At 33.8% G+C, this 144179-nt stretch overlaps 10 protein-coding genes and 2 long non-coding RNA genes across 23 annotated transcripts; 6 read left to right on the plus strand and 6 right to left on the minus strand.

Annotated features, from left to right (window-relative positions):
• The first annotated feature begins 11075 nt into the window (after positions 1 to 11075).
• LOC146956455 (uncharacterized) lies at positions 11076 to 13472 on the plus strand. The gene is made up of 4 exons (XR_015020161.1): positions 11076 to 11623; positions 12502 to 12615; positions 12707 to 12830; positions 13139 to 13472. It is a non-coding gene; the product is annotated as an uncharacterized LOC146956455 (long non-coding RNA).
• A 29600-nt stretch (positions 13473 to 43072) lies between these two features.
• Positions 43073 to 44618, plus strand: LOC146956456 (auxin-induced protein 22D-like). Its single transcript, XM_085728955.1, has 3 exons — positions 43073 to 43386; positions 43665 to 43961; positions 44085 to 44618. Exons 1-3 carry the CDS (start codon positions 43145 to 43147, stop codon positions 44155 to 44157), a joined length of 612 nt encoding a protein of 203 aa, XP_085585081.1. The 5' UTR covers positions 43073 to 43144; the 3' UTR covers positions 44158 to 44618.
• Positions 44619 to 45635: 1017 nt separating this feature from the next.
• On the minus strand, positions 45636 to 50812 carry LOC146956457 (protein OSB1, mitochondrial-like). Its single transcript, XM_085728950.1, has 4 exons — positions 50248 to 50812; positions 50044 to 50137; positions 49555 to 49661; positions 45636 to 46085 (listed from the first exon to the last, which is right to left on the minus strand). Exons 1-4 carry the CDS (start codon positions 50731 to 50733, stop codon positions 45897 to 45899), a joined length of 876 nt encoding a protein of 291 aa, XP_085585076.1. The 5' UTR covers positions 50734 to 50812; the 3' UTR covers positions 45636 to 45896.
• A 3560-nt stretch (positions 50813 to 54372) lies between these two features.
• Positions 54373 to 58472, minus strand: LOC146956458 (transcription factor UNE12-like). Of its 2 annotated transcripts, none has more exons than XM_085728965.1 (6): positions 58039 to 58472; positions 56857 to 56976; positions 56663 to 56728; positions 55848 to 55913; positions 55181 to 55258; positions 54373 to 55101 (listed from the first exon to the last, which is right to left on the minus strand). In XM_085728965.1, exons 1-6 carry the CDS (start codon positions 58324 to 58326, stop codon positions 54871 to 54873), a joined length of 849 nt encoding a protein of 282 aa, XP_085585091.1. In that variant the 5' UTR covers positions 58327 to 58472; the 3' UTR covers positions 54373 to 54870. The 2 variants fall into 2 exon arrangements, with proteins under 2 accessions (XP_085585091.1, XP_085585089.1); XM_085728963.1 differs by having other exon boundaries at positions 56857 to 56985.
• Positions 58473 to 59396: 924 nt separating this feature from the next.
• On the minus strand, positions 59397 to 71872 carry LOC146956459 (uncharacterized). 9 transcript variants are annotated; one of them, XM_085728972.1, is made up of 9 exons: positions 71531 to 71867; positions 67341 to 67503; positions 67127 to 67248; positions 66560 to 66692; positions 66386 to 66441; positions 66259 to 66298; positions 61534 to 61689; positions 60881 to 60992; positions 59397 to 60177 (listed from the first exon to the last, which is right to left on the minus strand). In XM_085728972.1, exons 2-8 carry the CDS (start codon positions 67399 to 67401, stop codon positions 60889 to 60891), a joined length of 672 nt encoding a protein of 223 aa, XP_085585098.1. In that variant the 5' UTR covers positions 67402 to 67503; positions 71531 to 71867; the 3' UTR covers positions 59397 to 60177; positions 60881 to 60888. The 9 variants fall into 9 exon arrangements, with proteins under 9 accessions (XP_085585098.1, XP_085585123.1, XP_085585103.1 ...); XM_085728997.1 differs by lacking the exon at positions 59397 to 60177 and adding an exon at positions 67943 to 67989 and having other exon boundaries at positions 60561 to 60992; positions 67341 to 67476; positions 71531 to 71832; XM_085728977.1 differs by lacking the exon at positions 59397 to 60177 and adding an exon at positions 67943 to 67989 and having other exon boundaries at positions 60561 to 60992; positions 71531 to 71832.
• LOC146956460 (uncharacterized) lies at positions 62155 to 65791 on the minus strand. 3 transcript variants are annotated; one of them, XM_085729012.1, is made up of 3 exons: positions 65567 to 65637; positions 63443 to 63547; positions 62155 to 62773 (listed from the first exon to the last, which is right to left on the minus strand). In XM_085729012.1, exon 3 carries the CDS (start codon positions 62663 to 62665, stop codon positions 62318 to 62320), a length of 348 nt encoding a protein of 115 aa, XP_085585138.1. In that variant the 5' UTR covers positions 62666 to 62773; positions 63443 to 63547; positions 65567 to 65637; the 3' UTR covers positions 62155 to 62317. The 3 variants fall into 3 exon arrangements, with proteins under 3 accessions (XP_085585138.1, XP_085585129.1, XP_085585133.1); XM_085729003.1 differs by lacking the exon at positions 65567 to 65637 and adding an exon at positions 63632 to 65440; XM_085729007.1 differs by lacking the exon at positions 63443 to 63547 and having other exon boundaries at positions 65567 to 65791.
• Positions 68942 to 71517, plus strand: LOC146956461 (uncharacterized). The gene is made up of 3 exons (XM_085749359.1): positions 68942 to 70320; positions 70405 to 70564; positions 70663 to 71517. The coding sequence occupies exons 1-3, from the start codon at positions 69931 to 69933 to the stop codon at positions 71010 to 71012; spliced, it is 900 nt and encodes a 299-aa protein (XP_085605485.1). The 5' UTR covers positions 68942 to 69930; the 3' UTR covers positions 71013 to 71517.
• An 8007-nt stretch (positions 71873 to 79879) lies between the features above and the next one.
• On the plus strand, positions 79880 to 94471 carry LOC146956462 (uncharacterized). The gene is made up of 7 exons (XM_085719897.1): positions 79880 to 79984; positions 80572 to 80641; positions 80836 to 80990; positions 93024 to 93090; positions 93282 to 93436; positions 93601 to 93676; positions 94061 to 94471. The coding sequence occupies exons 1-6, from the start codon at positions 79906 to 79908 to the stop codon at positions 93666 to 93668; spliced, it is 594 nt and encodes a 197-aa protein (XP_085576023.1). The 5' UTR covers positions 79880 to 79905; the 3' UTR covers positions 93669 to 93676; positions 94061 to 94471.
• Positions 82072 to 87770, plus strand: LOC146956463 (uncharacterized). The gene is made up of 3 exons (XM_085741422.1): positions 82072 to 84764; positions 85143 to 85276; positions 87680 to 87770. The coding sequence occupies exons 1-3, from the start codon at positions 82323 to 82325 to the stop codon at positions 87768 to 87770; spliced, it is 2667 nt and encodes an 888-aa protein (XP_085597548.1). The 5' UTR covers positions 82072 to 82322.
• Positions 94472 to 103170: 8699 nt separating the features above from the next.
• LOC146956464 (uncharacterized) lies at positions 103171 to 110914 on the minus strand. Its single transcript, XM_085729019.1, has 17 exons — positions 110642 to 110914; positions 109126 to 109228; positions 108892 to 108961; positions 108753 to 108791; positions 108536 to 108653; positions 108390 to 108447; positions 107692 to 107756; positions 107518 to 107524; positions 107336 to 107396; positions 106874 to 106933; positions 106744 to 106763; positions 106587 to 106652; positions 105154 to 105321; positions 104625 to 104882; positions 104174 to 104386; positions 103824 to 104095; positions 103171 to 103428 (listed from the first exon to the last, which is right to left on the minus strand). Exons 1-17 carry the CDS (start codon positions 110713 to 110715, stop codon positions 103290 to 103292), a joined length of 1791 nt encoding a protein of 596 aa, XP_085585145.1. The 5' UTR covers positions 110716 to 110914; the 3' UTR covers positions 103171 to 103289.
• An 8242-nt stretch (positions 110915 to 119156) lies between these two features.
• On the minus strand, positions 119157 to 121077 carry LOC146956465 (uncharacterized). Its single transcript, XM_085729023.1, has 3 exons — positions 120184 to 121077; positions 119907 to 120099; positions 119157 to 119812 (listed from the first exon to the last, which is right to left on the minus strand). Exons 1-3 carry the CDS (start codon positions 120583 to 120585, stop codon positions 119343 to 119345), a joined length of 1065 nt encoding a protein of 354 aa, XP_085585149.1. The 5' UTR covers positions 120586 to 121077; the 3' UTR covers positions 119157 to 119342.
• Positions 121078 to 123191: 2114 nt separating this feature from the next.
• Positions 123192 to 124800, plus strand: LOC146956466 (uncharacterized). Its single transcript, XR_015020178.1, has 2 exons — positions 123192 to 123414; positions 123579 to 124800. It is a non-coding gene; the product is annotated as an uncharacterized LOC146956466 (long non-coding RNA).
• The last annotated feature ends 19379 nt before the right edge of the window (positions 124801 to 144179 follow it).

Here is a 144179-nt window from a genome sequence, read left to right on the forward strand (position 1 = left end):
TTTACAAAGATGCATGATGAATTGTTGATATTTGATACAATGTTATATGATGTTGTTTATGATTGATGAACATGAGATTATGATGCGAAGTCGTTGTCGTTGTCGTCACCACTATTGTCGTCAATTTCGTTAATGTAACGCCCACTTTTTCATGATTAATATTTAAGTGATTTATGGCTTTTTATTAGAATATTATGTGAATTATTATATATATTTATAATGGTAGAAGATATGTTAATAATATAAGTATTTTCTTAAGTGGGGGAGGAATATTGTTATTAGTAGAAATAATTAATTATTAGGGGAAAGAGTAAGTTGTGGTGAGAAGAGCAATTAGGGAAAGGATAAAAGTCTGTAATTGGGAGAGAAAATGAGAACGCGTACAACGGAGAAAAGAGGAGAGAAAGAAGAGAAGTCAGAGAGAACTCTAAAGAACGAAGAACGCGGCTGTTGGATTTCAGAAACATAATCTAAGGTAAGGGTGAGACTAACTCTCCTTATTAACAAGTTTTGATTCATAGAAGTGGTCAATCGTTGTAGGTTTAAGGGATTAGGATTAGGTCAAAAATCATTAAAAGAGGAAGAATTAAGTGAATTTTGATGTAGTTTGATGTAGACAGATGTTAATTAGTCATAGAAAACGTTTAGATGTTGATTAGTGATGAGTTTGAGGCCTGGGTAGTGAGAATTCGAGTGCTGAGATGAGAGACAGAGCTGCGACAGAACCCTGTTCTGTCATCGCTCGCCGTTGCGAGCGATTCAGCTCGCCGTTGCGAGTAAACGCCAACTCGCAATTGCGAGTAACCTTGCTCGCCGTTGCGAGTTTCCCCGTTCAGCTCGCCGTTGCGAGTAGAATAGCTCGCCGTTGCGAGCTAGTGCTGTACAGACCTGCTGTTGTGCGATATTGTGTCTTTTCGCCCGTTTCTTTGATGAATTAGTTTCTGATGGTTATAATAATGATGATACTGCTAATTATGATGTTTCGGTGATGCTGTTTTGATGTAATGAGTTTTTGTGAATTATTTGTTAATTAATTTAACATTAAAAATGAAGATTGTTGCATTTAGAGTCGAGTTGTTGCATAGTAGGCGATGGGGGCTTAATGCCTGACAGGTTGTTATGACCTTAGCGATGGGGGCTTAATGCCCGACGGTCCAAATATGACCTTAGCGATGGGGGTTTAATGCCCTGGTGGTACCATTTGCATGTTGAAGTTGTCTAAGTTGTTGTTGATGTTGTTGTTGGATTGTAGAGTCATCATAACTTAAAATAAATGATGAATGCTGTGATGATGTTGCTGCCTTGATGGTGTTGTTGCTGTCCCAATAATTATAAAGATGTAAATGAAGTGAATTAAGATGAATATGCTACCTTTGAATAACTATGAAGTTGTTGATTACTTAACCTTGTTAAATGATGATTAAATGATGATATTAATGTTAGATATATGCTGTTGGTTATCTTTTATGAATTATTATTTGTTTTTAATGAATGTGAAATCTCACCCCTTCTGCTTGAAAATGTTGCCCTTCGTATGGGTAACTTGCAGGTAACCAGGACTAGCAGTGTTCGTGAGTAGACTCCTCACATCGTGTCTAGGATGCTCTGATACGTAACGGGATGGCGGTTGTCTGATGCTTGTTTTTCCTTGTTACGTATTTTATTTAATAAAGGTTGAACAATTTTTGAAGACTATTTGAGATGTTAAGTTGTGGCCTTTCAATGCCAAAGATTTTATGTGACGTTGCAAACTAAATTTCCGCTGCTTTTGATTATTGAATTTTATAAAGACAGGTTACTTAAATAATAGTATTTCATATTATTATATTTGTTGGAAATGATGTATTGATGTATGTGATGCTCCGTTATGTTGATAAACTCTGATAATTTGTATGAAATTTTTAAGTTGGGAAAAACGGGGTGTTACAATTGGTATCAGAGCAGGTCGGTCCGTCCGGCCAAGTAGTGAGTCAAGTTGTGTCATTTTAGCAATTGGAATACCATTATTATGTTATTCTAAACGTTGTGTGTTGTGCAGTGAAGAAGAGTAGACCTGGAGGCTGCAAACCTTATCTGTTACAAGAGGACTAGAATGGCTGGAAGAAATGATGCTGCGATTGCTGCTGCTTTGGAAGCTGTAGCCCAAGCTGTGGGACAACATCCAAATGCTGGTGCTGGTGTGAATGCTGATGTGAGAATGTTGGAGACCTTTCTGAGGAATCATCCTCCTACCTTCAAAGGAAGGTATGACCCTGATGGAGCACAGACATGGCTCAAAGAGGTTGAAAGAATTTTCAGAGTTATGCAATGTACTGATGATCAGAAGGTGCGTTTTGGTACGCACATGCTGGCCGAGGAAGCTGATGACTGGTGGGTGAGCGTTCAACCTACCCTAGAACAGAATGAAGCGGTTATTACTTGGGCTGTGTTTAGGGAAGAGTTCCTAAACAGATATTTTCCTGAAGATGTCCGCGGAAGGAAAGAGATCGAGTTCCTAGAGCTGAAGCAAGGAAACATGTCGGTGACAGAGTATGCAGCGAAGTTTGTGGAGCTGGCTCAGTTCTATCCACACTATACCGGAGACAATGCTGAATTTTCTAAGTGTATCAAGTTTGAGAATGGTTTGCGTGCTGATATTAAGCGAGCCATTGGTTACCAACAAATCCGTGACTTTTCTGCTTTGGTGAGCAGATGTAGAATCTATGAAGATGATTCAAATGCTCATTATAAGATTATGACTGAGAGGAGGGGTAAGCAGCAACATACTCGTGGGAAGCCTTATAGTGCTCCAGCTGATAAGGGCAAGAAAAGGGTGAATGATGAGGGAAGACCTAAGAAGAATGAGACTCCTGCTGGGAATGTTTGTTTCAAATGTGGAGAAAAAGGTCACAAGAGTAATGCTTGTGGTGCTGATGAGGTGAAAGGGTGCTTCCGTTGTGGCGTCAAGGGGCATACAATTTCAGAATGCAAGCACGACGACATTATTTGTTTCAATTGCGGTGGAAAGGGGGATATTTCTGCTCAGTGTACTGAACCAAAGAAGGCCCCGGCCAGGGGTAAGGTTTTTGCTTTGACCGACACTCAGACTGAGAATGAGGATCGTTTGATCAAAGGTACTTGCTATATCAATGACACTCCTTTAGTTGCTATTATTGATACCGGTGCTACACATTGTTTTGTTGCTTTTGATTGTGTTTCTAAGTTGGGCCTTGCTATGTCTGATATGAATGGAGAAATGGTTGTCGAAACTCCAGCTAAGGGTTCGGTGACCACTTCTCTCGTCTGTTTACGTTGTCCTCTGTCTATGTTTGATCGTGATTTTGAGATTGATTTAGTATGTCTACCTTTAAGTGGAATGGATGTGATTCTTGGTATGAACGGGTTAGAGTACAACCATGTTCTCATTAATTGTTTTAGTAAGTCGGTGCATTTCTCTTCTGCTGAAGAGGAAAGTGGAACGGAGTTTTTGTCTACTAAGCAGCTGAAGCAGCTAGAACGCGATGGAATCCTAGTGTTTTCTTTGATGGCATCCTTATCTTTGGAGAACCAAGCAGTGATCGATAAGTTACAAGTAGTGTGCAATTTCCCTGAAGTTTTTCCTGATGAAATTCCTGATGTGCCACCGGAAAGAGAAGTTGAATTTTCTATTGATCTTGTTCCGGAAACGAAGCCTGTGTCTATGACACCTTACCGTATGTCAGCTTCTGAGTTGGCTGAGTTGAAGAAACAGTTAGAAGATCTACTTGACAAGAAGTTTATTAAACCAAGTGTTTCACCTTGGGGAGCTCCAGTGTTGCTGGTTAAGAAGAAAGATGGCAGTATGAGGTTGTGTATTGACTATCGACAGTTGAACAAAGTAACTATAAAGAATAGGTATCCACTTCCAAGAATTGATGACTTGATGGATCAGTTAGTGGGTGCACGTGTGTTCAGCAAAATTGACTTGAGGTCGGGTTATCACCAGATTAAAGTAAAAGATGAAGATATGCAGAAGACGGCTTTTAGGACGCGATATGGACATTATGAATATAAGGTGATGCCTTTTGGTGTTAGTAATGCACCTGGTGTATTTATGGAGTATATGAATCGCATTTTTCATGCATTTTTGGATCGCTTCGTGGTTGTGTTCATTGATGATATTCTGATTTATTCTAAGACGGAGGAAGAACATGCTGAGCATTTGAAGATTGTCTTGCAAGTGCTGAAAGAAAATAAATTGTATGCTAAATTGTCTAAGTGTGAGTTCTGGTTGAAGGAAGTAAGTTTTCTTGGCCATGTTGTTTCTGGTAGTGGTATTGCAGTTGATCCATTTAAAGTTGAAGCGGTATCACAATGGGAGACTCCAAAGTCAGTTACAGAGATTAGAAGCTTTTTGGGTTTAGCGGGTTACTACCGAAGATTTATTGAAGGATTTTCTAAGTTAGCACTTCCGTTAACGCAGTTGACGTGTAAAGGTAAAACCTTTGTGTGGGATATTCATTGCGAGAACAGTTTTAATGAGTTGAAGAAGCGTTTGACGACGACTCCAATTTTGATCTTGCCGAAACCTGATGAACCTTTTGTAGTGTATTGTGATGCATCTAAGTTGGGCTTAGGAGGTGTACTTATGCAAGATGGTAAGGTGGTTGCATATGCATCAAGACAGTTGAGAACTCATGAACGAAACTACCCTACTCATGATCTTGAATTAGCTGCAGTTGTATTTGCACTTAAGATTTGGAGACATTACTTGTATGGTTCGAGAATTAAGGTGTTTAGTGATCACAAGAGCTTGAAGTATTTGTTTGATCAGAAGGAATTGAATATGAGGCAGCGAAGGTGGCTCGAATTATTGAAGGATTATGACTTTAGTTTGAATTATCATCCGGGTAAAGCTAATGTTGTTGCAGATGCCTTAAGTAGGAAGACTTTACACTTGTCGGCAATGATGGTTAAGGAGATGGAGTTGCTTGAACAGTTCAGAGACTTGAGTTTGGTTTGCGAAATGTCGCCAAGGAGTGTGAAATTGGGGATGTTGAAGATCAACAATGAATTTCTGGATAGTATCAGAGAGGCGCAGAAAGTAGATGTGAAGTTGGTGGATTTAATGGTTGTAAGCGATCCTGCTGTAGACAGTGACTTTAAGGTTGATGACCAGTGAGTGTTGAGGTTTCGAGGAAGAATTTGTATTCCGGATAATGATGAGATGAAGAAGATGATCCTTGAAGAAGGCCATAGAAGCAGTTTGAGTATTCATCCAGGAGCTGCTAAAATGTATCAGGATTTGAAGGAAATGTTTTGGTGGTCAGGTTTGAAGCGCGACGTGGCACAATTTGTGTATGCATGTTTGACTTGTCAGAAGTCGAAAGTTGAGCATCAGAAACCTGCCGGGTTATTGACACCGCTAGAGATTCCGGAATGGAAATGGGATAGTATATCCATGGATTTTGTGACGAGTTTGCCGAATACCAACAAAGGGAATGATGCAATTTGGGTGATCATAGATAGATTGACGAAGTCGGCTCATTTCATTCCGATTAATATTACTTTTCCTGTGTCCCAGTTAGCAGAGATTTATGTTAGAGATGTTGTGAAGCTACATGGTGTCCCATCGAGTATTGTGTCGGATAGAGATCCGAGGTTTACATCGAGGTTCTGGAAGAGTTTGCATGAGGCCTTGGGCACTAATTTGAAGTTAAGTTCAGCGTACCACCCGCAGACGGATGGACAATCGGAAATGACAATTAGTCGCTGGAGGATTTATTGAGAGTTTGTGTGCTTGAGCAAGGTGGAACTTGGGATAGTTATCTACCTCTGATAGAGTTCACGTACAACAACAGTTACCATGCTAGTATTGGAATGGCACCCTTCGAAGCATTGTATGGTCGGAGATGCAGAACTCCGTTGTGTTGGTTTGAATCCGATGAGAGTGTGGTATTGGGACCAGAACTTGTCCAACAGACTACCGAGAAGGTGAAGTTAATTAGAGAAAAAATGAAAGAGTCACAGGATAGACAGAAAAGTTATCATGATAAGCGCAGGAAGGATCTTGAGTTTCAAGAAGGAGACCATGTGTTTTTGAGAGTCACTCCGGTGACGGGTGTTGGACGTGCATTGAAGTCAAAGAAGTTGACTCCGAGGTTTATTGGTCCGTATCAGATTTCAGAAAGGGTCGGAACGGTTGTTTATAGGGTGGGTTTGCCGCCACATCTTTCGAACTTGCATGATGTGTTTCACGTATCGCAACTTCGGAAGTATGTGCCGGATCCATCCCATGTGATTCCAAGAGATGATGTGCAGGTAAGGGATAACCTTACAATCGAGACCCTACCGGTGAGAAAGAGGATCGAGAAGTGAAGAGGCTTAGAGGCAAGGAGATACCTCTTGTGAAGGTCATTTGGGAAGGAGCAGCTGGTGAAAGTTTGACTTGGGAATTGGAGAGTAAGATGCGGGAATCTTACCCGGAGTTGTTTGAACAAGGTACGTTTACGAGGACGTAAATATTCTAAGTGGGGGAGAGTTGTAACGCCCACTTTTTCATAATTAATATTTAAGTGATTTATGACTTTTTATTAGAATATTATGTGAATTATTATATATATTTATAATGGTAGAAGATATGTTAATAATATAAGTATTTTCTTGTGGGGGAGGAATATTGTTATTAGTAGAAATAATTAATTATTAGGGGAAAAAGTAAGTTGTGGTGAGAAGAGCAATTAGGGAAAGGGTAAAAGTCTGTAATTGGGAGAGAAAATGAGAACGCGTACAACGGAGAAAAGAGGAGAGAAAGAAGAGAAGTCAGAGAGAACCCTAAAGAACGAAGAACGCGGCTGTTCGATTTCAGAAACATAATCTAAGGTAAGGGCGAGACTAACTCTCATTATTAACAAGTTTTGATTCATAGAAGTGGTCAATCGTTGTAGGTTTAAGGGATTGAGATTAGGTCAAAAATCATTAAAAGAGGAAGAATTAAGTGAATTTTGATGTAGTTTGATGTAGACAGATGTTAATTAGTCATAGAAAACGTTTAGATGTTGATTAGTGATGAGTTTGAGGCCTGGGTAGTGAGAATTCGAGTGCTGAGATGAGAGACAGAGCTGCGACAGAACCCTGTTCTGTCATCGCTCGCCGTTGCGAGTAAACCCCAACTCGCAATTGCGAGTAACCTTGCTCGCCGTTGCGAGTTTCCCCGTTCAGCTCGCCGTTGCGAGTAGAATAGCTCGCCATTGCGAGCTAGTGCTGTACAGACCTGCTGTTGTGCGAAATTGTGTCTTTTCGCCCGTTTCTTTGATGAATTAGTTTCTGATGGTTATAATAATGATGATACTGCTAATTATGATGTTCCAGTGATGCTGTTTTGATGTAATGAGTTTTTGTGAATTATTTGTTAATTAATTTAACATTAAAAATGAAGATTGTTGCATTTAGAGTCGAGTTGTTGCATAGTCGGCGATGGGGGCTTAATGTCTGACAGGTTCTTATGACCTTAGCGATGGGGCTTAATGCCCGACGGTCCAAATATGACCTTAGCGATGGGACTTAATGCCCTAGTGGTACCACATGCATGTTGAAGTTGTCTAAGTTGTTGTTGATGTTGTTGTTGCATTGTAGAGTCATCATAACTTAAAATAAATGATGAATGTTGTGATGATGTTGCTGCCTTGATGCTGTTGTTGCTGTCCCAATAATTATAAAGATGTAAATGAAGTGAATTAAGATGAATATGCTACCTTTGAATAACTATGAAGTTGTTGATTACTTAACCTTGTTAAATGATGATTCAATGATGATATTAATGTTAGATATATGTTGTTGGTTATCTTTTATGAATTATTATTTGTTTTTAATGAATGTGAAATCTCACCCCTTCTGCTTGAAAATGTTGCCCTTCGTATGGGTAACTTGCAGGTAACCAGGACTAGCAGTGTTCGTGAGTAGACTCCTCACATCGTGTCTAGGATGCTTTGATACGTAACGGGATGGGGGTTGTCTGATGCTTGTTTTTCCTTGTTACGTATTTTATTTAATAAAAGTTGAACAATTTTTTAAGACTATTTGAGATGTTAAGTTGTGGCCTTTCAATGCCAAAGATTTTATGTGACGTTGCAAACTAAATTTCCGCTGCTTTTGATTATTGAATTTTATAAAGACAGGTTACTTAAATAATAGTATTTCCTATTATTATATTTGTTGGAAATGATGTATTGATGTATGTGATGCTCCGTTATGTTGATAAACTCTGATAATTTGTATGAAATTTTTAAGTTGGGAAAAACGGGGTGTTACAGTTAAAGTTGTAAGTTGTTTGTCGATGTCGTCGAAGTCGTTGGTCGTCAAAGTATTGTTGTTGAGTCCATGCATCATCATTGTCAGAGAAGAGGGCTCATGCCCTGGAATGCTAGTCATTCACCCTTAAAGACGAGGGCTTATGCCCTGGAGCTTATGCTCAATTAATGACGAGGGCTCATGCCCTAGGAGCTTTTGCTCAATAGCGACGAGGGCTCATGCCCTAGGAGTATATTTATGCTCAAAAGCGACGAGGGATTATGCCCTAGAATGGTACCACATGCATGAGTAAAATGATAGAGTTGCATAGTTGAGTTAAGTTGGATTGTCGAGTCAAGTTGTTAAGTTGATTTATGAAGTTTATATTGATGTTGATTATGAAGTTGATTATGATGATGATAATGATGCTACATGACCATTGTTATGATATGTTGATGATGTTTATGTTGTTAAATATAATTGTTGAATTATATGCTTAACACAATCTCACCCCTTCTGCTTGGAAATGTTGCTCTTCGTATGAGTAACTTGCAGGTGATCGAGAATAAGTAACTGTTGATTGCTGTCGTGAGTGGCTATCTCTCACTGTGTCTTTAGGTGCTCTGATACGTAACGGGATGGGAACTTTTGTGGCTATTTTCTATTCCTTACGTACTGCTTATGATTTTACATGACTATGATTTAGTTTTTGGATTATTACGAGATGTTTTGATGAGGCCTTCGTGCCAAGACTAATTATGTTGTTGAATTAAAATCCGCTGCGAAGTTTTTGAATATTTATGTTGACCAATTTATGAAGGATGAATTGTTATTTATTCCATTTATGATTTTTAAGAAGTGTGACATTCCGTTTATGTTGAATGACTCTGATTTATATGTGAATTTTTTTATGTTGGAAAAACGGGGTGTTACAGGTAAAGCTCGCGTTTTTAGCCTAAATCCAGGTAGAAAATCTCACTATAAATACCAGCCTTCCTCATTCAGAATTTCTCGTTCAGAACTGGAGCAGTTCAAGAGGAAGACAATTCTAAAGCTTCAGAAGAGTTTCTATCTTCTCGATTTTCTAGGGTATGTTTTTATCTTTAGTGATTTGTTTTTAGTTACCATGTGTAACTAATTCTTTTTAGGTTAAAGTTCTAAGAGGAACCTCTATTTATCTTTGTTGAATATTTATTTAATTTAATGTCGTTTATATTTTAATTATTTTTTGTTCGCTATGAAGTTTTATTAGGAATTTAGTTTATTTCTATAGTAGTGCAACCCTAGATTAAATACTTAGGTTGTGACAAGGCCTAATATTGATATTACTATCATGATGCTTATATCTTGATATTTATATCTTGCTATTAATATCTATCTCTCTAGGAAGTTATTAGTTATAACTAGTGAAAGATACCGAGACCGAGTTGACCTTAGTAGTAAGTACTTAGAAGGTGACATTACTAATATTGAGTAAAATCTGCTGAACCTAGGAGGTTACTAGTTGATAATTAAGGAAACAAGTGTCTGCTTGAAGGAAATAAGTCATAGCCTAGTAGAACAATTCTCTTAAACCCTTGGTAAGGTAGACGATGATAGGGCTACTCGTTTGTAGAACTACTAAGAGCGAGAGAGAGTGTGCTATGAGTGTCCTAAAATTCGTAGATGGGTAGAACTACAAGAACATTGGCCTTCATTGCCTTTGGAAATCTTGGAAAGCCAATTTAATTAGTCTATGCTTTCAATTACCTTTGAGGTGGTAAGACCCCACACATAAGGATCACCGTGTGACTAGCAGGTGCAACCAAACATTGGAGGGATATACCTAGTCAACAAAGATAGTATAGGCCCCACACGTAAGGATCACAGTGTGATCAACAGGTGCAACTTGACGACTGATTAGGTTAGTAACGTCTCAACAACCTCATCACTTGTATAGCCTACCTAAGATAAATAAACATGACATTGCTGTTATTTAATATTCAATAATATAAATAGGGGGATTCGAAGAATCCTAACCGCTGCTTACTTTTCTGCAACAAAAAACACGTAACTCACTACTAAAAAAACTATGTTTTCGGACGGAATTTTCGGACGGAAGCCTATTTGTCTGATTTTTTCGGACGGATTTGGGACAGTTTTAACGGAGCGAAATTTTCGTCCCAAATCCGTCCCAAAATCGTCTGAAATATTTATGACATGTTCAAACAAGGTTTGTTCCCACGAATTTCGCACGGATTTTCTTAAAAAAAACAAATCCGTCCCAAATCCGTGTGAAAGTTTGAGACGGATTTCGGACGGTTAATATTTGAGGGTTTTAATTTGGAAAATTTCATATCCCGCTTCTCTCACTTAGAATTTTCATCGTGTATGCGCCTTTCCTATTTCATCTGTCAAAAAAAACTTTCCCCTCTTTCAGAACCCTAATAAAATCAATTTCTGCTAATCAACCAATATCTTCCAAAAACATTCTCAAACACTTCATTCATGTTTTCAATCTCTTCAGGTCTCAAGCTCTTCAAGGTTTGCTTCTCTTCTTTTCATTCAAGTTTTTTTCAATCTTTTGATCGTTTTCATGGTTTTCTTGGTTTTCCTGTTGAATTTTAAAACTATATCTATGTTATGGTTTGGTTGTTTTGGGCAGGTTCCTATTCCATATCGACTGGTTGTGTTTATTTTGGGCAGGTTTATGGTTCTGCAATCTGCCATCGGTTGCTTAGCAATACAACTTGTCTGTGTGTTTGTTCTGCTGCTGGTGCTGTTTTGGTGCTGTTAGTGGATTGGGTAGTCGCGTTTTGTGCTTATGCTGCAACAGGTCTGTTTGGTGTGTGTTGGCTGCTTGGGTGCTGTGGTTTTTGGTGTATTATCAGCTGCTACTGTTGTTGTTGGTTAGGGTGTTTTAGATCCTTTTTCTGATTGTTTTGGTTTGTAGGTTTTTTTTTATTGAGTTGTGGTTTGGTGCTGAGATGCTGCTTGCTTTAAGGCTCTCGTTTGTAACTCTTTTTCCTACTTTGCGGGTCATGTACTCTTTGTGCTTTCCTTGCTTAATATATTGGCTGTTAAAAAAAAATCTATGTTATGGTTGATGTCCATTTTATTTGCTTATTTTTGTTTTCACATCTCTGAAACTTTGTTTGATTTCATTGGTTTTAGTTTTTATTATTATGAGGTTTTGTGAATGGTTCTTTGCTTTATGATTTGCTTAGTTTGTATAGTTTAATGTACACATGTATAGTTTGTAGCTCTCATCACTTTTCAAGTCTATTTCACACACAATTTTTTGGTTGCACCTACCTTATAAAAGTCTTCGGAAAGTGATTTGTTGTTATTTACAATCAAACTATTTTCTTACATCCTTGCAGCATTAGCACTAGAGGTACGTGTATGTGTGAATTTGAATAAAGCTTACTATGTGTTAGGCTATGAAAGATAGATCTTTAAAATTGATGATAGTTTTATCACGAGAAACTTTACTTTTTAATGTAATTTTGTGCATTTTTTTTATTGTGTTTTGCAATGTTTGATATCATATTAGTATTGAATGTAAATATTCATTTCCTCTGTTACTTAATCATTCATCTTTTGTGTAATGTAAGTTTCTTCATAAAGTTCTCCATTATGGTGATGAAAAACCTAATTATGATTAGCCATTCTTATTGGTGCAAAACATAAAGTTCTTCATATATTTAGAGTGATTTTGTAATTGAGCCTTCTTGATTTTCCTACTGGTGTATACAACTGCTGTCAAATAGTTTTGTGAACTGTTTTAGATTGTAAGCTTTGTTGGTTTGTTGCAAAGAGGTCATTGTTTTTATGGCTACTGGTTATGAGAGCAATAAAAAAAACGAGAAGATACTTGCACACTACTTTTGGCACGATCCAGCTGTGTTTCTGTGCTGTTTTTACCGCTGTTTTGGTGTTTAGCAGTAGCGTATCAGCAGCGTTTTCTGCTGTTGCTGCAGCTTCTGTGTTGTTTTTCCCTTTTTGTTAGTGGCTAAGGTAGCTTAATTCTCATAGTAGCCTTTGGTTTATTTTTTCTGGTGTACTGTTAGCGCCTTCTTTTTGGTTTGGGAGGTAGTGTTTGAAGCAATTGTTTGCTCAGTTGGGTTTAATTGTATTGCCAAAGCTATTTTGGTTACTGCTATGCTTTTACTCCTTAGTATATATTATCTTCATGATTAGTTTGGAGGTGGGTAGTTTGTTTTGGAAATTTACTTGTTTATTGAGAGGTAGTTAATCAAATTGTTGTTTTAGATGTCTAGAAGAGGTGCTAACAGAGGTGGAAGGACTTTATCCTCTCGAGGCCGATACTCAATTGGTAGAGGTAGAATTGTTGTTCAAGTTACACCTACTATACCATCTCCACAGGTATCTATAAATCAATCATTATCGCATGCACAACCTACGCCATCACCACACAAATAATCGATGCATGTATATTAACAGTTTGTATTAACAGGTTCAATCCATCAACTAATATTCGTTTCTTGAAGAAATCCATTAAGAGCAAATTCGGTTAGTTTTGTCCTACAAGGGGACATGCATCTCTTGACCAGAAGTTGTTATGGTTTACTGAATTTAAGGTAATAGTTATATAATTAGTAATTTATAGTTAATTAGTAATATATTTCTTTAAGTACAATGCTTTATATACAGTTCAGTCGGTTCTTAACATAAATTTCGCTAAACGACTTTGTTTTAATGATACAAAATGCCTTTGCTGACGTAAGTTTTTGGTAGTTAAGATAATATTGGTGTAGAACAATACAAACAGTGCACGAAATACTTTATCTAAGTGTTTTTTTTTCATTAGTTACATGTAATTTACTGAACAATTAAAGACTCTTGAAAGTTTTGAATTGCTACATGTTAATTGGGTGCAATTTTGTAGAAGTATAGCAAATGGCAACCTAAATATGATGCAAGGATTCTCCAAATTTTTGAAATCAAGGGAGAAGGTAGATCCAGAGGTATGATGTATCAAGAGAGGAAAAACTATGCAGAAAATTCCGAATACAGGCCAAAGTACATCTCTGCGCCAATTTAGAGGGCAGTTGTTGTCTCCCCTATCCCTGCTTGTGCAATTGATTGTGTAACTTTTATTGTTGAGTAAGTGACTAATGAACAATTTAGTCATGTTAGTTTTTGATATATTGTGTTAGAACATTGAGCACTTATATGAATCTAGTTTATATAATTTTGTTTCAGACATTGAGCATTTGTTTACTCTTGTATTATTATTTACTTTTATTGGAATTTATCTCAAACTCATTAAAAAATATTAATTGTGGCAATTCTGTAAAATAAAAAAATTATAACCACGTCCGAAAAGCGTGGAAAATATTTTAAACCAAATTAAATCCGACCGAAAATCGTTGGAAAATTCATCTTAAATCTGTCTGAAATCCGTAGGAAATTTTAACTCCATTCCGTCCGAAATCCGTTGGAAATCGAAATCAATTCCGTCCGAAATCCGTAGGAAATTAAATTAAATTCCGTCTGAAATCCGTTTGAAAGTTAGTCCAATAACCTACAACCGTGTCTGTGTGAAAACCGTGCGAAATCCGTCTGAAATATATTTCGGACGGAATTTGGGACGAAAATACGATTTGCGACGCGGTTGTTTCGGACAACGCCCTATCCGTCCGAATTCCGTCCGAAAATGGATTTTCGTCCGAAATCCGTGGGAAATTTCCGTAAATTCCGTCCCAAAACCGTCTGAAATTCCGTTCGAAAACGACCTTTTTTTAGTAGTGACTTGCTATGTTGCAAACAGATAAAAATTGCAAATCTCTAACCCTTTAACTCTTTTATTTTATCGTCAAACTTAAAATAAGTAACACAAATTGTTTGTACGAAACGACAATCCATGTGGATATGATTTTATTACTTGGTAAATGATTTGGTACACTTGCCTAATCCGCACATCAGTATTTATGTTAGTCAATTATCCTTTTCCCCATTTAGTATTAGTATATAGGGCCTAATTATCATTGATCAACCAAGTGGCTTGATGTTCTTTTAACTCTATTTTAGATTGGTTCTCTAAGGCAGTGAATAAGGTGTATGTAATGGGTTTTTGACCTTATTATTGTATGACGTTTGGGTAGGTAGAGAGACTCTTATGTCATCATTTTCCTAGGTTGTTTTTAGCATATTAGCAACATTTGAACGTTGCTAGCTTAGGTCACTTGGTCAACGACATGTGGGTTCGGACGCTCGCTTGGAGGAAGAACATTTTGTATGGGTACAAAGTTTTGTGGAGGAACTGATGACCTTAACCAGTGAGGTGACTCCGAGTCTTGGAGAGGATAAAATGACGGTGGATGTATGGCTTACCAACTAACTTATTTATTAGCTCGACATATCAAGCTTTGTCAACCATATATATTATGGGTTATATTTTTTCAAGGGATCAACCATGTTGATCCTCTCCTAAGTCTGGAAGAGTCGAGCTCCATCAAAAGTTATTACTTTGTCTTGTCAATTACTCTTAGACAAGGCATCTAACTGCCATAATACGTGTGTTTAGTGGTAGTTATCACGAGACAGTACACAACCTATTTGTTTACTTGTGATTTCTCCTTTAATGTTTGGTATTTAGTAGTTAAATGGATTGGGTGAGAGTTTGTTATGCCGCATGATATGTTTATCTTATTCCCAGTCTTCTGTTCATTCGGAGGTTGGCCTCATCTAAAACATAATTGGGTTTTATATGGAATTTTGTGGTATGTTTGATTTGGAAGATGCAGATGATACTATTTTCAATAATAAGACCGTAAATTTTGAACAATTGATGGATTGAATTAAATTCTCTTCTTGAAAGTGGTTTCAAGGTAAATCCTCAAGGTCTACTTATACTTTATACGAGTGGGAGGTTGAACCATCCCTTTAGTTGTTGAGATAGTTTTTTTATCTTCTCACAAAATTCTTTTTTGTATGTGTTTTACTTTGTTGGTCTTTGACTTTTTTGTTGACCTTTCTTTTAAGTTGTTTTTGGAGTCCCTTTGTTTTAGGTTGTTCTATTTTGTTGGGTGTTAGCACCTTTTGTACTCATTTCTCATTCAAAAAAAAAAAAAAAACAGAGAGAGAGAGAAAAATAATGTAAAACTCCGACACTGTATACATGGTTTTGGTATATGTTTCGGACCAGCATAAAACCCAATGAGAACAGCCCAATAAGGTTAAAGCCCAGAACACTTAGAGAAGAAAACCACAAAGGTACACGGGAAGCTCTGTGCAGATTACCTCATAGGAGCGCGTCCTTGTTAACTCCTGGCCATCGAAGCCATCTCTAACGGCTTCTGTCATCCCTGCCGCAAAATTTGGAGGCAGTTATCAACCTCCTAAGCTATATAAGTGCGACTCGGTGTCATGTCCTAGGTACAATCTCATTCATATATTTTCGCACACAATCCATCTCTTTCATATACTAACTTGAGCGTTAGAGTGTTAACTTAACGTGTCTGTATGCACCATTTTCCTCTGGCGAAGAAACTTGCAATCCTCCACACCGGAGCACCGCACACCACTGCAACAACAACAACCACCGTCCCTGGAGAGCCACCACTACATTTCTCTGATCTTCGCCGAACATATCATTATCCATTGAAAGAAAAAAAAAAACATTTCTCTAAAATTTAAGGGGGAGTAGTGGTACCACAAATTAAGATATAGAATTTGGATTGAGCAACAGGCATTTCTCTAAACATTTCTCTAAAATTTGGATTGAGCAACAGGCTATTGTCGATCCGTCTTGGTTCCATGTAAATTCTAGGATCTGTCAATATATGTGAGATTATTAATTAGACATTCACTTCCCCAGAATGCATATATTTATACATTGAACTACAAATTAAGATAGTAGAAAATAATGCACGCCATCAGTTTTATGCTCTGTGATTCTGTAATAAATTCATGCAGAACTTCGATGAAATTCATGCAGAAAATAATGCACGCCATCAGTCCATGAGGGAAAGATATATAGCATCATATTAAATCGGTATAATTACTGAAAAAGACTATTGTTGATCTTGCATGACAAGAGAATTTTTGTTCTACCGACTACTATTATGTGTGTATGAGTGAGTATCTTGACATGTCTTTAAGAATCATCAATAAATTTATTTATTTATTTTCACGGGTATGAGTAATTGTCAAAGTTAATGCGTTATTTATTTCTGAAATTGGACATGTCGCCTATTAAGAACCATGGAGTTAGATTCATGTTCTGTGGCACAAAATCAAATTATGATTTTAACACTATTAGTAATTATTAATTACTGCATGCTTCCCACACTATCACTTATGCGTTTGATTAATTATTGCTTTGATTTAATCTACAAACTTCTAATTTTAGAACTACGTACTTTATGCTTATTTAGATTTTATTTTTTTTGCCAAAACTTATTTAGAAAGTTAAAAAGTTAATGATGGGATGTGAGGGATGATAAAAAATTATGGGAGTAAAAGGAAATATAGACGTGCAATTATTTGAAAGGAGCACGCTTTACTATTTGTTGTGACACTCTGCATATATATAGGTAGATGATATGTTTGCTGCTTCTGAATTGCATGAACACATGTTGAGTCCAAAATGCTCTATGTCCCCTTAAACACTGTTGCTAACCGCAAACAAAGTTGCACAATGAGTACTCTTGTTTGGTCATAAGTCTAAACAAAATTGATTTAGGGTTCGTTTGGATTTGCTTATTTTTTAACTTATGTAAATAAATTAGTTTTTATGTATTATTCATTAGTTCGTTAAGGTAGTTTATGAAAAAAATATCTTATAACCAAACATAAAATGCTATTTGACCCTTGATGCATGTTCCCACACTAATGAACTCTCCGAGCCCAACTTTTCTGAACTTTTTATTAGAAAAGAATTCTAGTTAAAAAATTTACACTTTGTGGCTCATTGTTTAGAGACACAATGGAAACACCTTATTTTTAGCTAGATTATTTTTTTATGCATTTATATATGCTGTACAAAATTTTACACATTCATTTAATAAAATTACACCATAATATATTTATTTGACTTTAAATATAATTTTATTAACGAAAGTCTGACAACAAATAAAAGGTCAAGATTTCATAAATATAAGGTTGAGTCTATTTAATTCACATGCAATATGAATTATAAAGATCATGTTTGCGTGAGTAATTGACAATTTGACTAGCCTCACACCTAACATGTAAAAAATTTAAATTGTGAAAGCAAAACATTAAAATTAATACAACCCCCAATAATAGATCTGAAATAGGTCAGAGATTGTTGATGATAATTCAAGATCAAAACCACATTTGAAACATCTTATTTTGCTATAAGATTCAGAAAAGATATATCTTTTGCAAACGTCAAACCCATCAACATAGCTAATCTGGTACTTATCATCTGTTAGTGGTAACCACAACACCGTGAGTATCACTTGCCAGCAATTATTTCCAGTACACATATTTCATAACACAAGGTTAATACATGGATTATAATATCCTCATTTGCATCAATATAATATTTTTTACCAATGATTCATGAAATTTAGGCACGACAATGAGGCGGGGTGGAGACGGGTTTTACCTTCCCCGTCCCCATGCTCTACTCCCAAATACTTACCTGTTACCCTATCCATACCCAACAGAGATGAGAAATCGAATCACATCCCCGTCCCCGACGGGTTCGGGTATCCCCGTCTCATCTCCATCCCTGCAATGAATTTTTTTTTTAAATAAAAAATAAGTATTTTTCAGCCCCGGACTCAATGTTGTAATGCATTATCCACCAAAGAGATGATGACGATCAATGACTATGGTGATGGAGAAGAGAGAGACCGAGGGTATGAGTCGTGGAAGGAGAAGAGAGAAAACTTAGAGAAGTGAGTGTCGTCTAAAAGATTGAGACCTTGATTGTCAGTGAAATGATTTAGGGTTTGAGTTTCTATTTATATAAATGGATTGCAAATTAATTTTTTACATTTGAGACGGGTTTGGGTATGAGTTCGACGTGTTTACTTATATCTCCATTACCCATCTCGTACTTGTGTTTTGAAACATGGGAAAACCCAAACCTAGTAAAAGCGGAGAAACCCCTTTAATTTGAGTTTGGTTTGAGCTGGTACGCACAAATATAAGTTTTGTTTCCATATCTAATGAAATTGTTTATACCTAAAATTATGCGAATTAAATATCACACCTAAATGAAAAAACTAGACCTACTTCGATCAATGACACTTCATAAAAAGATATAAAATTGTCTCATTGTGTTACCTAAAAAACATACCATGAATCATGAATCACAACTGATTTCTTTTGTAGAATTTTTTACCGGTGTTTTTGTATATATAATCCTCCAAACACTCCATAATATCAATTCGAAGTGAATTTCTTTTTCCTGAAAAATATCTACTCAAACTTATAGATATTGTAAGCTTATCCTAATCACTTGATGTAGACTAGTGGTGCGGTCGCAAACAGTTTTATTTTCCATAACTGAAACTATACTAAACAACCGGTATTAATAAACAAGTATCAAAATTTTACACAAATATGAAAGCGTAAGACGATCAGATCTTTCAGAGCTGCTAACCATGTTTTAGAACGAACTTCTGATCAAAGTCAATAGTGTATAAAAAGTCAATGCTAATATATCATATTAATAAGCAAGTATCAAAATTTTGTAAAAAAATAAACAAACAAGTATCAAAATTTATATTCCTTCAAAAAAAAAAAGTATCAAAATTTATTCGGTTTGATTCAGTTTTTAAAAAGTGAATTTGAAATCCAATTCATGACTTTCAAAAAACAACATCCAAACATATCAAATACTATTCGATTTTGAATATCTTTTATTTTATTTTATTACAATGCGGTTATAATTATGATTGATTTAGATATAAACTCACATAATCAAAAGTCAAATCATCCTAACAGTATATTTCACGAGATATTGCTAAATGGGTTAAAAATGTTTTTGATCCATATAAATATGTTAAATTTTCGTTTTAGTCCCTCTAAAAAAATTCTTCAACTTTTAGTCCCCCAAAAGTTATTTATTTTCACTTTTGGTCCCTCCTTTAAAGAAAACTCATATGCAGATTTCATATTTTTGAATAAAATTTTGCAAAAAATTTTATAATAATATAAGAATCTCTCAAATTTTTTTTTTTTAACTTAACATGAATTAAATATGAATTTTTATATTTTTTAAGGATTAAAATTCATATTTAATTTATATTTTTTTAAAAAATTATAATTTTTTTTGGAAAGATTTTTACAATTTTCTGCAAAATTTCATTAAAAAATACAAAAATTAACATAAAAATAGGGACAAAAGGTAGTGATTAAAAATTTTATAGGGACTAAAAGTTGAAGAAATTTTTTAGAGGGACAAAAACGAAAAGCTGATATATTTATAGGGACCAAAAACATATTTAACCCTTGTTAAATACATATACAATTTTTTTTCTTCTGAAAATGTAATATTTAACTATAACTTTAATAAAAATTCATTATATCTTTCAAAAATAAAAATTCATTATAAGAAATATGATTAAATATGTTTTTTGTTTCTATAAATATTCTTATTTTTTTTGTTTTAGTACTTTTAAATAATTTCTTCGATTTTTTGTCCTTCAATACTTTTTCATTCACATTTTTGACCTGTTTTTAAGTTAGGTCATGTGTACTTTTCAAATTTTTGAATGAGTATTTGCATAAATGTTTATAATATTATGGGAATATCTCTAAACAAAGTGTATTTTCTTTAACAAAACATTAATTAAATATAAGTTTTTAAGCAAAAAATACATAAAAGTTCATATTTAATTCATGTTTTGTTAAAGAATTCTATTTTTTTTAAAAAAATTCTTATAATATTATAAACATGACTACGAAAAAATTAAAATTTCAATTCATACACATAAATTTGCTTGAAAACAATGACCAAAAGTTGTGATAAAAAAACTTTAGAGAGATTTAAACAAAAAATTATTTATAAGGTTAAAAAAACATATTTAAACCTAATAAATAATACGAATTTGTTTTGGTTTGATAAATTGTAGAAATAAGTCCTCTGAAATAAGAAGTTTCATGTGGAGGGAAATGAGGGAAGTACTAATAAGCATTAAGTATGCAAAGTGGATACCAAAAATGGCGTGGCAACTGGTTTCTCTCCTGCACTTTTCTCCCTTTATTTCCTCCTAATTTGGTATTGGCATGGAAGGGTTGAAGTAAGTGGGACCCAGCACCATGTGGTAAGATTCATTGGCTAACTAGAGCTGTGGGACCCATAAAAGAAGGCATGTGAGTGTGCTGAACTTATGTAGCCGTAAGGGTCAAACCCTATCCCATGTGCGCCGCTGCAGGGCACCCCACTAAACTGACCTCCTCCTTTTTCCTCTCCCACTTACTATCATACTCCCTCTTTTTCTTTCTTTAATTTAAGGATCAAAATAATAGCGAAAAAAAAAATCAAAATAATATTCCTCCAAATTGAAATATAAATAAAATGATAATAAAAAAGTTAGTATATGTTGTTAAAAATTTAATTCACATTCATCAATTTTTCAAGTATCACTTTTGTTTATAATTCATTCTAAAAAGAGTAATTGATTCAATAATTTCTACAAATATAGAAAGATTATACAGTACTTTATCCTATATTTCCCTATTAGACTGAAATCTTTTACTAAGTACTGTTATGACTAAGACATATGTTTGATTTATATTTTCAAAACATAATTTTTTCTTATGGACTTCCAATAAGATATATATTGAGTGCAAATGTTATGATAAGTGAATCCCATCCAGCTTACTTTGGATGCCTTAATGTGATTTACACAAGCACATTAAGCGTATCTTCTCATAATAGTTTACAGAAGAATGTTACCTACACTTCACTCATGCATTAGAGAAGAGGAGAATGATTTAGAGTAAGAAAATGGGAGAGAATAAGACAATGAAACTTGCCAAATTCGTTACATTTTGATGGATACGTATCATGTATTTATAATACATGATACACCACTTCACACATGAGAAAGCAACCTTTCATCAAGAGTTGCAATTCTCTGAAATAAGAACTATTGATTCAAGAAATATATTGGTTCACTTACATTTATGTAATAGCAATGAAATAATACATTGCAATCAAATCTATGAACAATTACAACCATTGAAACCCAAAATATGAGAAAAACTGCACAAAACACATGTTTTCAATCTGTACAAAAATGCACCTCACGCTTACGGTTGACGCTCAACTTTGCATGACGCTTGTACGGGCGCTTAGCTCCATCCCTCAACATCCACAAAACAGAGAATCAACGTCTGAACTTAATTCTCCAACGTGCAACGCTGTGTTTTCATCGTTTCATTGTGTTTTTACATCATGTAATTGGTCTTGGGTCTTCCAGTAAGTCTAAAATGATTCCATTATTCTGGAAATGGCTCGCAGTTTCTCGTTTGACATCCTCCATTTTCTTTGCTTCTTCAATACTCCCTCCGCTCCTAAATATAAGAGAAGATTCATTTTTTAGGTTCATTAAATAAATGATGTATTTAGTTTATATTGTAGTCCAAATACATTGATTATTTAATAAACCTAAAAAAAGATTATTCTCTTATATTTAGGACCGGAGGGAGTAATTTATTAATTTGTTATGATATAACAAATCTTCTTCTATATAGTATATTTTTCAGTGATCTTTCATTTTAAATTAAAACAAATAAATCATCAATTTAGTCATTAAACATAACTCTCGCTAAAATTTATCTAAAATATTTAAATATAATAAGTTATCTCTGAACTATTAAATCTTTCGATTTAGTCCAGATTATTATATACTTTCAAGATTAAATTGACGGATTTCATATAATTATATAATTTAGGGACTAAATTAGAGAAAAAATAATTCATATAATTATATAATTTAGACTCTTTTCCTTGTGCTAGATAGTAGAGTTTTCCCTATGGTAAGGACTAAATTAAAGAAAAAAAAATAATCATTTGAGAACTCAAATGATGATTTATTCAAACTAAAACTCATAAACTACTTTGAGTTAGTTTATTTTTTAAAAAATCATTACTGAAGAGCATCTTTAATGATTAAATTTTAAAAGATACGATATAATTCATTATGGAACTTCTCATAGATGCTCTAATGACCACAAGCATCTTCATATATAGTCTTCAACACAAAGGCTTTGGTGGTTGGAGAGGGAAGTGCTATAACATAAGAATGTAGACAAAAAATAGACGTATTTTACATTTTGTTGATGTTGAAAATAATTGTTCAATGATTATTGATCTTGGATATTGCCAGTTTATTAGCAGGTCGGTGGTTTAAAAACACAACAAGAGATCTATATAAAAATAGAGGTCAGAGTGTTAGACTATACTATGACTTTAGTGGGATTTTGTATTATGGTCTAGAATGTAGCAGAATTAAAAACCGATAATCAAAAGGTGGTTAGTTAGTTAGTTACATTAAGCTTAGTGGTGCTGAAAAAAATATTCTCTCCATTTTTTAAGAGAGAACAAGAAAATAGAGAATTTCAATATTAAAAGTTTGGTCTACATTTCTAAAATGCTGCCATGTTCATGATAAAACATTTATATATTTATTTATAATTTTTGTAATATAATTCGACTAAATTTTTAATTTGTCCTGTAAAATCGTAGAGGTTGGATATTTTAACACTTGAAATTTGCTAACTGAGCACATGAGTTCTTCTGTTAACTTGTGTCATTAAGTGGTGTGATCTTAACTTTAATTGTTTACTCCATATTATGAACCACTAAGAAAACTCAATGCCACTAAGAATGTGACAAGACTACCACTAAGAAAACTCAATGCCACATAATAAAGACTAATTTGCTTGATTGATGAAAGAAATTGAAAACAAATTTTGCTCTTCAATGGTCACATGCATTTTTTTCAATATAATGATGTTTTCATCCTCTTCAACTAAGTCTTCCTTATCTTTAATGGTGTTGAATATATATAAAGATAATATGATGGGTGGGAATTTTTATTTGCTAAGAGTAGACGAATTAAAGCAACAAGAAGTCATTCTTCTTCCTCCACGGATGAACTCATGAACTAATGAACCCTAATTTTCTTAAGTGCCTCTTGTGTTTCAACTTGTCTTTTATATATTTTAACGGCAAAGAGAAATTTTATATGGTATGCTTGTGTATTAGTTTTTGGTACTTTGGGTGGCATCCAACATTTGGTTATAATGAAACACATGAATTTGTAAACCCTTTGCTTGCTCTTAATAAATAATCCTTTATTAATTATAAATTTTTTTCTTTAATATACTTTAGCTTAATTATATCTAAGATTTTTATCTCCAATAGTTTTTTTTAAAGATATATATATATATATATATATAGCTAAAAAATAAATTAAGATAGAGAGAAGAGATTTTTAAAAAATGCGTGTTTAGTGAGACTATTTATAGAGCAAAAAAAAAAATCTACTTGTTGGACATTTGCGTCGACCAAGGACGACACAAATATAAAATAAAAAATTTTCTCCTGCCCAACCTTTGCAGTAGAAAAGCCGCAAATTTGGACATTTGCGTCGGCCATCACTTGACGCAAAATCAATTTCAAATTCCTCAACACAATATTTGCCACAGATTTCTCCGTCGCAAAGTCCAGTTTTTTATCATATTGGACTTTGCGTCAACTTTCACTTGACGTAAATTCAAAATTTCAAAAAATTTCTGCCTTTGTATCGGAATTGTTCCACCTCAAATTTCATTTTTATCAAGCCAGACCTTGTGTGAGCCTTATTTTCGCCGCATATATTTGCAGTGCTTTGTGCCGCAAATGTTTGTGACGGCTTTCTCGCCACAAGTAACAAAATTCCGCCACATATTTGCGTTGATATTTTGTCTGCCGCAAATGCATATAATCTACCACAAATTTGTGTCGGAATGCAGGCTGCCATAAAGCCTTGCTGCTAATTCAAGGATTTCTTGTAATGATAATATCTCGGTAAGATTTCTTGGAGTATCAAGACTTCTGTGGTGCTAAGAATTTTCATACCAAGAAAATATGCAAGCTTACCAAGGTTTATCATTTCAATTTCTAACTTCATTCTTGCTTTGAAGTCATCTAATTCTTGTGCAATGCAACCAGTCGCCATAATGGCATATGCATATAAGCATATCATCAGTAGGCTTGCTTCTTTTTTTCCCTTTCATGTGCACACCATGTTTGGCGCTGCAGTTTTTGAAACTTAGTTCCAAGTCTATTCTTTTGTTCCAAACCCTTGGTGCTTATTTTAGGCCACACACTTTCTTATGCAACTTATATTCTCTATCTTCTTTCTGTTTTATAAAAAAGTCAGACGGTTGTGTAACAAACCCAATTTTCTCTAAGGGACCATTTAGAAAGGTTGATTTGGCATCTAAATGGTATATAGGCCAAGATTTTCTACATGCAATGACTAATCTGATAGTTTCATGCATTGAAACTGGTGAGAATACTTTAGAGTAATCATAGCCTTGTTTTTCCAAGAACCCTTTGTCCACAAGCTTTGACTTGGGGTTTACTACATTGACTTCAAGATTTGTTTTTAGCTTAAATACCTATTTTACATCAATTTCCTCCTTATTACTTGGTAACTTATTCAGCTCCCAAGTTTGTTTCTTCTCTGTTGACCTTATTTATTCTATCATAGCTTCATTTGAAGCTTGGTTTTTCAAAGTTGTTTTTCCATCTAATGGCTCAACATCTACAAGCATTACAAAATATATTAACTCACCATAATTGTCTACTTGATAATCATGAACTAGTTAACTAGTTCATGATTATCACTGTTTTTTTAGTAGTGGTTCAAAATTTGCTGGTCTCTAAGGAAGTTGTCTGTTTCTCTGTAGTATAACATTTACATCTTGATCCTCGTATGAGTTTGACTCTCCACTCACAACTTCAGTGTTAGTGAGGTCTTCATTATTATCTTCATTGATGCACTTTAAGAAAGTTTGAAGCATATTGTGCAAGACAGAGAATAATACGTGAAGTCAAACTTACTACACGCTCAACACAATGGTCTTGTTGAGAGGAGAAATAGAAATGTGCTAGACATGGAAACAAGTATGTTAAAGCAGAATAAGTTGCCACATGAATTACACGGAGAAGCAGCGATCACTGCAACTTACATCTTGAACAAATGTCCTACTAAGAAGTTGAAGACAATGGTTCATGAGAAAGGGTGGTTAGCAGGAAAGCATGATGTCACTCATTTTAGAGTATTTGATTCTTTATGCTACGAGAACATACCAGATGCCAAGAGAAATAAATTGGAAGATAAGAGTGAACCAATTATTCCAGTAGGATACCACATTATTGGAACATATAAATTATTCAATTCATTGACAAGAAAGCTTGCAATAAATAGAAATGTGAAGACACACATGTGGTGATTGAAGATGACGAGTATTATTCAACCCATTGGTCCTAAGAATTTTAAGCATATTTCAACTTTGTTTCTCAATTAACCCTTTGAATTCTTTGAACACTTCTAAGGTATCACTCTTTAGCTTTATAATATATAACCATAACATTTTTGAGAGTTCATCAAAAAAAGTGATGAAGCACTTGTTTCCACCATAATTAGGTACCTCAATTGATCCATAAATGTCAGAATGGACAACATTCAAGACATGTCTCTTTCTCATATGCAAACTAGAGTTAAAATCTAGTTTGAGTAGCTTGCCTACCAGACATACGATGCTTGAACTTCTTAGAGCTTTCATATTTGATACACCTATCAACATTTCATTTGACTTCAATTGACACATGCTCTTGTAGTTTAGATGTCCTTACCTTCTATGCCATAATTCTACATTTTTTCTTGAATTGTTGCATTGAAGCATTTACAATAATTCATATTGCATTCTCAATGACTATAATCGAACCCTCTTTACCTTTGCATATATGCATCAATAGTTTTCTCGAACACCTTGTTACCTACACATTGATGAATATAGAATAAGGTCTTGCAGTCTTTCTTCTTCGTATCTTTATGTGAATTTCTTAGAGCTTTTGTCAGGTTTACCGGGAGCTTTTCAACTACACTATTGACAACTTCAAGAACCTCTTGCAAGCTGAAGATCTCACCTTCATTTTTTTATCCATCTATCCTAGTTCTTTTCATTAAGAACTTGTTGATTTGCTCATAAATTACTGTTACCACTCATGGTTGATTTGCTTAGAAATTACTATTACCACTCACCAGTGGCGGATCTTGAGTTTTTTTCTTGGGAGTGCCAAACCTTTTTCAAATATATATTTAACTGTGCCAAAAAATTGTTGATGTTATTAACTGAAAGAGTGGTAAATTTTGCTTGAATGCAATGTAGGGGGTGCAAGTTCGAGTCCTAGCAAGGTTGATTTTTTTTTTTATATATAATTTATCAAAAATACAATAGAAATAGAAATGTAAAAAATAAGACATTAATTTATCAAAAATACAATAGAAATGTAAAAAATAAGACATAAGGGGGTGTTGAACCCACGACCTCTAATGACTAATACATTTGCCAAGCACTTTCCACTAAGCAAGACGAAAGTTAATGACATATAATGGCTAATATCATATATATATATATATATATATATATATATATATATATATATATATATATATATATATATATATATATATAGAAACCTTGGGGATACCATGGCTCCCATGGGTCACAAGGAAGATCCGCCACTGTCACTCACGGCTAATTGCTCATCAATTGCCCGGATAGTGTAATCTCTATGATACCAATATGTTAGGGATGAATATGATTGGTTGAGAGAGAAAGTATTGTAATTTAGATAAGAGAATTAAATGTGAAAGACTATATTAAATTTTACTTCAAAATGATACATTTATACTCCTAGTGAAGTTGCTTGTGCAACAAGTAATCTGTTTCTATAACTACCTAATAACAACAGAAAACGGGTCAAGATAATCTCCATTTATAATTTTTTCCATTTGTTGCAATTTGGAGAGAGATAGACACAAAAAAAATAAGTGGTGGGTCCTATCACTAAGTGAATCCCATCATTATTATTTTTTATGTGTCTATCTCTCTCCAAATTACAACAAATGGAAAAAGTTATAAATGGAGAGGATCTTTACCCACAGAAAACACATAAAAATTTGTTGCAAACACAACTGACTAATTAACTCTATTTACACGAAACAATCTTAGTTTAAATACTAATCTAAACATTTTATAGCTAAATAATTTTTATCGGATTGTCAATGATTACAATATATTGCTTTGAGCTCAATGACAAAGTTCAAATTCAATTCCTTGGTTACCAAAAGTGTACACACAATAATAAATTTTCCCCTCCTTTCATTATACCATCCACCAAGTGGATACATTTTTGTCAATGTTTCAGATTCAATTTCGTGTCAGTAGCACATGCAAAAATGGTTCTGGTACTAGCCACCTAGGTCGAATTTAATTTGCGAAATCAATCCATTAAACCATTACGGAATATAGGCACTGCTGCAAGAAATTTAATTGAATACTGTTGTACATCATTTTATCTAGGCTCATTATTTCACATGCATAACTCACGTATTTGGCGATACATGAACCATAAGATCAGCATGTTGACATATTCTTTTTCGTGACCAAAGGCTTTAAAAGTACGTTAGGGAGATCTAAGGGGACCTCTTATTGAAGTTGGGAAAATCTATTCTACCATCAATTATACTATTATTTAAGCAATTTTATTATTGATATGATTGAACAAATATTTAGGCAGTTATAATTAAGGAGTGGAGTAATTTGGGTCTGGGACGAAGTTAGGAATTAAGTTTAGGGAGATCAAACTTAAGTGTAATTAGCGTTCAAATGCACAATTTATAAGAAAAAAAATAATAAAATAATAAAATATATCCGAAATTAATATAGTCAAACAAATATAGAAAGAACTAACATTTTCTTTTAATAAACTAATATTGATGCTTGTATTATATTTTGTTAAGTTACCATTTTTCTAATAATTTAATATTCATGCTTGTTATGCTTGTTTTGTAAGGCATTTATCGTGGTCTTTAATAGGCAAACAACATGGATTTCATTAGGTCATTGTACAAAGAGATTCTCTCTTTGCCATTAAAATGATTGAAAATGGTGCGAGTGTTTTACGTGTTTTACATCATTTGTTGTTTCATATTAAGGTGTTATGTTCTCTATTGTCTGGTTTTTGTTGTCAACATGTTTCTCGTTAATTTAATCAAGTGGTTGGCCCTGCCAAGTATGACATTAGTCAGTTTGTTCCTTTAAAGATGTTTAATTTAGTTTTGAATTTTCTGTATTTGCTCATCTTGAAGGATTAAGCTTGTATTTCTTTTTCTAAAAGTTTCTAATTTGCTTTGAACATTTGCATCCATTTGTTCACACAAAAAAAAAAGGTAGAGAAAATTAAGTGTTTAAGACTCAATATATTCATAAAAAAATGTTGAGTACTGCAATATCTTTTAAAGTTCATAATTTTTTTTTTAAAAGGTCATAGAAATTAAATATAGAGACTAGGAAAAACATAGCATACTACTATAGGAAAAAATAAAATAAAAAATTGATTGTGGTCTCTATTGATCTCCCTTTTAACTATGTCCCAGATTAGGATGATCTAGGGTTTGATCTTCCTTTTACTTTGTTCGTGATTAGGATGATCTCGGGTTTGACGACCAGCAAATGCAAATACTAAAAATTTAACAGCTAACATATTAACATTGCCTGTTTAAGAAAAATATATTGACAAGAAATAAGAGCAAAGAAGAACACCATGAACTTTGGTTTTTGAGCTTAGAGCAAGGTTAGGTTTTCATCCACACTAATCAAACTCATTGCATTCAATTCACTTTTCTATAATATTGTTTTGGGAGAGGTTGTGGCGTCGTCGTTTGTTGGCATGGGAGGAGGAGAGTGTGAGAGAGAGTTTTGGTGATCTTCATCAACACTTCACCCAATTTATTACTAGGTTTGCCTAGATTCACACATATGTTTCTCAAAATAATTTGGTATACCTCTGTTTGGGTTCTGTGGAAGGAAATGAATGACCGTGTGTTCAACAACATGGCATCTACATCTTCCACCCTCATTGAAAAGGTTAAACTGACATCTTTTTTATGGCTGAAATCAAAACAGGCAACATTTACTTACAGCTATCATGACTGGTGGAAGCAACCGCTTCTCCGTATGGGTGTCCACTTGTAATCATTTTAACCTCTTTTGTTGTTTTGGTGGTGCTTTGTTCTCTTTAGCACCTATTTTTGTAAATACTCTTGTGTGGTTTCCTTGTTGCACGCCTTGTGCGGGGTAAATCACTATTGTTAACAAATATCATTTTTGTTTGTTAAAAAAAAAATCACTTTTCTATAAACAGATTACAAATGAATAACAGTTGAATAATGCAGAGTGAGTAATTGACGTTATAACTAACTCATCCAACGAGAAACTGTTAGCCATAAACTAACTAATTAATAGGAAGTTAGTTAACATTTTGTTGACTGGACCAATATGCCACAAATCTCCACCTAAGTTCAGTAACGATCCTATGAACAATAGCCGAAATACATCCCCTAAGGGCTCTATCTCCTTTTTTGATTAAACAAATCCAAGCTATGGAAGAACTTCACTACAATTATAACATTATTTTGTGGTCAAATTCAAAAAGGTTTGTGGTCAACAAAAAAACCTTCACAATTAACGTATGAAAAAGGATCTCATAAATTTTAAACTTCAATTCATTTGTTTTTATTTTTGTGGTGTCCGGGGTTCGAACCTCGAACCTTGCATATATTATGCATTGTCCTTACTAACTGAGCTAAGCTCACGGGGACTTCAATTCAGTTGTTAGTAGTGGCCGAAGAAACCTCATAAACAATAAATAAATTTTTTTGGTAAACCATTTGATTTGTGGATGCCAAAAATAAGAATTTGACTTGATGCCAAAAACATTATGGCAAACCATTTCCTCGCTTCTGAGTACTTAGTATATGTTTGGCTATGCGGTGATAAGAATTGATTATGACTAAAAGTGATTTAAAAGTAAAGTGATTTATGTTTGGATACATTCATGTAAAAGTGAATTAAACTATAAATTTATTTGTAAAAATCAATTATGGAATAAAAAACTACAAATTTTAGCTTCAACTAGAATCAATTATGATGGCAAAAATAATTCTACATTAAAGCAACCAAACATGTTATAATTGATTCTACACATCCATAATCAATGTTGCCCCTTTTAAAAGTGGAACCAAGCATACATCAAATATGTCAAAAACAATTATACTCCCTTCGATCACTATTATGAGCAAAATAAAAAACTTTTTTGATTCATTGATAAATCATTTTATCTTCATATCAATTTTAACCATAATTAATTTTATATAATCAATTCACGCAAAACTATTTTTTCTCAAGCGAAATGAAACATACACTAAGATCAAAATTGTAAGAAATGAAACTATGTATACCCCTAAAAAGAATGTATATGTATACTATACGTATGATCCCAATTATAAGATCTTTTTGAAGAGTATAAAATATGGTGCTTGTAAAAAAGATGAATAAAAGAAATGTAAATAATTAAGTGAAGAGCAACCAAACCCTAGCTATAGTTTATCTCCAGTAGTCAAAAGCTGGGCTTGAATAATAAGCTGTTACTGTTAGACTATTCATGGTGATGATATCTAAAACGAAGGCGCATTGATACCAATATAAAGCATTTTATGGCTATGTTTGCCCAAAACAATGAATCCACATGCATGGAATACAAGAAAACAATGAAGGTAAATTAGGCGGTGGGAGTGGGGACAAATTCTCTTAACCTATGTAATTCATTCCCTACCTACTTTCATATCAAACCAACAGATTCCAATTCTATCACCCCACGTGTGGATGAAATTCCAAATATTTCACCATCCATCTAATTAATTTAGCACCCCACACGTGTGTGCTTTTGATTTGACGTTATCAACATCAATTCTTGCTATAGTTGCTTATATTTCTATATAGTACTATAGTTTCAATTTCAAGTCATGCATTACCTTTTATTGGTAATAACCTACAAAGTCATGCTAGCAATGTTAAACTGTTTAAGCCGCTCGGTCATTTAGACTTTAGAGTCCATATTCACCCCTCTTCGGTACCAAATATTTTGGTCCATAAGACCAAGTTCATACTACACATGGATATAGCGGAATAAGGAGGGACCGACTTTATTTGTGATTGGCAAAACAATCGAGCTAAGGGCTAGTTTATTATGATATTAAACCGATCGAATAAATATGTGACCTTGTTGCCTTATGGCTCAAAGACGAAATGTCTATTGAAGAGTCTTTCTCTCACTTCTTATATAAAGAGCATGATTTACCCTAATTAAAATATCTATTACTTTCTTCTATACTTCTTTACTATATTATGTCTATGCTGACTTTGACATCAAAGTATCTTTTGCATATACTTCCTCGTTAAACGGTCATCACTGGAGATCCTTGACTCTGACCCTCCCTGGGTTTGATTTATGTATGTTTTTAGACGACAATAGCGACAAAATCTTCTAATTTTTACTTAAAGTTAAAATGAGACAGGAATATAATTTCAAACTCTTGGATGACTTTTTTTAGCGAATTTTCTTCGATCCTTCTTCAGTTTCAAGTGTCCCTCTATATTTGCTTAGATTTAATCTTTGAGCTGGCTAGGGGGGTTCGGCAAATAACGAAACAAACAAATATTGATAGTTGTAAGTAACTCAAATATGATTGGTTGGAAGAAAAGTAAATGGACCTTTGTGTCTGGATTGCAATGAAAGAGGAAGAGAAAGTTGAGTTGTGTCCATAAAGAATGTCCTTGGTTTTATTATCACAGCCTCAATTAACGTGGTATTGTCTATGCTTTGTTTGGTATTCTTTTTCTTTTTAGCTAACATATAACCCAACATGTATCGTGTATCTGTGAGTTGTTTTTGTATTCGTGTGTTTGTGGTTTTGTTATGTGGTCCAAAATAATACCTAACTTGCTAGCTTCCTCTTCGTTACATATCTCTTTATGATTTATTGATTTTTGGGTGGGGTGAGGGAAATGTGTCATGGATTTTTTTTAGGGAATGTGTCATGGATATGTTTTTTATTATTAAGAAACTAAATTAGCCCACCTAAATTGGCACCATAGAGAATCGAACCTGAAACCTTAAGGAGAAACACACTCCCAGATCACAAGCCAATACCTCTTTATGATAGAAATGTGTCATTGATATGTTAAATATCTCTTTATGATTGTCAAAATAAAATCTCTTTATGATGAATTACCAAAATAAAAAAAATCTCTTTATGATGAAATTTACAAACTTTGTTATTAGTCTATATGTAAATTTTTTTTTTAATTTTGGTAATTTCAATGTATGGTCGATATAAATTTTTGTTAAGAACGGTCAATAAGAGTTGAGTCTAACGGAAGAAGATAGACTCTTACAATGTGAGGAGTCGATATTCAAATCTCGACAACGAGATACTCACATTTAGTTTCTTACACAATTCTCCATCGATTACAAATTATTAGTTTAGACCGACACAGATCGTTCGTTAGGTCATAATGTACTCGCATACTGAATTTTATGCACATACTCAATAGAAGGAGTGCAACATATAGATGGTCTCTGCCCTCCGGCCATATGGGTTAGTGTCTCTTTTATGAGTGGTGTGTCAACCTTATCTTTGTAGAGGGTAAATAAAGTGTTTTAGGAACAAGATTATCAATCTATAATGTCACGAACTTTATCCTTACGTACACTTATACGTATCTAGAATCAACAACATTCTTTCAACAAAAAAAAAAGAATCAACAACATAGATTTAAATTAAACCCTTGACACAGTACCAATTAAAAGGGAAAAATACTTATTATCAAATTGGGGATTTCTTAAATAAATAACAGACATTTCTTCCAAAGAATATATATTTTTCTCAAGATTTAGAGTATGAACATAGAGAGAAAAAATAAATGCAATTTTATTTTATCTCTTAGGAAATAATTATGCCTCTCCTCCCAAATGACTTAAGACCCTTGCTTTAATTTCTTCAAGATGACTGACCTGTTGTTTTTCATAAAATCAAACCCTTGCCACTAGTGTTTTTAGTTGTAAAAAGGAGAAAAAACAATAATCTTGTAACGAATTTTCATGTCTATAAAAAATCAATCAAATAAGTTGAAATACAGTACACACTTAAACTTAGTTTTTAAGATTATAATTTAAAGATGTCTATTTTTTTAAAGAACTAAAGGGAGCCTTTAAAGATGTCTATTTTTTTTAAAAAAAAGATGTCTATTAATACTATAATTTCCACTTAACAAGTTCATCATAAAAAATATGGTTAACAGTGCTTTACCCCCTGTAATTTAGGTCATTTCCGGTTTTCCCCCCTATAAATTTTTTTTTTTAATTTCATCCTTGTAATATGATTTTTTTTTGGTTTTGGACCTTCATGGAAAATTTCACCCCCTGTAATTTGAGAAAATTTAGGTTTACCCCCCTTGTAATTTGAGCAAATTTCGATTTACCGCCTGTTAAATTGAGCAAATTTTGGTTTACCCCCCTGCGATATCTTCGATTTTGTACAGTCAAAATTCATGAAGGTCCAAAACCAAAAATATTCAAATTACAAGGACGAAATCCAAAAAAAATATTTTACAGGGGATAAAACCGAAAATGACCTATATTACGGGGGGTGTAAAACACTATTAACCCTAAAAAATATCCACTTAACATGTTATTTTTGGGGAATAAAAAACATATCCAATTGACAAGACCTTGACAATTGAACTCTATTTGATTCGAGCAAGAGTTGGAGGCAAGGTTTTGCAACTCGAGAGTTTACCTCAACTCGTTTTGCCTAGGTAAACTCGACTCGAGAACTCGTACGAGTTTACCTAAAATTAAAATTATATAAAACTTATTATATGCATGACATATATAAGCTAATATAATATTGTAAATAAGTCAATAGTGCAAAATATGACTTAATTACAAAGGCAAATTATACCAAACTACCATAATAAAACATTATGCTCAACTTAGCATCAAAATACAAAAATTAATGCATAAAACCATCCAAAAAAGAAAGTTTCACAACTTTATAAAGTTGTTAATAAAACTATCTAAAAAATAAACTAGTTAATTTCTTCAAAAGGTCAACAAATACCACCACCGCAACCCTAACCGGCGTCGAAATCTAAATTTCCACCGTCAGAATCGCAACCTTAACTGGTACATGCTCCCATGTTCATGGTTTGAGAACTCAGAGAAGAAAGAAAAAGAAACGTTTCATTTCAGGAACAACGTGTTACTGTAAAGGTAACTATTCAGTAAACGGTTCAGTCTTTGGGCTTGTAGAAAAGGAATTGGGTTTTGAAAAAAATGGGACCAAAAAAACGGCCTTTTTTTATTTTTTTTAGATGTAAACTCGTAAAACTCGGTAAACTCGGTCTAGTTTACACTACCGAGTGTTAACTTGGTCAAACTTGTCAAACCTTCTGATTTTACCAAAAATCGAGTTTATCTCCAAGTTAACACGACTTTGGTACCTAAAAACGTAAACTCGGAGAGTTAACACTCAATTTGCGGAACATTGGTTGAAGGAATGATAGATGAAGGAGAGAAAGTGTGATAGCAAGAGTTACCGTCTCATTTGATTCTCTCATACAATGGAAGGAAATATTTTTATTATTTTTTTGGTGGGTCTGATCACACCAACAAGGTTTTTCTAAGAAACTCGAAAAGAAATAAGACTGGCTGTATAAATTTGAATTTAAACAACCTTTCTAAGAAACAACCTTTGCTCAAAAAAACAACCTAACACTTACTAGTATGTCATATGTATATTAAGTGGCGAAAATGTTAATAAATATGGCTTAGGGGGTTTGGCTTAAAAATCATGAACTCGTTTCAAATTCTAAAAATAATGCTCAAGTCTGATTCTGATTATATTCGGGCTGCAGACTTGTTTGAACCTACCTAACATTTAATATTTTAAATTGAAAAAAAAAAATCCTTTGGAAAAAATATTGAATACCCTTTTTCAATTATTCATTTCATGTCAAAATAAGTATATCACATTTGAAAAATAAAATAAAAAGAATCTCACTTTTTTGTGTTAACCTTTCAGTTTCAGAGAAAATGATCTTAATAATCCGGAGTTCGGTCATGATGTAAGGATTGCCTAACCAAAGTTGTTCAACTCAGGAATCAAACTCAGGTTCTTCCAAACAATTCGTCATTGATGAAGCTAATTAACCACTTAAACTCAATTATTTGGTTAAAAAGAATGATGCTTTGAATTTAAAATAGTATTTTTTTTTTCAATTTTATCGTACTTGTTAAGAAGTCTAAAGAGGGAATTTTGTCTTGAAAATGATGCATTTAACACATTGAAAATTTTAAAAAATAACTTTTTTATATAAAATTTATAGTTTATTTCTATTTTTTAATCCTTAACAAATGTCTTAAGGAGACTCGTTAACAAAACCATTAATTATTAGTATGTTAGTTGTTCGTTTATTAGTATTTACTGGATGCGAAAATTCAACTTAAAACATCCTTACAATTTCACCCTCTAACTCTTTTGCCTTAACCACTAAGTCAACTTTATAACTCCCTCTTCTAGTACATTTATAATGATAATGAATACATTTCCACAAAGAAAAATTAATAATAATAAATCAATAAATACTTGATTATATTAATGTGTTAAATTATTTTTTGTTTATAATACTTTTTTATTATAGATAGACGAAATAAAAAACAACAATGGTGTCCTCGTGAACTTAGTTCAGTTGGTATGGACAAATGCATAATATATATAAGGTCCGGGGTTTATACCCCGGCCACCACAACAAAACAAAAAAAACCATTGAAACTTACAAACACAAACGAAAGAGTTGGAGTTCGAATTTCAATCACGCCATCCGATTTAACAAAAAACCTAATCCATTGAAACTTACAAACACAAGCGAAAGAGTTGGAGTTCGAATTTCAATCACGCCATCCGAATGAACAATTTTGACATTTTTATTCACGCTAACAATTTCGATAATTTTATCAGTTGAGTTATGATTTATATGCAATTATAATACTTCCTTAGTTTATGTGAAATAGACAAGTCTGTTTTGTTTAAATCATTTTTTTAAACACTAATCAAATTGAAGAATGTTAACCAGTGCCTCCGGGGCATTGGTTAAGCAGCTAAAAGAGGTAAGATTTTATTAAAAAGTGGTGTAATAATTAGTTAGTCAAAAGTAACAGTTTATATTTTCAAGATAATTTTTCTACTTTTGGATTCCTTAACCAGTGTCCGGTTAACAAGACCCAATCAAATTTAGCAACTTTTGTTTAGGCCTCTTCATTTGTTTTTTAATATTTTAATCTTCAACATTATTCTCCTTCACTTTTTTATCACTTCCTTAGACCATCTCCAATGACCCTATTGAAAGGGTGTTTAGACTTGTTGAACCATTGGAGGACAGCCTATTGAAGATGAGTTGGAGGAGAGAGTAGATGAATGCATTCAACATGTTTAAAGTTTGTCCACGCCTGCCACGCATCGCGGTTTTAATGGCTCAAACGAGCGCGTGCGTTACACGCGCCGACATGGCGCGTGAGTGAAGCCTGACGCGGGAGAGAGAAGGTTTTGTGGATAAAGCACTGACACGTGGCTTGCTACGATTGGCTGCTTGGATTTTTATCTTCTTAATAATTTGGACTCAATTATTTCATTGCAAATAAATTTTTTTTTTTTACCAAAATTCGTGATTTTTTTTCTCTATAAATAGAGACTTGGATCATTTGATTTGGACACAGAAAAAAAATCAAGTTTTTCACTCTCTTAATCTTATTATTAGCCTTTCTTTTGAAGTTTTAGTCTTTGATTAGTGAAATGGATCCCAATAACAATCAATTCAACACCCAAAATTCTTCTGATTACCCATTTAGCTACCAAAATCCCAACAATTATCAACACCCAAATCAATTTCCCAAACCAATATCCTCAAAACCCAAATCAATTTCCCAACCAACATCCTCAAAACATGCCTAATTTTGGTTTTGCCTCAAATTTCAATCACCCATCATCTGTTCCAAACAACTTTCATCCATATTCTAGATCTATGATGGGATATCCATCTCAAACACCCCCATTTAATGGTTATATGCCGATGATGAATGAAAATTTTTAGAGTCTTGGTGAATATCCTGAATTTTTATCACAAATAAATCGTGGTGGAATGACAAGAGCTAATGAAGTCACTCCAGAGGATACAACTCCTAAAAGCAAGAAAAACCAGCAACCATCATGGAACACTAAACAAAATTTGGTGTTAATTAGTGGGTGGATAAAATATGGAACATGCAGTATTGTCGGGAGAAACCAGACAAGTGAAGCATATTTGGCTAAAATTGCTGAGTATTGTAATGAGAGCACCAACCCAAGATGACCTGCAAAGAATACTACATGTTAGTGAAATGCGGGGGTTCCCAGGGATGATCGGGAGTATTGACTGCATGCACTGGGAGTGGAAAAATTGTCCTAAAGCATGGGAATGTCAATTTACCAGGGGGGATAAGGGAACCACCACAGTTATTCTTGAAGCAGTTGCATCTCATGGTCTATGGATCTGGCATGCCTTTTTTGGATGTCCGGGAACGTTGAACGATATAAACGTTCTAGACCGGTCACCAGTGTTTGATGACGTGGAACAGGGAAAGACTCCAAGGGTGAATTTCTTTGTGAATCAACGTCCCTATAATATGACATACTATCTAGCTGATGGTATCTACCCTTCTTATCCAACTTTCGTCAAATCAATTAAACTTCCTCAAAGTGAACCCGATAAGTTATTTGCAAAACATCAAGAGGGATGTCGGAAGGACATCGAACGTGCTTTTGGAGTGCTTCAAGCTCGATTTAAAATCATCCGTGAACCAGCTCGCTTGTGGGACATAACCGATTTGGGTATCATCATGAGGTCATGCATCATATTACATAATATGATTGTTGAGGATGAACGAGATACATATGCTCAACGTTGGACCGATTTTGAGCAATCTGAGGGAAGTGGATCTAGTACACCGCAATCATACTCGACCGAGGTGTTACCCACTTTTGCAAATCATGTGCGTGCTAGATCTGAGTTGCGTGATCCAAATGTTCATCACGAATTGCAAGCAGATCTAGTGAAGCACATATGGACAAAGTTTGGAATGTTTCGTAATTGAAGATCATTTGTATCGTACTAAATAAATTACATGTTTGTTGTGTGCTTGTTTGTTGTCTTGCATTTTAAGCTATTTGTGTGTCGCGTGCTTAGTTTGTTGTATTGCATTTTAAGTTAAGAAAATAAAAATAAATTATTTAAATAAATATTGTTTTAAAAAAAAATTAATTGTATTATTTTAATTTAATTATAATCGATAATTATAATTTTATGTAATTATAAAAATAAAAATTAAATAAGAATAAGAAATAAAAAGTGGTGGGGTAGGGTGTTGAATGAAAACCATTGGAGAAGTAAAAATTGAATGGGTATTGAATCAAGAGAGAGAAAGTGATGTGGAGTGTTGGGAATTGAAAAAGTGGGTGTTGAAGGTTGTTGAATACTCCCTCTGTTCCTTTTTAATTGTCACATTTTGACTTTTTACACAAACCAAGACAACAAATACTTTTACTACTTTTGATACAACAATTTAACTTTTCCTATAATAACCTTAATCATTTAATACTTCATTTCATACATTTCTCTCTCTGCAATAAATATATAGGGGTAATATAGGTAAAGCCACATTTAATGATACTTTGAACTTTGAGAACGACAGTTAATTAGAAACAAAATTTTTATGCAAAAGTGACAATTATAAAGGAACAGAGGGAGTATAATTTGCCATTGTACATGGTCTTATAACAATCAAGCCATAGTGTCAGAAAAATAAAGCTTATGCTATCAGTTTTTTTTGACACAATTATGCTATCATTTTATTCTTCATCATTTTTTTTAACAATATAATTAAAAATGTAAGTAAAAGATTCATATGATTAGATGCCCATTAGATAAGAATACCAACATTATAATACCACTTAATACAAGTATTTTATTTTTTTGAGAAGGGTAATAACATATCTAGATTCTATTAGCACTCAGTTCCTACCCATACTACCCACATGGTTAAGGGCATCCAATCAACAAGTCCTAAGTGGGACCCTCAACTACTCACATGTACAGTATCCGTTTTGTGTGATCCAACGCTCCAGGATTCGCTCTTCAAATTCACTGTCACAATCAAAGCCGTCGATTTGTGGTCCCTCGTATTTAGTACCATTGACTGTGCTTGTTGCTCAATTGTTCCCTTTTCCTCTTACAACTTGCTTTTTCATGTTGTTAAAGTCACCGACAATCGTATCTGTACTTTGTAAGACCATTCCACGCGCTTCTTCAACCGTGTGCCATCACTCTCATATCTATCTTGGGGTGGTAAAAATCTGCCAAAAGTACAAGCTTGATTAGATGTGTTTACTGACACAAGTGAATCTCATCACTCGACTAACTTAACATGCATTTTAACTCAACCTATCAAGTTGGGTTCAACTCGAAGCAACATATTTCAACATAAATGTGTTTGATTTGGATAACACATTTATGTTGAAATATGTTGCTTCGAGTTGAACCCAACTTGATAGGTTGAGTTAAAATGCATGTTAAGTTAGTTTTATGGTGGTTGGGGTTCGAACCTCAGACCTTGCATATATTATGCATTGTCCTTAACAACTGAGTTAAATGAGGACACATGTTTGACAGTTGAATATAGAAATGATATTTATACAATTATTTTGTGATACTCCCTCCGTCCCGGAATATCTGACCCATTTTCTAAAAAAAAGTGTCCCAAAATAACTGAGTCATTTCAATTTTCAATACAACTTTCATCATTCCCAATACAATATAACTCTAATTAATACTACTTTCATCATTCCCAATACAATATATTTCACTTTCCCCTTTATTTATACATTTTTCTTAATCTGTGTGAAAAACCAAATTGGCTCAGATAAAATGGGACGGAGGGAGTAACTTTTTTTTTTTGTTTACATTATGTTTTTATTTTCTTTATTTATTGTTTCGGTTTTCATATCAATATCTATTTTTTTTTGTGGTGGCTGAGGTTTGAACCTCGGATTTGCATATAATATTATGCATTGTTCCTACCAACTGAGCTAAGCTCACGATGACGAATATCTAATTTTCTTTATAAATTTATGGTCGTCACATAAATAGTTGTTCAAATAAAACACCTCTTTAAATAGTTGTTCAAATAATACACCTCTTTTTAGTATGTGAACCCATGACATATACATTTTAAATTATTTATAAAAAAATGGTCTAGCTCAACATAAATCAAAGTTTTTTAGAAGTTTAATTTTTTCACGATTATACATATTGATGATGTTTAAATCATAATATGTATTTCCTGTTTGACTTGATTTGAATTGTGGATGAACTTTTAAGTATTTTTCAAAATAAGTGCAGAATTTGTGTTTTTTTTTAATGCTCAAGCTGCTTGAGTCAAGCACCACAATGTATTCATTGAACTTTTATTAAAGATTTAATAGATTTTTTCTTTTGCATGAGTAAGGAACCCAACTCAACTCAATGATGAACGGGTTGGCTTGATTCGATTTTAGTGTTAAAAGTATAGGTTACACATTTAACCCAAACTAAAGACAATTGATTGTTTTGTATAAATTTAGTGAAATTCGACATAACCAACCCACAAACACCTTGGGTTTTTTTTTTTTTTTTTGAAGAGCACAAACACCTTGGGTTGATAGTTTAACGACAACCGGTAAATAAAATAAACAAATATTATAATTATCTGTCAGTTGATTTTCTTTTAAAAGAACTTTCCGTTAATTGATGGATACAATGTATCCGTGGAAGTATTACCAAAATATTACTTAGATATTCATATTCGCAAATATGTGGATACCTCAAAGTTTGTTAAATAATCTTATAGAAGATACTGCTTTAGAGAAGCACTAAGAACACTATTTGTTTACACTTACTTTAACATGTATTCTCTTATTAAGTGAAACTAATATAGATGTCACTATTTTTTTAGACTTATTTTTAACATGTGTGACTCGCATTGATTTCACACAATAAAAAACTAATATGAATTAAAATAAGCGTTAAAAAGACTATTTTTATCACTCATTATCCACAACTATGTGAGATGAACAACACCCCAAGTAACATTATGGTATTAATATCATGTGATATTGGCCAAGAACGTGAGTTTCTCATATGCAGTGGCGGAGCCACGTTCATCTCAGGGGATGCACCTGCACCTCCTCACATTTATAATTTTGCACCTACCATGCTATTGTATTTCTACCTTGAATCCCCTCAGTTTTCTGTTTTGCACCTCCTTGGCACACATTTTTTTCTATTCGTTTTATTTATGTCCTGGCCCGCTGGAATACATTATTACTGATGCAGTTCAGCCATTTTTGTTGACCATATTTACCTTCTTCTTCTTATTATATTATAGTTATTTACCTCTTCAAAATTTATTTAATATTTAATTCCATTTTCCATTTTTTATAAATTTAAAAAATTGGGAACATCTAGATCAATCCCAAGACTGAATCTCCTGCTGTTGAATTTAACGAGATATACCATTAAGCCCGTACGAGTCATATTGTTTGATGCACGCAAGTGTTAATGTATGACTCGTATTTCATAAAAAAAATTCTTATACCAATCTCTTTTTTATTACCTGGTTAAAAAAAACTTTTTCTTTTTTTAATCATTGATGATAATACTTTTATATATTATTGATGACTGATGATATTACAAATGGTAAATATTAGAATTTATGGTTAGTGTAAGAAATTTACATATTTTATATGTTAATATCACAATTTTGAAGTTGGCAATGATCGTATATATTTTATGTTATGAAGATTGTGAAGACTATGTTGCGTAATTGAATAGAGGCTTAACAGATGATCGATTATCCCATGACTTATATTAAGAGATTTGTTAGATAACATGGATAAAAAGTTGATTGTTGAACGGTTTCATCCGCAATGAAAAATTGTAGAATATTTTTGTAATTTTGATTACAATTTATTTTTTGAATACATATTATTTATATAATATAAATAATATTTTGCCATAAAAATTATGATTTTTTGCACCAAAAAAGACGTGTTTTGATTTCAAAAATTATATTTTGTTTTAAGATTCAACGTTGAAAAATAAATTATCTTTAAATTTGTCGCTTGAACCCCCTGATCCAGGGTCCTGGCAACGCCACTGCTCATATGGACATATGGAGAAAATCTTGTGTGGTCTTGGTCCACACAAGTGGTCTTTGGTCACACAAAGAGAAAAAAGAGAAGAGAGAAGAGAGAGAAAATGGAGAAGAGAGAAGAGAAGAGAGAGAAGGAAAAAACTTGTGTGTGTGACCAAACCAAAATTCTTGGTCTTGGTCCACACAAGTGTTTCTCTGAACATATGGATATCATATGAGAGAGATGGATGACAGGTATCTTTCTTTGAATATCCATTGCCATATGTCCTGTCAACAGTCTATTGGTCCGTGATTAAGCGCGTGTCACAAACGAAGGTGGAATCATATTTCATTATTGTGTTCCAATTCATGCACCACAAGGGAATAAGTCACCTAGATATTGTCCCACGCTAATTTTGCTATAAAATTCATGAGCACTCTCACATCCACCGCATCTTATTCTTCCATCCATCTCAATTATCTATCAATTCTCAATTTACACATTCACACCAACAAATGGAAAATTCTTTGGGGAACCATCAAACAGAGATGAATCTTAAGGCTACAGAATTAAGGTTGGGATTACCAGGTAGTGATGAAGTGGAAAAACTTCCATGTAATTTTTCTGTTCTTAGAAACAACAAGAGATCTTCTCCAGAAGCAAGTGATGTAGATTCCATTAGCATGAGCAAATTGAATAGTTCTAATGGTTCTTCTCATACCACAAATGATGACCAAGATAATGCTCCACCTTCAAAGTAAGCAATATCAAAACATTTATTTAGGTCTTTAAAAAAAACATTTATTTAGGTTTTTTCTATTTTTTCTAAAAAATATTAGAGAAAGTTGAATCAACAACAAAAAATTAAATAGAGAAAAACAATTTTTATAAAAAAATTAGAGATGCTATAAAAATTTGTTAGCAATATAGATCGAACTCTTTCAGCGTCTCAACTCATACTACTGATGTACCGGAAAAAAAATGTATATATGATATGGATATGAATGTTGATCAAAGTTATGTATTATTATGCAGGGCACAAGTAGTTGGATGGCCACCAATAAGATCTTATAGGAAGAATAGTTTGCAACAAAAGAAGGGTGAAGAGGTTGGGATGTACTTGAAAGTGAGTATGGCTGGTGCACCTTATTTAAGGAAGATAGATCTCAAAGTTTACAACAGTTACTCAGAACTTCTCAAGGTTTTGGAAAATATGTTCAAGTGTACAATTGGTGAATATTCAGAAAGAGAAGGTTACAATGGATCTGAATTTGTTCCAACTTATGAAGACAAAGATGGTGATTGGATGCTTGTTGGAGATGTTCCTTGGGAGTAAGTTTTCTTCTCCTCTATTATGTCTCTCTTTTTTTGTTTTAAATTTATATTATTTAAAGTAAACATTTAATTAATTAATATTGTTATCTTATGGAGTTGTTTTGTTTATATTTATTGCAGAATGTTCATGTCTTCTTGCAAGAGGTTAAGAATTATGAAAGGATCAGAAGCAAAGGGATTGGGTTGTTTTTGAACCAAGAAACAAAGGAAATATAACAGTGAAGCCATTCAAGAGAATTTCCTCTAATTGTCCTCTCAAAATCAGAGGCATATTTAGCTGATTAAAAAGATAGAGACACATAGAAACTTCTATTTTTCTTTTATTATTTTTTTATTTTATTTTCACAGCTAGTTGCCTCTGATTATGCTTCTTTAAGTATAATAATTCTCTTCTAAATCATCAAAGCCAGGATGGAAAGAGAGAATATGAGAAGTAAATGCTATTTTAGATGTACAGAGGATATATACATACATAATACTTCATTTTGTCTTTTATATATTTGTTTACGTATATATAAGTATAAATAAATAATGTATACAAGAGAATCACCAAGAAGGTGGAACTTTATTCTCTTTTTTCTGTAATTGAACTATATTTCTTTTTGCTTGATTTCAAGTGTTGTATGAAATTGAACTATGTTTCTTTTTGCTTGATTTCAATTGTTGTATTAAGGAAAATTTTATTTGACGAGTATTTAGCAACCAACTTTGATGCTAAACTTTCTATTTTAATGATGGTAGTTAGTGGTTACTGGTTACAAATTATAACTCCTCCCTCAGACCACCTTATTATCACCCTAAACGTTGATGCTAACTATTTCATTGTCAGAATGATCTTTGATTATACACTAAAACTATTAGAAGCTAGTGTTAGTAATTTCAACCAAAGAATAGTAAACTATGGGATCCAAATTTAGGATTTCCTTAAATTCAATTTTTAAAAAATTTGTCATTTTTTTCTTCTTCTTTCAAATAGGTCATCCAGATAACACAATTCTGGTCGAAATTACTATTAGAAGCTCTATATTATTCAACTGCAATGCCTTGTCCGAAAATATACTATTAGACGCTCTATATTATTCAACTGTTTGAATTATATGCATAAGATTGGTTCTATTATGTCAATGAAAAAGTATTAACATAAATCAAGAATTGATAAAAATAATATCTTCACTATAAATCAAACTTGCATCCTAATCTCTATGTAGATCAAACCTTTGGTTAATTAGAAAGAAAGAAACAAAAAAAGAAGCTTTCTCAACACTATATGGTGTTTCAATAATAATGTTGACATCAAATTATTGCTCAAGCCTCAAGAGATCATGGAGTTCAAAACCGACACAGTTGTGGTGGGACAGACTCCATAACTGTGACAGTGCAAGATTAACTGGACATTATGATCTATCTACAACAGCTGGTAGGCATGGTTACGTTTCAAACTCATCAATCTAAAAGTAGACCAAGATACATGAACCCTTAAACAGAAACTTGATCTAATTACTTACGCTTTGTTCCTTAGGAATCTGCTATTTTTGCCATTTTCATGACGTAGACACTTGATTAAGATCTATCATATATATCAATACAGCAGGTTAACTTATATGGTGTGTGTTCAATTCTAAAATTTAGTTATTGTTTTGCCAAATTTTCACCAATTCTTCTCCAGCAAAATTACAATGAACAGGTAGGATCACTCTTGGTACATTTTTCCAGATTAAAGTATCAATATCTGTTACATAGCCAAAAATCTAATTCTAAACAATGGTAGCCAGGCTGATAAAATAGACTAGACTACTAACACAAATATATCACCAGAGACTATAAACAATGTCCCTATTTGTAGAACCAAAATTTATGGGCAAAATGCAAACTGCACAAAGAAGTTTCTAGGTTGAAATGGAACATTACATTGGGTAAGGTTTGGCATAGCGTTTAGAAAGACAACATTTCATCTGCGCTCACCATATCTACGGGCATCCTACCATTTTGACCGGTATAAGACCCCATCCTCATGTCTAATATTTCCAATTGGGATTTGACCCATGGTGGAGTGGATCTACCATCAATCCACAGAGCTTCTCCAGTATCCTTGTGCTTAAAATCAGGAGCTTTGGGGTTCCTCTGCGAAGTTACCAGAAATGTTTGTGAAGACGCATTACAATAGAAATTCATAACAATTTTTTATAAAATGAAATGGAGGAAATTTATAAACAAAATCTTATTCATCAGTGGTTATAAACGGAGTTAGACATGGTTATTAAAACATGCAGATAGTTCTCCATGTTGATCCAGATAAAGAAAGCCAAGGTAACGATAATATTGGATAAATATGAAGTAATCAAGATGTCTTTTGTTCGAATCATTGAATTGTTATTTATATATATTGATCAGATATATAAAAATAAACCATTGACCAAATATAATGCAAGCTGCAAAATATTGGAATTGTTTCCTTCACTTTTGATATGTGCTTTGCTGCAAGTAGCCAGTTCTTATTGGCCAATGTACCAAAGCACAGTTTTATTGACAATCATGCCAAGAATGAAATCAAAAGAACCATGTTCTGAAAAGGTTTTTATTTTTTGGATAGACAAAATTTTCTCATTAATGCAAAAGGGGTACACGGTATGCTGCCATCTAATTATAAGTTTTAATATTTCCAGAAAGAGATATTAAAACAGTATTGGAATAATTATAAGTTTTTAGGGGAAATTACACTGACCTCCCTTGAGGTATAAACAACCCATCTAATTTTGTAGTAGACACTAATCTCCCCTAAGGCCTTTTCAAATAGATAGATGCCTCCCTCCTCAACTTAACACCTAATTAACCCCCGTTAGCTATTCTATTGAAGCTAAAATAATCTCCAGTTTTCCATTGACGAACACTGAATATTCCTATTATTATCGTAAGCTTTTCAATTCTTCAAATAAATCACAAAAATTTCAACCATCATAATTTCAGATAATTCTGCTACTTTCATTGAAGAATAATGCATCATAAGAGTTGCAGACCTCTTAATCCCAGATGTCTCATGCAAACACTACATATAAAATGAACAAGACACCATTTATTTATTGTATCTTTCTTATTGAGTATATATATATATATATATATATGATTTGTTCTGAACATGGTATCTTCATTCGTTATGTGGAATTGTCAGACCGATAATACTTGAAACCCAATGCTATGGGTCTTGTGCTCTTTTCCATAAGTGGGTTATAGATTTGGGTGGTGAGAACCGAAAAGCCTAAGTATCATTTCTAGAATGGTAAAAAGGTGAGAAACTAGTGTTTTTGTTTTTATTTTTTAATGGCAGTTGGATGGAATTTAACAGCAGGGGAGATATGTGTCTACTGTGAAAGTAGAGGGGGTGTATATGTTGTTTAATAGGACCTCAGGGGAAGTCAGTGTAATTTCCCCAAGTTTTTAAAATAAAAACTTGTAAAAATTGAAATTACCTTCCGCATCTCAACTATTTCACAATTCTCTCATTTAAGTTCTTCATGAACAACTATAAGTACATAAAAACTCTCCAAACGTGAAGAACTATAAATTTGTTTATCTGACATAAGTTATTTATAAGTACCGACATAAATCTCATCCTTTGGCAAGTCCCAACCTTGTCATAGAGAAACCTACCATTGTCCTAAACTTCAGTGCATAAAAAAGAAATGGAGGAAACGGCAATATTGGATAAGTATGAAGTAATCAATATGTCTTTTGTTCAAAATAATTGATTTTTTATTTATATAATGATCTGGGTTCATAAAAATAAGAGAAATACATAGCTGACTCAATACAATACAGGCAGCAAGATATTGGAATTGTTCCCTTCACGGTTGATATGTGCTTTGCTGCAAGTACAGTCAGCTGACTCTTAATGGAAAAGGTACAATTAAATTATTGAAGACTACGCCGACGTAAAAACCTTGTTCAGAAAAGAAATTTTTTTCTTTTTTGAATAGAAAAAGTTCTCATTAATGCAGAAGGAGTATGCAGTATGCCAACAGGGTTGACGGCTGTTTGATAAACTTTACAAAAAACACTTACAGAAAAAGAGATATTAAAATAATCTTGGAATAATTATAAGTTTTTTAAATAAAAACTTATACGAAATTGAAATTAGCTTCAGAATCTTAACTATTTCACAATTCTATCATTTAAATTCATGAACAACTACAAGATCATAAGAACCTCTGCAAACATAAAGAACTAAAAATTTGCTTATCTGAACAAGGGCTTTAGCGCTCAACTCCAGAAACTAATCCTTAATGGATAAGTTATTTAAAGTACCGACATAAACCTTGTACTGTGGCGCAAGTCCTAAGCCTAGAAACCGGGCAACCTACCCTCTTCCTAATCCTAAACTTCAGTGCATGAAAAATGAAATGGAGGAAATCATTGAAAGCAGTGGCGTTGCCAGGCCCTTGGATCAGGGGGTTCGATTTTTTTTTTTTTGTTGAGCAAAGACAATATTAATGCATTTCATTTATAAGCAAAGAGTACAATATTCAATTTACATATTGGATCCTTATAATAATATTATATTCAAAGAATTACATTGTATTCAATTTACATTGTACTAAAAAAAATTCCAAACATACTTTACGAATGTCTCCTACGAGGTTTAATGTTCTAAAATTGTTGAAAAATCAACTCATCATCAATGTTGCCGAACACATATCTCTTGGTATAAATTCATGAGACAATTGTTCATTAATTCTTTAAAAAAATGGTCAATAATTCATCTCCCATTTTATTATTCAATTTAGTTTTCACAATCTTCATAGCAAAAGAGGTCCCTATGGAGTTTCGAGCTAATTGAAGGAAATAAAAAACTCCATGTTTCCAGCACATATCATACAAACAAAATTAATCTTTTATGAATCACTCCAAGAATCAGATAAAGATTGCAGTGCATAATTTCATAAACTTGCTTCAAACAAGGACTTCTTTTTTAAGTTCCCTACGATACATTCTTGATACTTAGTGGCATTTTCACACATAAACATCATAAGATCAGACCATAGAATTCATTAGTGTAATAACAAAACGGCCACTCAATTTTGACTATATAAAACAACCATTGCATATCCAAAAAAATCAACATATTGATAATTTATTACAACTCTAATCAATTTCACAACACAAACATATCATTAGGACCCCAAATTGCATATAGGTTAGATAGACGTTAACATGTGTAAATGAATGAAGAGAAAGTTGTTTGGGTTTTTGGCTAGCTGGTGCAAAAAAATAAAATTAGGAGGTTCAAAATGCAAAAACAATAGGGATATATATATGAAAAAAAATAATTTGAGGGTTGGCAAGTGCATCCCCTCACCACAATGTGGCTCCGCCACTGATTGAAAGGCTAGTAGAATGAGCGTGGTTGAGGGTTGATGTCGTACGTTTGAGAGAGAATTAACTCCAAATACAATGGCATGTTAACAATAATCAATCAACATGCATGCAATATAAAACTTGCAAGTTGAAACAAACACTTGAAAACACACAAAAGAAAAAGACAACATTATAGATGAATATGCAACTTTTCTTATTTCACATGATTAGTTAACGTTACCTTGTTCCTCCTATTGTCCCACCACTCCCCTGGGTTGGCAAAGAAAGCTTGCCATAATTCCACCACAGAACCAGTCGTACCATTTGAAGCATAACTCGCCTTCTTGCCTGAAATAATAACAGAAAAAGATCAAAGTTATATGGTAAAAAGCGAAACCCAGCTAAAGGTAGATACTACATACTACAATCCACTGGTAAATTCTGTTCAAATTTTACAGGAAGCAAAATTGATTCTAGAATTGATTTTGACATTATTTGGATGCTCTCATGTATAATTGATTTTGCCTCCAGAATTGATAATTTGAAGATACAATTTTGTGTTTTTTCTTCTACAATTGATTTTTAGCCTCAAAATTATTGTTCAACTCACTTTTACAATATATCCAAACAATACCCACTTTACATTTAATTCAACTTTCATCCGAATCAATTCATTCAAAATCAATTTTTGTCGCTACAGAACCAAAAGTACACTTAATATATAACTTACCATTGTCATCAGACATAATGAAATCAAAATCTTGATCATGTGACCGCACCGGCGCGTCACTCCTATCAATGAAATTCAGCTGCTGAGCAACAACCTAAACAAAAAACCACAACACATTGACATTCAATTTAGCATCAACAGAATCAAAATCAAAACAAAATTTCATAATCAAAACAAACAACAGTTGCAAAAAAAAAAAACAACCTTATAGTAAGTTTGTTGTTTGCCATCAACAGAATCAACGGTATCTGTAACAAGTCGACCAGAAACATGAATCTGATGACCTTTCTGAACATGTTGAGAAGCAACATGAGCAAGTTCATCCCAAAATGTCAAATGAATCCACGACATTTGCGAAGCATTTTTCTTAACGGAGAGACGAGTCCAAGCAACAACTTTCCCGGAAGGAAGGTGTTTGATTTCAACTGGGTTCGCGACGAAGCCGATCAAATTGACGGAGTTGCTGAGGTCCTTGTTCCATGAAATTTCAGGGGGTTTAGGGTATGATGCTGCTCCATTATTGGTGATGGAATTGGAGCACTTCAAGTTGAAATTTCTGTGGATTGGTTTGGAAGAGAGTGTTGTGGAAACTGGGAGTTTGAATTTGGGGATGAAATTAGGGTTTTGGGGGAAAGTGGTAAGGTTTCTGAAGCGAGTTGATGAAAGTGAAACTGCTTGCTCTAACGCCATTTCTATTTTCTGCTGTTGTCGTTTCACTCGATGATAAGGGGGAATTGGCGGTCAATTTCCAGTTTTATTTTGGCGAAACAAAAATAAAATTGGGCTTTGGTCTATTTATATTGGAGATTTACTTTTCCCACCCTACTGCCTTCTCGCGCGCCCTGCAAAAATTCCAAAAATACCCCTGGTCCGGATTTTGTTTTCCGAACCCGATTGTTAGTTACTTCCGAAAATACAATCCGGACCAGATGTTGTGCTCTTTTTTGTGTCTTTCTTTGATGTCAAGGGTCTCTGTTGACTGTTATATGAACCCCACACAAGCTGAAATGCTATTGCAGGGTTCATAGGAACGGTCAACAATGACCATGACACCACCGACACCCCTAAAAAACTAAAAATGTTTGAAGAAAATTGAAGAAAAAAGGTGAAGTGAAGAATAGAGGTATTTGTTGAAGATGGAAGCCTATTTATAGCCTTAAACAAGTCCTATGTCATTAATACAGTCAATGAAAACGTGTTAGTGGTTGTAACCGTCCAAACCCAAATTAATGGCTCTCTTTCAAAAGAATCCAATGCTGAAGCGCTCTGGATTTTACATTCCGGAATGTCCTTAGCCCTACAGGAAGTGCCAACTTTTCCCTCGTTCACCATTATCGCATTAATCCGGAAAGTATATTCCGGAAACCAAAGGTGCATTCCGGATTGTATATTCCGGAACGCATCAGTGTCATGGCCGGTGGTCTGCACCACACGTTTTTGTCAGTGGTCAAGTCAAAAAAAACGTGTTTTACCACGTTTTTTGACTGAATTTATTGCCTCCCAACCATTTTTGACCCACCCCTCCCTATAAATACCCTTCCAAACCCCACCATTTCTCACACCATCCTCTCCCACCCTCTCCTCCTCTTCTTCCTTCTACAACCATGGTTTTCCATCGTTGGCCTTTCATAGATAAGGGCCTCGTTGAAAACTTTCAGGGTTTGTATGAACGGTCAATGAGGATGGAACCGCGCTGCAACGAAGTGCGGTTCATCTGAGGGTCATGTGGGTCAGTGTGGTTCTTAGCTTCGCCTGCCTGGGCGTAAGTCTGAGCACCCCCCACCTCCCTCAGGGGCATTGGTTTCTTCTTCCCGCCCTCCTCTTCCCTCCTCCTCCGGTTTTCCTCCAATAGCCAAACTACTGCTATGTCCTATCATATAGCAGTGGTTAGGCTCTTAGGAGATTAGAATTAGGCTCTTAGGAGATTAGAAATAGATTTAGGATCTTATGTAATAAGCTTAAAAAGCTTGAAAATTATTGTAATGTATTGTTCATATATTAATAAAATGAGTTGTTTTTATGTTTGTGTCTTTTTATTTCTGTTTTTTATTTTATTCGCATTTTATTTTACGAATTGTAGAGCTTAAAATTGCAAAAGTTATGCTAAAATACTATTCCGGATTTTAAAATCCGGAAACATCTAAAAAATACTAACAATCCATTCCGGAATAAGAAATCCCGACCAGGGGCAAAATTGAAAAAAAATAGGGCGAGCGAGGAAAGGCATAGGGTGGGAAAAGTAATACTCTTTATATTGGGAGGAATTTCCCCACCATCACCAACATGACTTAAAAATTGCTCTTTAAGCATCTTGAAATTGCTTACAAGCACCTCGAATTGCCAAAAATGCTTCCATCGGGTCCTAATTCCCGCTCGAATGAGATCGGGAGATAAAACTCGATCAGCCCCGAACTGCATTTGTTATCAGATTGGTAGTTATGCCATGACCGTGGATCAGGAGTTAGCGCATGATTCGTTCCTTGAACATTAAAATTCAAAAACGATTCAACATTACGAAAATTGACAACACGATATAAAATTACATTTAATATCTACTAACACCTTTTGCACTTGTAGTTTGAACGAACTCACAGATAAAACACTTCATCTTCAGGTGTCGTACAGGAAAATAAGGATTGTACATCGCTATCATCCTTAAGAATCTTAGGTTGGTAAGCAACAATATCTTTGTAGCTATTATCTGTTATATCTATTTATGATACTTGAACAATAACATGAGATGCAATATGACTTTCATGAGGATCATTATCGAAATGGTTAAGTTTTGTCTTTAACTTGTCTAATTTGTTGGTGAGTGTTAAAAACTTTTTAACTGTCTTTTTTCAAATTTTCATATCTGACATAAGCTTCTATTTGATCTACCTGAGACATGGTTCACATTAGAGATGTAGATACAAGAAAAAATATAAGAAAATAATGAAATGAAAGAAAGGATAAAATGAAATGTAGATTCATTAGAGAAATTTTTTTGTTAACATATCTAGATTGTATCGTATCACATATTTTATATACTTCACATATGTATGTATCATATCACACCCTTCCCACGCATCAAGACTCCATAGTTATTGCATCTTTACCCTTTTTACAACATTGTTTAATACTGTCTTACATACGAGCTAGGGGGAAGCTATAGGTCTATTATAGGCTTTGAATTAGGTTCTGGATTAAAATGTGTTATTTTCGAGCAACACTAAAATTGGTGTTGATGCCCTTGAGCAATATAGAAACTATACATCTGAATTTGCTTTCATAGTAGACAAATATAAATGAATAAGTTAGCTTATGAAAAATAATGTATGCAAATAAATAAACTTTATATTTAATTTATAAGTTTTTACTATTAAAAATTGTATCTTCATAAACTACCTTGACAAGCTTGTTAATAATATATAAAAGCTTATTTATTCGCATAAGCTTAAAAATAAGTCAATCAAATCAGGCTCTAAGACCTCTTCTATAATACTCCAAGCAGTTAGGTTGAGTTTATGAGACCTCTATTGTTTATATTATTGCCAGTGAAATAATTTAACTTTCCTTCCATAAAATAACTACTCCCTCCGTCCCGGAATAACTGACCCATTTTCTAAAAAAAAGTGTCCCAACATAACTGACCCATTTCAATTTTCAATACAACTTTCATCATTCCCAATACAATATAACACTAAATAATACTACTTTTATCATTCTCAATACAATACATTCCACTTTCCCTTTTATTTATACATTTTTCTTAATCTGTGTGAAATGAGTCAAGGGGTCAAATAAATTGGGACGGAGGGAGTAATAACTAAGTGGTTGAACCCAAATGTTTAATGAATACTAACTATGGTGGAATCGTTAAGTACTAAGGAGCAGTTCAATTTATAAATGAAACAATCATTAACGAGTTAGTACCACAAGATCGGAAAGTAATGATCACTTCCTCGAGCCAATCCATCCAATAGTCAACAAACAAGCCACATCACTTTGACAAATTTTAATAAAAATTAACTTCTTAGCACATTTCTCCATTCATATCCATACAGCACGTAAAAGTTGAGAGCATGGTTTCTGAGAGTTAAGAATCAGGTTATAGCTTACTGATTAAGAGCCACTTGGGCACAATCAAGTTCCCATTACTTGATTATAGTAGCTTAGTATGAATTGGGTTAGGAGAGAGCACATTACTTGTCATTCCATCTCTCCTCCCATTATAAAAAGAGGTCCAATTACTTTTTTGAATAAACAAGTCACGCCCACACACATACACACACCTCAAATAAACAAAAAGCATCATCATTTTCTTCTGGACTTGCAACACCAGCATTCTTAAAGCAACCATTATCTATTGCACTTCAACATTTCATATCCTCTAGAGTTACATCACTAATAAATACTATATGGATACCACCCTAACCTTTTACAAGGTCCCACATCCCACTACAAAAACTAAAAACCCCACTATCAAAGCACTTACATCATCTTCCACTAACCTCCATCCTTTTTTATACAAAAAGGAAAAGCATATCAAATGAGTTTTGACAAGTTATTTCCCTTTACAAGAAATTTTCCATAGACAGGATAGGGTCTGCTTGCATTTTTTAGGTATTGACACTGAACCCTGTATTGACAAAAGCTGATACAACCGCAAAAAAAAAAAAAAAAAAAGACTATGGCATCCTACTTTGAATGCAACTTTATGCAAATCAATGACTAAAATTAAGGAGGTTAGGAACAGACAAATAACTTGCGGGTCCCAGAAGTAGTAGATGAGGCGCTCGATGGGACCACTGGATGATGTGCCAAGCATTGTCGAAGGCATGTCTATGGAGGAGGAATAGTTTCAGGCTTAACTATACTGGAGTTGTCCGACGGTTGCGATTGGTATATTGCAGATGCCAGTGAGATGGGCATTATGCAGAGAGCCTTTGATTGAAGAAACTGCATCGCAGCCCCAACATTTTCTTCCATGAGCTTAGCTACTTGCTTTTCGGTGCCATCATTAGACCACTTCTCCCAAGCTGGTTGGTTTCTCCCACTCTCACTTCCTTCTTCCTGAACAATACAAAATTTTATAATATATTGTCTGGAGAGAGAAACAAAATTATGCCAACGACATGATTTGAATAATTACCTCGACTGACGATAATGGGATGTCAGTTACCAGTGGAGCCACTGCACCGGCTCCACCCAATCTACTCATGCTCAAAACCTGAAAGATAGACAAAAGAACAATCATTGAAAATCTTCAGCACTCTTAGTTTCATGTTGCTGACAAATTTAAATTTGGATCCAATGAAGAGCCTTGCTTTCACTTTCATGTACAAATAGCAATACGTATGTACTTCCCACATGTGTCTAGAGAAATCACTGGAACTGTAAACATTTTTGTTGAAAACTAGATATTGGTTTTACTATTCATACATTGAAAATTAGACCTATTTGGTGAAAGACAATTGAGTCCACAGTTGAAGCCCTTCGGATAGTTGGATATTATTGGGTGGTTAAAGTAGCAACAACATGGCATGAAAATATCATCATTTAATTGTATCTTAATATTCACCGGTCATCGTGAATAAAATCAAATGGCTAATGGGTCCCATACCAAAGTGGCATCTCAGGTTCGCAATTACCAGTTGAATCCCAACAAAATAATGATTACAAAGAGTGAGAGGTCAAAAGGCATTGGTAAATAGGTTTAACAGAATAAACAACAAATCCAGTTCAAGCTAACCTTAATTATAGACCTAAAAAAGATAGAAATCAAATGTGAAATCCATGGAGCTCACAAAAGCACTAACCTTCACTTGAAGCCTTAAGAATTTGACATAATCCACAATTTCATCCAGCATGGCAGCTCGATCAGTCTAAATAAATTACAAATACACAGTTTTAGATACAATGGAAATATTATACAGAAGAGGACCAAGAGAAATACAGCAGACCACAACCAAGTCCCAAAAAATATATATATATATATTTTGAAATCCAGAAGACTTTATACTTCAGAACTCTTTAAATTTCATGTTCGCCAAATCGGAGACTATATGCAGATTTTATTCTCATCTTTTAACCTTTTGATAGGATTGTTTCCCAGACTAATTGTAATAAATATGCAAATATTAACCGTAAAACAGAACATGAGAGGTATGCTTATCTGGAGGTTTAACCTTTAAGAGCATGTACACAATCTAAAACTGATTTTGGTATTAAATTGGTCTAAATGTAAATTCCATTTTCCAAACTCAAACACAACGAGTTAGAATTAAATCATCCTTCGAGTGGGAAACAGACATGACCAGTGTCTGTGTAGAACTATAGATTGTTATCTTCTGACCAAGTACGCATTGAACAATACTGACCAAGATTACAATTACATAAAATACCAATGCCTAGCAACAAGGAAAATCAGTCAAAACACCCCACAAAGCTCCAATTTCAGCACTGTTTTTGTTTCGGGCAGTAATTAACAAGCTGTACCAAATTTTGTCTCCGTATCTTATCTCACTTCAGAGTAAACACGAAAAGGGCCATCCTTACCTGATTGCGCAAGTTCTATAGACAAGTGCAAATAGTACCTATATTGCAATAAAAATAAAATGTAGAAGTCATGTACCTTGTTGACACTAGGAACAAGTTCTTGCAAAGCCCTGATTCTTTCAGCTATTCTTTCTCTGCGCAACTGTTTTTGAACGGCAAAACGAAAAGTAAAAGAAACATTAGCATTAAGCATACCAAGGAATTAGCAATGTGATTTTATCCTCATTAAATGTTAATCATTCGTATTTGTTAAAAGATACTAGAGCTCACCCTTTCAGCGATGCTGTGGGGATCTGTAGCCTGTCCTCTTCTTGCCCGCACTCTAGGACGCATTGCTGGTGGTTGTGGAGCAGCAGGAACTGTAGTAGGCATGGGTTGCCCATGAAAAGTCTGCAAAAACTTTATATATCATTAAGACAGGAAAAAATGCTCCTTGGCCAACAACACTTCTCCAGTCCCTCCCAAAGGCAGAAATGTAAATTTAAGGAATCTTGCAAAGAGTAAGCAATTATTTATAGATTAGTTGAAACCAAGTACTATGTATTCAGTATTTTAAGATATTAGAAAATACAGGGGAAAAACGACTCCAAGTACTGTTGGCAATGTCTAAATGGCTATTCTCAGTTGGTAGTAGCTAACATAATGCAAATAAGTTAGGAAACATTTCAGACTTTAATGGAAATAACAAACTAGCAGTAAGTAAGAATGGTACTTTTTTTAGTTGATACTTATATCTCAGAAACGACTCCAAGTACTTTTTCTGCTATATTTACATTCGGAAATGTTCATATAATTCATGAAAATACATTCAACTGTTATGTTCTAAAGATCCAGCCAATCCCACACCTTCCATAATATATAATCATTATTCATTCATCTTTAAGTTGGATTTTAATCACTCTAAAGATCATACACCAAGTTAGGCGCTACCAAAATGAACCACCCACAAAAACCAATAACAATTCATGCTACGATAAATTTTATTTTTAAGGGTCATGCTATGACAAGTTGGCATCAACAAAAGCAAGCCCAAATAACTTGTTACTTCACCAGGCAGCTGAATTGAAGAATGCCATTTCTGAGATAAAGTATCAGCAAAAAAAAAGTACCATTCTTACTTACTGCTAGTTTGTTATTTCCATTAAAGTCTGAAATGTTTTCTAACTTATTTGCATTATGTAAGCTACTACCAACTGAGCTGGCATAATTTTTGTTTTTTTTTTAATAAGCTAAATTAGCCCACCCAAATTGGCACCGAGGAGAATCGAACCTGAGACCCAGATAAATAGTAATACACTGTTTATCACCAAAACCAAGTCCAATTTAGCTTAAACAGATGATCTTACCCACCAAAATTAAACAAAATTAGTTTAATAAAATATATAACTAATGTAATTTTGTGTTGATAGCAAGAAAAAAGTAAATATAAACGAAAAGTTTATGTTAAGTTACATTCTTAGGTCTTGTATCAACAAGATCCTCCCGGAAACGCTTCCCACTCCCGGAAGCTTCATCAGGCTTCAAAAACCCTCCGCCTTTACCCTGGTCCAAGCTCAACCCCAAATGATAAACCGGTGCATGAAACCCTCCTCCAGCGCCAAGGTGAGAGGCAGCGTCGCCGGAGTTAAGCTGCAGCATCATCGGAGAAGCGTCGGTTCCGTCGGCGGAGGTGAAATTCGGAAGACCGAGAATTTGTTCAAGGAAATCGTCGGCGGGTGTATCGGAAGGATGATTCGCCATAACTGAAAAGAAAAGAAAATTTGTTGTTGTTGTTGTTTTTTTCTCTCTGCTTATTTTCTACTCAGTTTATTGTCATCAGTTTCTGAGTGACTAGTTGAAAATGGTGTTTGAGTTCAGACACAAGACACAAGACACAAGAAGGGGGGATTCGCTTTATTGGATGCTTGGTTAAATTAAATAGAACTCTACTTTTTAATTTTTAACAAAAGGGGCTTTATTTTTTTATAATTTGTACCTTTGCCCATATTTTTGCCTTTTCTAGAAAACGCCCTTTGTGTAGAGTTGTCTTGGCTCGAAAGAAGATTTTGTGTATGTTTGGTTTCAGTTTTAAAGAAGTTAAAATTGATTTTGGATCGTAGAATTGAATTTGATATATTTGATTGTTTTTTAGTAGAATTATATTTACTTTTATAATTGATTATGTTTAAAGTTAAGATTTGTAGTTTTTGATTGTGGAATTGATTTTTACATGTAAATTAATAGTTCAATTCACTTTAACTTTTATTAGTCTAATCAGTTCTTGTCGCCGCATAACTAAACATGCACTTCATTGTTTTTTAATGGAAGAAAATTAAAATTAAGTTTCTATTTTACATTTATAGAATAGAATAGAATACTTTCTTAAAAAAATAGTTGGAAAGAAATGTATCACAAAATTGTGTTTTTTTTATAAAAATATCACAAAATTGTTTTTTTTTTTTTTACAAATGTTTCAGCGACCTTTACAAATAAATAATTAAAAGGTTCACATTTAGAAATTAATTTTAAACAACTCACTTGGGTTGGCCTGGTGGTATTGGCTTGGGTCTTGGGAGTGCGCTCCTCCGCAAGGTCTCAGGTTCGATTCTCTCCGGTGCCAATTTGGGTGGGCTATTTAGTTTCTTCAAAAAAAAAAAAAAATTAATTTTAAACCATTTGGTTGCCTTCCTTCAAAAAATAAAAATAAAAACCATTTGGTTGCCTCATTATTTTGTTTTAACCCTTCAATTTTCACAGAAAAATGATCATAATTATTAGAACTTTGATACAAGGCAAGAAAAATTTAATCAAACATTATTCTACTAAATATAGAATTCGAAAAAATCAATCGATTCAATCTTGACTGAAGTTCATTAATCATTTGAATTCAGACACTTGATTACATTTAATTGACGTTTGATGTCAAATGAATAATCTATTTCAAAATCTTAGTTAAAAATTAAGTAAATTGAAATCGTATACAATATCTCAATGTCTATTTACAATATCTCAAGTATCCCTAAAAAGACGAGATTTATAAGATTTACAAGCATTTATGTCATTGCTCGCCTTTGCCCTCATTTGTCAAACAATAATGCTTGTCATGGACACATTTTTAACCCCAGCTTCTCCCTCAATTATTCGAATGACAATGACAGAAAGTTGATAGACAAGGAAGCGATGGTGGATGGTTGTGGAAGTGCTGGAGGGTAGGGATGAGCACGACACAATCCAACTCTTAAGGCTTGTCCTATGTCAATTCCTTTGAACCTCCAAAGTTCTAAAAACGGGTTAAGGTTAAAGAGTTGGCTAGACCAAAATCTAGAGACATTTTATGATCGAGTATAACACATCTCAACTCGTCACTTACTCACCCATAACATCTAATTGTTAGCTATGTTTTTGTATACAATTGTTAGTTATATTAAATTAGTAACGAAACTTGTGTTTAGAGAGGGAAATTGTTGCACGAATTTCTTGGCGAAGTTTAGGTGCTCTTCAAAGCTAAGTGTAACTTCTTATCATGTTCCTTCCGAGTTTGAATCTATGCTAAGGCTTGATGCTCCCAGCTGAACCTTGTCCATTTTTGTTTTTGTTTTGCTTTTTCTCACTCTACCAAAAGAAATTATTAAGAAGCTGCTTTTATAAACAAAATATTCAATTTAATATTTGTTATTTTAGATAGAAATCTAGTGGTAAAGAATTATTTTAAGAATCGTGTTTTGAATTTGAATATACGGTAAAATACTAATAATTGTAAAAAATAAATAAAAAATCAATCTTTCACATTCAACATTTACTCAATCAAACAATGGTCATAAAATATTATGTCAATTGTCCTTGGAACCTACTTGGTGTCGTCTTAAATATATTCAATCTTAATTCGACCCGTAGAGCATTAGATTTATTCATGAGTAAGGAATGTGCTAAACAGTGGCTGAGTGTTAGGGAATGGAAAGTGCTCAGTGGTAGATAGTGTGAACTGTGAAGCATGATTATCAACATCAAAAATTTGCATGAGTCATATCTTATTCAAAAGAGATTAAATACAATGAATTAATCGCTACGTATATCATTTTTGGACAGAATAAATGTATGAATCCTAGTTAAAAACACAAGCATTCCTTGAGATTTTCTGTCCTGAAGAACAAGAACTGGTAACTCTTTTTTTTAAAGAAAGAACTAGTAACTTATTACTTAAAGAAATGACAATGCATCAACCAATACCTTCAAGCTAAAATATACACTAAATATGCATCATTGTGAATCTACAAATGCTAACATCTAGAAAAATTAAGGTATTATTTAGGATTACCCTCTCACTCATATTTGATTTTGGGGCTGTGAAAAGAATTCCTTTGCATTATGAGCTACCTCTGCCTCCAAAATTGCTTCTTGAACTATGTCAGATCCTTTCAAATCAGCTCCTAATACAACCAAAGCTTGTTTCAAATCAGATATCATTATAAGCAAACAGAAACCCATCAATAATTTAGATTACAGCTAGGACTTGTTAATCAATAACAGAAAAGACATAAAGCTACCGTGCATTTACTAATAAATAATGAAAAGAAGGAATTTATGCTTTTCAGAAAGAAATAAACACAATTTTTATAATCTTCTGGTTTTCTAGTATATGCCAAATGAGCCAAAGTATAAACAATGAACGAAGTTCAAGCAAAAACCTTAACTTCCGGACCTTTTGAATAACAAAATATAGTTCATAAATTAATAATTATACATGAACAAAGTCAGATCTGAAAACATCTTTGCATGCGTATTTTAGTGCCTGTACATATGCATGTATTGAAAGACAGAAAGAAAGCCATAAACATCACAGGATCACAATACATGCAGAAACTGTAAATATAAGAAAGTTGAGTAAAAATCTCTATAAAATAGTATGCAACGCAGATATCAGACAATCATATTAAGGTATACCAACTACACAGCAAAAATTATTATTACCCCCGCGATTTGGTAAGAGTCCAGTATTTTCAGCAGAAACTGGCATGACAATAAGCTGCAGACCAACTTTAACATCCTCAACTTCAGTGCTATTTGCCGATGAACCATTCTTTACGGCAGGGGCCTGTGCCAAACTTGCATAAGCAGTTGCTTGCACTACAAGAAAAACACTGATCTGGGACGGAATATTTCGTCGCACAATAGTGTAAATATCCGTCCCAATTGAAATCTGGGACGGAAATTGGGACAATTTTCGTTCGTCACAAATAGTGTTGTCGCAATCTGTTGGGGACGGAATTATTTCGTCCGTCACATATTTGGGACGGAATGTGGGACGGAATGAAATTATTTGTTTTTTCACACATCTTTGTTTCCGTCCCATGATTGCGACAGAATAATTTTATTCCGTCCCAATGTTGTGACAGAGTTTGGGACAAAATGAAATTAATGTAAATCTAATTTATTTTTTAATATATCATTTGGGACAGAATTATTTAAAATATTCTGTCACAAATAAATTTTATGCAATTTTTAAAATTCTCCCAAAAATTTAATATATATTTATATGATGCACATTAACCTGTGTATATCATCATGTTCCAAATTTGATACTACAAATCATTAGTAAATATAAATTGTTTCATCATTAACTTAGCACATAACCATCCAAAAATAACAACAAATATCAAACTATTTTCTCAACACCCAAAATGGTTAAAGTTCTAATAACTAGAAAGTGCCTACAAAATATCAAACTGTTTCCTACATTCATATACCATCAATATCATTCTTCCACATCAGCACCAACATTTGCATTGCTTCCACGAGTAGCATTATCATCAGAGTGATCATCTTCATCTAAATCCATTAAATCCAAATCTATATTTGCATGTTTAGCCAATGCGGCAATCATTTTGTTTTGACGAGCCTTAATGGAATTGATTGTTTGTTGTTGCTCTGCAATTTTTTGCCTTAAACGCGCCTCAACCTCTCCACTCATACCACGTGCAATTTCAGTATAATTTGAATATTTATTGGATTTAGAAGTTGAGCCACGGGTGCGCATGCTGCCATCCAAACCAAGCCCATATACTCTACCCTTTGCATTTCTTCCTCCAACAGCTTCAATCATTAGTGTATCATAATCAATAGGCTTGGGTTGAGTACCACTCTCATCATTACCAGCCTCAGAAGGATGAGGTTGAGACTCAGCTTGTGAACAGAGATTTAGAAAGTTTTTCTGAAAAATAAATAATTGAATAAATAAGATAGTCTAACAAGCAACACAGTTTAAGAAGGCAAATTAAGGATGGAACACTGCATTGTACCTAAAGAGAACATCCCAACAAACCAAATTATAAAGGCAATACATGAGTCCTAAAACAAGTCATTCAATTACTAAAAAACAACTACATCAACCTCATACATTACCAGATTCATACAATCTATCCAAACCACCAGTACTGCAATAACAAAAAAGCACCAAACACCAAACATAAATGCAAGCCAAAAACTAAAGTAGATATATCTGTCAAGCAAGCACAAAGTTTATGCTCAAAACAGAATCACGGCTGCATATAGAAAAAATAAACAGATCGGAGTGCATTTCAGTCATACATTACTAGATTCATACAATCTATCCAAACCACCAGTACTGCAATAACAAAAAAGCACCAAACACCAAACATAAATGCAAGCCAAAAACTAAAGTAGATAAAGGCCACAGTCGCCGATAATATATCTGTCAAGCAAGCACAAAGTTGATGCTCAAAACAGAATCACGGCTGCATAGAGAAAACAGAATCACGGCTGCATAGAGAAAACAGAATCACGGCTGCTCAAAACAAAGTTGACTTTTTTTCTACTTACACAAACCAAGTAAAATTAAAGCCAATAACTTGATACTCACATATGCATCAGTTGATCTCTTATCAACAAAGGTTTGTGACCCCTTCCTGGTGTGACATTTTTTGAACAGTTCGCCCTTGTGTGGAATTCTTCCTAACCTTTTGTTCTGCACTTGTTTAGAGACATACAAATTGTAAGTATATTAAAAGTAAACAAGTTAAGATATTATCATAATTAAAATAGAAATTACCAATTCAAGTTCATGCTTTAGTTGATTCTTAGATCCTTGGGTGTGCAATGAACCTCCGACAATTCTAATGAAGCAGACAACTCTGAGTGACTACTGCACCCCTCAAACAAAGGTGATTGTGAGGCAGCCAAAAGATTATAGAAAGCTTGAGTCTCTTCATTGGGTGTCTCCTCCATACTTTTTTCATCATTGGGGGAAAAACTTGGACCTGCCACATCCATTACCATCTGCTCATATGATGTTAAGTTTTCTCTACAGTCATTTTTCCCAAAAACAGATGGTGCAGGTTGTGTTAAAGGAACCGATGCAGGTATTTCTTCCCCATGTGATGTCCAATAAAAATAATTTGTCCTAAACCCTTTCTTATATAAGTGATCTCTCACTTCATCTGGAATTTCGCTGTTTAGACAATCACAGATCAAGCATGGACATCGAATTGTTCCTTCATTCTTAAATTGATCTAATTGACAAGCATGCAAAATAAAAATTTCTACACCCTCATAAAAGGTATTTTTCAGTCCCACTCCATCAGGTAGAACCCTATTATACATCCATTCTCTATGTGCAGACACATCCATTGCCTAAACACCAAACACTTACACTACTTAAGATAATTAATTAATAATAAAGCTTTCAATAGAAAACATTGTATGAGAAAATAAAATGGATGCATCATCAAAAAAAAATCTGAGAAGCACACAAAAGTCAACACCAAACTAGAGTGAACATAAACTTAAAAACCACAGCCTCCCTGCAAGTACATGAATTAAAATATGTATACATAAGAAAGTTATATATTCAAAGTCTTTTCCTGAAAAGTATATATTCAAAGTCTTTGTGCGTGATGAAGGCTCTCCATTCTCCATTATTATCATGTACAAGAAATAAACTAACAAAGCTTCACAGTAGTTAAACTACCACATAAAAAACAAACTATGCCATCTTATTTTTATCCTATAGTATTTATTTATAGTTGATAAAAAATAAAAAAAAATAAAAAACAGAATCCATTCATCCACCACTGATATATATCTTTTGCAGAAGTAGTTAGTTAGAATCTAAGAATCTCAGTTTCTTCAACCAAAGCCATATATATATGATCATATTCATATATGATAATATGATTCTGTCCCACAAACATACCAACACATGCCTACAGAAAAACCAAAACAGACCACCAAATATAAACCTCCGACACTATTAATTTATTAAAACAGACCCCTCACTTAATCTATTCACATGTAAGTTTATTTTTGCAGATAACGAAAACAAATGATATAACGAGAACAACCACAAAAATGTATTCCTTTGAAACTATGCAGCAGATTAATGTTTCTTCAAAGAAGAGGAAGAAAACACTTCACTAGAGGAAGAAATAAATGTACTTTAAACATGAGAACCAACTTATCAATTTGCAGATTATAAAGACAGTGCCAATGTATGCAAATCAACTGCATATGACTGCAGCAAAAATTAAAGAGGTGTACCACTTTTTAGCTATCATAAAAGCCTTCAACATTTTTTCTTTTGTTCATTGGATACGTATCTTAATCTTAACACTCATATTTTTTTTTTTTTGTGGTAAATATAATAGTCATATTCAACAAACAAAAAACCTCTTTCTTCCCTCAAACATTCAAATCCATATCGAGTACAAGTTAATAGCTACTCTGCATTTTCTGTCAAATTAAAGGATCTTATTACCAGAAACAAAAACACAAACTCTTTTACCAAAAATCAAAATTTCAACAAACCCATTTCATCAAAATCAGAAAATTCATTAAAGAGAAATAAGTTAACAAAAATAATCAAAATTTCAACAAACCCATTTCATCAAAATCAAAAAAATCATTAAAGAGAAATAAGTTAACAAAAATAAAAAAGAATATCACCTATATTGAGGAAAGAGCCTGAGAAAGAGAGATAATTTCAAACCTGAAATTGCAAAGAACTGTGAAGTTGAACTGAGAACAAGAAAGCAACTGGACTGAGAAGCTGAGAGCGATTGAACGAGAGAGAGAGAGAGAGAGCGATTGAACGACTGAGAAGCAAGCTGGAATTTATGGAGGGTTATGGGTTATCTTCATCGTTAGATTGAAAGAGAGAGCTTTGTGCTGAGAGCTTTGAGAGAGAGATCGATTTGTTAGGGATTGAGATTGTGATTTTGTTTTTTTTTTTTTTTTGTTATAGATGGATTGTGTTTTGTGTGTATATGGATATAATATGGATGGATTGGATTTCCGTTCATATATTTTTTTAACTTATCTTTATGTTATTTTTTTTAGGAAAATAATAAATAATAATAAAAAATTAAAAATAATAAAAACTAATAATAATAAAGTGGCGCCAAGTTTCCCGCCCACATTATTCATCAAAAAAATATTCCCTCCAACAATTTCTACAACATTTTTGGATTAAAATAGACCAAGTTGTGACGGAAATAAATATTTCCGTCCCAAATTCGCGACAGAAATATTAATCCGTCCCAAATATATATATAAATTAAAACAAAATATTTATAACACAAAAGTGTCGCAAATTCCGTCCTGCTTTAATTAATTTGGGACGGAAATAAAATTCCGTCACGACGTTCCGTCTTAATTTGCCTGTTTTCTTGTAGTGTTGACTTTGCATATTTAATGATTTGGATGGCAATGAAGTTGAATCCTAGAAATAAATATATACACGTAAGAAAACACAGTTCCTAGAGCAGTACATACTATAAAATTATCAGGTTGTATCTGGTCAATAAACCTTGGTATGAGAGGATATTGAGTTATTCACCCCAGCATATTCAGGTTTTCTGTCGTCTATATATGCAACAATAAACAATAACATGGTTATACAAAATCTCGGCAATTGTATCGGTAAAATTTTTGTATTCTATCATATGTTTTAGATTAAATTGTGCAGCAGCGTAAACAATACCATCTGAGATAGATGCCTGGTCAAGATTATCATGCCTCCGAGTTGATGGGCCAGGATTTATGAATGATATGCTTCCAATTTCATGACGAATGGCCTCTAGCTGTGCCATTGTTTCCTGAAGTTCCTTATGAACCTAAAATACAACATATGTTGGTAATTAGAACATAGTTTTTTTTTAAAAAAAAAAATGGAAGGACTTTACCACGTTTTAGTATGGACAGGCAATCCTTGATGTTATGATGTTCCTAACTTTTAAAATCTTACTTGATATTATTGTCTATCAAATTCAAAGTGAATCGCATGTAGTTGGGACTCCAAAATGCCAAAAAAATCATAATCTTTTTTCAAAACAAATCACAGTCAACATTTTCTTCATTTAGAAATTTCAGGAAAAAAATTTAAAATGAATTTTTTCCATGGTTATATTTTGCCAATTTTTTAGCAAGAAACCAAATGTAACACATTAAGTCATTAACAATTAATATTAGGACTCACTCGATAAAAAGTAAAAGACCTAATGAAACAAATCCATGTGAATTATAAGTTGATCGTAGAAAGGGAGAGTACCTGGTTAACTTGAGATCGCTGCATAACAGAATCAAACTGTCCACGGGCCAATTGTACATATCCAACTGCCCGTCCAGCTAGCCTCCCTGCTGTTCTGGATATCATTGGCAAATCCTTTGGACCTATTGCACATTCATTTTCCGGATAAGCAATTTAAAGCATTACTATTGAATTTTCCTTATGATAAACAGAAGTAAGAATAACATGAACCAACCAATCACAGCAGCAGTAGCTCCCAGCAACAGAAATATTTCTCCAAATGAAAATCCCAGCATTGTTCAGTGTTCTTGAGTGAGATTTCTGTTGGAGAGGTCACGAACCAGCAAAATTATAGAAGTAGGAGTCCGATGCTGATCAATGTAGAGTGAATCAATTTCCTTCAGAATCAAATATTATCTGGAATAAGATTATGTCTTATTTAAAAATTCTCATCTCATTTTCTTGTATCATCTAATTTGAAAAGTGGTTTGCATGTCAAAATGAATATACTTCCCACATTTTTTACTGATTTAACAGAAACATGGAAAGAAAAGGAAAAATATAAAACTAGTACATTTTCTCCTCAAAGGACAATAAGACATTCATGTCTAACACTTCTTCTACAGTCATGTGTATTCATTATAATTAACATCTACAGGAATGTATCATTCATGTAAGAACCAAAAAAATTTAAATCGAAAATGTAATCAATAAAAGTGTTTCACAGCAGTCATAATTTGAAACACAAAGTTAGAAAACTTAAATAAGACTTTGAATACAAATCAGCCACATGTTACAAAGAGGGAGGAGGTTAAACTACAACTGAGGAATCCTAACTCTAGACACTGTGATCTGGCTCCGAATAACTCCAAAATGGCCTATACCTGAAAAAGATTCAACGGAGTGGGATGAGATACTACGAGCTCAATGAGTTCCCAAAATTGGGATAAAACACAAAATGTCACATTGAAAAACATCTATAAAATATAAAGTATAAATGCATTACTTTTCATTAATATAATATAATTTTGCCCTTGGTAAAACAACTGATCGATAACATATATGCATTATATTAAGTAATTACTAATGCAAACACACTTCTTTGCGTGTGCCAAATCATTTGGATATGGGTTACCCAACATGATTCGTTATGCCAATGTAGTATACTATAAAAGCTTTGCAAGTGGCGCCCCACTGCCTGCCTACACCGTAACTGATACCTAAGACTTTCCTCTGTGCCCGGAGAATTGTCTTAGCTTCTATTTCTGCCTCACTTTACCGTGACACTGGCTAGTCGCATAAAACTTAACAAGTAATCTTAAAAGATACTTTCTCTGCCTAGGTGTGATTACCACAACCTAGTAAAATCATGGTTTAGTTAATTATTACTACCTCCATCCCTAATTATAGGGCCCTTTTGGAAAAATAACGGGAATTAAGAAAAGTGAAAGTGATAATAAGTGAAAGTGATAATAAATTTGTTTGTAATTAATATTGTTTTTACAATTTTATCCTTTAAGAGAGAGGGTTAGTGTATGTTTTCAAAATAGTATTTAATGCTGATTGAAGAAAAATTTATATATAAAATAAATAGGGGTATGTTGGTAAATAATTAATTAATGTACTTGGAAATATCAAAGGGGTCTTATAAAAAGAGACAATTTCTTTTCTCAAAAGGGTCTTATATTTAGGGACGGAGGTAGTATATATTTGTAACACGACAATCTATCCGATTCTATGACTAATTACATAACATACGTTAGTGTTCAATCAATATCCATTACTCTTTATACTAAAATTATTATCAAGCATATAATGGATAATCACATTCTTACTAATTATTTCCTTTACTAATCTCTTCACCTTAATCATATATTCCCATATAATCTAAAGGTTCCATTGACCGGCTAAGTCTCTGAATGCACCTACAAACATCAACTTATCACTAATATTAGAACTTGAGTTTAAATCTACATTATCACTCTCTACTTATCTAATGATGTATATTTTAAGGGCATTGCTATATATTGCGAAGGAAAATCTCGTGAAAACATCACGACCAGCTTAAGAATTTACTTGATTAAAAAAAAAAAAAAAAAAGCTTAAGAAAATACTTAACTAATTCCTGTAAAACCTTTCTGGTTCTTCTTATTCATATTAGAATAAAATAAAGTATTGGATAACTATAAACAGCTTGCCGGACCACCTGTTGCCCACTAAACCTAACATATCATGCCTACTATCTATCCTTTGTCTCCCAAAACACTTTGAACTTCACTGTCAAGTACATATACATTGAAGTAGCTCCAAAATATATGCAATTGTGGTAGGCTTCATCTCCACACCCTTACTAAGAATTTCATTTGGTCCTGTTACACACTTTCACCCAAAAACTAGACCACTCTCTGTCTCTCTCACTTCACACACAATGTGTTTACAATTACAAACCCTGCTTCCTAATTAAATAAACAGGATGTAGTAATAACAATGTAATTGTAGCATGATCAAACTCATAAAAAGGTTATCCTAAAAAAGTGAAGGTGAAACATATTTTGTGGACAAAAAATAACAGGTTGCAACATGAACTAAACTAAAGAAAGCATGTTGTCAAATCAATTTTTATTACAATAAATTTAAAAATAAAATAGACATGGAGTGCCGATAAAACAATGTAATGAATGAAGAGTAGGTTGAAGGGAAAATGAGATGGATGGACCATTGATCTCAGAATGTAAGGGTCATTCACTTGTATGTGTTTTCATATTGGAAAGGATCAAGAGAAAAGCAAAAAGATTGAGTAAAAAGCGCTTTTGCCTGTTGCTACTATGAAAATTCAACCGATTGATTTTCAGTTAGATGAGGAGAGAACCGGTGTTGAACCGGTTAAGCCGGTTGTTAAGTCACGGCTAAAGCGGCTCATCGAGCGACAATTCTCCGGTGTTTTGAGAATTTCTGCACCGGAGAAGATCACTGGTGGTAGTTTGGAACCGCGTTTATGCAGAGAAGCTGTTGATTTTGAACCGAGCTCGGCGTGTTTGGCGAAAATGGTGACGAACTACATCGAGGAGAATCATGAGAAACAATCTATTTTAGCTTCTGTCAAGTGTGGAAGAAACTTCTGTAACTGCTTCAACAGAAACTGTGAAGATAGCTCCGACGAAGAATCAGACGTGCGTGGCAGCTTTTGCGCTTACGAAGCATGTGAAATACTCAAGGTAAGTGGTGCTTTATCAAGTCAAGGATTGTTTGGTGTATAAAATAATCAAAAGTTTCTAAAACGCGTTTTTCGTTTTGGACAGGGGTTGGTAGCTTGTAGAAGCGTTGTTGAGAGAAATCTTCTAGCAGATACTGCAAAGATAGTTGATAAGAATAAAATCTGCAAACGCAAAGATAGTTTCTGCCACAAAATTGTTACTGAAAGTTTGTTAATTGCGTTGGGAAAAATCTTCTTCATATCCTGCTGGTACTTAATTGAATAATTTCTATATGTAATTCATACTTGAAATATTAGAATTTGTTAATGTTAATTTATCTGATATGATTTTGAATTTGAACAGGGGAATATGAATATATAGATGTGATGAATGGGAATGAAAGGTTGATAATTGACATTGATTTCAAGTCAGAATTTGAGATTGCTAGATATACAAAAGAATACAAGATGATTCCCCAGAATCTTCCTTACGTATTTGTTGGCAAATGTGATCGTTTACAGAGTATTGTGGCTATTGTATCCGAGGCGGCGAAGCAGAGTCTGAAGAAGAAAGGAATGCCAGTTCCACCGTGGAGGAGAGTCGAATATTTCAAAGCGAAATGGCTCTCATTTTACACACGGATGAATGTGAATTCACAGAATCAGAAGATTTTGAAGGAAAATTGTGTTAAGGACTTGCCGCATCATTCGTGACTCTTTCGGGAAAATGTTTTCGCTACATTAAGCATTTCCCATAATTTAAAATACACAAACCAGTACAATCAACATCACAAAACATGGAATTAAGCAAATAAGAGCATACAATCACTTGAGATCATTATTACTAGCCGTAACATAAGGTCACGGCTGTACAAACCTATAACAACATTACAACTTGTATTTTTGTAGTTCTTGCAACGACGGGGTCTTTCAATATAACCCCTTAACCTGTTAGACATCTAAACAACATGAAATTTCAATTCTAATTCAATCATTCATACATAATTAGGATTAATTACTCAATTTCATCATGCAACAATTATAATTCTAAATATATTATTAATAATCATACATCACTAGAGATAATTACTCAAAAGCATATGCAATAATTTCATCACGCTAATACTACTACATGCATGCTCCAAGATTTTCACATTCATAGATTAAAATCCCAAAACCCAAATTCAAACCCTTAATCCCAAAATAATGAGGAATAAGGGAAGGGAACGCACCTTTGATACTTATGATGAATGATGTTGATGTTTGTTCTCAATTTCCTTGATTCCCAACTTTTCTTCTCTTTATCTTCAAAACCCCCAAATTACCATGTTCTTTCTGAAACCCTAGATTAATCTTGTCTTTCTAAGCTTCAATCTTCATTTTTATAAGTTTATATTATAGCCTTAGGATGGATTGGGTGATTTTTTTCTTGAATTGCATGAAAGATTTCTATGGTTTGAAGGTGGAAGAAGATGATGGTGTAGTAGTTTTTGTTTGTTTTTACGGTTCTAAGACAAAGGAAGGAGAGGAGAAAATGAAAGTTCTCCTTGTTTTGCCTATATATAAGTTTTAGTGGAAACTACGGTATTGCCCTTACTATTACTAATGTAATGTAAAATGAGAATTTATCAAAAGCGTTAAATATTTTTTTTTTTTTTTGAAATGTTAACCAGTGCGGGTCAAATATAGTGACATTTATATTGAGAGGTGTGTAATCAGTGCATTAAAAGCTGAAAAAGTATTTTTTTTATTTAAAATTTTCTCTTTTGGCTTCCTTAACCAGTGCCCCTAGGGCAGGGGCACTGGTTAACATGACCCTTTTTTTTTGTAGGGTGCGTTAAATATGTTTTTGTTCTCTGTATAAATATGTAAATTTTTCGTTTTAATCTTTCTAAAAAAATTCTTCAACTTTTAGGCCTTCAAAAAAATTTCATCTTCACTTTTGGTCCCTCATTTAAAGTAAACTCTTACGTAGAATTCAAATTTTTAAATAAAATTTTGCAGAAAAATGTATAATATTATAAGGATTTCACCCCAAAAAAATTAGAATTTTTTACCAAAACATGAATTAAATATGAACTTTTATATTTTTGCGGTAAAAAATTCATATTTAATTCATGTTTTGTTAAAAAATTCTATTTTTTTAAAGTGATTTTTTCAATATTCTATACATTTCTGCACAATTTCATTAAAAAAATACAAAAATTTGCTTAAAAATATGGACCAAAATAGTGATTGAAAATTTTAGAGGGACTAAAATGAAAAGTTGGTATATTTACAGGGACCAAAAACATATTTAACCCTTCAACAAAAGACCAGACTTTGTTGCATGGAAACGACCTTCTGAACAAAATGCAGCGTTTTCGTGCTTTTGGGTAAATTCCATTGTTTAAAGGGCTAATTTCTATTAGAATTTTTGGGTATTTTACATTACGAGGATAATAATAAAATTGTCTAGCAAAGACATGTTTGGTTACATACTCAGTGCACATTTGGACTAAAGCTACACTTTGGAGCTTCAACAAAATCATAGCGATTTTGTCAATCAGTGAAGCAAAAGCACAAATGTTCAGTCAAATGAAAAAAAAATTATAGTCAATTTGCATAAAAGTTGTGTTATTTTCATCACAATTATTTGATTGAATTTCGAACTAATGCTTGTTTTCTTAAATATCTTTGGCACACACAAGCATCCGTTGAAAATCCAATCAAATAACAATGATGAAAATCATGAAATTGAATCAAGCAACATAGGAGAATCAAGAGTTTGAGAAGAAGACGGATCTAAACATTTAATATTAGTGTGACTAAAATTTCAACAAACACGATATTCGACATAACCCATACCCACAATTCTACATGACACACAATAATTTAAACCATAAAAGCAACCTATTATTCACCTTATCGACCCATAAAAGAAAACTAAATTACTTCAGGTAATGTAAACCATAAAGGCAACCTATTATTCACACAATAATTCACATCATTCACATAATTCACATCATTCACATAACCAAGTATGAGATATTTCACATTGACTCAATGCATGCAATGTTCTAGACACAACTCTACATGCATGTGGTACCGTTCTGGATGTCGGAGGTCTATTACCGATTGATCCATGCGTCACTGCACGCTGAAGCATCCTAAATCTCATCACTGGATACCGAAGTATCCTAACACCAAGACTCGTGAATGGATGAACATATGACTCATCAAACACATACGTTCATACAAGACTTCATCATCATAAACATCATCATTTTGGATATTAAAATATCCTATCATCACTCCAGATACATATGTTCATCATCATTTTATACACATATGTTCATCAACAAAATTATCATCATCATAATTATTAATCATCATCATCATTATTATCATCAATAATCATCACCAAACATTTACCACACATTAAAGAAACAACATCTCAATATTTAGCAAATGTGACATTCTAGACAATCAATCATTTTCACTTAGTTTCAATACATCATATGCATATCAATCACCAATTCAGTCATTTTTCATCATATTAATACTAGCATATAATCATTTACAAGTTATCATGCCTTATTTCATCGTTTCACCAAAGTCCGTCTATTTTTCCAAATTTCGTCTATTTTCACATATTTCACAAAAATTCAATTACATGATCATATACTTCTTTGTCATTCCAACTTGCTTCTTCTATGTTCATTATCACAGCAATCCAAGCATAACAACATCATTTCAATTTGGGAAAACCCTACTTCATTCTAATCTACGTTCATGTTCAAACTCTTAATCAAAGTTCGTTTAAAAACCCATAATTCATCCCATTTTAATGGTTACATAACTTTAATTCATCAAAACAACATGGTTTCATCATCACAAGATCGCATTGGGACCAACCAAACCTCCCCCAAGCACCCAAAACACGAGACAACAAAATTGGTGTCCCCTGTCTGGGCGCCTATCGCCATGTATGGTGGCTCAAGCGCTAGCTCTCGGAAAGTGGGCGCCTAGCTCCCCAACCCAAGCGCCAGCGCTGCGAAAAGGGCATTTTTGAGTGTTTTGGCCTCGGATTTTCATCAAAAATACCTCAAAAGTGCTTGTTGAGATTCCCCTTTCACCCAAAACCCTTAAAGTCATTTTCCAAGGCTTAAACACATCAAATAAGCTCTTTTCACAATACTCAAAACAACTTATGCCACAATTCATATAGTTTCACTCATTTCATCAAAGTTTTAACAACAACAACAACTTAATTCAAACAAGCACAACTTAATTCAAGCAAACATAACTTAAAGCATCATCAACAACTTAACTTAATCACTTTCATATACCCAATAACATAGCAAGAACATAAATCATGAATTCCTCATCAATCAACAACAACAATCATGTTTTCCATCAAATTAAGCTAAAAACACATAGTTATCAACTTTATATAATCAAACCTTGAATTTCATACAACAACGACAAGTTTCTACCACTTTTCGTATACCCAAAATTAGCAACTTAATTGGAGCATGAAAATTAGTTTAAAACAATATCAACTTCATAATTTCACAAAGACAAACATGACCCAAATATCATAAAAGTTATTATAATTCAATATGTAAATATAATCTCTCCATCCTTACTTCTAAATCCCAAAAGCTAAGCTAAAAACTCAAAATCTACTCTCCCTCTTGAGTTTCTTCAAGCTATATCTTCTTCTCTCTTGAAATTGTTCTTTCTTCCTCCTTCTCTCTATTTTCCTCTCTTCTCTCACCTTGCCTTTTTTCTATCAATTGTGACAAATGAGCCATTGACCTAATTTTCACAAAGACTACTTCACTTATATACTCTTGGACTTAGTCATACTCATTAATGGGCTTAGTAACTTTTTATCACTCATAAAATATTACTACATAATTACTTCATTAAAACTCCCACTATTACTCATACTCCATTATTCTATTAATTATCCTAAGTTACTACTAACTTCGCTAAGAAATCTTATGTGCCCAAATATTTGAAATACCAATCACTCTAAAATTACCAAAATAACCTTACTCCCCAAAAGACTAAAATACCCTAATCGCTTAAAAGTTCACTAGTCCCTAAAACAAGCACATCACATAAACATTTAAATAAATATAATAAACAAATAATCCTAGCGAAAATTGGGGTGTTACAGGGGCCATTAGCGCCCCTGCATGCGCTATTAGCGCCCGACTACGAGTAATTTTTACCTGCAACTTGTTTTCCATGCTGGAACAGCGCAAAAACCCAGTTTTCTTCTCCTAAACCCTACCCACTCATTTGCTATAAATAGATACCCTTGCACTCATGATTATTCATTTAGAACACTGACAGTTTGAGTCAAGGGTCAAGCATCAGAGCTTCAAGGCAGGATTTCTTCCTTATCTTGTTATCTCTAGGGTATGTTTTTTATATTGTTTTGTTATGATGTATGTTGCCATGAGCAACTAAACCTCTTGATTAGGGTTCCACGATGAACCCTTTATTATTTGTTGGATATTATTAATAAAGTTTTCATTGAGTTTATTTGTTTATTATGCCCGATTTAAATTAGATTATGCCTATTCTTTAATGCTTTTTTCAATTGGTTAACTAACTATGTAATCTTGAAGAATGATCCGTAGGATAAAAATAGTCATTGATTACTCGAAATTATATTAGTTCCATTGGATTTTATAATTACCACTTCTTATAGAGGTTATGAAGTTTCAGGTTTGAATTTTGTCTGTTTAAATACTCCCTTCTTTGGAGAACGTCGTACATAACCTAGGTTAGTCCGACAATAGTTGTTGTGAGAAGCTTTGTGAGAGTTTTATCTGCTTGTTTCATTAAATCGTAAGTAGCAGACATAGCTATTTATTTCTTAAATTTTAATTCCAACAAAGACGAAGGGGGGATTCTAAGAATTCCTCAATCACCATTAATTATTTGAATCACAAAACATAATCTTGCATTTGGCAAGGTAATTCAGCGCTGCAATTCTAATCAATTTTACTTTATTATTCACCCTTTAAAATAAGTTTTAGCAATTACTAAGTTGAACGAAAATCCCTGTGGAGAACGATAAACTTACTACTTTATTACTTGTTACGATTTGATGCACTTTCCAATTTCGTCCATCACTCTTCAAGCACCAAACTTTACTCCAATCAACCAGAATTCAATACTCCTCATTATCAATGAGTGTTTCAATTGTAAACCAGTAAGTAGATTTTACCGTGTATATGTCTTTGTTGTTTGCACACCTTGACATCTTCTTCACCACGATGCACCATTGTGATGTTACTCATTTCTTCTTGGTCTCTAGCATTTAGCAAACCATTAATGACATTAAATTTCTAAGTGTTTGTGCATTGCAATATCATATCTGAGACTTTGAGAGCCTCATACCCGTGAGGTGTAGGGATGGTAATATAACATTTTTCCTAACATCTCAACCATGGATCTTTTCAAACATTGACGGATTCTACATTTCCAATGTGCCATCTCAATCCACCTCTAACTATAACATGTGAAGTATGGATACTATGCCAAATAAAATGTTGTTTATGGACTAAATGGGCCCCCATAAATATTATTTAGGAAAATGTCAAGCTTTGAAGACACGTGAAACAATATTATCTTGGTTGGTTAAGAGACGTCAACATTGCTTCTCTTGCACTGCCAAATTGAAACCATAAAGGTGACGTAAACTTGGCCATTAAATTCCTCTACGTTGACTACCATTTGTTCTGCACCATAAAGAATTGATCATTCATTTGATTTACTTGCCAAGAGTGCTAAACTTTTAAATACCAAAAAACCATAACTTTTGTTTTAGCCAACAATCGAGAAATTGAAGACTCCTTTTTGCAATAAGTAAATAAATAAATATTGTGAGAGTTTCTTTCCTTCAAATGACCCACGTTCAAGCCATCCAAATCAAGAGCAAGCATAGACGCGTCATTTTAGAGAACAAACCATAACCGCAAAATTGAAAAATATGATTGTAAGGAAACATCAGAAGAGAACGAGGAATGTCTAACAACCTTAAAAGGATTTGTCAAATACTCCCCAAAAATATACCACTAATAAATAGATGACTGATAGTTTCTTCCAAACCACAATCAGCAAAACACAAAGCATCGAATCATGGAATTAGTAGAGTGGGTGAGGGAATCATGGAATAAAGCAAACTAAATAGTTAGGATTCAATGGGATTAGGCAAACATGGAGACCAAACAAGTGACCAAAAGTATCTATACATTAGTTGGTTTAGTACTATTATTAAAATGCTTGTGAGTTGAAATATATGATTGCAAGGAAACATCGAAAGAGAAATAGGAATGTCTAACCACCTCAAAAGAATTTTTTGAATACTCGCAAAAAACGTACAACAAAAAAATAGATGACCGATAGTTTCTTTCAAACCACAACCAGCAAAACACAAAGTAGCGAATCATGGAATTAGTAGAGTGGGCGAGGGAATCATGGAATAAAGCAAACTACATAGTTAGGATCCAATGGGATTAGGATAGCTAGAGATCAAGCAAGTGACCAAACGTATCTATACATTAGTTGATTTAGTATTATTATTAAAATGCTTGCGAGTAGAAATATATAATTGTTAGGAGTAAATCCACTTGTTTGCTTATTAGATCCGAGGGTTAGGATTAAATAACAGCATTAAACATTTGATAATTTTTCTTCACTTTTAATACACAAAATGCAGCCCTCTCTAGATTTTCATTTTTCATTTATTTTATCTCTCTAAAATTGAACATCTCAAAGACACTCTCTTTTTGTTCATGAACTTCAGAAAAACTCAAGAACATTCGTACAAAAATCTTCATTTTCACGGATCCAAGATTGATCAATCTTAGGTATGTGATACAACCCTCTCAATTTCTCCTCTCTTTTCCATTGATGTAAAGATAATCGCAAGAAATTTGGATTCACCCTCTATTCCCCCTCGGCCAAACCTAAAGGCATTAAGGGGAAGTCAACATTTTAAATTATGTTTTTCTTCTAAAGTTGTAGATCCAATCCTTAAGTGGATAAATCTCAAGAATTTTTTTGGTTTTGACAACTTTTAAAAAATAAAAATTCAATAAGTTGAATTTGATTTGATTTTTTTGTTAATAAAAGATTTATTTGATATTATCTTTAGATTCACTGTAATATTCATATTATGTTTCATGAGCATAAAATTGTAATGCAATAAAAGTTTTCTTTCCCTATTTTTTTTGTGTTGGCCGTGAGGCCAATATATGTTATAGGTTGATATTTTTCAAGTTTCTTTGTTAAAGTTATAGATCTATGATGTGTAAATCATAGATCTATAACTTTGTTAAAGTTTTATTTCCCTATTTTTCTTTGTTAAAGTTATAGATCTATGATGTGTAAATCATAGATCTATAACTTTGTTAAAGTTTTATTTCCCTATTTTATTGTGTTGGCCGTGGGGCCTATATATGTTATAGGTTGATATTTTTCAAGTTTCTTTGTTAAAGTTATAGATCTATGATGTGTAAATCATAGATCTAAAGAAAAATTGATTTCGAACAAAAATAATTTTTGTGAAAAATTTGAGTTTTGATACTGTTAGAATATATTATTTTTCTTGTCTTGGATGAACTTTTAATGAATTTATCTATTATTTTTCCAAAGAGAATTTTTGAAAGAGATAACTTTGAAGGTATCTCAGTGGTGGCCAAACCTTGCAAGCGAAAATGGTCATTTGTCATATTGTTTCATGTTGATCTCAAACTGACCAATGAATTTGCCTTATCAAAACCTTCAAAATGGACTTACGGTTCATGGTATTCATACACGAATTCATTAAGTTGTGATTTTTACAGTAATCTATGTCAAAATCAGACTCAAAATGTGTCTGACAAAAATCTTGTTAATTGTTTTGAGTGACTGAATGCACCAGCAAATTTTAGTCATGACCCTTGACTTAATTCCATGTTACAATTTGGTCCTTTATCCTTTTTTCATTGCAGTTTTGGAATAATAATTAAAATGGAAAATTATTGAAAACAATATACATACACAATCAAATTTAGTCAAAACCTATCATTTAAATTGGATAGATTTGGAGAATTAATATATAGATATTTGTAAAATCTGATTTTCAATAAAACAATTAACATAAATTTAAAAATCCAAATTAAACTATTTAACTAATTCTTTCCTTTAAGGGTGAAATTAAAAACAACCAATGGATGAAAGAATGTATGTTCATGCATCTATAAACAAAACAACTTTGCTCATGACAACAAACCTTGGATACAAGTTTGGATAAACGTAAGGTGTTAATCATGGATTAATTTGTAATGCCTCTTATTTAAGTCGAGAAATTTCGCTGAGAAAAATTAGCCATTTCTTTGTAGACAATCACTTTTGACTTTGAGCTTAACTTCTCAATTTCTAAGGTTGATGTGTAGAGATTTCTCCAGGTAGAATTTGTATAGGTCACTTTCTGATATTGAATCATACTTTTATATTTTATTTTTTGCTATATATCATATCTACCTGTTTAGAATGACTTGTGTTTTATGTAATCTTGTATTCATAATTTCAGGGCATTATAAAAATTTGCTTGAAAATGAGTAAAAATGATGGTCTTCTAAGGGTCAATGTTCCTACAAGAAAATTCTCTAAAACAAATATAAATGAAACCAAAGGTGATTTTTTCTTTACTCTTAATCTTTTGCATATTATTTTATACTTAATAAAATATAAGTTATGAAAAAAAAAATTTATATTTTTTATGTTGATACAATTCTATATGTTGAATTTCTTAGTAGTACTCATGATAGTAACTTTCATTGTTTGTGACCATTATTCTCTCTCACAAAGATGAAAAAAATTGTAACGAAAATAAATCTACCAAACATTTAAACTCGAGTATACCTACAAACACATAAAATCCAATTCAAAAACACTTGTGTCATTGTTGTTCTATGATAAAGCAAATACCCAAATCATGTTATACCCACCATATTATGTAGCATGATCATGTTGAGGATTATATTAATTATTATATCGGACATAAAATATATCCAAATTAAATGTCATAAATGAGAAAATCTTTTATAAACTACGTAATTCTAGGAAATACCAACCTCTTTTTTCTTTACTATTCTCCTTCATTCATTTTATTTTAATAGTGTCATATTTTTCTCATTTCTTAGATTAGTGTGAAAGTTATCATGTTAAATGAAACAAAATATCATATATTGTTTAACTTAAATTTCCATTAATACCGTAGGTAACACTTCTTTAATAAGAAGTACTACCGTTTGCAAGATGCGTGCTAGCAATGACCCAAGCCTACTAAGGTAAGTTAAGATACATTTCAAATAAAAATATTAATAATCTACTCTAAATTTTTTACTTTGAATAGAAATGTTAAACTAACTCTAATTTGAATATCTCATTCTTACCTATTTATCTATTTATTAAAGTAACCTTAAAAATGAACATATTTTATGTATTTTATATGATTGAATTTTATTATATGATGAATTATTAGAGAAAAAGCTGAAGAGTTTGTTCGTAAGAAAAGAGAAAAAGCTGAAGAGTTGGCTCGTAAGAAATGGGAAAAAGCTGAAGAGTTGGCTCGTAAGAAAAGGAAAACACCAACATCAACAGATGGATCATCTGCTAGCAAAAGAGAGAAATTTTCTGGTAAGAATTACGTAAAGTTTTTAGTTTTACATATCATGTCTTTGAATAATCAATGCATAATGATGACACTCTGTCATCCTAGTTTTTCTTAGGCATTTTTATGTCATTTTGGGTCATATTCATTGCAATGCATGGAGTTACAAGCTACAAAAGGAAAGAAAATGAAGATTTTGAAAACTGAAAATCGGCCACCGATTTGTAAAATCGGCCACCGATTTTTGCTGCAGTTTTAGGCCATCAGCTTCGAAAAAAATCGGCCACCGATAAGAGAAAATCGGCCACCGATTTTGGCACTTCTGGCATGCGTTTTGGAAAATCGGCCACCGATTTCTGGAGCACGGTGGCCGATTTTTAGCTTCTTATAAATAGAAAAGAGGTGTTTCTGAAAAAGTATCACGATTTTTGGAGATCAAAAGGCCTAGAAACATATAGGAGAGCGATTTGGAGCAACTTGGAACATCATTGAAGGAGTTTTAACAAGGTTTATTCATGAATTCATCTTGTAATTCTTCTTTTATTGTGTATTGCTCAATTATGTGTAACTAAACCCTCCATTGTTGGGGATGAATAGACCTAGATGAACATGTTTGTTATGACCTAGTTTATTTTATTGATTGAAATTCACATGATTGTTTCTCTTATTTCCGTTCTTAATGCTTTTTATTGTGTCGGCCGCCTTTAAATTGATTTACGGTTTATTTTGTGATACGGAAGTGGAATTGATAAATGCTTTGAAATAAGAGATCCTTGCCTTTGTAATCTAGGAATAGATACAAACCCTTGGAATCATTAAGAGAATTCTTGTTCGTTAATGCTTAACCCTAATCTTCAAAGTCACTAAGGAATTAGGTCTTTAGTTTAGGTTTAAAGTTTTTGTCACTAAGGAATTAGGGCAAGAATAAATTAGATAATTCGGTAACAATCATATGAGTCGATTCAATAGTTGAGACTAAGTTATTAGCGTTTCATTTTCATCTAGTGAAATTCATCCCTAGCATCTTTCTCCAATTAATCTTAATCACTTTACTTTCCGTTATTTTCATTATTGCACTAAAAACAAATCTCGTACCTTTTTGTTCAATTAAGTCTTAAATACAATTCGATAGTATAACGCGATCCTCGAGTTCGACACTCGGTCTTACCGTTTTAACTTTACTACTTGAACGGTTTCGTACACTTGCGAAATACGCCATCAAGTTTTTGGCGCCGTTGCCGGGGATTGCCAAATCACTGTTGAATTTTATTTTTTCTTAATTGAAATTTTTTGCTCTGCAACAAAATTATTGCTTTTATTTCATTTTAAATTATTACTCACTCTTTGTCTAACCTTGTATGCGAGGCCAGCCCTCAGCTGAACTTACCTTTATTCCAGAAGTTGAAAAATTCTGCCGAGCAATCCGGAAAGAAACAAAACTCAGGAAACTTAGGGAACAAGAAGAGGCAAGTAAGGTGGAGACTGCCACGGAAGAAGAGGTACTTGAAGTAGACGAAGAGATGGAGGGAACAGGGCCACAACCCCAACCTGCAGAAAGACTTCTTGGAGACTATGGGGCCCGTGACAGAAACCGAAACAGGTTGACCATCACAAATCAGCCTGTGACGGTGGACAAGTTTGAAATCAATCCCGGTCTATTGCGGGAGTTGAAGGAGAATCAGTATGCTGGAAAGTACAATGAAGATGCCAACAAGCACTTGAAGAGTTTCTTGATACTCTGTGAGACAGCAAAAGTGCAAGGGCACTCTGAGGAAGCAAAAAGATTGAGACTGTTCCCGTTCACTTTAACTGATGATGCATATGAGTGGTTTGATTCCTTACCGGCTGGTAGCATAACAACTTGGAATGAGATGGAAGACAAGTTCTTGGAGCAATTCTTTCCTACAGCTCTGTTTGTGAGAAGGCGACAAGACATTTCCAGTTTCCAACAGAAAGAGGGAGAGTCCTTGGGAGAAGCTTATAAAAGATACAAGAAGCTACTATCAGCATGTCCCGAGCACAACTTTGATACTACTGTTCAGATGCAGATATTCTGTAATGGTCTACGCTTGGCTACTAGACAAGTTCTTGATACAGCTTCTGGTGGTTCCATAAATTTCAAAACCGCCTCTCAAATAATCAAGGTCATTGAAGCTGTTGCACTTAATGAACAAATGGAGATGTATGATAGAACTGGTGGTACAAGGGGAGGACTCATAGATCTGAATCAACTTGAGCTCAAAAATGCTCAAAGCATACTAACTGGTAAGCAGATTCAAGATGCAGTAGCTGCTGAAGTATCAAAGAAAATGGCAGCACTTAACTTAACTCAACCCCAAGTTGCTCCGGTGAATCAAATGAACACTGTCAAATGTGATTGGTGTGCTGGCCCTCATTTCACTATGCATTGTGATGTGCCCATGGATGCAACCCAAGTAGAAATGGTGAACTACCTCAGCAGTCAAGGGAACCAGGTTAGAAATAACCCTTTTGCAAATACATATAATCCAGGCTGGAGGAACCATCCAAATTTCTCATGGAAAAATCAACAAGGTGGTTCTCAAAATCAACAACAAGGGGGTTATCAAGGAGGTCCATCAAACCAAGCTCCAAAAAAGGCGGATTGGGAGTTAGCAATTGAAGCAATGGCTACCAACATGAATTCCTTAGCTCAAGAAACCAGAGAGGCTCAAAAGAATACAAGGGCTTCGATCAAAAATCTTGAAACTCAAGTTGGGCAAATTGCTCAACAACTCACTCAAAGAGCTCCAGGAACCCTTCCAAGCAACACTGTTATCAATCCAAGGGATCATGAAAATGTGAACATGGTTACCACAAGAAGCATGAAGAAGGATGAATCACTATCATCTCAAGCTAAACATGATGAAGATGACTCATCTCCTGAACTAATTGAAGTAGAGCTTGAGGTGCATGATACTGGTGTTACTAAAGTTGTTGAAGAGCCTGAAAAGAAAAAGAAAGATGAGGCTCCAAAGCCACAAATCAAGCTGCCTTACCCTCAAAGGGTGAAGAAAGAAAAAGATGAAAAGTGCTTTGCAAAGTTCATTGAGATGTTCAAGAAGCTACAAATCAACATTCCTTTTGCTGAAGCTATCCAACAAATGCCTTCATATGCAAAGTTCATGAAAGACATCCTTTCAAGAAAGAGAACAATCGATGATGAAGATGTGATGCTCACCGAGCAATGTAGTGCGGTCTTGCAAAGAAAAATTCCAAGGAAACTAAAAGACCCCGGGAGTGTCACTATTCCTTGTACAATTGGGGATAGAACTTTTAAGAAGGCGTTGATTGATCTTGGAGCTAGTGTGAGCTTGATGCCGTTGTCCATATATAAGAAGTTGGGCATTGGAAGGGTACGAGACACAAGGATGACTCTACAGTTTGCAGATAAGTCTTACAAATTCCCCTATGGCATAGTTGAAGATGTTCTTGTGAAAGTTGATAAATTCATCTTCCCGGTTGATTTTGTCGTTCTTGAGATGGAAGAAGATGATGATATTCCTTTGATACTAGGAAGACCGTTCTTGCAAACCGGAAGGTGTTTAATTGACATGGAAGATGGCACTTTAACGTTGAAATTCTTTGATGAGGTGGTGAAGTTGAATGTTCTTAAAGCTATGAAGCACCCCGAAGAGAAAGAAAAATGCTATAGGGTCGACATGATCAAATCCTTTGTGAAAGAAAAGCTCCAAAAAGAGATACCAGCCCTACCACTTGAAAGAGTCTTAAGCTTGCCACCAGAAATTGCACAAGAAAGTGAGGATCCTAAAGAAGGTGAAGTCTTAGCTATGTTGGAGGCCTCTCCATCCCACAACCGTCGCACCCCTACTAGGTGGGAGGAACTTCATCCTCAAGACGAAGTTGTGGAGAAATCAAAAGAAGCACCGGTAGTTGAACTCAAACAATTACCTTCTCACTTGAAGTATGTGTTCCTTGGTGAGAAAGAGAAGCACCCAGCCATTATTAGCTCTAACTTGAGCAAACTTGAAGAAGAAAAATTGTTAAGGGTGCTTAGAATGTACAAGGGTGCTTTGGGTTGGTCTATTGAGGATTTGAAAGGCATAAGTCCTACTTTCTGCATGCATAAAATATTGATGGAGGATAACTTCAAGCCGGTGGTGCAGCCACAACGAAGACTAAATCCAGCCATGAAAGAGGTGATTAGAAAGGAGGTGGTGAAGTTACTTGAAGCTGGTATCATTTATCCCATTTCTGACAGTTCGTGGGTGAGTCCCGTCCAAGTTGTTCCTAAAAAGGGTGGGACTACCGTGGTTACAAATGAGAAGAATGAGCTGATCCCAACACGTACAGTCACCGGGTGGAGAGTTTGTATTGACTACAGAAGGCTGAACACTGCAACCAGGAAGGATCACTTCCCACTACCTTTCATTGATCAAATGCTTGAGAGGTTAGCGGGTCATGAGTACTACTGCTTCTTGGACGGTTACTCCGGGTATAATCAGATTGCGGTGGCACCTGAAGATCAAGAGAAAACTGCTTTCACATGTCCTTATGGGATATTTGCTTACAGGAGGATGCCATTTGGGCTATGCAATGCCCCTGCCACGTTTCAAAGGTGTGTTATGTCCATATTCTCCGATATGCTTGAAAAACATATTGAGGTTTTTATGGACGATTTCTCTGTCTTTGGCTCTTCTTTTGATAATTGTTTGCATAATTTATCTCTTGCATTGGAAAGATGTCAAAAAACTAATTTAGTCCTAAACTGGGAAAAATGCCATTTCATGGTGAGAGAAGGAATTGTTTTGGGTCACCGAATCTCCCACAAGGGGATAGAGGTTGACCAAGCAAAAATTGAAGTAATAGAAAAACTTCCTCCTCCCACTAATGAGAAAGGCATTAGGAGCTTTTTAGGCCATGCAGGTTTTTATAGGAGGTTCATTAAAGATTTTTCAAAAATAGCAAAACCCCTCACTAACCTGCTTGTCAAAGACATTCCTTTCCAATTCAATGATGAGTGTCTAAATGCTTTTAATACTTTGAAGCAAAAATTGATCACTGCCCCTATTGTCATTGCACCTGATTGGTCACTACCTTTTGAAATTATGTGTGATGCAAGTGACATAGCTGTTGGGGCAGTGCTTGCTCAAAGAAAAGATAAGTTGTTGCATGTTATCTACTATGCCAGCCATGTTTTGAATCCGGCACAACTTAATTATGCCACCACTGAAAAAGAACTTCTGGCTGTTGTTTATGCTTTTGATAAATTTAGATCTTATTTGTTAGGGTCTAAAGTTATTGTTTACACTGACCATGCTGCACTAAGGTATTTGTTTTCTAAGCAGGAATCTAAGCCAAGGCTACTTAGGTGGATACTTTTGTTACAGGAATTTGATTTAGAGATCCGTGACAAGAAAGGGTCGGAGAACACGGTGGCTGACCATCTTTCTCGCCTGGAGAAGATGGATGAAACAGAGGAGGAGAGGCCTATCAAGGACCTCTTTGCTGATGAGCACATCTTAGCTGTTACGATGGTGCCGTGGTTCGCGGACTTTGCGAACTACATGGTGGGTAAGATTATTCCTCTTGACTTTAACTCCCAACAACGTAAGAAATTCCTACATGACTGCAAGTCGTATGTGTGGGATGAACCATTTTTGTATAAAAGGGGGGTTGATGGGTTGTTAAGAAGGTGTGTCCCCGAAGATGAACAAGAAAAGGTGTTGTGGCACTGCCATGACTCCAGCTATGGGGGACACTTTAGTGGGGATAGGACTGCTGCAAAGGTCCTACAATCAGGCCTGTTTTGGCCTACTTTGTTCAAAGATGCCTTCACCTATGTTAAGAAATGTGACCGCTGCCAACGCACAGGAAATATTTCAAAAAGAAACGAGATGCCACAAAATCCTGTGTTAGAAGTGGAAATCTTTGATGTATGGGGAATTGATTTCATGGGACCATTCCCATCCTCATGCTCAAAGATGTACATTTTGGTGGCAGTGGACTACGTTTCTAAGTGGGTAGAAGCAATGGCCACGCAAACCAATGATGCTCAAGTAGTGGTTGCCTTTCTTAAGAAAAATATTTTTTCACGCTTTGGGGTACCTAGAGCGTTAATTAGTGATGAAGGCACCCACTTCCTCAATCGAAAGATGGAGGCGTTGTTGAAAAAGTACAATGTGCATCATCGGATTGCCACACCGTATCACCCTCAAACAAGTGGCCAGGTGGAAGTATCAAATAGGCAAATCAAGCAAATACTTGAAAAAACAGTGAACTCGTCCCGAAAGGATTGGTCACTAAAGCTTGATGATGCCTTGTGGGCATACAGAACAGCGTTCAAAACTCCGATAGGTATGTCTCCTTTTCAGATTGTTTATAGAAAATCTTGCCACTTACCTTTAGAACTTGAGCACAAAGCATTATGGGCCACCAAATTCCTGAATTTTGATCTTACTAAAGCAGGTGAATCCAGAATTCTTCAACTTCATGAGTTGGATGAATTCCGGAATTACGCTTATGAAAATGCCAAAATTTTTAAAGAAAAAACAAAGAAATGGCATGATAAAAAGATTCAAAATAGGGAATTTTGGGAAGGGCAATTGGTTTTACTTTTTAATTCCAGGTTGAGACTGTTTCCTGGGAAGCTGAAATCAAGATGGTCCGGTCCATTTAAAGTGGTGAAAGTTTATCCCTACGATGCCATTGAGGTGAAGGATCCAGACTCTGATAGAACATTCAAGGTGAATGGGCAGAGACTCAAACCATACTATGGGGGAGAGTCAGAGCGTCCAACAGAGTCCATCCCGCTGCATTCAACTTGAAGGAAGAGAAGTGGACCGTCAAGCTTAGGACGTTAAACCAGCGCTGAGTGGGAGGCAACCCACTGGTTTCGAATAGGTATAATTTTTACATTTCAGTTCAAAAAAAAAAAAAAAAAAACGGGGTCAAAATCTGCGGCCGACCCTCCAAAATCGGTGGCCGATTTTGTATCGCAAAATTAAAAAAAAAATAAAAACAAAAAAAAAAAAAAAATAAATCGGCGGCCGATATATCTAAATCGGCGCCCGAAAATTCCCGTAAGGGAAGAACCAAAAATCGGCGCCCGAGGGTGTATATCGGGGCCCGATTTCGCGATTGAAAATCGCATTTCAACATCACACAAACAAATCGGTGGCCGATCTGTTACAAGCGGTGGCCGATCTGCATCCTTTTCACACCCAACCTTCATTCTTTCCTTCATTCCCCACTTAGAAACCTTAGTGTTATGCTGCCCAACTCTTGTTCATCTTCTTCCTCACCATTCTCATCAAACCAAACCACAAATCTCCATCAAAACTCTACACCCACCATCTCTAACTTCACCAATCTTCATCCCTAACCTCACAAACACCATTACCCATTATTCCTAACCTTCAAACACATTCACAAACTCACCAATCTTCATCTCCAACTTCACAAACACCATTATCCATTATCCTAAACTTTCATAAACCATTCACAACACCACAAATTCACCACAAAGCATCATCAACATCAAACCCACAAACATTTTACCAACAAATTCAACCCAAATTCCTTCAATTTCATCAAACCCTAACTTTATCCCCAATTTCATATCCCAAATTCACATACCCATTTCCCAATTCAAACAACAACTATGGCCAAAAATAAAAACCAAGCTCAAGAACCCACCACAAAGAGGACTAGAGGAAAAAGATCTACCGGAACTTCTTCTCAACAACCACCTAGCCCACCACAACCTCAACCACCCATCCAACCACCATACCAAAGGTTTGTTTCGGAGATTGCGGAGGAAAGATATAATTTGATTAAGAAGAGGGGTTTTAACAAAGAAAGGGGTATTGCTATGGATAAGTTAACAAAACACCCTGTTTTTGTGTGGCAAATTGAAGCTAGAAAGTGGGAAGGAATTGTGCACATGGTAACCGAGGAGAGTAATGCGAGCATTGCCTTAGAATTCTTGGCAAATGCATTTGTGCAGAAAAATGGGTACACTTATGTGCGTGGGAAGAAGGTTAGTTATTGTAAGAGGAACATTCAGCGAGTGCTGGGTTTGAGGGACGTGGAGAAGTGTGATGTTGAGTATCGGAAGCAGGTCTATGGTACTTTCCGAAGTCGAAGTGATTGGGATGGGTTGCTTGAAGGGTTGATGAGAGACGGGAAGGGATGGATAGGACCGGTGGTTAGACCTCAGAGGATTAACACTGTTGATTTGCTGCCAGAGTACAAGGCGTGGGCTTCGTTTATCTTGACTGTCATTGAGCAAACTTCGTCAACAGCTGAGATGATACGAGACCGGGTAATTATTTTACTTGCTATGATTGCTGATGATGAGATAGATGTTGCTGGATTGATGACTGATAGTTTGTGGAAGCTGATTAGCACTGATAAGAACACTTTAGGACATTGTTGTTTGATTAATAGACTATGTCAGGAAGCTCAGGTTCCGGTCGAACCCACTGATGTGTATGTGAGGTCTTTGAGGCCTATATCTGATCATGTGTTAGAAGGCTTTGAGAAAGAACAGGAAGCTTATGATCGGAAGTTTAGGGAGGCGGAAGAGCATCAGGCTATGAAGCAAGATCACATCCCACAGGTGCCTCCACAACAGGTGCCACTACCACAGATGCAGCAGCAGGGTCTTCCACCTTATTTCATGGAGTATACCTATGCCATGGCCAACTGGGCCCAAGACATTTCTTCCAGAGATAGGATGCCGCCACCAGCATTCCCTCAGCCTTTCTACGAGGCAGCTGAGCATTACCGCCAGAGTGCTACTGCAAGAACTAATGCTTATGATAGGTTTGCTAGCCCACTAGAGATGGAGAACTATTTTGCTGAAGAGAGGCAGCGGGGACTCAGAGCGGAGGACCGAATTAGAACGGAGTACTTTCGGATTCAAGCTGAGAGGAATCCGGGGGCAGACTCACAGCCTCTCTACTATCCATTTCCACCTTCAGGACCAGGAGGGTCCTCAGGAGCACGACAGTGATTTGGGCACCTTGTCTAGCCCAAACAGTTACTATTTTATTGCTTTCAGTATTTCTATTTTGTTATGTCATTTAGTACTTTGTTTCAGTTGTATTTTGATTTGAACTTGAGTAGTGTCCCTTATTTGCACTTGTTCTTGAACTTGTTTATTATCAACGAATTTGTTTGTTTCAGGTGACCTATTCCAGTTTAGTAACAGTGAGTTGATGAAATGATATCCTGAAAGTTCAAACGGAGGAGTGACTTGGTTTTTGAAGGCGAAGTGTACGGCGTTGCTAGGTAGTCACAACTCCCAGAAATCTCAGCCATAAGGTTCATTGCCAAACTTTGTTTTTCAATTTACTTATATGATAGATTAGATTTCCATGCAACTACATTTCTAGAACTTGCATTGTTTCTCTACTGTTGATTGGTCTTTGTCATTTACACACTGAGGCAAAAGTGCTTGGTCCTGTGAGCCTTTTTGAAGCCTACCCTATTTTGTTTACTTTTGCTTTATCCATTTGAAGCCAATTTGAGCCAGTAGGTTTAGAACTTTTTGTTCGGTGACAAACTACAAATGAAGCCTAGAGCCTTTTAGGATGATTAACCCGAAATTTTAATTTTGAGTTAGGCTATGTAGAATGTTGCTAAATGATAAGTTTGGGGTTGCCTTTGGAATTTGCAACCCAATAAGTTTGGGGTGGGGGTACTAGAGAACAAGAAAGAAAGAAAAAGAATGAAAAATACACACAAAATGGTGTATCGAAAAAATTTGAAAAAAAAAAAAAAGAATGAAAAGTGAAAAAGGGACACAATGCTATTTCCGAGTAAACTTCAAACTCGAAGTGTCCCAAGTTTTGAAAATGTTCTCTAGGTACCTAAAATTTTGGGAATTGGGGGATTGAATTTTGTTTATCACTTGTAGGAATGCCTAACTCATATTTTGTGTAGCCTACTTATCCAAATATATCCCACCTTTTACCTAAGCCCCGTTACAACCCTAAAGACCTCAAAAGTGTGTAATGACTTTGACTTTGATTGATGTTTAGAAACTTTTCAAGCGTATGGTAATATGTAGACCTGCATGTCGACTGGTAGAACCCTATTTCATATGTTTGCGTGGAGTTGTGAATCGGTGGATGCGAACAAGTCAAACTAGCTCATCTTTAGCTAGAGGAGATTGAACTTTTGGGTACTATCATTTCATCAGGTACCTGTTATTTTACTGTCGTTTGTCACTGTTGCAAGTAAATTCCTTGAGGACAAGGAATAGTTCAAGTTTGGGGTTGTGATGACACTCTGTCATCCTAGTTTTTCTTAGGCATTTTTATGTCATTTTGGGTCATATTCATTGCAATGCATGGAGTTACAAGCTACAAAAGGAAAGAAAATGAAGATTTTGAAAACTGAAAATCGGCCACCGATTTGTAAAATCGGCCACCGATTTTTGCTGCAATTTTAGGCCATCAGCTTCGAAAAAAATCGGCCACCGATAAGAGAAAATCGGCCACCGATTTTGGCACTTCTGGCACGCGTTTTGGAAAATCGGCCACCGATTTCTGGAGCACGGTGGCCGATTTTTAGCTTCTTATAAATAGAAAAGAGGTGTTTCTGAAAAAGTATCACGATTTTTGGAGATCAAAAGGCCTAGAAACATATAGGAGAGCGATTTGGAGCAACTTGGAACATCATTGAAGGAGTTTTAACAAGGTTTATTCATGAATTCATCTTGTAATTCTTCTTTTATTGTGTATTGCTCAATTATGTGTAACTAAACCCTCCATTGTTGGGGATGAATAGACCTAGATGAACATGTTTGTTATGACCTAGTTTATTTTATTGATTGAAATTCACATGATTGTTTCTCTTATTTCCGTTCTTAATGCTTTTTATTGTGTCGGCCGCCTTTAAATTGATTTACGGTTTATTTTGTGATACGGAAGTGGAATTGATAAATGCTTTGAAATAAGAGATCCTTGCCTTTGTAATCTAGGAATAGATACAAACCCTTGGAATCATTAAGAGAATTCTTGTTCGTTAATGCTTAACCCTAATCTTCAAAGTCACTAAGGAATTAGGTCTTTAGTTTAGGTTTAAAGTTTTTGTCACTAAGGAATTAGGGCAAGAATAAATTAGATAATTCGGTAACAATCATAAGAGTCGATTCAATAGTTGAGACTAAGTTATTAGCGTTTCATGGTCATCTAGTGAAATTCATCCCTAGCATCTTTCTCCAATTAATCTTAATCACTTTACTTTCCGTTATTTTCATTATTGCACTAAAAACAAATCTCGTACCTTTTTGTTCAATTAAGTCTTAAATACAATTCGATAGTATAACGCGATCCTCGAGTTCGACACTCGGTCTTACCGTTTTAACTTTACTACTTGAACGGTTTCGTACACTTGCGAAATACGCCATCACATAAAATAAGAGACTTTGAATAATTTTTTAGGTTAGTGTGAAACTTAAGATGTTAAATGAAACAAAATATCATCTAATGGTTAACCTAAATTTCCTTTGATGTTGAAGGTAACACTTCTACAAAAAGAAGTACTGTTTTCAAGATGCGTGCTAGCAATGACCCAAGCCTACTAAGGTAAGTTAAAATAGATTTAAAATAAAAATATTAATAATCTACTCTAAAGTTTTAACTTTGAATAAAAATGTTAAACTAACTCTAATTTGAATATCTCATTCTTATCTATCTATTTATTAAAGTAACCTTAAAAATGAACATATTATATGTATTTTATATGATTGAATTTTATTATACGATGAATTATTAGGGAAAAAGCTGAAGAGTTGGCTCGTAAGAAAAGGGAAAAAACTGAAGAGTTGGCTCGTAAGAAAAGGAAAACACCAACATCAACAGATGGATCGTCTGCTAGCAAAAGAGAGAAATTTTCTGGTAAGAATTAATTATGTAAAGTTTCTAGTTTTACATATCATGTCTTTGAATAATCAATGCATAAAATACGAGACTTTGAATTATTTTTTAGGTTAGTGTGAAACTTAAGATGTTAAATGAAACAAAATATCATGTATTGTTTAACCTAAATTTCCTTTGAGGTTGAAGGTAACACTTCTTCAAAAAGAAGTACTGTTTGCATGATGTGGGCTAGCAATCACCCAGACGTACTAAGGTAAGTTAATATAGATTTAAATTAAAAATATTAATAATCTACTCTAATTTTTTTAACTTTGAAAAGAAATGTTAAACTAACTCTAATTTGAATATCTTATTCTTATCTATCTATTTATTAAAGTAACCTTAAAAATGAACATATTTTATGTATTTTATATGATTGAATTTTATTTTATGATGAATTATTAGAGAAAAAGCTGAAGAGTTGGCTCATAAGAAAAGGGAAAAAACTGAAGAGTTGGCTCGTAAGAAAAGGCAAAAATTTGAAGAGTTGGCTCGTAAGAAAAAGAAAACACCAACATCAACAGATGGATCATCTGCTAGCAAAAGAGAGAAATTTTCTGGTAAGAATTATGCAAAGTTTCTAGTTTTACATATTATGCCTTTGAATAATCAATGTATAAAATAAGAGACTTTGAATTATTTTTTTGGTTAGTGTGAAACTTAAGATGTTAAATGAAACAAAATATCATATATTGTTTAACCTAAATTTCCTTTGATATTGAAGGTGATGCTTCTTCGAAGAGAACTTATGATTTCAGGATTCGTACAGGCAATGGCCCTCGCGTAGTATAAAAATAGAGGTAAAATAAAAATTGTGATATTTTACACTTACATTTTTAACTTTTTATATAAATGTTTCACTAAATCAAATTTCACTATCTAATTCTTATCTATCTGCTTATTAAAACAACATTAAGATTGAACTTATTCTATGTACTCTATATGATTGAATTTTATTCTATGATGAATTATGCACACTTTGTAGTAAAAAGTCTCAAAAGACAGCTCTTATGAATAGGAAAACTACAAAAGGGGTCATATGATGGAAAAAGAAAAAAAAATTCTTGAAAAAAATTTTGAGAAATTTTCTAATTTTTACATGTCTTATCTTTGAATAATCAATGCATAAAATAAAAGACTTTGAACTATTGTTTTTTAACAGTTTTAATTTGTCATATATGTAGGCCTTGGAGAACGATTGAGGTTGGCAGTTGCAAAAAAATGGAGTCTAGATTTATTGGGAAAAGCTCAATAACCTCAATTATCATTTGGTTGCATCTACCTAGTGTTAAACAATTGTGTTTTATCCTTAGTTAATTCTTTTACATTGAAAACTATTGTCTTTATCTTTAATATTTCATAATTTCTACCCAAAAAAAAAATATCTCAGAATTTCTTATAGAGAAACCCACTTGGGTTGGCCTAGTGGTATTGGCTTGGGATCTGGGAGTGTGCTCCTCCTTGAGGTCTCAGGTTCGATTCTCTCCGGTACCAATTTAGGTGGGCTAATTTAGCTTCTTCAAAAAAAAAATTTCTTATAGAGATGGAACATGTACTGTTTTGCATATCATATTATTTACATATTTCTTCTTTAATTGTATGTGCTCACTGTAAGATCCGGGTCCTATCATATTATTTATCATAATTTAGCAAGAAAATATTTTTGTCCTTATGATGATTTATTGAGTGACGACATGTTGTTTGATATTTTTTTTTTACTGTATTGTCAATTCATCATTCTTAATTAATAATTTGATGTCTCATTTTATTTTGTTTATTTTTGCAATATATAAGAAAAGTTAGTTTATATTATTATAAGAATAATGGACACTTTATTATCATTTGGAGTGATGTACTCCCTCTGTCTTGTAACAAATGACCAATTTGAAAATGTGCAATTTTGACCTAACTTAATTTGACCATATTTTTCTACTAATATACAAAGATAAATAATACCATATAAGATGTCGTTAGATTCGTCTCGATGAGTATTTTCAAAATATCAAATTTTCATAATTTTTTTCTAATATATTATTCAAAATATTTAAGCTCAAAATTATGCATTGGTATGCGTAATTGGGTCAAATGAGTCATGTATTATGGGACGGAGGGAGTAATTATATTAGAATGAAGAGGGGGAGTAACACCTAGGTTTTTAAATTAATTTTATTATCACTTGTTAGGCTAACAGGGGTACATGATTTCTAACTAATTGTTTGTAGTAGTGGGTTAAAATGAAGAAAAATCACACATACATGAGCAAAAAGACTCAGAGCGTACACTTGTAGAATTGTAGAACAAGACATGGAGAACGTGTATTTGAAAAACAATGTAACCTCTCCTTTCTAATTACATGGTCAGATTCATTTTCCATTCCTTAAGCATAGTGCCACTCTTTTAGGAAGGGAGTAAGCAGATGAGAGAGAGAGAGAGAGAGAGAGAGAGAGATGAACCATCGGAAAATAGACAAAATTTAACACAAAATAGGTTCTTGAATGGCTTGATTTATTTAGTTATGTTATTACTTAGGAAATTGAGGTACAAATTTCTGTTTGTGCTGTAAAATTTGCATTAATTTATGATGTAAAGTTCATGCTATAATTTTGGTATAATGCTCGAATTGGACTGACAAAGAACTTTATTAAGAATAAGGAAACTTGAAAGGAGACAAGAAGCTTTGAAGGAAGGCTAGAAACATGAAACAACATATAAGATTTTTGGAGATTCAGTGATTTGGGGATTTTGGCATTAAGTGGAAGCTACAATGAGGTGGGTTTCTAGTAAGATATTGATTTACTTAGCCTTATTCTTGAAAGTATGAGTAGAAATAGTTTTATGTGCATGCATGTCAAATTATACATGTTAAGGATATTTAGAATTAATTGGAAATTATGTGAGAATAATTGGACTAGGAATTTTTCATGAGAAGTATCATTTTATGGCATTGAATTTGAACCAAGTGTTCGAATTGAATTTCCCTAAATATATGAGTATTATTGACAAAAAGAAATGTTAAGGAGAATCTCTTTTTAAAACTATGTCTAACACTTACTCTCTTATTTGATGAAACTCATGTGGTTCTCAATACTTTATGTGACCCATTTTCAAAGTATGAAATTCACGAGTTTCCCTTGATAAAAAAGTAAGTGTTAAAAAGAGATTGTTTACAACACTCTTCTTAAGACAAATTACTACTTAAAATTAAAAGGAAACTTGATTATAAATTAATTATTGTGAAGGATAATGAGAATGATATGATGACTGATAAATCCTAGAAGTTAATTAAAATGGCTACCATATCATTTGGGTATGATGTGGCCTATAGGTTCATAAGGTAGTAAATCGGGTTCCACCATTTTTTTTGGACTTGTATCTATTTTATCCAATAAAAGAATTAATGTTGAAAATGAGAAAGATCTCATTTGATATGAGAATCTATTGAAATATCCACCATTCATTTAAAATGAGAGAGAATGATAATTTAGATAAAAGTAAGTTTTTTTTTGTCAAGTAGCATTGTTGGACTTGTATGCATTTTATCCAATAAATGAAAGAATGTTGGAAATAAGAAAGAATCATCTTATGTGACATGAGAATCCATTGAAATCTCCATCATTCATTTGAAAGGAGAGAGAAAGATAATTTAGATAAAAGTGAGTTTTTTTTTTGTCAAGTAGCATTGTTGGACTTGTATGCATTTTATCCAATAAATGAAAGAATGTTGGAAATGAGAATGAATCATCTTATGTGACATGAGAATCCATTGAAATCTCCATCATTCATTTGAAAGGAGAGAGAAAGATAATTTAGATAAGGGAAATGTTAACTTGTGCCCTTAAGGCACAAGTTTAGAAACCAAATATAGAAACTTATTTTTGAAGATTGTGCATTCAATGTCTTGGGAAGTTAAAAACTTATTTTTTCAATACAACACACATGTTTTAATTCTTTTTTTAGATCCTTAACTTATACCCTAACGGCACAAGTTAACATGACCCTTTAGATAAAAGTGAGTTTTTTGTTGTTGTAAAAGTAGCATTGTGGGACTCGTATGCATTTTATCCAATAAATGAGTGAACGTTGGAAATGAGAACGAATCATTTCATATGACATGAGAATCCATTGAAATCTCCATCATTTATTTGAAAGGAGAGAGAAAGATAATTTAAGTAAAAGTGAGTTTTTTTTTTTGTCAAGTAATATAGTGGTTAGAAATTCACCTCTTAATCCTTCAAAAAAAAAAAAAAAAAACACCTCTTAAGGGAATAAGTAGTGTGTTTGGAATTTGAGCTCTGACCTATGCATATATTATGCAATGTAATACCAATTTATCTAAGCTCACAGAGATTCCCTCAAAAAAAAAAAAAAAGAAGCTCATGGAGACAAATAAAATAAGTTTTTGATAATGTAGATTATGAAATCCATTTAAAAAGTGTGTTAAAATAAGTGTTGCTAGCATTATTCGTCACAAAAATCTTAACGACTACGTGCACTTTCAAACAACATATATCCATGACTAACACCTTACGTTTATCCAAACTTGTATCCAAGGTTTGTTGTCATGAGCAAAGTTGTTTTGTTTATAGATGCATGAACATACTCCCTCCGTCTCACAATATTAGTCGTTTAAGGTTTGTGCACGATTACTAAGGAAATGATTAATTGTGTTGATTTCAATGATAAAATTAGTAGCATTTACTAAAACACTCTTATTAATTGTAGTCAGTGGAGTAATTAAGTTGAATGAAATTCAATAAATAAGGGTATAATAGTAGAAAATAATAATAAATGTTGCATTAATATTGTAAAGTGACAATTATTTTAAGAAAAAAAAAAATATTAAAGAGACAATAATTGTGAGACGAAGGGAGTATTATTCTGTAGACTAATTTAAAATTATGTTAACACAAATTCAAACACTTGGAACAATTCTTTATAATTCAAACACTTGATTAAATGAAAAAAATAAATTATTGTTCGTGGTCAAAAGTGACCGTTAAAAAAGAAATGTCATATTGTTCTCAATAGAAATTGTTGACCTTTAATAAGAAGTTTTTTAGTTTTTTTGAGGGAAACCTTTAATTAAGAGATGTTTCAAATTATTCCATGAGTGAGACGTTAAGGTGGTGTAAATCTGAATCTTATGATATATTATCCAATGTTTGGTTATTTTGTTTTGTTCATGGATGCATGAATATACGTTATTTAATTCATTGATTGCTTTAATTTTCACCCCTAAGTTGAACAAAGTATTACATCATGAAGATAAAGAAGAGAATGATGATAACTTGCGCAGCAAGTTACCTAACTAGATAGCTTCCTTAGTTCATATTAGTTAGTTAATCTAGTTTCTATATCCTATGTGATTACCATTGTAACAACTGTGCTCCTACACAATGCCTATATAAGTTGTAATCACTCTCATTTGATCAATAACAACAATATTATTTTCTCTATTATTCTCTCATTTCTTCTCTCATAATATGGTATCAGATAACTTTCTCCATTGGTTGAGAAAGTTAGTTACGATTCAGTTACGGTGCTTCCGCCATTAAAGCTTCACCTTGAAGCTTTCTTCTTCCTTTCTTTGCTTCCTTCGTGAAGCTTGTTTCTCTTCTTTCTTCTTCCTTGCGTATTATCGCAATTTCTCCTTCTTCTCTTTGCGTTCTTTTCACAATTTTTCTCTTGTGATTTCTTGCCTCTGTTTTCATGGCGCCTCGCAATGTTTCTCCCAATTCTGATACTGATTCACCATACTACGTTCATCCTAGTGAAGGACCTAATTCCCTCACAATTTCACCAAAGTTAAACGGTTCCAATTATCTTGCATGGAGTCGTTCCATGCAGCGTGCTTTGGGAGCCAAGAACAAGCTCGTTTTCATTGATGGTTCTATTCCAATTCCTGATCTTGATGATCTCAATCGTAGTTGCTGGGAACGTTGCAATCACCTCCTTCATTCATGGATCTTGAGCTCTGTTTCAGACTCTATTGCTCAGACTATCGTTTTCCATGATACTGCTATTTCTGCGTGGCTTGATTTGAAGGAACGGTTTGCAAAAGTTGATCGTGTTCGTATCTCAACCTTACGTTCCACCATTAACAACCTCAAGCAAGGTAATAAAACGGTTTTGGAATATTTTGTTGAGCTTCGTTCTCTTTGGGATGAATTGGATTCTCATAGGCCTATACCTAATTGCACTTGTGTTCATCAATGCCGTTGTGCTTCTATTCGTCTTGCCAAATCTTATCGTGTTGAGGATCAAATTCTTCAATTTTTGACTGGATTGAATGAATCTTTCTCTGTTGTTAAGACTCAGATATTACTCATGGATCCTCTTCCATCAATCAACAGAGTATATTCTTTAGTGGTTCAGGAAGAAAGTCAGAATGCTTTACTTCCTTCTCCTATCTCTCTTGATGAATCAAGCATCTCTGTTAATGCTTCTGATTCTAGAAAATTTGCTGGTAATAAGGGCAAGACTGGTAATGGTGGTAACAAAGGCAATAGTAGGTTTTGTACCTTTTGTAACCGTTACAATCACACCATAGAATTTTGTTACCAAAAGCATGGTCACCCTAATTTCAACAAGGGTGGTTCCTCTTCACAAGTTGCTAATGCTGAAACTTCTGATGCAAGCAAGCCTACACATTCTTCTGATGTGGTATCAACAGGTTCCAGTTTCAGTTTAACTCAAGAGAAGTATGATCATCTTGTGTCTTTGTTGCAACAAGCAAATTTACTTTCCTCAGCTTCACCTCCTTCTGGACCTGTCTCAAATCATGTTACCACTGCTTCTCCAGGTCATTCATCTGGTGTTGCTTCTCAGACAGGTATATATAGTGTCATTTCATGTTCCATTCAAACTGATTCTGATTATTGGCTCTTAGATTCAGGTGCTAATGATCATATTTGTTGTTCTTTGTCTAGTTTTACCTCATTTTACAAAATTAAACCTGTTAGTGTTAATCTTCCAAATGGCACTTCTGTGTTAGCTCATTTTGCTGGTAACATTCAATTTTCACCAAACTTGTATCTTACTCATGTTTTATACTCTCCTGCATTCAAATTGAATATCATTTCTGTTTTCAAACTATGTGAATCATTATCATGTTATGTGCAATTTTCCTCTAATAGCTGTGTCATTCAGGATTTGAATACAAGGAAGATGATTGGTTTGGGTGAAAAACTGAATGGCTTATACAGATTGGTGGTGAATGCTTCTACTTCAAGTCCCTCTCACTTGTTTCATTCCAATAAAGTTTCTCCTACTATTTGTAATTCAACTAGTTCTTTGTTTTCTTCCTGCTTCAGCCATTTGGCATTTTAGATTGGGTCACCTCTCTCATCAGAGATTGGTTTCCATGCAAACATTGTATCCCTCAATTTCCTATGATAATAAAGCTATATGTGATGTTTGTCACTTTGCCAAACACAAGAGGTTACCTTTTGTTTCTAGTTCTTCTCATGCTCATTCTAAATTTGAATTATTTCACTTTGATATTTGGGGTCCTCTTGCTATTCCTTCTGTCCATAATCACAAATATTTCCTCACCATTGTAGATGATTTTAGCAGATTTGTATGGACCATTTTGCTTAAAAATAAATCTGAAGTTTCTGATCATGTTAAACATTTTATCACTATGATTGAAAACCAATATCACATTGTTCCTAAAACTGTTAGATCAGATAATGGTCCTGAGTTTCTTATTCCTGATTTCTATGCCTCTAAAGGTATTTTGCATCAAAAATCTTGTGTTGAAACTCCCCAACAAAATGGGAGAGTTGAGAGAAAACATCAGCACATCTTGAATGTTTCTAGAGCTCTTTTGTTCCAATCTAAACTTCCTAAGAGCTTCTGGTGTTATGCTGTACATCATGCCACTTTCTTAATCAATAGAGTTCCTACTCCTTTATTGCATAACCTTTCTCCTTATCAACTTCTATATGATTCAGTCCCTGATATCAATGTTTTTAAAGTTTTTGGTTCACTTTGTTATGCATCCACTCTCCAATCTCATAGAACCAAACTTGATTTTAGGGCAAGAAAATGTGTTTTCTTGGGTTATAAGTCAGGATACAAAGGTTTTGTTCTTTTTGATTTACAGTCTAGAGAGATTTTCATTTCTAGACATGTTACCTTTCATGACCACATTTTACCTTATGTTTCTTCCCATGCTCCTCAATGGGAGTATTTTCCTTCTCAATCTTCTTCTTCCATTGATCCTCCTTCTGATGCTCCTGCATCACCTTCTCTTTTCATTGACCCTCCTTCTTTGGATCCTCCTTCCAACATTACCTCTTCTGACCAACCTCCTACTCCTCCTCCTGATCTTCCTAGATCATCCAGAAGCAGAAATCCACCACCACATCTCAAGGATTTTGTTTGCCAAATTTCCAATCAATCATCTCCTGCAATCTCTGATAGTATTTCTTATCCCATTACAGATTCTCTTTCTTATAATAAATTGTCTGATTCTCATCTTCATTTTGTTTTGTCCCTTCAAACACATACTGAGCCAAAATCCTATGCTGAGGCAAGTAAATTTGATTGTTGGAACAAGGCCATGGAGACTGAGCTTGCTGCTCTTGAACAAACTGGAACCTGGAAACTTGTTGATCTACCTGCAAACATCAAACCAATTGGATGCAGATGGGTGTACAAGATCAAACATCATGCAGATGGCTCCATTGAGAGATTTAAAGCAAGATTGGTTGCTAAAGGATACACTCAAGTTGAAGGTTTGGACTATTTTGACACATACTCTCCTGTTGCAAAGCTTACTACAGTCAGATTGGTGATTGCTTTGGCATCAATCCATCATTGGTTTATTCATCAACTTGATGTAAACAATGCCTTCCTTCATGGTGAATTACAAGAAGATGTTTACATGCAGTTGCCTCCAGGAGTCAAAGCTTCTAAACCTAATCAAGTTTGCAAATTGGTGAAATCCCTTTATGGTTTAAAGCAGGCTAGCAGAAAATGGTATGAAAGGCTCACTGCTTTATTACTAGCTCAAGGCTATAAGCATGCAAACTCAGATCACTCCCTTTTTACCAAATCCACTTCTGATGCTTTCACTCTTCTTTTGGTATATGTGGATGATATTATTCTTGCTGGCAACTCCATGACTGAGTTTACAAATATAAAGTCCATTTTGCATGCTTCCTTCAGAATCAAAGATCTAGGTCAATTAAAGTATTTCCTTGGTTTAGAAGTTGCTCATTCACATCAGGGTATTTCTCTTTGCCAAAGGAAATATTGTTTAGATCTTTTGAATGATTCAGGTCTCACATATTCAAAACCTGTCTCCACACCTTCTGATCCATCAGTCAAGCTTCATAATGACTCCAGTCCTCCTTATGAAGACATTTCTTCCTATAGAAGACTGATTGGTAGACTCTTGTACCTTAATACCACAAGACCTGATATTACTTTCATCACTCAACAACTAAGCCAGTTCCTTACTAAACCTACACAAGTACATTACACTGCTGCTTTAAGAGTGTTGAAATATCTTAAGAGTTCTCCAGGCAAAGGCTTGTTTTTCCCTAGAGATTCAGAACTCCATCTTTTAGGGTTTTCTGATGCTGATTGGGCAGGGTGCTTGGATACCAGAAGATCAATATCTGGCCAATGCTTCTTCTTAGGCAAGTCATTGATTTCATGGCGTACTAAGAAGCAGCTCACTGTCTCCAGGTCTTCCTCAGAGGCAGAATATAGGGCACTTGCAACTGCAACCTGTGAGCTTCAGTGGTTACTTTACTTGCTTCAGGATTTGCAGATCACCACCATTAAGTTGCCTGTCTTATATTGTGACAATCAAAGTGCTCTTCATATTGCTGCAATCCCAGTTTTTCATGAACGCACCAAACATCTTGAAATTGATTGCCACTTGGTTAGAGACAAGCTTCAGGCAGGCATGATGAAGCTTCTTCCAGTCACTTCTCAAGCTCAAACTGCTGATTTCTTCACTAAAGCCTTGCTTCCCCAACCATTTCAGACTCTTTTATCCAAGTTGGGCATGGTTGATATTTACCATCCTCCAACTTGTGGGGGGATATTACATCATGAAGATAAAGAAGAGAATGATGATAACTTGCGCAGCAAGTTACCTAACTAGATAGCTTCCTTAGTTCATATTAGTTAGTTAATCTAGTTTCTATATCCTATGTGATTACCATTGTAACAACTGTGCTCCTACACAATGCCTATATAAGTTGTAATCACTCTCATTTGATCAATAACAACAATATTATTTTCTCTATTATTCTCTCATTTCTTCTCTCATAATACAAAGGAATGCATTTGTTTAATAATTTCATACTTTTGTTGTATTTATAAGAGAATCCACACCATCATGGACACATCATGGACACCTTAGATAATACCCTCATATACAACATCATAGATTTAGTCTGTTCTTTGTCGATTTGGATCATTCTTATTGCTTCTGTATAAAGGTAATAGCCACTGGGATCCATATTTCCTCCCATAACTCCACCAATAGATAATAAACACTGACATAATTACACCAAGGGGTATAGCCCATCTGTTTCAATCACCAAAAAAATCATGTAAATAAATACTAAGCATGGATAAGTTAATTAGGGCAAATAGTTATTTTAGTCCCAGAATATATAACAGTTATAATAGTCTTTTAAAGTAGCGAAATTGCAAAGTAGTCTATGACTGTGCACTCCACTAGTCAAAATAGTCCTTGACGGAGTCAAAATAGATAAACAATCAGAGACTATTTTGACTAACGAAGTGCAGAGTTAAAAATTATTCCAAAGAGTCGAAGACTATTTTGACTAACAGAGTTATATTAAGAAAAAATATGGCAACAAATTATATATATATATATATATATATATATATATATATATTATATTGAGAAATTTTACTAAGCATGAACATGAATAATTTGGATAGAAATTAAATTACCTATCAAGATCCAAGATTGGGTTGTAAACAAGAGTTTCCCAAGTTGCAACTATAAACTGCCAAGCTGAATTATAGTAAAGTGACTCTACTGACCAAAACATCTTAGTGTAGGTCTCCAAAAATATAAACAGGATCCATGCTCCAATTTCAATCAAAATGAACTTTATAATAAAGCGTCCAATCACAACCATAATCAGGGAGAACACCACCAACCAATTGAAAAGTCTTTGGTTGTATTCCTTTATAAATTGAGACCTAGACTTCCCTAACATCTGCATAATTCACATCCATTTTACTTCATGGAGTTTGAAAAAATTCAAATGTTCATAATAAATGTTATTGCATCAGACCTTATTCATCCGTGTCGCGTAATTTGTCTTCGAAGGTCCAACGCATTCACGATCAAAACTATGATTGCATTGCAAGAAACCTGCATTAAATTTTGCCAAGGAAGGAAGTCTGAGAACTTGAAGCTGATCCATTTTGTCCTCACATCTGATGTACATTGCCTCACAGAGTTTTGAAGATTGATACTCATTTTGCAAAATAACATTCTTATATATCTGCAAGATTTTCCCCAGAAAAATTATTACTAAATCTTGAAATATAATTGGTTGAAACTTCCATCAACAAGATGACTATATAAAGGATTTTCCATACTTAACTAAAACCATCAAAATATCTTTGATTTGAGGAAATCACTATCGTAACTTTTGCTAATATATTTTAGGTTCTAAGTGATTTCTCGATTAGCCAATTATATTTTTCAGCTTTCATTTACTATACTAACATAAACAGCACCTTTTTTATTTCTTCATTCAGCTGCAAGGTTGATTTCTTAGCATGGTGATGGCCAAAATGCTGCTGATCAAAAACTTTCATGACTTCATTTCTAGACCTATTATGGACCCCTTGCAGATATTCCTCAGAAAGAGGTAGATCCAATGTTGCCATTTTTTCACTGTATAACTTGAGACATCTCTCAATGATACCTTTGTTGAAAACCTCCACAAGAGAGCCTGATGATGGAATTTCTCCTTTGTTCAAGGCGTCAAGTATCTACATTTAAAATGTCAAAATCATATTAGTTTATTGGAGATAAACAGAACGATGTCAATCCAAAGTACTAACTAATTTTAATTGGAGATTATTAGCCTCAATTTGACTTTATAACCGCCGACGAAGAGTGAAACGCTATTAGATTGATTATCTTATTCTATTGTATAATACTTATGAGATAAGCGGAAAATATCCGAATTTTATAAAGGTCCTCTGAGGCTGTTAGTTAAGGACACGAATAAGTCTGAAAAACAGTTTAGAAGCTAAGTACCTGCTCTAGGAAAGAGACAAATTCCTTCCCATTTAAAGTCTTCCCTTGTACAATCTTTGGAGAGATTATACTGGTAACAAGTTCTTTCAATTGCTCCCTTCTCGTAACATATAGCTGATCGAGTTCTACATCGTTCATATCACAAAGCTTTGTCCTCTGAAGATGTGGCTGTTGAGATCCAATGATCAGTTTGATCAACCAATGCATTGTTTTAACACAAAACAAAGACTACATTCTAACATTGTGAAAGTTTCTATCAAAACAGATTAGTCATTATGTGAATACATAGATCGGTGCCACCATGCCAAGAAAGTGGATTAAAGGTGTAAACAAGATTATAGATAACTACTCCATGAAATGACTCTTGAATTAAGGCATCAGAAGTAAATCACTTCTTATATTACAATATCATTCAGCATGATAAAAACAAAAATCAAAGATTTGAGTTGAACAAGGATAGTTTTTAAATCTTACAGATAATTCACATGCCTTAACCTGTCAACAGTATTTCTCAAATACAGAGTTAAGCAATAAACAACAGGCAACACAACTGGGAAGAAAAAGGTTCTGTGCCAAATTAGGACACATGTCTTACAATATGAAGGCTGCTTAATTGTAAATTGTATTGGATTAGTTATTAGTTATCACGAGCGTTTAGATTCTCGGAATAATTTCTTGGTTGTGCAAACCAAATAGAATCATGATTTTGAGTTGTACCAAGTCTGAAACCAAGCGGATGTATTTTTTGTCCCATAATTCCTCACTACTCTATATAAAATAATACGTCTTATTTGTCTACTTTTTTATCTATATCTTTTTTTATATAAAATAAATATATTATATATCTTTATGACTCATTGACTTAGTTCGTTGAAATATATATTGTGACTAGCATTTTCTCCTGCAGAATAAAGCAATTCAAAAAAAAAAAATAGAATAATATGCTCAACTCCATAAAGCATAATTTCTATTATCATAACCCTTTAAATTAAAAAATTTAAATATTATGAATTACGATTCGCGCTTTGTCTTGTGAATAGACACAAATATTTATTTTTTGACCACAAGCTGGTGCAGGCACTACTGGGATTTCTATGTAACATTTTCTTACCCAAATTTTGACATTAGAATTGAAAAGTCAATAGGTTTGTCCTCCTAAAGAAGTCAAAAGACTTCTGCTATGACGGCATGAAGAAAACCACCAAGGAAACATATGGCAAGTTGGAAACATCAAACATTGCTATCTCTTGTTTTTGAAATAAATATGATTCTGGTCAGTAGATAAACTCCATTTTCATATCATTTCAAATGTAAAACAACTGAATTTATTTACAACCAGGCTCCACATAACAGAATTCCCGATAAAGAAATCCAAATTAGAATTTAAAGTGTAAGAAATGAAAAGGAATTCAATATTTTGGACTAACACATACCTGTGGTAAACTAAAGGCAGTGTTGTTGTTCCCCATCATAGCCAGCGAGTCCCGGATCTGATTAACCTGAAGAAATTAACTTTCAGTATAAATTTTCAGTTCCAGAATAGCAAAAGTTCACTGATAATTGGAAGTTGAACTCCAGAAGAGGAGATACCAAGTCAATATTTTTGTCTCCTGCAGTTAAATAGAATATGAAAGACCTTCAGATCGTTTGCTTTAAAAAACATGGAAAATTAGGCTTTGTAAAAGTAAACTTCGTCCAAAGCGCGAGAAATGGTGCTAACCATTGGTATTTGGGACTCTTTGAAGAGCTTCATTCACCATTTCTTGCACTGATTTCCCTTCTGTAGACGATTAAGATAAATATCTGTTAGAAATCTTATCAGTCGTTATTATGTTGAGGTTACTATGTTATTAGGCAACAGTTACTATTAGGCAGTTCTTGAATAAATAGTGAAATAGAAGGAAAAGTCAGCATGCAATTAATTGGGACTAGATATTAATTAGGAGAGACCAAGATTTCAAATTCTTGGAAGGGAGAGACCCAAAACTCTCAAATTTCGGTACCAGTTTCTATCAATATTCAATAAGTTGCAGTGGCCTATAAATCATCATTGATCGAGACATGTAAAGGGATGGTTTAATGAAGACTAAAGAATCCCGGGGGCGTGGAATTGGAAGGTGGCAGACAGCTTCCTGAAGTATGAACACGACTCAACAACTGAGCGAAGTATCTAAGAACTTACGCAGAAAATCACGTTGAATGAGCCACAAGAGCTTAGCTGGTTCAAAAGCCACATCATTTCCCTACAAAATATCCATATATTCAAACAAAATCAACCTATGGACGACAATTTTACGTTAAATTAAAAAACATAAAGAAATAAAGATTAGATCAATGGAGACAATATTCAGGTCCTTGTCTTACCTTCACCCTGTTCATACGGCAGTTGCAAATTTAGGATATATGCAAAAGAAATAAACTAGTCAGTAACCATTGTGTATCCCTAAAAGGAAGAGGTTTCACAAAGCAATTTCAAAAGACGAATACAAAAATTGATAATCTCGAAATGATTAACAAATCCATCCAGCAGATGCAAACCTCCCGTAAAATTCTTCAGCAAGCTCGACCGCAAAAGAGAGTCGAGAGATGTCAGCTTCTCGTATCTAACACAGATGAAAACATTTGAGATTGGTCTAATTTTTTATTGAAAAAATGAGGACATTAAGATTATTCATCCCAAATCAAGTAATTCAAAGTCGATACCAGCAGTCCTCTACATGCAGTCAAGTTTCATGAAAAGAAAACCAATTTGTGCTCAGGTGTATTTAAAGCCTAAAACCAATCCATCATAATTTGTGCCAATTATTTAGAGTTTTGGGACAACGATAGGGTGTTCTTCTCTCCATATCACACCACGGTAATTTGTTTGCTTCCGGTGATTGGAAATTCGAGTAAATCTATTAAAAGGCCTATCACCCTAACAACAACTAATGCCGCATATCATGGACTACATATAGTACTAAAATCAGTCATCAAAATATTACTCATGAGCAACTTTTTACCCATCTTTCTAAGTTCTTTTGTTAGACTAATTATTGACCGAGCGCACTTTACCTTCGCATGGACCAATGTATACATGCCATATGAAGTCAGAAACCAACATTATATTATACTCAACAAGGAAACATAAACTTTGTTTCTACATTACTCAATCTCAAAATGAAGGCCTTTAACATTGCAACAAGATAAACACCGGCAATGAACATGAAAATTAGGGGAGGAAGACATTATCTAACCGTCTCAGGCAAGTTATATACAAGCACAGAACTCATGACAGTTGCAAGAGCAAATATCCTGCGAAAGTAAAAGAAATAAAAAGCCAACTGAAAAACCATACATGATTCAACAAAGAACACAGAATGCATGATTCTTCGGCAATTACCGATCATCATATACATTGGACTTCCCAACACTTTCAAATCCTTCTGTATCAAGGTAAATTACAGAAGTTCTTACTCCATTGATATCTAACTCTATAGGAGTTCCCCAAACCCATATCCCTGAAGATATGAACCAAAAGATAATAAAAATGATTACAAAAGATTTATATATAAATTCAAATATGCATAGTCAAGACAAAAATGCCAATTTTCATCCACCTTTTGTCTTGACATCACGCATGTGCCCAACACCAAATCCTAACAAAAAAAAACACATTTCAACCTAAATCATTTAAAACAGAGAGAAATCCCTAAAATGCATGTTGAGTGTATATTCTAGTAGCAATAAAAGATGTACCTTCATAACAAGAAAGAGAGAGAAGTTGATTAAGCAAAAAAGATTTTCCAGATCGATGCGGCCCAATCACCTGATAGAAACAACCATAAACCAATGTTTATCAACGTTAAATTAAAAAATCACTCCATCTAAGAACATCCCATCATCATAACAAATTTGTGAAAATTCATGTTAAAATAAAGTAAAACCAAAAGTTATAGACAATGCATGCTTTAAAGTTACAGTCAGACATACTGCAACAGATGCAATGGGGTTTGTTATTCTCTCAATAGCCTCCAAACCTTCTCTTGAAAGACGAAGTTTTGTATGACCAGGATCCGGTTCCACAATGGGAAAACTGTACAAAACAGAAACAGGACAAGAATAAGCAAAACTCAATCAACTTGAAACCAAAAATAAAATGCACTTGACAACAAACTTTAGAAACTCGGCCATGTACAATGCCCAAGAGGATCTCACTAAAACCACAATTCAGAATAGAATAATAAGTGTGTAACAGAAGCAACATGGAAAAATTGCCAACTACGCCAACAAATCATAACAACAATAGAAGAACTTGAGTCCCAAACTATTGATTGAGTTGGCCATATTCAAACAAATAAATAAATCAACACATGTTGACACTAGAATTAGGTTAAAAAATATCACTTTCCTCTAAATATCTCTTAATAGTTTGTTCTCTAATTTTCATTGGTCTCATTTTACCTCTCAATATTTGAATATCCTATTCCTTCTAGTCTACTATTCTTTAGTGCTTTGCTGCTTTTACAAGTCATCTATTGTGAATGACCCAAATTTTCTTTCTAATCTTATATTTTCTTGTGTAATCGATCATCCATGGTAACATTGTCATCTTAACAACAGTAAATATAGTTTCTTCTTATTAAGATAAGTTACTCACTTCAAAATGTTGTGTGGTTGTGAACCTGTGACCATATTTAAGTCTATAATTTCGCTTGAAAACTATAATATTCAACAGATTAGACTATAAAGGGAAACATTCAGCCAACAAATCCAAGTATGTATAGCAAGTTAGCGACATATCTCCCTCGCTACTGGCAAAAAATCATCCCATCACTACCACCCTTTTTGTATTGATACCACATTACCGAGTTAATTTCAGAATAACCATATTGCAAAGAGGAAAGGGAACATGCATTGTGACTATAACCCAGTTTTACACAGATGTTCGGTAACAATATAGGCTCTGATTGACAAGACAAAATTTTGAGCTGCTAATGGATAGCTAATAAGTTCATATGACCAAAATAGAAATGTTTGGTCACAATTTTTTCTCACGGGCTTATAACTTATCATTTTTCCTCTAAATTTTACTCTTGTTATCTTAATTGAAAAAAAAAAAAAAATCAATTACATGTATCATTTTTATATCCATATCAGCTAGTTCAACTGCTAATTTTTTCAAACATTAAAAATTCAATCGGTTGATTTATCCTCCGTCAACTATTCCCTAATTTTTACCAAACTAAGTCATGGTGTTTTACAGTATTTTGCCCGTGTTATACAAAATGTTGATACAATATGCTTATGTGTGAAAATATTATAAATTCTCATTCGGATATTGGTGTAAAATAAATTTACACAGGCAGTGCATTAAACTTAATCACTCAAATCTAAATGGCATAAAATGATAAGTAGTGGAAATGCAAGAAAAACTTGATGATGGCAGACATATTGTGCATGCATAGTAAGAAAATGAAAAAAAAATGAAGGAATTGGTAAGACTCACGGTTGGTGGAAATTGTGGATGGAAAAGGAAGGAGTTGAAGAGAGGGAAATGATGAGTAGAAAAAGCAGCACCATATTGAGATTATGGTTGAAAAAAAGTAGAAGAAACAAACCATATTATCCATAATGATCATAATAGATGATGAAGAAGAAGAAGAAGAGAAGGAAAAGGTAAGAATATTAGGAAATGAAGGAAAACCTAGAGAGCGGTGTAAGTTAAGAATCATGGTGGAGTGGAGAAGGAAGAAGAAAACTTGGAAATAGAAGACGTTAGTTTTGTGCTTTTGGCTCATGCTTTTGTTGCACGATTGCATGCAATACATGGTCATAATAACCCACTTAAGTTTGGTCTGTTGGTATTGACTTGGAATTTGAAAATGTATTTCTTCTTAAAGTCTCATGTTCGATTCTCTTCAATGCTAATTTGAATGTGTTAATTTAACTTCTTCAAAAAAATAGATAGTCATAATGATCTAATATACAAATAACTTTCACACTCAAGTTGACAAGAAGCAAATTAAAATCGTAGGATAAAAAATAAAGAAAAAAAATATAGGTCATACTAACTTCTTCTACTAGGTTGTTCTCCGAGATCACAAATTTAAAGAAAAAATTTATATTCAAAATATAAATGGTTAAACTTTTAAAATATTATATACATAATTTTCAATATTATATTTCTACTTTTAGTTTCTTGACATGTGTTTCTAAGAATATAAGTTAATATCTCAACAAAAAAAATATAGTGATTAATGAATCCTAACATTACTTTGGATCTTTGATCGTTTTAAAAACAACAGCAGCCGAACCATTTTGTTTGTTTATTTCTTTAAAAAAAAAATACAAGATGGCTGATTTCCTTGAATATACATACTTTTGATCAACTTGGTAATTTCAATAAATTTGGATATTTTTTTACCTTGCTTGAATTCAATCCTTTCAACTTGTTTTTATTTTGTTTTCTCACAGCGTGTTTGAATGTTATTTTGATGAGTTATGAATTGTAATTGTTATTTTGATGTAACAAAATAGTTGAATAATATTGAAGATATGAGCTCCAATTTGGCGTGTGATAACAAAAGTCGGTAGCATACTAAACCTTGAAATGAATTGAGGGGCAGCAAGTCTACGAAGGAATTCCTCTCGAAAGAAGAGCTTAAGCGGTTGTGTTATTTTGATACATGAAAACTGACACCATAGAGCTTCAGGGTATCCATAGTGACATGTAAAACGCCACTATTGATGTTGTTGATGCACCACTTCCATACTAATGAAATTTGCCAAGTAATTTATCAAATTGCAATAAATGGTGACCGCGGGTTGGATTGGATCAGTTTTGACCAAATATATTACCCGACCTAATCAAACTTAATTGGTGTGTATATTTATATATCATACAACACAAAAAAGCATTATGGGTGTTCACGGGTTGGATTGGGTCAGTTTCGACCAAATCTGTTACCCGACCTGATCAAGCCTAATTGGTATAGGTTGGGCAAAAAACCCGCATTTTCTATATCAAACTTAAACCGGTCCAACCCAATATTGAGCGGGTTAGTTCAACGGGTCATTAAAAATACTTTTAAAAAAATCCAAAAAAATATATATTAAATGACATTCTTTTTCATGAAAATTCTAACATTTAAATCAAATTTAGTATTTAAAATGATAACGCTTAAATTTACTTGAAACACTTTAAGATTAATGTATAAAAGCCTTAAAATATATTATACAAATAAAAAATTTAACAATTTTTTTTAACGGGTTAGATTCGCAGGTTTGAAATCATAAACATGTTAGTTGAACCAAACTATTTTGAGTTTGAATGGGTTGATTTAAGTTGGATCCAGACTTGAATCAACTTAAATCAACTTAAACTATTTTGTTAAATCAGCTTAAATCAACTTAAAATACTATGTTTATTTATAGGGTCATGTCAACTTGTGTCTTAAGGGCACATATTAAGGAATCCAAAATGAGCAACTTTGCATTAGAAAACATGATAATTTAACTTTTAAGAAGTTGATTGTATGACTTTTGATACGTATATTTCTATAATGAGTCCCTTAACATGTGTCCTTGAGAGCACAAGTTAGCATTTGCCTTATTTATAACATATCTATGAGAATTGGCATGCTTCTTCTGTCTATTCATAATATGGTTATTACTAGTTCTGACCATGCTTCTATTAAAAGACTTAAACAACAGTTATAAGCCTCATTTCATATGAAAAACCTTGGTAACCAACATTGTTTTCTTGGTCTAAAGAATTATGCTATGTTCAAGGGCATCTTCCTCAATCAACATATGTCACAAATTTTATTTTTATGGTTGGTCCCATTCATATAAGGTTAAATGTTAAATACCACCGTGATGATGGTCATATTTTTTTCCTGATCCCTTATTGTATAAAAAATTTGTGGGGCAGCCCTAATTACACGGCTATTACTCGCCCTACCATATCTTTTCTTGTTTAAATAAGTAGGGTTAAATATGTTTTTGGTCCCTATAAATATACCAACTTTTCATTTTAGTCCCTCTAAAATTTTCCTTCAACTTTTAGTCCCTATAAAATTTTCAAACACTACTTTTGGTACCTATTTTAAAGTAAAATCATATGTAGAATTCATATTTTTGAATAAAATTTTGCAGAAAAATTCATAATATTATAAGAATATCTCCCAAAAAAATTTAGAATTTTTTAACAAAACATGAATTTAATATGAATTTTTATATTTTTTATGGTTAAAAATTCATATTAAATTTATGTTTTGTTTAAAAATTCTAATTTTTTTTGAGAAATATTTTTACAATATTCTACACATTTCTACACATTTTCATTAAAAAATACAAAAATTAACTTTAAAATAGGGACCAAAAGTAGTGATTGAAAATTTTATAAGGACTAAAAGTTGAAGGAAAATTTTAGAGGGACTAAAACGAAAAGTTGATATATTTATAGGGACCAAAAACATATTTAACCCAAACAAGTAACTCAATTCATGCAAATGTGTAAAAAAAATAAAAATACATTGCATATTTCATAGTATTTTGAAGAGTGGGTGAGATAGACAAATCATAATTTTGAGGCATAACAAAACTTGTTAAGTGTGTTTGATTATGCGATGATCAAAATTGATTTGAATGTATAATAATTATGTTTTGATACATTTTGGAAGATTCAAGTTAAAATCCATTTTAAAATATATCATCGCATAAAACTTGATTACATTATGCTTCCAAACTTCAATTTTAAAATATTTTTTTAAAAATTTTAACTTCAAGTTAGAATCAATTTTAGAAGAAAAATCAATTCTACCTAAAAGCAATCAAAAATATCAATAAATTATACAGTTATAAAATTAATTTTAGCTCTAAAGTGAAAAAAAGAAGGTGAGACCTAAATTGTCTTTGAAATGTTGCGAGTAAGTTACCCACAACCGATTAAAATCAGTCATATGTTTTTTTTTTTTTTAGGGAAAAATCAGTCATATGTATTCATTGAATTATGTCAAACATTAAATTAAAAAATAAAGTAGAGTACACGTCAGTAATTTTAATTAATTGCCGACAACTTACCAAAACTGTCCAAAAGCAACTTAGAATTTACCAAAAGAGAATCATATTGACTGTCCAAAAGCAACTTAGAATTTACCAAAAGAGAATCATATTGAAGTTTAACTAAAGTTTGACAACATGATTGACTACAAGCACTTAAATAAAGCCTTTATAAACGGTGAACCAACTTCCAAAGTTTTTTTTTTTTTTGAAAGTTAAATACGCGGCTACACTACAAATGACTCAAGAATAATGAAATGAACCAGACAGCCTTAAAGAATACACCTTACTTTGTAACACATCATGATCCTTAACAAATTCCATACCATTTAGCTTTATGGCTTTATTCAAATGACATTATATGCTTTTGTTGAAAAAAAAAAGCATTATGTGTTGTATTTTATATCTCTCTTTCTTCACCTCATGAAAAACATGCGATGTTATTATTAAAATTGATGTTTTTTTTAGATACACTCTTAAAACATTAAATACTATAGAAATGTTATGTGTACAACTATATTAAAACAACTTTCGAACAACTTTTTAAGGTTGACCTAAATGTTGTCTCTTAAAAGTTATCATAAAATGATTGTGCAGGTATTATTACTCAAACATTATTCATATTTTATCGAACTTGGCATGAGAATAATCAAACATAAAACTTTGAGAGGAACATACTCTAAGATCTCAAGTCAACATAATTAAAACAACCCGGATGTGTTTCTCATATAAATTTTATAAACCTTATATTTTCATCTTTCAAAGACTATTAATATTTTAATACATTGAAAAATTATTGTCATTACTCAGTAGAGATTCAGAGACCAAAATAATTATTACTTTGATATATATCATACAGTATTAGACCTATTTTCTTTCCTAAAAAAAACTTTTTATCTTATTTATTCTATTATTACGTGGTCCTTGTAATCCAACTGAAAAATACAGCCAGATGGGTTAAATGGAGCAGGTGAGGTGTTCCTTTCCGAAAGTATAATGCATGGTTCCTATGAAATGAAATATATTAAGGGGAAATCACTCCCAACAAACTCTATAATTGTCCTCATGAGTCATGACCCTTCTAGAAATTTATCCGATTCCGTATGCATCACTTTGTTTCTAAAATGATTTCTTTTTTGGATTGAACTAAAGTTCAATCTTTCGACACCTCGCGACTCATTTCAAAGTGAAGTCAATCCGAAAAATCAGTCTCATCTCATCTAAGAAGAAGAATGTAGTTCATACTTCATAAAACCTCAACGACTTGAAACGTCTCTCAACGATTGTCAGATTCAAACATTGAAGGCACAACTCATGACGATCCCTCCATTATTCTCTAAATGCTCCTCTTCGGCGCTTATAAGTACATTCCTTTAAAACAGTTATTAAACTTTTCTAATCTTAAATACCTACCCCGGTCAAATAAATCAAAAGACATAATTATGTCTGAAATAATGACAACGTCTAATATAATTGAAGAGTTAAAATATATATTGTCTTTCTATCAAAGTTTCTCTTTTGATAGAATTGGTAGGGGAGGAAGTTTAGCTTACCTTCGGAAAAAAAAAACTCTTAATTTTACTCGCAAAATCATATTGACTTATAGGTTGTTGATCCAATGTCAGGTCGTTGGAGGTTAACCAAATTTTATGGCATGCCGGAGGGGGGCGCCGTAGGATTCTTGGAATCTTGAGCAATTGTCGCTTCGGTCAGCCCTTCCTTACTGGGGACTTTAGTGACATTCTTTCGGCAAAAAAATAAAAAATACGGGATGATTAGAGAGGCAACCTTGGTTAATACAGGGCTTTCGACAAGTAGTTCTCTATTTGAGATTATGCTACTAACACCAAACCAATCTAAAACTAAATTCTGAACATTACCAAAATGTTTACACTCTACAAAAAAATGTATTTAAAAATTTCAAGTAATTTGTAACTACTAACATTGTGTAAGTGAAGACGCTTCTCCATGGTTAGCAATGTAATCCCTTGTAGATGTCTATTTTGCAGTAATCACACACCCAGAAATATAAGGAATGAACAATCGTGTTCGTTTATCGTCTAATAAACTTCGCCTAAAGTATGCAGCTTGGACACTCCAGTCTGAAAGGAAGAAATATCCAAAATGTTTACACTCTACAAAAAAATGTATTTAAAAATTTCAAGTAATTTATAACTGCTAACATTGTGTAAGTGAATATGCTTCTCCATGGTTAGCAATGTAATCCCTTGTAAACGTCTATTTTGCAGTAATCACACACACAGAAATATAAGGAATGAACAATCGTGTTCGTTTATCGTCTAATAAACTTCGCCTAAAGTATGCAGCTTGGACGTTCCAGTCTGAAAGGAAGAAATATAGCTTGTCAACATGTTGGAATCAGTCTTGAATATAACATTCACCCAGCCTTTTCTAGCAGCTATTCTAATGGCTTTGCTGAGTGCAACTGCCTCTAGGGGTGTTCAAATCCAAACCGATCCAAAATAAAACCGCAAACCAATCCAAAAAAACCGAAAACCGCAAAAAATCGAATATTTTTGGATGTGTTTGGATGTTGTTTTGGAAAAACCGCTATGATCGGATCGGATTTCGGATTGCTTTTTCAAAACCGAACCGAACCAAACCGAACCGCAAAAGTAAATTTGTATACTTATTTATTATTTTATTAGTATTATATAATGCATTAATATATTTATTATTGGTATTTAATCTTATATATTGCATTAATTTAATCTATATTATTACTACTTCTTCTATTTCAAATATAATCAATCATTTCATTGTGTAATGTTAACTTTTTTTAATAAATTTATGTCATATTTTGTATCAAACCTATTATTTTACGATGTATGAGTAATATTAATATTAATAAAAAAATTACATGTTGCACTTTGGATATCCAAAAACCAATCCAAATTAAACCGCATATATTTGGATCGGATCGGTTCGGATTTTTTTAACATAATCATCCAAACCGAACCGAACCGCACGTGATTTTTATTTTGGATCGGTTGATTTTTTACCTCAAAACCGATCCAGACCGAACCGTGAACACCCCTAACTGCCTCGCCTTCCAACACAGTCAGCTTCATATGCTTCCAAGAAGTTTGAGCCATAATGAAATCGCCTTCTGAGTTGCGCACACAACATTCCACATACGAGATGGGATGCACCGGGCCTAGGAAATGCGATGTCTACATTGCACTTGACCCACTCGTACTTGTGGGGAGGGAATTCCCAACTGGTATTGCTATTTCTGTTTTGAACCGCTGGACCAGCTCGAGTATGCGGCACTGCTGTAACCTCTTTCTACTGCTGCCAATTGGCATGCGCAGTCCTGACCACCGTCGCCAGGGCCGTTCCGGTAAAATTGGAGGCCATGTTCGAATATTAAAAATGGGCCCCTATGGAAAAACAAGATTTTTTAAGCAATAGTAATCATCTATTTAAGTTGTAAATAACATAAAAAATAGTCATTCTGATTAAGTAAAAGTAAGTTTGTATGAGAAGGACTAACTAACTTGTGTTGAACTTCACTAACCACTAGTTGTTTTAATATTAAAATTTGGGTTCATATTTCATAATAAAAAGAAACACCAAAAACTTAAAAAGAATCATCACTTTGTTTAGTGCAAAATGGGTCTTAAGTATATTGGTTGTTGTTGCTTAAAATAAAGTATCTTTGTTATTTAAATAGTGATAAACTAATGCTAATATCGGAAAAAAATAGTAGCAAATTAGTACTAGCATGCATGATTAAACTTAAAACAATAGAAAAAATACTAATTATTTAACGGATTTAATTTGCATTGTTAATGGAAATAGATGACAAAAAATTCAAGATATATAGTAGTTTTCTACCTTCATAGATAACTCTGAAATGCATTTTAAATTGTAATGACCTAGTAGTTGTGTATGTAATTGAGACTTTTATATTTGGTTCAAATTCACACAAATGTTCGGGATTGAACCTCAAGACCGATGACTCAAGTGCATTCTATTTTACCACTAAATTATTCCAAGATGTCTATTGATTTTTTATATTTTGTTATATATACCTAACATTTTTTAGTGCTATATTAAAAAAAAATTGAGGCTCCTAAGATTGTGAGGCCCGGCACCGTAGCTCACCTTGGCATGGCCCGGCACCGTAGCTCACCTTGCACATGCCAAGGGCTGGGCCTAACCGTTGCCGATGCCCTTGTTCGGCATCCCATACCAAATTATTGCATGCTGCTCAAATCTGCCAAAGCAAGACAGCAACTTTGTCTGCTGTATCACTACTTTCGGACCTACAAACATCAAATACAAATTCTGCAATATCATTGGCGCGATGCATTCGCTGCAACAAAATGAAACCAAGCCTCTGAACTGTAGTACAACCGACAAAAGTGTGCCAATCACTCTCATCTTCGACTTCAAACCATGGGTAAAGCGCTGGTCATTGAACAACCAGCTGAATCAACTTGACTCGAGTCGGAACACAACCTCTACAAATTCGCCAAAGCAAATTACACACCTTATGGCGCATTCACTCTCCACAAGCTATTCCAATCACCACCCACCTGTAACTACTTCGTATTTGTGAATTCCTTGACAGCAATTTGAGAACGGAATCCTCCGTAGTCATCAAACAGAGGTGTTCTAAGATAGGCATGCACCACCTCATCTGAAAATGCTCCCCTTTTCTCCTCTCGTTTAAACCAACCAACCAGACCTTTGAAACTAATAAATTTATGGACTAATTTATCTGATTTAATTTTTACCTTGTAAGATACTAAGTTTGATTTCTGCATCAACGAACATTTCTTTTTTCGTAGAGAATAAAAACAAGGACTCAAACAAGTAATGCAAAAACACCTTGTCTAAGAACACAACTACGTGTAATAATATATACTACACAATAATTAAAATCAAGCTAAGAATTGAAAAAGAATAAGCTAAAACAATTGACCAAGTTACAAAAACTACACCTCAACTTTATTATATTTCATATTAGTAAAAAAATCCATCCCATACTTCAAGAAAAATTCAGAAGGGGATAGAATTAGAGATCTTACAATCACAATTAGATTCTTAATCCTCATATTAACCCTCATATTGGCAAATTAAAAAGGAAAAAATTAAGCCAAAATTAGAAACAGTCAAAATTTATCTATGGGTGGGTTATCATCCTCAAAAACCACATCTAAACCAGTCACAACCTTAACTCCAGTCAGTGAACCCTTTGGCTTCAACTCCGGCGGCTTCCATTCGATAACCGCCTTCTCCTCTTCACCGGAACTCTCAGTAACACAATTTTCCTTCAAAATCTGATTCTGTGAATTCACATTCATCCGTGTGTAAGATGAGAGCCATTTTGCTTTGACATATTCGACTCTCCTCCACGGCGGAACCGGCATTCCTTTCTTCTTCAAACTCTGTTTCGCCGCCTCGGATACAATAGCCACAATACTCTGTAAACGATCACACTTGCCAACAAATATGTAAGGAAGATTCTGAAGAATCATCTTGTATGATTTAGTAGATCTAGCTATCTCAAACTCTGACTTGAAATCAATGTCAATTATCAACCTTTCATTTCCATTCATCACATCTATATATTCATATTCACCTGTTCAAATTCAACATCATATCATATAAATCAACAGTAACAATTTCTAATATTTCAAGTATGAATTACATAAAGAAACTATTCAATTAAGTACCAGCAGGATGTGAAGGAGATTTTTCCCAACGCGATTTACAAACGGAAGCATCGTATCCAAGAGCTAACAAACTTTCAGTAACGATTTTGCGGCAGAAACTATCTTTGCGTTTGCAGATTTTATTCTTTTCAACGATCTTTGCAGTATCTGCTAGAAGATTTCTCTCAACAACGCTTCTACAAGCTACCAACCCCTGTCCAAAACGAAAAACGCGTTTTAGAAACTTTTGATTATTTTATACACCAAACAATCCTTTGCTTAAACAACCACCACTTACCTTGAGTATTTCACATGCTTCAAAAACGCAGAAGCTGCCATGCGCGTCTGATTCTTCATCGGAGCTATCTTCACAGTTTCTGTTGAGGCAGTTACAGCAGTTTCTTCCACACTTGACAGAAGCTAAAACAGATTGTTTCTCATGATTATCCTCGATGTAATTCGTCACCATTTTCGCCAAACACACCGAGCTCGGTTCGAAATCCACAGCTTCCTTACATAAATGCGGTTCCAAACCACCACCGGTGGTCTTCTCCGGTGCAGAAATTCTCAAAACACCGGAGAATTGTCGCTCGATGAGCCGCTTCAGCCGTGACTTAACAACCGGTTTAACCAGTTCAACACCGGTTCTCTCCTCATCTAACTGAAAATCAATCGGTTGAATTTTCATAGTAAAAACCATCACAAGTTCACAATAAGCACTTTCTCACACTTTCAATTATTTATTTCTTCCATTTCCGAATCTCGAGATTAAACTTTTAAGTTTACAAACTTCTACGAAATCACTTTTTCTCTATTCTCCGCATACGTTTTCAAAATTTGATGACGAAAAAAAGTCACTAAAAAAGGAAAAGTTGCAAAAAGAAAAGGAATAACATGTTCTGCCAAAACTGTAAACACTGAAAACAGAGCAAGTTTCTCTGATTTTCTTATTCTACTTTTTTAGCTTTTCCTATTATTATATATAGTCATAATAATTTTCCTCTAACTTGTGAAACTAAACATGGAATAACTTGTAAACTCTTCCAAGTAAAAGTAATCTCGCTTTATCTTTAGCTTAGAGTTTGATCCAAACTCGCCGGCGCTTCCATAACTGAATTTTCCGGCGAGTCTCCGGCGACTGTTTTGTTACGTGAAGTTATGGATTTCGTGAAGCAATGATCGAGGAAAGGATAAGGAGCGGTTAAGAAAGTGCGGATTATTTAAAGAGAAAGAGGAAAATGCGATGACGTAAGCATGAACTGCCACGTGTAAATCCTACGCGGCGAATTGTGAGAACCTGAGTATGTTACGTGTTGAGGTCTGAACCGGGTTTTAGTTTCAGGTATCGGCTCACGATGCCACGTTACGGTGGGTGTGGGGTTGATTTTTGAAATGACGAAAGTGGCCTTATCCTTTTGCAAGAGCCTCGTGATGCGGACGCTTTGGAAAATTGATTCACGATGGGAGCATGGGTATTATGGAAAATCCAAAACTTTTTTCGGTTTTTGGGTGAGATGTTGAGGGTGGCTTTGTATTGACGGGAATACCCTCACTGTCAGTGCAGCAGAAACTATAATTTCGACCAAAAATCCGTCTGGGAGGAAATGAGTTTAGGGTTAATTTTGGAATAATATGTACCCCTAGTCTCAGGCAATGCGTCATGTCAAACATTTTTAGTGGGAACTGTATTGACTAAACCGGCCCTGCATTATTAACGCTTGGATTTAGTATGGGAAAGGATAGTTTTTTCCCACCATGGGAAAGTAAACTTTAACCATTAGATCAAATGAATAACACACTCTTATCATACTCCCTCAATACAAGATTTTTCTCCCTTTCTCTTCATCCACACAATACCAGATTTCTCACTTTCTCTCTCTACCTCCTCTCCTCTCCTCTCTTTCCGAACATAACCATCAAACCCACCACCACCATGTTTAACACATCTTCAGTATCAAATTTCCCTCAGTTTCTCTCTCTCTCTACCTTCTCTCTCTAGTCTCTACCCTCAAGAACAAAACGACAGTAACTAGTACCATCACCATGTTTAATTTCAGTCTTTAACCTTTGTCATTAAACAATCACAACCTTCTCTGTATTTTAATTTCATTTGTCATTGAAAGAAAAAAAATTCATACATTTTTATTGAAATATTGGATCCATTGCCCTTACAGAAAGAAAAAAAAATCTGAGAAGCAAAATTCGTTGAAAAGAAGAGAATAGAATCTACACTGATATAGCACATCCATAACAACAACTTCTAAACTAAAACCCATAGAATCTAAACTTAATTTCAAACAAAATTAATGAGTATAAAAAAAAATGTTCAGGTTTCTTTCTTCTATTTCTCAAACAAGTGACAAGGTTGTTTTAGTGTAAGCAGTGTAAACTTAAGATTTAGTTGTTACAATGATTCTCTTTCGGTGCTCAGCAGTGTTTTTGTGATCAATAGCTTGTGTGAAGTAGTTGAATCGTTTATGCCTTTATGTTTTGAACCCATTCCTGAAAAATTGAAGAGGACCGTAAAGCGTAAAACGCTAGATTCAATGTTTTGGAGATGTTGTTGTTGATGATGAAGATTATTTGATTACCGTGTAAAATTTTAGATCTAGAGGAGGAATAAAATAGAGGAAGACCATGATAAGATCAATAAACCTCTTTAATCTAATGGTAAAATTTCAACTTTTCCATGGTGGGAAACAACTCCCCTTTCCCATACTAAATCTCACCATTATTAACACTGTACTGTTTTGTCTCAAAGTAGAGTCGTTAATGAGTTGATTTAACTTGAATTTGTCTCGGTTCGACTCGATTATATATATAATTGGTTTAACTTGAAACTTGATTTCAGTTTGAAACTAACCCTTTCTTTTTTAAATTGAAGTTTAACACCTTTAAAGTTTATGAGCAACATAGTTCAACTCTTTAAATTCAGCTTTTATTTGAATTACAAAATTAAAAATTCATTTTTTTTGTAAAAAAAAAAAACCGAAAAATCATATCTTTAACCAGAAGAACTATGGATATTGTTCACGTATGTAAATACAAGATACATCAGGTAAATTTCTATGAGAAATGTCATAGATGGAATTTCACGAATGCTTTGAAAATGACTAAGATAAAATACATTGTTTTTCCTATAATGAATTGTCCTTTTTCCTCTTAAGCATCTCCTTTTATAGTCCTCTCTTTCTTAACCTAACGAGTCTCTCTTTAGACGTCCACAACCATTAGGTTATGCCTTTGAGACCCTTGTAGCTCGTCTATACGAGTACCACTACACGTGGAGCTGGAGCATAATTTAGATATGTTGGTTGTTCGTATAGAACATGTGGAGTTAGAGCACGTGCAGCTTGCATCACTCATCTGGTAGCAAGGACCTCAAATTAATTGAAAATCTGTTGTGAGAGCATCTACGATTTTCTCTATCTAACACCAAACTAAAAACTAAATACGTATCTTCCATGGACCAATATTACTCCTCTAAAAGCTGCTGCAGATGCGTGCTGCCACTTGGACGTTCGTAAAGGTATGAATATATTTATATTTTATTTATGCAATTACAATAATAAATTGATTGATTTTTCTTAGTGTTGTTGTAAGTTTGTTTATATTATTTTTTATAATCCAATCTATTTCTTAGATATAATGTTCTCATTTATGGTTTCTGGTATTTTTCCTTTGTTTTGTTAGAGATACCTGCATGCAATTCATGAAGCAATGGTTGAATTTGAAGTAAGGATTTCAGAATTTCAGTTGGAACTAACGTTGAAAAAGCTATAGAAAAAGACAGGTACTGCAAGGACAGCGAATGAATGTAAGACGTTGAGGCAATTTCTGTTTCAAAAGATGATTTGTGTCCCGCTTATGTTGATTATCTATGGACTTAATTATACAGTTCCACAAACAATCTAGCATTTGAAATGGACAGCTGAAGAAACTTCATATGATTATATGCTCTTTTAAAAAGCATCTACTGAATTGAAACCTTCTCTATTGCCTTATAGCTCTATTCAATGGGTAATTTTCACTCTTACAAAACTTTTTTGTTGTCGGCTCATTGTTTTCATTTTGTTGTGCATTTTTTTCTACGAAGTGAAGTATTCATTTGGTTGATTGCTGATGTGTTAGGATGAGTTAAGTGTTGATTGTTTTATGTCATTTTCGTTAGAAGGTTACTATAAATAGTAAATTCCAATGGTATATGTTAATGTCTTCTCACAAAGTTGTTATGCTAACACAATCAACTGTCCTATTTATCTATTTAGGATTCCCTGTTTGTATTCTGTTTCAGCATAAAATTAAAAAAAAAAATTGGTAATACTTATATGCAAAAGTGGTAACTGGTAATACTTATAACTATAAGTTGATCAGTTTTACATCATACTAGGTGCTAAATTGTGTTGTCTATAAGATTTTGTGTTATCACATGAATAAAGGATCACACCAGATGTACATATTCTAATATTTGTTTTAAGTCTTAAACAGATGTTTATTTGTTTTAAGTCTATTTGTTTCTTTTCTGCCGAAGAGATTAGTGGGGCTAATGCTACAGTTGCTAAGCAGTAGCTAATTGGCGAAGAAATGCAACGCTTGAGGACAATAATAATCATATTTTGAAAGACTATATTCACAAGGGAAGGCTGTAAGTTAGAATATTTTGACAAACCATTTTGATGAAACTACTTTTAAAATATTATGTAATGAACTTAGCTCTACCCCCAAGTTTTGTGATGAGATGATGTGCCTATTTGTTCAGATGTGTTATCATTTAGATGCTTGATGTTGCAAATATTGGTTAATAGCCGTGTTTGTGATAGCGACAATTGTTTTCCACGGTGGTGTGATTGGAAGTAATTGTAGAGTTTTCTCTCAATTATAACTTCACATTTTTCTTAAATTGAATTAGTGAACATTTCAGACTCTTCAAATTATCTTTTCTCTTTACTTGAGCTTTCATGGTTAAGTTCACAAATTTTAAACTAAGATATCATGATTTATTCTTAACATTCTTTTGCATTATAACTCTCAATTCTTCAATTTTCAGATTTTTCCGTCTAAATTTGGCAACTTTCTAAAGCAAAATCTCTATGACATTTTATCATGTTACAGTGAAAATGGATACATTAAAGATTTTGAGGTCCTTCTTTGGATCGATGATAAATATACTACTCTTATAGGACATAATCAGGATCTTTTTTTTGTCAATATAATCACTTTCAACCAGGAATCCTTCACTTCAAGTTTAGCAAAAATAACCCTCACATTGTATGTCATGTATACCAGTTGTCAACCTTTGCATCTATCTCTAATCCTCTTATTACTCAAGGGAAAAGTATATTGAAATCAAGAATCACTTTATTAGAGATTATGTTATGAAAATCTAACAATGATCTTCTCAATGAGTTAAAGATATTGTTAACTGACGAGGAATGTGAGGGTATAAATGTTACACCTATTGTAGTTTAAAAAATAGTGTTCTAGAATGTTCATTAATTAATGTTATTATTACTCATGTGATGTTGTAATGAAGTTTCAATTATATCATATTTTATGTGTTTTTGACATTTCACTTCGAGTTACTTCCCTTCCAGCATGGGAAGATTTATATGGTTTTGGTATATAAAAAAAGAAGATAAACATTGACTAATAAATTCACATCTCTTGATTACTCCCTTTGTCCTATCTCACATGAGTGATCCTTTGATAATTTCATAAAGAATAAAAAAAAATTGTTCAAATGAATGAGAGAGTGATAATTTGACAAAAGAACCATTTTTCATGAGTGATAATTTTTTCTTGCCTAAAAAAATGATAATAAGATTTTTCTTTTGACTTATTTAATAACCATAAAAATATATAGTTTTATATTTTTCTTCAAAAAAAAAATATAGTTTTATATTTATCAACATGTGCATGTATTATGTGTTATATTCTACTATATTTTAATCCACACTATAAATGTCCCTGCGAGACGCATGGGTAGGGGATTTAGTTATATATATAATTGGTTTAACTCGAAACTTGATTTCGGTTTGAAACTAACCCTTTTTTTTTAAATTGAAGTTTAACACCGTTAAAGTTTATGAGCAACATAGTTCAACTCTTTAAATTCAGCTCTTATTTGAATTACATAATTAAAAAATCATTTTTTTTGTTAAAAAAAAATGAAAAATCATATCTTTAACCAGAAGAACTATGGATATTGTTCACGTATGTAAATACAAGATACATCAGGTAAATTTCTATGAGAAACGTCATAGATGGAATTTCACGAATGCTTTGAAAATGACTAAGATAAAATACATTGTTTTTCCTATAATGGATTGTCCTTTTTCCTCTTAAGCGTCTCCTTTTATAGTCCTCTCTTTCTTAACCTAACGAGTCTCTCTTTAGACGTCCACAACCATTAGGTTATGCCTTTGAGACCCTTGTAGCTCGTCTATACGAGTACCACTACACGTGGAGCTGGAGCATAATTTAGATATGTTGGTTGTTCGTACAAAACATGTGGAGTTAGAGCACGTGCAGCTTGCATCACTCATCTGGTAGCAAGGACCTCAAATTAATTGAAAATCTGTTGTGAGAGCATCTACGATTTTCTCTATTTAACACCAAACTAAAAACTAAATACGTATCTTCCATAAAATCAAATATGAGAACCCATTTAAGAGGCGTGCTACAATAAGCCCTTTCTCTCTTACTTTTTTTTTCATGTCTTGGTAAATTTATTTTAAGAGAACGATATTGTTCAAATATAACTAGACCAATGACCCGTGCTACCGCACGGGTCCAACCACGTAAAAGTTGATCGGAACAATAAAAATAATGTAACCATACATTGGCGATAGAAGTTTTATATCATACATAACAAAATGAAATGGTAGCATACATAACAAAAAGGTTTGAAACTCAATCGTATAAATTACTGGAATTGAAAAAAAGCAAAACAGCAAAAAAATTAAAATATATATTATATAGCGCCAATAGGTTAGTTTATAATGGCTAGATGTATAAATATGACCTCAATATATAAACAGAAACTCACTTACGCGTACATCGCCGAATATCGCACCCTTTGAATCGAAAATCTGCACAAAGTTACAGGGAGAAGACAACTCTTTATAGAAAATTTTTAGAGTAAATTACACTCCCCTCCCCTCAAAGATGATTGGATTACACTCCCCTCCCCCCTTATGTTAAAAGATACACTCACCTCCCTTGAAAAGTAAAATTTATACTCTCATCCCTTATAAGATGCTTGAATTACAACCCCCTCCCTTAATAATTAAACGTGCACTACACTTTAATCTATTTTAATATAAATAAATATTTTTATGATATACATTAATTTTGAATCACCATTTAAAAAAAATTAATTCATTTCTTTATAATTTAAATGTCAATGATAATTAAATTTAAATATTTTGCTATTGATTTTATAATTTGTGGTATAAAATTAACTTTTAAATAACCATGTTTTATTGTGTTTAGTAATTTTTCACATATTTTAATTTTATTTTGGGTTGTTCATATTTTATAACATAGTTTAAAACTACATGTTAATGAAATTATGAATAAAAAATAGCGAAAAAATATGTATTCAAATTTTTATTATATTAAAATAGAATCGCAATACTATTTTTTCGAATTGTGTTAGATTATTATTTTTTTTGCTAGATTATTAGAAATAAAAAAAAAATATTGAGGGAGTAAAGTGTAGATTTTAACATAAGAGGGGAGGAGAATGTAATTCAAGCTTCTCTCAGGGGAGGGGAGTGAAAAAATTTCTAATATGTTTTGAATAAGAGGGGAGGGGAGTGTGTATTTTAACATAAGAGGGGAGGGGAGTGTAATTCAAGCATCTTTAAGGGGAGGTGAGTGTAATTTACTCAAGTTTTTAATGTAAATGACAATTGTAAATCAATTGGTATTAATTCCTATTAATTGTAACAATTAATAGCCTTAACCGCGTATTGCTTTGTAAATACTCACAACGTTAATTCATGGACATTCTCGCTTGCACCGCGCATTGATTTATTGGAAGTTTTTAATGTAAATGGCCCTTGTAAATCAAACGGTAGTAATTCCTATTAATTGCAGCAATTAAAAGCATTAACCGCGTATTGCTTTGTAAAGTCATAAGAAATAATTCATGGAAATTTTCACTTGTACCGCGTATGGCTTTATAGAAAGTTTTTAATGTAAATGATCACTGTAAATCAATTGGTAGTAATTCCTATTAATTGCAGCAATTAAAAGTTTTAACCACGTATTGCTTTCTACAGTCATAAGAAAACGGTTAGGAGGATTCTATAAATTTCTTGTGACATTATATGAAAAAAACTATACATTTAAAACGTAGTAGACAGTTATATGTTCGTGGGAAGGAAATACTACAGAAATCATCTTTGAAACCTGCAGCATGTTGACAAAGGTATCTGTAGTAATGCTACACCCCACCTGAGAGAGGATATATGCAAAACGATTAATTTTCATATAGTTGTGATTGCGCAAAAGTGACTGAAATGTTTAAAAATATTAGACTTGATATAATTCGGCCATCAGGATGCTAAAAAAGGCATAAGATCAATTAGTCTGCTTATAAATTTCTCACCAAATTATTGGCATCACTACCCAGCGCAGTCAACTCTAATTCCTTATCAACACCATCATCATCAGTTGAATCCTGTTAAAAAGACAGTTTCTTCCGTGTCAAAATTTTAATATATAACGGCATGCGCAAGAATCCATACCTATATGATAGTACAAAAAAATATAAACAAAAAAAAAAAACTTGAGATTGTATTTCTTGATGAATTCATTGATGACTTCAACATCATCAGTAGCCCTTTTGACACCATAGTTCCTCCACTTCCTATTGATATTACCATCACTAACCTCCACCTTAAAGAGCATTTTTTTGTCCACAAAAAAGTTGAAATCAATAGGATAACCAATTGACTTGTTCTCAGGCTGCACCAAGCAAATTGGAGTTTGTAGTGATTAGTGTTGACTTGAATCTGCATATAAAATATAAAACTAAGAATAAAGCAACCTTGTTAATTTATGCAATCAAGTCTTGGACATTCCTTCCTATGAACTGGGTGACAATACGATCAAAGAGAACAAATGTTGTCGAGCCAGAATCATCCATGACAATGACATGCAGCTTGAACCTACAATGGATTGATTAATGATATCAGTTATAATCCAATTTAATTATTTGCATTGATATGTTTCATATAAAAAGCGGCATATTTACCTCGGAACAACGCTTTTGCATTCCTTGCATCATTTGCAAGATAGTTTTCCATCAACCACGGTAACCAACAATGAATACATCAATGGCAGCGATCATATAATTGATTAGGAGGGAAAAAGGGGGTGATTAGGGCACTAATTGGCATTAACTACGATTTTATTCGCTAAATGAATACATACGATATGATTCCCTAAATAGAAAAGTTTACTAATCGTTGAGAGTTATGGTGATTTGATTGGCATTAACTACGATTTTAATGGACATTATGACGCATCTGTATGAGATAGGAAATGAGTAGTTACGATTTTATTTGCATTGATTAATGAATACATCAATGGCAGCGATCATATAATTGATTAGGAGGGAAAAAAGGGGGTGATTAGGGCATTAACTACGATTTTATTTGCTAAATGAATATATACGATATGATTCCCTAAATAGAAAAGTTTACTAATCGTTGGGAGTTATGGTGATTTGATTAGCATTAACTACGATTTTAATGGACATTATGACACATTTCTATGAGAAAGGAAATGAGTAGTTACGATTTTACTCACTAAATGAATACATACGATATGATTCCCTAAATAGAAAAGTTTACTAATCGTTGGGAGTTATGGTGATTTGATTGGCATTAACTACGATTTTAATGGACATTATGACGCATCTGTATGAGATAGGAAATGAGTAGTTTAAAACATATCATTTGAATCAACGGCTGAGATTAGATTAGCAAGGAATTCACATAAACGGCTAAGATCATTTAATTGCTTAGGAGGGAAAAAGAGGGGGCGATTAGGGCAAATATGATAGCTTGGCAACTCTAGCTTTTATAATAAAGGATAGGGTGAATTAGGGCAAACATGGTAGCCAAGCAAGTCTAACTTTTATTTTTCGTGACCAATTGATATAAGTTCATTTTAATGGATGTTTATGATTTTTTTGATGAACAATTAGTGTAGGGGATTGTTGAATGAATTGATTAGCATTTAATACGTCTTTAATTGCATTAACGAAGTTATATGAGGAAACATTTTTAGAGTTTGAATCAATGGGTGTGATCAAATGTGAAAATAGAGTTTGAACGGTGAGATTAGAGTAGCAATCAATACTTGTTTAGGAGGGAAAAATGCTAGGCATTAGGGCAAAATATGGTGAATTAGGGCAAACATGTAGCCAAACAACTCTAGCTTTTATAATAAAGGATGGTATAAAATTATTGCTAGATCATTTAATAATTTTTTTTGAAGGAATTTAATAATTTTTTGTGATGTTATACTTTGAAGTAATTGAGTATTGATAAAATAATAGCAATAAAAAATATAAATAAATGATGTGTAAGATATGAGACTCACTTAATGTATATTTGAGGAACCAAAATTAATCGTAGCAATGTAGAATTGATTTTAATATATTTTGGTTTTTTGAGTCTAATTAATTTTGTTTATAAAATTGATTTTGTTTAAAGTTAGAATTTGTAAGGGTGTGTTTGTTTCAAGGATTAAATTTACAATCCTGAGAATAATATTTCCTGGAACATTATCCCTAGGAATTTTAATCCTATTAAAGTGTTTGGTAATTAATTCAGTTTTCCAGAAATATTTTTAAATATATTTAATTTATAATTTAAAAAAAATAAAAGAGTTAAAATAGTGTGAGAGTGGGAAGTTATGGGTGATTACCTTTTATTTCCATAGGAATAAAAGATTTTCATACTTTAACATGGGAATAAAAAGTGGAAAGTCCTGTGAGCATAGCTCAATTGGTAGAACAATGCATTATTATATGCAGGGGTCGGGGTTCGAACCCCGGATACCCCACTTATTCACCTTATAAGGTGAATTCTAGCCACTAGGCTACCTGACCAAAAAAAAGTGGAAAAGTCATGGGTAAATTTTATTCCTAGGAATAAAATGTACCTACGCATAATTTATGAAAACTTGAAACAAACATGGGAACGAATGATTCCCAATGTCACATTCCTAAAAGTAAATTTACAATCCATGAAACAAACACCCCTTTAGAATCGACTATTTTCGAAGATCAATCACATTGTCCATTATCAGGGCTCCATTTATAACTTTAAATCACATCGTTTTGTATTTTTTTTTTAACAAGCCAAAATGAGATATATAAACAAAAGCTTTGATCCTTAGCACAAGGAGTGCCAAAGGTAACAAAGCAAGATTACAATAGAGTTCCGATCAAAACTTAAAAGACAACAAGAAAAAATTACATCAGCCAATCCCCAAACAAGTAAGGGGACGCTGCCACCACATCTGATAACCTAATGGAAAGCACACATTTTTTGCTTTCAACCATTTAAGAGATGTAATCTTAACCTTCTCAAGTAATTGCAGAGTTGTTCTTGCTGTATTGACAAACAATCTTTGGTTTCTTTCATTCCAAAGAATCCAAATACCACAAAGCCAAATCAAATGAAGGAAAGACCTTCTTGGAGCATAGCTACCTGAAGAGTAAACAAACTGATAATAATGATCCAAAACCTGTTGAGGATCCACAGAAAACACACCAATCCAAGTCTTAATTTGTTGCCAAAGGTCACTGAAAATAGGACAATGAATAATTAAGTGGTCTATTGTTTCATTTTGGCCACATCCTGTAACCTACAATTGGGAATCATGGGAAATAACACCTCGCCGCACCAAGTTATCCTTTGTTGGCCATCTATTGCGGAGAAGACGCCACGCGCAAATAGATACTTTCAAAGGAACACTCTTATGCCAGGGAGCATCCGAAACGACATCGTGGTTATGCATCTCCTGCCTCATGAGCATTTGATACACACCACGAACGGTGTAACCATCACGGATATTAGGCCGCCAAAGCCAGACATCTGTTTCAGTATCCTGCAAAGTAACGTTAGTAAGCAAATTCCTAATCTCCACTACCAATTCCTCCTCCCACACTAACAAACAGCGCCTCCACCTCCAAGCCTCCCCATCTTCCTCCTAACCTAAAGCATACATCTCTCCCACCGACAAGTCCTTGTGAATCGATAAGTCAAAGAGTCTCCTAGATCTCTCCATGAACGACTCCGTCCCCACCCAACAATCCAACCAGAAGAAAGTATTTAAACCATTACCTAAATGTTTTGATATACTTTCTTCAAACCAACGGCCACCCTCCACACCTATTCCATTTTGAATTTTTACTATCTCCCTCCACCAAGATGACCCCGTCGCACCACCCTCCCTTAACCGACCTCTCTGCTCCCCATAACGAGAATACAACACCTTATACCACAAACCATCCCTGTCAACTAAACACCTCCAGCACCATTTACCAAGAAGAGCAATGTTAAACTCTTGTAATCTCCTTACCCCCAATCCACCAACCCCCTTATTCATACAAATAGTATTCCAGTCTACCCAAACAATTTTTCTATGATCCTCACCCCCACCCCAAAATTTTTTAATTAAAATAGATTCAATGGAGGAGATTATACCTGCAAGAGCTCTGAAAAAAGAAAGGGCGTAGACAGGCAGTGAAGACAGGACAGACTTAAGGTGAATCAAGCGACCGCCATAAGACAAATTTCTACTTTTCCAATCTGACAGTCTAGATTTTAAGCGCTCTATTACCGGTTCCCAAAAACTCAAGCGTCTAGCATCACCACCAATGGGCAGCCCCAAATACATAAAAGGGATTTTGCCAATTTTACAAGACAAAATAGAAGCAGCTTCTTGTAACCAAGATTCAGCAATATTAATACCAACCCACATACTCTTGTGATAATTCATCTTCAAACCAGACATATTCTCAAAAAGAACCAGGATTGCCCTCAAAGCGCGAACATTCGCCCAACTTTTAACACCTAGCAGAAGCGTGTCATCCGCGAATTGCAAGTGGGAAAGCACAGTGGGGGTGTGCGTTCCTATAAAGTAACCAGTAAACAGATTTAAATTTACTGCTGAAGTCATCAATACATTCAAACCTTCAGCTGCTAAAAGGAAAAGAAATGGAGAGAGAGGGTCGCCTTGACGCAATCCCCTTTTCATTTGAAATTCCTCCGTAGGACTACCATTTACCAGAACCGAAGCAGTTGCGGTGCTAACACATTCCTTCATCCACTTGCGCCACAAAGTTGGAAACGCCATTTTTCCCATAACATCATCAAGATATCCCCAATCAACTGAATCATACGCTTTTTCGAAGTCTACTTTAAACAATAACAAATCTTTTTTCAACTTACGAGCCTCATCCACCGCCTCATTAGCCACTAGAACGCCATCAAGGATTTGCCAATCTTTTACAAATGCTGATTGAGTGTCTGAGATTACCGTTCCCATTACGTTATCTAAACGGTTTGCCAACAACTTAGCCAAAATTTTATATAAGCATCCCACCAGTGCAATGGGGTGAAAATCATTTAGACGGTGGGAGTTGTCAATCTTTGGAATAAGAGCGATGAAAGTGCTATTTATTCCTATCGAGAAACGACCGTTGCGATGAAATTCCAACACAAACCGCATAATGTCACCTTTCAAATCCGGCCAAAAGTCTTTAATAAAACCCAAAGGAATGTCATCCGGACCCGGACTCTTATAACCATCACAATCCCACACTGCAGCCTTAACTTCCGCCTCAGTAAACGGACAAATCAGAGAAGTCCCCTCCAAAACAGATAATTTAAGGAAATTCATATCATCCACCCTAGGCCTATTCATGTCATGCGCCTGGTATTGATGTTGAAAGTGACTAAAAACTGCTACCCTGACTTCGGATACACCTCCACAACATTCCTTCCAACTAAAATAGAAGAGATGGCATTTCTTCAACGTCTACCTGACATAATTGTATGAAAATATTTAGAATTTTCATCTCCTTCCCGAAGCCATAATAAACGCGACTGTTGCCACGAAATGCTAGCGTTTGCCCTGGACAAGGAATGTAAATCAGCTGACATCTCATGTAAGTCCACCATATCCTCCTCAGACAAGTCTTCCACCTCACCCCCTAGCCTCCAAAACGTCAATCTGATTTTTTTAGAGAAAAGATCTTGCCTGACAAATTACGGGAGTGAGTTAAATGCCAATCCTTAAGTGCAATCTTGACATGTTTCAATTTTTCCTTTAGGACAAAGCCTCCCCAACCATTCACTTGAAAAGACTGTAATTTCGAACGGACAAACTGATGGTACCTAGGGAACTCGGACCAACACTTCAACATGTGTACCGGCTTCGGCCCCCAATTATGATCATCAACCGACAACACTAACGGACAGTGATCTGACAAACCTCGCATGCAAGAGACTTGCAGACAAGTCGGCCACCTACTACACCACTCTTCTGATAACAAAAAATGATAAATACGACTCGTAGAAGTGCCATCTCCCTTATACCAAGTGAAGCTTCGGCCTTGAAGTGGAAGATCAACTAACACATTACTATCGATAAAACTATTGAAGGGGTCACAATCAAAAGAATGAACTGAAGCCCCTCTCGACTTCCTTTCTTCCAATCCCCGAACAGCATTAAAATCACCGCATAAACAAATATTTTTCCCCACCAGCCTTTGGAGCTGCTCCGTCAAAGAATTCCACAACAATTGTTTTGCCCCATTATCACAAGGCGCATAAATATTGAACAGATAAAATTCGTCATTAGAATCAATGAAATGCCCATGAATTATTAATACATGCTCCAAACTAAATGAAGACCACACCTCCACAACAGAAGAATCCCACATAATTAACAAACCACCAGACGCCCCCACTGCCGGTCGAAAGGAATAAGACTGCGTCAGAGAACGACACAAAAATACACAAAGAACGTCATCAATAACGGCCAATTTCGTCTCTTGAATACAAACAATGGAAGGTTTCTTTTCAATTATTAATTTACGCACTTCCAGCCTTTTAGAAAAGCCTCCCAACCCTATAACATTCCAGGAAAGGATCTTCATTACCCCCTCTTCCTCCCCTTCTCAAAGCCGCCCCCACAACTCACTCCTTCTGCGTCCCCTCCTTTACCTCCTCCCCACTATTTTTCTTTTGTTTCCGACCTCTTGACAACACTCTAGACTGATTTGCTTTATCATTATAAAATTTTATGCCTAGAGACCTACCAAAACAATTGATATCCCCATTAACAACTTCATCCTTACCCCGCAATACCACCCAATTCTTCCAGTCATTATTAACCGATGCTGAAGATGAAGACTCTTGCATAAATGACCCTTTACTGATAGCTTCAGTCAGAGCCTCTGATTTCTTAACTCTTCTACGCCTATGCACCTTCTTCATAAGGATTTTTAAAACTTGCTTACGGTCATCAACAGGTAGTCGAGCAATTTTCTTTAAATTACAGGCAAAATGTTTCAGCTTGTTACCTGATTCGGTTTTCTTTGACGAAGTAACATCCTTCACAATTTTGGACGATTTGGACTTTGTGTTCAACATGGTTTTTGAAGTTTGTTTTGAAGAGGATACCACTCCCACATCCCCATGCACCTGATCCTGCAACAACTCAATACTCCATGGTCCCGAATTGATTGAACGTGTTGCACGTGGTGGACAAGAATTTTGACGTTTTCGTCGTAAGCAAGCTTTTTTATCATCACCGAAATGCTGACTATCATCTTTCATAACCGAAACTTGAATGGCAGGTTCAGAACATTGCTTTTGACCGTGTACATGAATATCCACATTCTGCGAAGCAATAGTGTCTGTAATCTGAATAGGCACATCATCAACAACAACGTCAGTAACAACATCCTTAACACAGACAACTTCGGCTATCTCCTTATTATTACTCAACGAATTATTTGAGAGATGTTGACAATTATCTGCATCTATATCAGTAGCCCAATCATCAACCATGTTATCAACAAGATTATCCACTTGGTAACTAATCTCAGGTGGCACATTATCATAAACTCTGTCAGGTATTGACGCCCTAGAATCAACATCATCATCCAAAAGGCACGCGTCCTCCCCAATAGTAAAACCCCATTCTTCTAAATTTCTTAATTCCACCAACTCTCCATCTATTAGAATGCTTTCTGTAAAATTCAGAACTTCTAACGATGTCGTTGCCACGAGAACCCTTGCATAATCAAACCGGTCTTTTGCAATTGTACTATCATCCAACCGTAAAAATCTGCCACATTCAAAAATTGCCAACTTGAAAAGCTCTGTGTTCCAATCATGAATAGGTATGCCATAAATTCGAACCCAAGCTCCTCTTTCAAATTTAATAACATCCTGAGTCCACCGTACCTGTTTTGTAAAAAATAAATTGAAAAAGCTAAAGAAATCGACACTAGAAGAATTCAAACCTGACACATTAAAAAGCATAGTCTAAAGTCTCGAGCCTACACCAATAGACCAACCTAAATAGACTTCAAATTTATAACTTTTATATTCTACAATTGATTTTAACCATTAAATTTATTGTTCAAACCCTTCTTACATAATAATTCAAAACATAGGTCATTCATTTAACTCACTCACATTTTGATTAAAATCAATTTTTTAAAATCAATTTATATCACCAAAATACCAAATACATTCTACTATATTTGAAGATTCAAACATGATGGGCACTATTGTCTATAGTCTGACACCTTAACGATTGTGGGGGTGGACCTCAAAGTGATACTCCCTCTGTCCCATATTACTTGACCTAGTTGACTCTGTCACGTATGCCAATGCACAATTTTAAACTTAAATTTCTTTAATAATCTAGTAGAAAAAAAATTACGAAAATTTGATATTTTGAAAATATTAATCGAGACGAATCTAACAACATCTTATATGCTATATTTTGTTTTTATATATTAGTAGAAAAATAGAGTCAAAGCATGGTACATAAATAGTGTAAATATTCTAAATAGGTCAAGTAATATGGGACGGAGGGAGTACTTGAGAAACCTACGAATCTAGGGCTACTTCCCTATGCCCTAGCTTACCTGATTCCGGATGGAAAAACATGCCATGACCATGCCTTTATGTCACCCATATAACGTAAATTATCACGTTTCTCAAAATTTAATACTCCCACTTCCCCTATCTCCAACGGACTCCACTTGTGTGACATAGTGGGTTTTGATGTTATATAACATTATCCAATCAGTGTGTGACACGTGGATTTTGTACTTTTAGTCTTTTAAATCGGTTAACCAAAAAAGCGATTTTAAAAGATTTTTGTCTTTTCAGAAAAAATAATATTTTTATTTTTATTTTCATTTTCAGTTTCATTTTTATCCCCTAGGATTGTATTACTGGCTCTGATACCAGGTTGGGGCAGAATTGCCAGCAGCGGAATTTTGTCGAACTTGATTTAACATTTGTTCGATTTTAATTAACCCTTGAAATGGTTTTAAGAGTGTTTTAGCTCTTTCTTTTTGTGTGTTAGTGAGATTTTCTAAATCTTCTATTTCTCTTAGTAGATCATCAATATATTCTATATGATAAGCTACAAATTCTTTAGAATGGAAAAGAATCTGTCTTAAGACAATCCTTCTATGATAGAATTCTATATCAGAGACTATGTTCTCTAATCTTTCTCTAAAGAGTTTTAATTCTGTTTTAAGGCCTAAACCAGGCATTATATATTTGAGGAACTTTCCTGAATTTTCTTTAAAGATTGTTCAAATTCAATTAGTTTTTGAGATGACCATAACAGGGTTGTGGCTCTTTCTCTTTGTGTAACAGAAATATTTTATGTTTCTTCTAATTCTTCTATCATTTCTTCTACAAATGAAATTTGTAAAATCATTAGGTCACAAATTCCCCAAAGTGTGTTCTTCATTTCTATTCTTAAGAAATTTTCTTCTATTTTGTTAACTAAATTTTTTAGTTTTATGTTGAATAAACTTAATTCATTTTTTATTGTTATTCCTGGCATTATAATTTTCTATTAATCTTAAAAAGTTCAGTTTTTATTTCTGATAAAGTTTTGTCAAACTTTTTCTTTTCATAACCATCTAATGAAGTTTTTGGTGGTAAAAACCTTGGTTCACTAGTACTTTCCTCTTGCTCTAAGAGAGGTGTTCTTTCTATTGTCATAATAGACTTTGATCTTTTTAGTGGTTTTAGAATTGGCGATTCTAGTTTTACTAATGGTGCAAATAGTTCATCTATTTATATCTTTTCTTTTCCACTAAATTCTACACTATAATGAGAATTACTTAGTGCATAGTTCATTTTATAACTTATACTAAAAGGATGATTTCCTGGTCTCATAAGATCTTGATCTTTAAGTTTATAATGAATTACTAAAGATCGGTTCAGATCTATGTCATTTAGACTCAAACCTATTTGTAAATTTATATCAAATTTTATTTTTTCACCTATTAAATTTCCTTCACCTTTGGTTATTAGTGAATGCTTTTTATTCATCCTAGCATCTTCTATAAGAAGTTCTAGTTCTGAGTTTATTCCTTTCATAAAAGTACTTTTTATGATTATTTGGATAGTTGATATATGAATATATCCTATCTTCTGTCTTTTTTCTAACGATAAGTGTTTTAATCTTTCGTTTATTTGTTCTTCATCAATCATGGATGTTACAACAGATCCATCTGTTGATTCCATTGGTACTGGAATTTCTCCTACCATCATTCCATATTTTAAAATATTTTCTCTAGATAGTTTTTCTTTTATTAAAGAAAAAATACTTTTTTGTTTGAAGTTTTCTTCGGGTTTTAAGGTAAAATCTACCTTTTCTATATGATCTATTAATATATCTGCCATAAAACCAGATGAATTTTCTTTTATCATACTAAATTCCATTGCAAAATACTAAAAATTGTAAATATAAAATTATACCTGACTTCTGGCTAGAATTTTTGATGATTCTGATCTTTTGACCTTCTGGATTTTGAAATAATCTTTCGATTATTGATATTGAAAACTTTAAAAATCTTTCGATTTGGTAATGACAACCTCAAATCCTGCGAAGCCCTTTCCCAACAATGTTTTTCACAAACTAACGGTACTTACTTCATTGATTTTAGTTGTAATTTACAAGTGAGCATCGAGGCTCTTATTTATAGGCAGATGAGACTCACAAGTTGGTCACATGTCTCTATCTTGCCAGCTAAAAAGAAAAACAAGCAAAACACGCAAAGGAAAAAGTAAGAGCATTATCACATAAGGTGATAAGATTTTTTTATCTAAATGGACCCCATCTGACTCAGATGATAAGGTTCCATTATTACAATTTTGTTCCTACGGTCATCTACATGACGCGTGTTTAGGCTTTTTCTTTTGCCTTATCTTTGATTGTCGGTATTTTGTCTTCTTCTGCCGACACTTTCTTCTTTGCACACCATTTACACATGTGCCCTTTGTATTTTGAGAAGTATTGGCAACACTCCTGTTGTACTTCATCTGGAATTTGGTAAAGAGCATTCTCAAATCTTGAGAATAGTTCTTCATAATGAAGTGTTTGTTTAAGGTGTTCTTCTGAAACCTTCTTCTTCGAATCACAGACCATAAGACAGGTTTCTGTAGTGTAGAGAACCTTATAATTAATAATGGTAGAACCATATCTAATAAGGTTATCATAAAAACGTTTCATTTGATAAATGAACGAATCTACTGTCCATCCAATATTTTCTGAATTTGGAGGTAGATAAGTTTTATTTGAAATCCCTATTTTGATGACTGTTCTTGGTCTCACAGCCATAAAATTATTTTCTTCAAAAAATCATGGATAGGTTTGTTCGAATTGAAGATATATTTCTCTTCCTTTGGCAAGGAAATCATTAAATCTTTTTGCTGTATCGCCAATCTCTTTTGGAAGATCAGCCAATTCTTGGAATCTACGACCTTCTCCTTCTTCAAGATACACGGTCTTGAGCATTCCATAGTCATAGAATTCTCTGAGCAATTCCTTGGATATTCCTGGAACTGTATTAGCTTTTACCCCATATGTGGTGTTGACTGGGTAAAAACATTCAAGTGTTAGCTCTTCTTTGAAGTTTGCTAGCCATCTCCATTTTCCCATGAAGTCATCAAGGGTTTTTGGCTTTTTTTTTTCTTTTTGGAGATTTATTATGGATCCTACTGAGATCTTTTTCTTTGACTCCATTTTTGATGGTTGGCCAATTTCTTTAGCAATGGTCATTTCTTTATAGGAAGCCTTGTAAGCTTCTTTTGCTTCTTCCATAGTTGGATAAGCTTTGTGTCTGACATTTTTGCCATTGATGTGGAGGCTTGCAATTGCCCAATTGTTGTAGATGCCCTTCATTGGACCATCAAAGATGACATACACCTTCTTTGCTGGTTGTGGATCGACAGCATCACTTGGTTGGTCTGAACCATTTTTGGCTCTTCATCTTCTTGTTCGACCTTGTCGGCCCATGACATTTTTGCACCTTCTTCTGGCTTAGAACCTGCTGAAGATGTTGATGAAAAACTTTGTTGTTCATTTAAAGTCTTTTTTATTGGATCTTCATTTGTTGGAGTTTCAACATTTATGATCTTAGTTAAACTTTCGATCATTTTAACCATCTCCCCCCTCTCCGAAGAGAGCTGTTTTAGCTTCTGGCTATGGATCTCTATTTGTCCATCCTTATGCTTTAAGCTATTTTGGAGAACTTTTAGAGCTTGCTCCTTTCTCTTGTCAATGTATCTGCAAAACAATTGTTTTCTGATTTTATTAGTTGGATATAAGGATAGAATTGTTGGATGCGCATTTGCCATCGAACAAGTCTTCCTTGTTTATGATCAACTTTTAAATTGTAGCGCCAAAATCCGCTAGCATAAGTTGAATCAGTTCTTAATAAAAATCTTGATGGAATTAAATCCATTCTCCATTTTTCCAAAACTTTTAAACAAGAAAGAGTTTCTTTCTCATTAATATGATATCTTGTTTCAGCATCTTTGAAAGAACCTGAAACATACTTGCATAGAACAAGATCTTTATCCTTAATTCGGATGTTATTACTTGAATAATCAAGTTTTGTATCAGTTGAAACTGATGTTATATCTGATTTCCCATTAGGGATATCTGATTTTAACTGTGGGGTTGCGCCCACAATGGTATAGGATTGTTGTGGGGTTTCATCCTCAACATATCCACTGAGATTTAATCCCAGATTTTGTTTACCATTAGGAAGAGCTCTCATAACTCCAGCCCAAGTAAACTGATTTGCATCAACATTTACAACCAAAAAATCATTTTCTATTGGGTTGTATAGTTGTGGTAAAACTTTTAGTTTTTCTTTTAAAGATTTTATAGCCTCAGTATCTTTTTGTGTCCATGACCATGGCACTTTTTCAGATATCTTCTTCTGTAAAACTTTTCTATCATTTGCTAAATCTTGGAGAAATCCCTCATTAGCAACATAATTTAAACATCCCAAAAATCTTTGGATTTGCTTTCTATCCGTTAATTGGTCAGGAAAAAGTAATTTTTTTTTTTGAACATGTGGTGACAAGTCGAGTTTTCCTCCTTCCCTTATAATAAGACCAAGGAATTCAATTTCTTGTTTCAAAAGTACTGACTTTTTTCTGGATAGAACAATACCTCTATCTTTTATTCTGTTTAAAACAGTTGTAACATCTTTGACATGTTGTTCTTTACTTCCTTTAGTAAAAATAAGAATATCATCAATGTATACAAAACAAATATGGTCAAGACCTTTAAGAGTATTGTCCATAAATCTTTGATATATTGATGGTGCTTGTTTTAAACCAAATGGTAAAACATTCCATTCAAAATGTCCTTCTGGACAACTGAAAGCTGTTAATGGTTTTGTTTCTTCTGATAACCTTAACTGCCAGTATCCAGATTTTGCATCTAGAGATGAAAACCAATTACATCCTCTTATTTTTTTCAAAAATGTAATCTTTTCTTGGTAACTTATAAGAGTCACTTATGGTTGCCTCATTAAGTTTTTTATAATTGATTACCATTCGAGCATTTCCTCTTTTTATCTCATTGTGTTTTCTAACATAAAAAGCTGGCGCTGAATGTGGACTGACAGAATCTCTTATTAGACCTTTCTCTAATAATTCTGCTATCTCTTTTTTAAATTCTTCCTTATCATCAGATGAATAAGGGATTTTGTATAGAACCTTAGCTTCTTTTTTAGGGTCTTTAAGTTTTATGACAACTAAATCCTGTATCTTATTTACTGCAGAATCTAATGGATTTTCAGAACACACTTGGTCTAAATGGTGTTCTAAACCTTGTTCAGTTGTTAAGTAAAACTTTCTTTTATCCCACATACATCTAAGTACGTTAAGATTTTCTTTTATTGCCTTTAAAATTTCATTTTTTGTTACAATATTTGTTGTAACAAATTCACTTTCTTCTGGATTATTAACATTAAACCATTTTAATGTTATAATGTCAAGTTCTTGAATAAAAGGACTATATAACTTTAAAAAGTTATTTCCTATTATCAAATCTATTCCAGAATCATGTTCATAAATTGATCTTACATAAAAATATCTATGTTCGATTTTTATGAAGGTATTTTTTAAAACAAAACCATATCTTATGTTTTGTTTTATCAGCAATTATTATTTCTTTTGGCTTTTTTAATCTAATCCATTCTTTGGATATAGATTTTCTTCCAAAATATAGAGTTGCACCAGTATCAATGTAACCCATAATTTTCTTTTTATTCAAAATAATTTGAATAAATGTTGAATTAGGATTTCCATTTTTTTAAATTTTCCTACTCATTCTTCAAATTCCTCTTCAGTAGTATATTCAAAGATACTACTTTCATCGGAATCTAGATCTGATTCTATTGGCTCGAAACCTACTTCCCAAATTAATTTTAAGGTTTCTTTTTTAGAATCTTTCTTCTTAGGACACTCATTTGCATAATGTCCTTCTTCATGACACAGCCAACATGTGCATGTTTTCTTACCTTTGGGACATGAATTCTTTTTAGGATATTTTTTCTTTCTCCTAAAATATTTTTGTTTGTTAAATTTCTTAGGAAATTTCTTTTTCCTTCTGTATTCTGATCGATCAATTCTTCTAAAGATTTTTCTTTTTCTTCTAGATTTATTACAACCGTAGTTACCTACCCTATCTTGAAGTTTGTCGCAACAGAGGTTTATTTTTGCTTCTCTTTTAGCAATTTTGTTCATACATTGTTCAGACACCCATCTTCGCAAAGCAGTTATCCTAGCTCCTAGGGTATCTTCTAGTCCTACAATTACCTCTAGGTGCTCTTGGATTATTTTATCCATTTTTGTTCCTACCGTAGATGGTAGTTTATTATAAAATAGACCTAAAAGATTATATTGTAATCTTTTCTGTGGCGATACTGCATAGTAGTATTTTCTGAATTCACATATGAATGGTTCGATTTGACACATATCACAGATTCTTAGGTTAAAGATTCTATGAATGTTAATGTTTTCTAAATCTGCTAGAGCTTCTGGCTCATCAAAACCTACAAATTCTTTTTTTAGAATTGAATATACGTGGTTTATTACTTCTTCAGTTGTTGATGGAAGTCCTGAGTCTGATTTTTCAGACATGAAACTCCAAGCATTTCCTGTAGTTTTTGTCTTTAGATAATTAAATATACTTTTTGGACTTAGACTTCTTAGTGTAGAGTCTAATTGGATTGTTACCATGTGATCATGATACCAACTTCTTAGCTCTTTTTTAATATCTTCACTACAATCGATATCTAAAACATTATCTTCTTTGTGGCGATTTATAGTGGGTATATACTTAGGTGGTATATGTTTAAATTTTCTATCATTCATTTTGTCTTGAATGATTTGTTGGTCAGTAAATTCTTCATTACCCTCACGACGTCCTCTTTTACGTCCTTGTTCTGACGACTCTGGGTTATCAGTTTTAACAAGTCCTACTTGTGGTTCATCTTCTTCAAAACTACCAAGTGAACTTTCTGAATCGAAATCATAGATGAACTTACTTTCATCTTCTGGTTCTTCAATATTTTTACCCTTTTCATTAATGTCTAAAGTAGCCATTAGGGTTTGTAATTCTTGTAATTGACTAACTATTTCTTCTTCTGTTTCGTCCATTATGGTTTTGGAGCGAAAAATTGGAATT

The sequence above is a fragment of the Medicago sativa genome, chromosome 1 (assembly GCF_051527215.1).
Source record: "Medicago sativa cultivar Bolivia chromosome 1, Bolivia_mono, whole genome shotgun sequence".
Taxonomy (NCBI): Eukaryota; Viridiplantae; Streptophyta; class Magnoliopsida; order Fabales; family Fabaceae; genus Medicago; species Medicago sativa.

Excerpts from the sequence above, each read along its gene's own strand:
- LOC146956465 (XM_085729023.1), bottom strand. The coding sequence starts at position 120,585 with ATGGTTTTTACTATGAAAATTCAACCGATTGATTTTCAGTTAGATGAG. Across the intron at positions 120,100-120,183 it reads AAGCATGTGAAATACTCAAG|GGGTTGGTAGCTTGTAGAAG; the intron begins GTAAGTGGTGGT and ends CGTTTTGGACAG. Across the intron at positions 119,813-119,906 it reads ATCTCCTTCACATCCTGCTG|GTGAATATGAATATATAGAT; the intron begins GTACTTAATTGA and ends GAATTTGAACAG.
- LOC146956459 (XM_085728972.1), bottom strand. The coding sequence starts at position 67,401 with ATGCTGGGATTTTCATTTGGAGAAATATTTCTGTTGCTGGGAGCTACT. Across the intron at positions 66,693-67,126 it reads AGCGATCTCAAGTTAACCAG|GTTCATAAGGAACTTCAGGA; the intron begins GTACTCTCCCTT and ends GTTGTATTTTAG. Across the intron at positions 66,442-66,559 it reads CCAGGCATCTATCTCAGATG|ACGACAGAAAACCTGAATAT; the intron begins GTATTGTTTACG and ends TTGCATATATAG.
- LOC146956461 (XM_085749359.1), top strand. The coding sequence starts at position 69,931 with ATGAAAATTCAACCGATTGATTTTCAGTTAGATGAGGAGAGAACCGGT. Across the intron at positions 70,321-70,404 it reads AAGCATGTGAAATACTCAAG|GGGTTGGTAGCTTGTAGAAG; the intron begins GTAAGTGGTGCT and ends CGTTTTGGACAG. Across the intron at positions 70,565-70,662 it reads AAAAATCTTCTTCATATCCT|GGGAATATGAATATATAGAT; the intron begins GCTGGTACTTAA and ends GAATTTGAACAG.
- LOC146956464 (XM_085729019.1), bottom strand. The coding sequence starts at position 110,715 with ATGGTGCTGCTTTTTCTACTCATCATTTCCCTCTCTTCAACTCCTTCC. Across the intron at positions 108,654-108,752 it reads GCGTGATGTCAAGACAAAAG|GGATATGGGTTTGGGGAACT; the intron begins GTGGATGAAAAT and ends TCATATCTTCAG. Across the intron at positions 104,883-105,153 it reads TTGTCTCTTTCCTAGAGCAG|ATACTTGACGCCTTGAACAA; the intron begins GTACTTAGCTTC and ends TTTTAAATGTAG.
- LOC146956462 (XM_085719897.1), top strand. The coding sequence starts at position 79,906 with ATGAGTAAAAATGATGGTCTTCTAAGGGTCAATGTTCCTACAAGAAAA. Across the intron at positions 79,985-80,571 it reads AAATATAAATGAAACCAAAG|GTAACACTTCTTTAATAAGA; the intron begins GTGATTTTTTCT and ends TTAATACCGTAG. Across the intron at positions 93,091-93,281 it reads AATCACCCAGACGTACTAAG|AGAAAAAGCTGAAGAGTTGG; the intron begins GTAAGTTAATAT and ends ATGAATTATTAG.
- LOC146956457 (XM_085728950.1), bottom strand. The coding sequence starts at position 50,733 with ATGGCGTTAGAGCAAGCAGTTTCACTTTCATCAACTCGCTTCAGAAAC. Across the intron at positions 49,662-50,043 it reads CATTATGTCTGATGACAATG|GCAAGAAGGCGAGTTATGCT; the intron begins GTAAGTTATATA and ends TTATTATTTCAG. Across the intron at positions 46,086-49,554 it reads GGGACAATAGGAGGAACAAG|AGGAACCCCAAAGCTCCTGA; the intron begins GTAACGTTAACT and ends GTAACTTCGCAG.
- LOC146956463 (XM_085741422.1), top strand. The coding sequence starts at position 82,323 with ATGCGAGGCCAGCCCTCAGCTGAACTTACCTTTATTCCAGAAGTTGAA. Across the intron at positions 84,765-85,142 it reads AGGATCCTAAAGAAGGTGAA|GTGATTAGAAAGGAGGTGGT; the intron begins GTCTTAGCTATG and ends GCCATGAAAGAG. Across the intron at positions 85,277-87,679 it reads GTTACAAATGAGAAGAATGA|AACATTCAAGGTGAATGGGC; the intron begins GCTGATCCCAAC and ends AGACTCTGATAG.
- LOC146956460 (XM_085729007.1), bottom strand. The coding sequence starts at position 62,665 with ATGATTGAAGCTGTTGGAGGAAGAAATGCAAAGGGTAGAGTATATGGG.
- LOC146956458 (XM_085728963.1), bottom strand. The coding sequence starts at position 58,326 with ATGGCGAATCATCCTTCCGATACACCCGCCGACGATTTCCTTGAACAA. Across the intron at positions 56,986-58,038 it reads TTGATACAAGACCTAAGAAT|TTTTTGCAGACTTTTCATGG; the intron begins GTAACTTAACAT and ends TGATATATAAAG. Across the intron at positions 56,729-56,856 it reads CCCACAGCATCGCTGAAAGG|TTGCGCAGAGAAAGAATAGC; the intron begins GTGAGCTCTAGT and ends GTTCAAAAACAG.
- LOC146956456 (XM_085728955.1), top strand. The coding sequence starts at position 43,145 with ATGGAAAATTCTTTGGGGAACCATCAAACAGAGATGAATCTTAAGGCT. Across the intron at positions 43,387-43,664 it reads GATAATGCTCCACCTTCAAA|GGCACAAGTAGTTGGATGGC; the intron begins GTAAGCAATATC and ends ATTATTATGCAG. Across the intron at positions 43,962-44,084 it reads GTTGGAGATGTTCCTTGGGA|AATGTTCATGTCTTCTTGCA; the intron begins GTAAGTTTTCTT and ends TATTTATTGCAG.